This window comes from Salminus brasiliensis, chromosome 10 (assembly GCF_030463535.1).
Source record: "Salminus brasiliensis chromosome 10, fSalBra1.hap2, whole genome shotgun sequence".
Taxonomy (NCBI): Eukaryota; Metazoa; Chordata; class Actinopteri; order Characiformes; family Bryconidae; genus Salminus; species Salminus brasiliensis.
Window position 1 is genome coordinate 18,715,176 of NC_132887.1, and position 112,996 is coordinate 18,828,171.

The 112,996-nt window shown below is 40.5% G+C and overlaps 2 protein-coding genes across 3 annotated transcripts; one reads left to right on the forward strand and one right to left on the reverse strand.

Annotated features, from left to right (window-relative positions):
• Nucleotides 1–6,152: 6,152 nt before the first annotated feature.
• On the forward strand, nt 6,153–14,382 carry pax9 (paired box 9). Its single transcript, XM_072690214.1, has 4 exons — nt 6,153–6,156; nt 6,741–7,373; nt 10,071–10,210; nt 14,149–14,382. The coding sequence occupies exons 1-4, from the start codon at nt 6,153–6,155 to the stop codon at nt 14,380–14,382; spliced, it is 1,011 nt and encodes a 336-aa protein (XP_072546315.1).
• A 4,834-nt stretch (nt 14,383–19,216) lies between these two features.
• slc25a21 (solute carrier family 25 member 21) lies at nt 19,217–111,516 on the reverse strand. 2 transcript variants are annotated; one of them, XM_072689585.1, is made up of 11 exons: nt 111,322–111,516; nt 110,979–111,063; nt 46,069–46,117; nt 34,882–34,965; nt 27,145–27,211; nt 26,171–26,230; nt 24,595–24,702; nt 24,325–24,489; nt 22,171–22,352; nt 20,534–20,586; nt 19,217–20,428 (listed from the first exon to the last, which is right to left on the reverse strand). In XM_072689585.1, exons 1-11 carry the CDS (start codon nt 111,487–111,489, stop codon nt 20,367–20,369), a joined length of 1,083 nt encoding a protein of 360 aa, XP_072545686.1. In that variant the 5' UTR covers nt 111,490–111,516; the 3' UTR covers nt 19,217–20,366. The 2 variants fall into 2 exon arrangements, with proteins under 2 accessions (XP_072545686.1, XP_072545687.1); XM_072689586.1 differs by having other exon boundaries at nt 34,882–34,985; nt 110,979–111,332.
• Between the last annotated feature and the right edge of the window lie 1,480 nt (nt 111,517–112,996).

Sequence of the window (112,996 nt, forward strand, 5' to 3'; positions counted from 1 at the left end):
ATACACACGTCGTTAACCTGCTGTCGTCCTCATTACGGCTGGATTTAAGTTACAAGAGCAGTCAACCTTTTAGAGGTGTTAACCTGCAAAGCCCTTTAATGATGCCAGTCCTATTTAGAAGATAAAGGTTATAGTCATCCGTTGATCCTTTTAAAATGGTTTGACGGCGAGACGCTGGTCATAGGCAGTTTTGCACGCACTAACACTAAAATATTTATATTTTTATAAGTAGACTTTAATAAAATATTCAATTTCTTAGCAAAACAAATCTTAGATATCCAGGAGTTATTGGAATATCATGATTACATGGAATCAGAAAACATTGATAATTCATATTTCCTCAAACAATATGAACACATTCATTTGAAAGCAAATGATATCGGTAACATTTCCACGAAGACTGTTGTACATTTTAAAAGTTTCATTTCCCCTAATTTCGCCTTTAATTACACACTGCCAGAAGCAGATTGTTCTGATTATAAACACGAATATGAATATGAATATGAATCTGAAACTGAATTAAGGCTGGCCAAATTAAATGACAGATATATTTGTCAATATAAATCAGTGAACATGAATTATCGCTGTTCAGACTCCAACCTGATCCACAGTGCATTTAATCGAGAAACGTCAAATAGAAACGAATAACACGAATATGAGCAAATGATGATAGCGAATTATGGCGATACAAACCACAATAGTACCATATGTTACAACTTCTATACCACCATAACATTACTGGGTCTACACTGTTACTGGAAAAAACTATTTCGATTCGTATAAATATTCGTATTCGTATCAATATTCGTAAATATTTGCATTTATTCGGGTAGGCGACATTTCGTGGTAAATGATCAGAGTATGTTTAATGTAAATGCAAGGTGTCTTTGCGCGAATAAACGTTTATGTTTTTCTAACATTGTCAGGGTCTCGGATCCTGAATGTTTCCGACGGCAGGTCGCCTAAGGCCATATATTTCTTCACAGTGCACACTCTGCCCTCGGTTCCCAAAGGACATGAACTGCCATATACGATAATAACGAGAAAAAAGAGAAAATAAACCATTTATTAACATCCCATGTGCTAATATTTTTTTTTAATTACAGAAATTAAGTAGACCAGCGCTTGAACAGTCTACTGAGACGTAAAAAGTAAATCACACTTCTTTGAAAGTACTGTTTTGTGCTAAAGCTTAGATGGCGGCTAATTATTGCGACCTTTTTACTTAAATTTGGCGAAAGCATCATTCTTTGAAGACATTCTTTGAAGCTTATTTCACATCACATCATATCTAAAGGATGGAAAGATGCCCACACCAAGGCATCACTAGGCTCAAAACAAACTACATCACATGAAACAATCAAACATGAATTAGGTCCAGCACTGATTCTGCTAAGATCTTCTGAAGTTAGACAGTTGTTATGTTTCTCTTAGAAAAAGCCCACTGGCACAGTCTAATTAATAAACCATTATTACCACGTCTTCACACTTAGAAATGAAGTGTTATTGTACTCGAGTACACTGGTGATTGCAGTACACTCATTTTGCGTTTTAAAGTTGTGGTGAACGCTTGTACTGAAAGAAAAATACTCCAGTCGCAGAACTGTTGTGCAGCTTCCATGCAATACTAAACCAAATCTGACATTAAACAGAGGTGCTAAGTAAATACGCGTTATGATCGCTGTATCCTTCCCCAGTAGGCCTTGCGTGTTATAGGACCGAGTATGACATACCCTATGGTTTGACAGGCACGTAGGGCGAGGTTTAATTGGTTACAGGCAATGCCAAAATATACATATATTGTTGATGGCAATACTGATTGAATTGTTATGGCTATGGGATTATGTGATGTCTGCAATTGCGAGGCTACTGTGATTATTTTGACTTTATAAGCTTTGTTGTACCACAGGTCCAACATTGTACGTGTCTTATGCCTTCACAAAAAATAATAATAATCTCGATCTCCGACCATGGTGTTCGAACTATTTTATTCAGACACCAGCAATCTGAGTAAACCAAAATACCTCCATATTCTATGCTACGTTTAATATTTATTCACTGTCATGCAAAAAAAAAAAAAAAAAGACATAATGTAATTCAGACAGTTGAATCACACGATGACTGGAGCAATAGAAATGCTTACCAATCAAAATTTGCGTGGACTTCCATTAAAGGTTAGGGTTTTTTCACCCTCGTCCATCTCCTTTTGGAGATAAAAGTTTTTTTTAGCGACGATATTTTAGATTTATATTAAGACTACGACAACAACGTGATTGTCTGCGAGACTGCTAATTGGGGAAACTTGAATATGGTTTAATAACACACTTGATAAACCTTGAAAAACATCTTCATGGCCTTTCAGATATCTCAGCTGTCCGTCTTTCTCTGCATCAATTACATCACTTTTACAGTTTTGATGACTGAGCTGAAATTTCCGGACGAAGCGTTTTGTTAATGTCCTCTGACCAAATTATTCGAGCCTTACAGAAATTGACGTAAACTATCAGTAATGTACAAAGTCATTACTATCAGAGTACAAGATGAATACAAGATGAAAGTCTGAGTAGAGCACAGCAATCAAAGCCTGTGTAATGTATTTAAACAAACTCATAGTTTCCATCGGAGTAACATTCCCTAAGGATGTATATGTGAGTCATTGATGCATGACGGACTTGAATTAGTATTTCTTGTTTAATCAACACAAATTAGCGGTGCGTTGTTAAATGACTTTATTATTTTAAATTGTTGCTGTTTTTTGTAACTTTTCAAACATTTTTTTGTGCATAAATGGCTACAGAATTATGAGATTTCTGCACCGCATACATACATATATATATATATATTATTCGAATCTGTAACTGCCCCGTGGTGCTTCGTAAGTTCCCGTGGAGTGACTCTAATCGTTTTGCCGAATCAGCAGTGTAAACTAAGGGCTGTCTGATGATCTTCACTGAGGAGAAACGAAAATATTTAAAGAGAGCCGTACATGAAGGTATCGTTCACGGTTCTTAACTGGGCTAATCAATTCCAGTGCTTAAAAGTGATGTGATGCATTGACTTGCAGTGGTTTGGTTAAAAAAGACGCGCGGATCGTCTCTGCCTGCTGTAGACCACTGAAAACCAACTACTGTCCCAGATTACTGGCCAATATTTGTGTTCACAACTCAACTACACCGTCAATTCGATTAAACTATTAGTACAGATGTACGTTTTAAATTAAATGTGTTTAGAATTAAGATTGTGCAGTGGAAAGCAACCTAATATACAGTGATTTTTTTATTGTATAACTATAAGACAAATGGTCACATATAGTAAAATACGTAATTGAAATTACATTCGTTAAATAAATAATATTACATATTATTAATCAAGTATCCAAGTCTTCTAATGCAACGGGTCTTCTTGTTGGAAATTTAAAACTGGTTCATCAAATCTGTCAAATAACACTAACAGGGTATCTTAGCCTAGTGCACAGTGATGAATGTTCTGGGTTCATGTAGTGACGTGTAGTTTATTATCTCCACACCAAAACACTTCGTGCGTCACGTGCAGATGAGCGCTGAGAACTCGATCTGAGCATCTTATCATGAAGGTAATAACTGCTGTCACCATAACCATAGCCTGGTGACATCTGGTAGCTCATTTCCGTCGAAATTACGCGTCATCTTGCTTGAACTTATATCTACTCAGTCATCATACGCAAAATCGTGTGCCCTGACTGAATAAGAACGATTTCTTCAAAACACGATTGCCAAAATAGCCTAAATATTTTAAATTTAATTTAAAAAATAATTATAAATTGAGCACATTAATCTTGAGTTGAATATCATCAAATATCATCAAATTTGTAAATGAAAACAAGTATATTCATGGCGAATGTTATTGGATGCATTAGCAATGTAATGAAAATTAGTCTTATTAGTGATTACCTTTTCGTGGTTAAACAAAACGATTTATTTTAAAGCTTTCACACATGAATGTGAATGTGTTTAACTTCGAAAGGAATAATAATAATAATAATAATAATAATAATAATAATAATGTGTGTAAATAAATTGTGTAAAACCAAGCGACGGGTTAACGTGTTCAGCAAACAGCACTTTGCGAATGATATTCTAGTAATATGAAATGTAGCATCTTACGTGAAAGTCAAAGTCAGGGTTCTCGCAAAGGCTGAAAATGAAGAAACAGCTTGCTGTCTCATTCACATTCTTCTCTACGGATCATTAACGCACACTGCGCGTCTCCTCATCTTTCAGTGGTCAGTTAACACCCCAGATTTACGTCCAGTCTTAAGTAAAGGGAGGCCATCGAATATTTGCACTTGCAGTTGAACCTGCATCAGAAGAACCCCCTTTAAGATCAATTAAACTCTTTCGTCCGAGGCCTCGGTTCTTCTTTTCCCTGGATCTCCGGATTCATCTCACCTCCAGTGCATGTTTAAGTCCTTTTCGCCAAACAATATTTTCGTTTCTAGATTGGGAAAGGGGAAGGCAGCTCTTGCGCGCTGTTTATCGTCTCAGCTTACCAGAAGAGCGCGTCTCATTTGGATCCTGCAAATGTTTTGCAAATGTGCCCGGGCACATTTCAGTGACTAAAATCAAAGTCTGAGCATTTAAAGAAAACCTGAAAAATCAGTAATAAAAGCAGTAATACAACGCTTAGAACACAGAGAACCAACATGGCCACATGCCCCACTAAAATAGACCACGAACGATATTTGAAAAAAATATTGTATTCTTCTTTTAATCAAAACTGAGCAACGAAGAAGCAGAATAGCAATTAACTAAGCTGTGAAGGTCTGAGGTCTGAAGTGACTAGTAGGTAAAGTGATCCATCAGTTTAGATGGGAGATCGAGATGTTGATGGGTAAGAGCAAATAGAACAGAGATAGACGCCCAGCAAAAATGTTCCCTTAGGTAAACAGGAAACAGAGATACAAATGGCTTGAGAAGATCCGTGGGACTCCATGCAAAGGCTGTCAAACTGTTCAAACAGACCTAAGTGCAGTAGAACAATAGCCTTCTACACCTGACACCAGATTCTCAGAAAAGGACACTTCTACGTTGCTCGAATGCTCGGTTATCTGTATGTGAGGGGATATCAAGACATATTGTACTTTGGGATGCTTACATTTCAGCGATCACATGCAGCCTAAATCTGTGTCGCTTCAGAAAAAACATGTATTTGGGTCATTGCAATGTTGAAATAGGCCTGTAGCGGGTAGGACATTAGCAATAGGTATTAGTAACACTCTTAAGAGGTCGAAGATTAACCTGTTGTTCTTTTTGAGTTGAAAATGAACGCCGATCGAATACGAAAAACTAAACACTGCTTGGAGAGTAGACCAAACTGGTCGTGTAAATGTGTTTGTATATGAAACAACATACAAATGTACCACATAACAGAAATGCTACATTTTTGACCAAAAAAAGTGCAACAATAGCCTACAGCGTTTCTTTACATTTAAATCATATTTGTTTGCCGTTGGCGATTTATGGTTTTTAATAGAACTTGTTTAATTAAAATAACATTTATTTACCTGTGCATTTATGTATTGTATAAAAATATTGTTATGTGTGTATAAAAATCTGAATTTACACGTTTGAAGACTTGACTAGACTAGAGTTTACCAGAAATAAATATATGTATATAAAGTGTGATTTCTGAACCGTTTTAATTATGCTTATGAAACTGAATTACGATTCAATTCGACGAGGAGGTAACTTACCATTTTATCTGAGCTGTCTAAAACACACTCGACTCTGAGGAAATCCCGTCCAGTGGATCAAACGCAGGAGGGGAAGCCCTGGCCACGACAACCGCTCGTCACATCAACACTTTTAGCCAATAGGAGCAGCATGTCCGAGTAAGGCGCGATGTGATTGGAAGGCGAGTCTTGGCTGTGGAAGAAAGTTTGGAGGGCCGTCCCCCGATTCCTGCGGACTGAAATGTAAGCCTGTCCTCCCTGCCATCAGGAAACAGAACGCGAATTTGCCTCCCTTGTAACTAATCGCTATCGCATCTGCGTGAGACGATTGATTTCCCCCCGCTTCAACTGCAGGCCAGCGGAGAGACCAGCTAAACTGGACTCGGAGCTGGTCAGGAGACATCACTCTGGGGCTTCTTTTATCATCGGAGGGTTACACGCGATGGGTAAGATCACGAGAGTGTCGTTCTTTTGCTCCTGAAGCCGTGAAGCAGGCGAAGTGAATGCGTTCAGCAGCAGATCGCACTTTACACGGCTCAATCTGGCAGTAGTCTTAAAATGGCGTTGTGTGCATTGTTTCTGAAGTGCTGCTGGGTTCGCTACTTCGGTGCTGCCGCAGAAGTGACACTAGGCTTTGTAAATACGATGGAATCTGGAAAGAACGTGCTTTTGGTAATAATTATGACCGCCCAACTTGTTAGATAGATAACGTTGCAGAATGTGTTGTACAGGAAGCGTGCCAGTGAACACAACCCAGCATTTGAACAGACTGCAATTCAACTACACGTTGGATCTTTCTGGGTAATTATGATAGGATGCAGACCCAACTGTACGACAGAATAGTTGATCCTGCGATTAACTGCGATTATGCCTCCCCCGAATACGCTTTGACACCTTAGTCTTTTTGAGTCTTGGGTTTTTCGAATCGTAAACATGAGAAGGTCTGGTTGATGCACGTTGTGTTTTCCAATGCCAGTGCTGACATTGTACATGTGTGTGTGTGTGTGTGTGTGTGTTTCTATACGACCAGAACCAGCCTTTGGGGAGGTGAACCAGCTCGGTGGTGTTTTTGTGAATGGAAGACCTCTACCCAACGCCATCCGCCTTAGGATTGTAGAGTTGGCCCAGCTGGGCATCAGGCCTTGCGACATCAGCAGACAGCTGCGTGTCTCTCACGGCTGTGTGAGCAAAATCCTGGCCCGTTACAACGAGACTGGCTCGATCCTCCCCGGCGCGATCGGTGGCAGCAAGCCGCGCGTCACCACCCCGACTGTTGTGAAGCACATACGGACTTACAAGCAGCGGGACCCAGGCATTTTCGCCTGGGAGATAAGGGACAGGTTGCTCGCTGACGGCGTGTGCGATAAATTCAACCTTCCTTCAGTCAGCTCGATCAGCAGGATCCTCCGCAACAAGATCGGAAACGTGGGCCAGCAGAACCAGTACGAATCGAGCAAACAGACGTCCCACCCTCAGCCGCAGCCTGCGCTCCCCTATAACCACTTGTACTCTTACCCGACTCCCATCGCAGCGACGGGGACTAAAGTGCCCACTCCCCCCGGCATGCCCACTCTCCCTGGACATATGGCTATGCACAGAATATGGCCTTCGTCTCATTCTGTCACAGACATTTTGGGCATTCGGTCAATAACGGAGCAACAAAGTAAGCACACTCTTAATTATTGGTAATGGAAAGTTTAGGCACAGTTAATCTGATGTGCGTGTGTGTGTGTTAATAGGTCCAGCCTATGTTTATGTGTCTTAAAGGTCTTATTTGAGTTTGTATTGTGAGTGTGTGTTGGTGTGTTCGTGTGTGCGCACAGTCTTCAAAAAATTTGGAGAGCAGATTATAGGCCATAGGCTCCGAACATTAACCTATAATAACATGATCTTTACCCCACATTAATGAATAGCTGACATGAAGACAACTCCAAATAGTTCGTAATGAAGTTATAGTGCGCTTTTGTAGAAATGGACACAAATGAATCAATATTTACTGATCCAGCGTTTTGGGCTATTACTTTGACACAGCGTTTTGGGTCAAGCATTTAACCTAAAGGCTATGATGCCGCTACTTAAGGTGTCCTTTGATTATAGTAATAATTTTAAAGATTTTTAGATATTACTTCAAACCCTACTTTACACTATATTATATATCCTTAAGCAGACGTCAGCCTTGTACATACAAGGCGTATATACATGCACACGGCTTCATTCAAACAAATGGGCGAGGGGCCTGTAGTACATACTGATGTATGTACTGTAGTACTATTAATGTAGATAACCGAGGGTTTGTCCACTGTAGACACAAACCAAATTAAATTGTGAGTTTTTCATTTACGATGTCACAGTCATGAAAAAAACAATTAACAGCAGCAGCAGTAACACCTTTATTATTATTATTATTATTATTAATAATATTATTATTATTATAAATACTACTACTACTAATAATAATAACATACATACAACTTACATAGGGCTACATAACAGTCAAACATCTTGGTATCTCCTTATAATAATAATAAACTTTTATTTTCTTTATTTTAGGGTTTTGTATTTTATGTCGTTACAACGACATAAAATGTTATGTATTTCAGGTAGTTACAACTTTAGGAAATACAGAGATGTTGAAGTTCGCTGACGTTTGAACGATGTTTTTTGAAGTGTAGCTTAGCCTCCCCGGCTTCTCTAACACGTTAACAAAACGCGTTTAAACGAAACCGAATCTCTCTAGAAACCAGCGGTCATTTAGCAAATCGAATATTTTGTCCTAGAGAAAACACAATCTGAGTGTCTATGCAGTGTGTGTGTGTGTGTGTGTGTGTGTGTGTGTGAGAGAGAGAGAGAGAGAGAGAAAGAAAGAGATACCACGGTGCCGTGCAGAAACATGTCCGTTTTCCTAAAGGCCTCAAACCAGCCTCAGTCAGTCTCAATTACAGCAACTACAGCGACTACAGTCCTGCACCGTTGCTCAGCGGCCACGTTTAACTGTTCATAGCAAGCAAGAAATACTAGAGAGGACTGAAGCCGATTTTTTAAACAATTTATGCTTTTGTAAATGATTAGCAGATGTTTGCGGCGGGTTTTGAAAGCTGGAATAAAGTGTAACGTACACTCTGTGACTACTGCTGCTCAAGGCAGCCTGTTCGATGAAAAGCTATCACTTAAAATATGTCCAAAACACACTGCTGATTTGAGAGAGAGAGAGAGAGAGAGAGAGGGAGAGAGAGAGAGGGGCAGAATAGAAAGACCACTAATTTCTGGGCCTCCTTTCATTTGAAGCACGAGTAGCCTGTATCAATATCAGTAGGTAAAAGGGCCTGTACAGCCTGTCACAACCTCATCTCTAAACACCACACACATACCCCCTCCTCCCACATACAAAGGTAATTATAGTGGATCGGTTCAAAATAGTACAGACATACATATATGGTCATTGTCACGCCAAAAACTTTTATCTTCAAAATGGCAACTTTACAGGTGAAGAAAACTTTCAATTGATATCACTGTAAAAAAAAAAAAAAAAAAAAAAAAGATTTTGTACAAAGTTATTCTGGAGCATTTCTGTCGATCCAGTTTAACCATAACATAAAGAACAACTGTCAGATTTAAATAATGGCAAAAAGTGAAAAAGACAAAAAATAGAGACAGCGACGATATATAAAGCTGTATGATATATGAAATTCATGCAAAAAAAAAAAAAAAAAAAAAAAAAAAACTCATTGTATTCTCCTGTAGCCCTCTCAGGTTACAGCCCTGGTGGCCTAACTTTTCCAATTTCAGACTTTAGGAACCGTGTATAATATAATATCCATCACGGACAAAGGGGAAACGGTTAGAGTAAATCTAATTTGTCCCCACAGGAAGGCGCTTGGTAAATGGCCCTGCTCATTACACCAAAGAATCGTCTTATATTCCATTATGCTGCGAGCGCAGTTTAATCAGCTAGGCGCGCTCATGCACACGCACGCAGACGCAGTGAGGTTAAATGTAAAAGCAGCAGTGTGCACTGTATTTCTAACAGGGTCATACTTCAGCGCAAATATCTGCAGTGTCCTTGAGGGACCATTTCCAATTTTCCTCTGTTCATCAAAACCATTAAAGAGATCTACGACTGATTGTCTACGCGCTGATTGGGTGGTTCTGGTGTAAGAAGCTCGCACTGGGGTCTCAGATATCTGACAGCTGGAGGAGCTGGAGGAGTTCTAGCTGTTAGCTCAGAGGCCTGCTGACGCTGGCGGTGTAGACTGTGGTCGGTTAGGGTCAGTATGGACTAAGCTGTTGTGCTGTAGCAGTGCTGTACCCAACGCTTGTTATCTCTGACCTCCCTCTTCCCTGTCTCTGTTTTGCCCCCCAGTTAGCGACAGTCCGTCCTTTCCCAGCGCCAAACTAGAAGAATGGAGCGCTATTAGCAGGAGTAATTTCTCGTCAGCGAGCTCTCCACTAGTCAATGGCGTGGATAAGCCTCACTTAGAAGCTGACGCAAAATACTCACAGGTAAAAGAGAATCACCTCCTGTACTGTCAGACAGAACTCAGTCCTTCTCCTAAACAGAAGGCAGCAACAGTGTTCACCACCATACCATCAGTGAATGCTTCCCATTCAGAACGAACCTGCAGTGAGAGTGTGTTTAAAGTCTATCTCTGTGTGTGTGTGTGTGTGTGTGTGTGTGTGCGTTTGCGTCCAACATCTATTGGGATCTTCCTGGGACAATGAAACTGAACTGATTTGTTTTAGCCTTACATTCGGCGCAACATAAGCCAATAATAATAATAATAATAATAATACATAATAATGATTCTTTTTTATTTATATTATAACTATTATTTTAAGCTTAGTTTAAGTTTAGTATTTTTTTTATTAAATCAAGCAAACATCTAAACACATTTCCACACGGCAGGTGCTGAAGTTAGCGTACATCCGTTCGGCTTAATGGCTTATTATTAGCTTATAATTTCAAAAGAGAAAATTAAAAACATGAAAAGAAAAATATCTCATATTAATGTAGTTATTGTTTAATAATATAATTGTAGATTTCTGTATTTAAGAATTGAAGAACTGTTTGTATTGTGGATGCCATGCATTATTTTCTGTAGTTTTTGTTTTTTAAAAAATAAGATCACATTGTTTTTTTTTTTTCTACCAGCAGTTCTCGCCATTTTCCGTTTTAAAGATTCAATGTGAATATTTATATATTAAACTATATGTTAACTATAACATAAAAGACTATATCTTACTATATGTTAAAGACTATTGTCCCCCTGATAGATTTAGCACACCGACCATCCCTTTTCAAAAGCCTGTGTCCACGCTATAAGAAAAAGTACATTCAAATATGGCCCCATTCTAAAACCTTTAAATGCATGAACAGTTAAAGGAGCGCTCAGACTGATTACTGCGTAATTATGAAACAATATTCATTCAATAATTAGCATATTGTATATGATGAAGTGAAATAACATTTTTTAAAAGTTATTAGGCCATTAAGCCAGTTTCGATAAAGCTGCGCGGGAGGCAAATGTGATGGCATCCTCCTGAACCCTGTTCTAGGCATTTCGTTAACCCGTCTTTTTAAATGTACTATTAGAAATATATATTTTAATCTTTCTAAATGAAAGCTTGCAGGTCTGTGTTTTTATCGACACGGTTAAAAGCGCCGAATGGGAATTTACACCCTCTTCGTCTCTTCGGGCCTGAAGGACATTTTCAGCACCGACGTTGTTCAGCCCGCGGTCGCTGATGTGCTCTCAGTGCCTGACGCCGCACGCAGGTAGGGCACGGATTAGCGCGCACCCTGGACGCCTGGAGAAAGCGGCCCTAGCGACGTGATGACGTGAGACCCGGAGGGTTCGGCTGGGCTGGATTGATGAATCGTTTATTAGGGGGGCTTTGAGGTTTATGTCTCGTGGAATACGATGGAATAAATCTTTATTACCGGCACAAGAGCATTACCTACACGCTTAATAAGCCCCCTCACAAGCTATTCGTCCAATATCTGCACAGCATCTTCTCAGTGATGTGAAGGAGCATTAAAGAGCAGCGCAGGCGCCGGACTGTGTCTGTCATCCACCTTAAAAGAGCACATCTCCCCGAATGCGCCTCGATTACATAACCTAATGGAGATCGATGATCGATCGTTCTAGTGTAATTCGGTTACAGACATGTCTGTAAGGACGATTAATCGTCTGAACACAGGCAAAATATAAACGTTTGATTAACAACACAAAGGAAACTCACTGGTAAATTGATTTGTGCGCGAGGAATGTAAAAGGGCTTCAGGAATTAAAGCAGTTCAACGGAGGAAAGCAGGGTTTCTTTAAAAAACGATGAGCTGTTTACCGGTAATGTATACTTCTATAATTGCTGCTCATTCCTGATATGACATTACTGAACAAAATAGGGCTTCGACAATGAAAAGGAGTCACAAATGCTAAATGAACAATAATACAACTAATACGATTAATTAATTCGTGAATAAATAATAATTGTAATTAATGGTTAATATTAATAAAAAAAATACATCGCAATAATGGTGAAAAAAGAATGAGAGGAAGAAACAGAATGCAACAATATTAGTGTAGTTTTGTCTAAACGATTTGAACCTAATCTTTTAGCACCATCAGCTCATCATAACTAAGATCAGAAACTGCGGGTCAACCAGCACAATAACAAGACATTGACCAATACAGACAAGAGCCCGAGGGAGGCCTGCAGACAGAAGGTAATGGCAGAAGATAGTTTTTTATTTGTTATACAAAGAAGGAAGGTCTAAAGGGACACAAAGACAAATGAAAACACACACACAGCAAACGATAACCACTGCATTTAATCTATTGGATTAATATGTGCACTTCACATGATCTGTTTTCATTTTTTATTATTCGTAAATTTATTCTTTCTTTTATGTTGGAAGTCATTTATGATGTGCGATTTAATCAGATTTCGAATTTGTCGAAGTAGATAAAACCAAATCGTTTAAAAAGGATTGTTTTTTCAACCGGACGTCGAGCTTCGGCGTGTTCTAGTCGACTGTATGCATGTGTAATTTATAATTTGACAAATACTATAATGATAAAGGAGCTGCGAGAAAGACGTGTAGAGGACATCCAAAAACCCGCGCTAAGCTACCGAAATCGTGACTCATCAAATAGCCACCAGTAAAGAATCTCTTCTTCATCATAGACGTCCTTCACTGTACAAACAACGCAAATACACCCGCATATTAGGATTCAATCGAGTAGTCTGAATGGGGTAACTGTATTTGCTCTGTGTACATAAAAAAAAGTCTGAGGTGAAGACAGTGGCAGGGAATCAATGCAAGTTTTAAAAAAATATCTAACACAATGCGATACGACTAGGCTATCTGAAGAAGTACCCCTACTAATGACAGCATTAGTAAAAAGTACCGTTTACTACCTTTCTCTCAGGGTGTAACCAAAACACCAGCTTTATTTACACCATTTGTATTGCTGTGAAGTTTAAAGTATGGCACGAAATGATCTCCCCTGATTGAAATAAACAGTGCTGTACTCAGTGTTCACTCTGTTTCGTCAAATATTATGGTGGTTGTCCATGCAAACTAGTTGCAATTTAATGGCATATTATATTTGGGCAATATTTTGCATATGGGACTTACTGATGTAACATTTTATGTAATGGATTAAATGCAGACCCATCAGAGTTTGATTTTAACATCTGTAGATAAATCCAGATGTTTTATCCTTTTTTTTTGAACGTGAAAACGTGCCATCAAAATCATCTTTCTCTGAGCTCCATGTGTAGGTGGAGGGTGCAAGACACACAGCCAGGGGGTCAGGACTTGTAATGGATAAATCATAGGGGTAAATCCAGAGGAATAAAGGATATTTCATCTGCAGAAAAGATTTTCAGTAGTCAGGGACCACCCAGAGTCCGATTTTCTTCCCTTTATGTTGAAGAAGCTTAGGAAATTCCTCCAGTTACAGTGCTTTTCTGCCAAACGCTTACAGGCATTCTTCTTTTGGTTCTCTATGTATAGTCTTTCCATTTTCCATGAAATGTCTTACGCCTTTCATCATCTTTCATCCCTTCATGACAATCTTGCTCTTAGATATTCTTCTAAACCCAAGAATTGGTATTTTTTCTGTTGTTATTTTCTCTATTCCTCTCATTACAGGCTATAATCTCACAAATATAAGTGCCATTGAACAATGCTGCATAAGAACCACTTTTTAATTCCATAAAAATACCTTTTGGTCAATGGTTCTTTAAAAAAACTAAATTTGACGTGAGAGTGTGAAGTTTTAAGAACCTCCACACAATGAAAATATTCATAGTTCAAAGCATTTTCCTAGCAATGCAATGCACATCCAAGGGCCAGAATGTATATTTTTCAATATGACCTCTTATGTTGTCTTCTCACTCTCAACTCACTCTGTCTCTCTCCATTCTCTTAGACGCCGAATGGATTGCCCACAGTGAACAGCTATGTCACAGCTCCCAGCATCCATCCCTACCATCCTCCCACCCAAGTGTCGCCTTACATGGGGTACAGCGGCACCACGTCGGCCTATGTGACCGGCCCCACATGGCAGCCGCCCAGTGGCAGTGCTCTCTCTCCCCACAGCTGTGACATCGCCGCCCCGTTGGCCTTCAAGGGCATGGCAGCCTCCCGGGACGCCGGGAGGTGACCCGAGTTGAGGAAAGAAGGATAGCATACACGTGTCTGAACTTTTCAACAACAAAAAAAAAGGTCATTGCTGGATGGACTCATGTCAGCCCCTTGATATATTTATGAATGACTTGTTTGGGAAGCCCCTCTCAGTTTTACATGTCAGTGGTAGTCCTCGCTGTCCAGACTGCAGAGGAGAATGTCTTTTTAGACAAAGTTGCAGTTTTAGGTTCACAGGTCACTGATGCCTGAGAGCAGTAGGCCTTCCTCATCAAAAGGTTTCACTTGAATTTCAGTGCTTTTTTTCTGTGAATATACATATATAATTTTTTTTAAGGGTCAAATAATACAGACTAAATAAGCATTATGTAAAGAAAAGGCATTCAGTTTGCATTTACATGTTTCAGGGTGTTACAAACAGCTGAAGTTCAGATGTTTTTACTTTGTTTTTGTCACGTTTTGATAAAAAAAAAAGAAAGAAATACAATCATTTTTTTAAAATGACAATTTCACTTCTCTTACAATGTATGCCAGAACTTTTGGGAGAAGTTATTTTATTAATTTATTAGACTGTAAGGTACGTTGAATGCCGTGCAATTAATCCAGATGGATGTGAGTTAGTGCGGGACAGTGACGAACACTGCAACACCACCAGCATTCATTCATGCTGCATTAAAAACCAGTGAAGCTGAACCAGTGAAGCTGAACACTTCTAAACATTGCACAATGAAATTGAATGTATCTTATTAAAGGACACAAATGACAGACCTCAATTTATGGATTTTTTTTCCAAGTTAGCTCCACATCAGATACTGTTTGTGTAGTAGTAGTAGTAGTAATAATAATAATAATAATAATAACAACAACAGAAGTAAAATAAATATGTTGTGCATTTGTAATATTCTAAGACTAACCACCAACTGAGCCAAATTCATTATGTCTATTTCTGTAGCTAATCAACAAGCAAAAGAAAATACAGCCTGGTGCCAGTGATCCGAATTTATATGACAGGACAAATGTGCTGACATCACTTTTGGGTAAATTACCAAGTATTTTAATATCATTATTGCTTACCCTGATTGATTCCAGAGATTTGGCATCTTTGTTAAACTAAGCCCGGAGTTTAAAACATTAAGGGATTGCAGGTCAGCACATCAAACTTTGAGGTTTTGGATTGGACAAAAGGTTTTTCTTTTCTTGTGTTTGGCAGCAACTTTAAACAATCTAAATAATGCATCTTCTTGTTTCATGACTTACCCAGAAATCCTTTATGAGGAATACTATATATATATGTGTATGTGTGTGTGTGTGTGTGTGTGTGTGTGTGTGTGTGTGTGTGTGTGTGTGTAACATCACTGTCACTCAAAAAACTTTTTCGCTTTTTTACGTAATGTGAATCTGGCACACTTTACATTGTGTCCAAACTTCATTAAGAATAGGCCATTAGAAATGTTCTAAAATTACTTGGAATAAAATGTTTTTACATTGATTTCCATTGAAGGTTATAAAGGTACAGTTTTAGGAGATAGATTTGTATGACAGCAATGATTATAATTATATAATTATATTATATAATTTTGAGGAATTTAAACAGCTACATATATTAGCTAGTGTTTGTAGTGCAGAAATACATATTGTTCTTTAAAAAAACAGAAAATAAAACACAGGACTGAAAGGTCGATTTTAACATTAGGTTGGAGAACATGTACATAAACACACTGCTTTCACTCATGAGCTAGTTGAATACTCAAGAAAGACAGACGCATTCTGAGGGGCTTCTTTGTCCACACACAGACCTGATGCAAAGTGTTTTTTTCTTTTCTTTTTTTCTTGCCTGTGTTTCGAACATAAACCATGTCCTCCTGGTCCTGAATGGCGATGTGGAACATCAACGAGATGGCAACTTGCATTTCAGGATTAACTGCAAGACAACAGATCAATTACTTAATAAACATACAATCAATCAAACAGATTTAAAACACATTTCAAAATCCAATAAATACTTATCAGTTTTTCCATTTGAATGTCCTGTGTGATGACACCGGCTCCCCACACGGTGTGGAGTATACAGCCAACCCAATGCTGCTGCTGCTGCTGCTGATTTGACTTGGAAAACACTTGCACCCTGGCACAGTGGTCACGGACCGTTGCTTTGGAATCACAGTCCTGTTTTGACCGTATGTGAACCACAGAGAAAGCACCACATGCACAGTGTGTCACAGCCCACCACACACATTCTTGTGACCCCATTCTATTCAAATGAGATGCTTTGAATGCATTTACGTGTGTGGTAGGTTCACGGACACGGACGTTGGTGCTACAACTGCACAGGTTTAACCTATAGATCGTAAAGTCATGTGATCTATACAGGAACCACACACTTTGGATTTGCAACTTTACTTTTGTCTTTATGTGATACAGTCACATAAAGACATGGACTACAGTGACTTCCATTCAATGTTGGAAAGGTTTTAGAGAAGGTTTTTGCGTGACAGTAATTATATGTTTTACAACGATAGAACAGATAAAAAAAAAAAAGAAAAACTTTAGTTCATCAAAAGTCCAAAAGATCATAAATAAGAGCTGTGAGATTGCACAGATTTACCCTATATAGGTTGTAAAGCCTGTGTGTTTTATACAGGAGACGCACACTTTGTATTTACAACTTCACATTTGATTTTATGTGATACAGTCTAGGATTAACAGCACTGATGATCATGCTGCTGCTACTTCTCAAAGCAAAAAACTCCATTAGAGAAAGCACCTGCACAGCCGTTGTGTTCAGTCATCTCAAGGCATATAAAGATACTCTAGATCTAGGAAGATACAGAAAAAAATGCAAAACATGAGCATGAATGCACTTTGTTAAATAACTTCAGTCAGTTTTCCTAAGGATCTGCAACACAGGAAAAGGCGAGGCACTACGGGACATGACAAACACCTTAATCTCAAAGCCACTGCTGAAACAGAAAATGGAAAAAAACCCACATGCTCATGCACACACGCACACACATCTGTTTAGAATTAATTCCTATGGAAAGCCAAGTCAAATGTCACATGGTTATCTTTAGCTGACTGCGTGCAATCAGGCTTAAGACAGGAGTGTGGGCTATGCTAACACTAAGCAGGGTCTACAACAATACTGGAGAACATGGCTAAGGTGCTAGCTTGATTTAGAAGGGTGGCTGACCATAAGCAGACTGTTGTCCCTAGTGTATTAGAACAGCATGTTCTAAACACACACAGGTGAGTTTAGGCCTCCTAGTCTGAGCAGATCCACTCATGGAAAGCACCGCATGGCTGTCTGAGGCGATGGTATAACCCAGAGGCCCACACATTTCACACAGCTCACTTCAAGATTGCAAGGGAGAAACCCCAGCATGTCCATACAGTGTAATCAAGCTAAAGTGTGGGGTGAAGGAAATGTGCTTTAATAATAACAGCACGTCCAAACAGAACAAATAGAATGCAGAAGCAGAGAAACACAGAAGTTGTCTCTGGGTGTAATTGTTGAGAATTCCTGAGATTGACATGAAGGAAGGTTACAACAATAGAGGTCAGGTTAGATATAGAGACGAGACCATAGCACTAAAAAGCACACAGACAAGACACGCTGACCCTAGAATACAGCATTCCAGCCCTGAGCAGAGTGGCACGATGTTCATAACATCCATCAAACCTCAGCATTCACAGTGGTTAGATCAGTCTCGACCTCAAGAGAAAGGAAAGAAAAAAGACAAACACTAATGAGGACAGTGACTCATTTTACGACAGAACTAAAGCAAAATATGACATTTAAGAGAAAGCGGTATGAAGAGAAGAAAATCGAAAATATAGGTTGTTACCCATGTATAACGCTATGGCTGAAAAGGCCCCAGTCATTTTGTTTCCCCGACATCGTGTCTCACACACTTTAACAGTACAGAGCTGGGGGAAAGTGGAAACAAAGAGAAAACAAAGACAAAGGAACTGAAAGTGACAGAGAGAAAAATAAAGGACATGATATTTTTTGTGAAGGATAGCAATTTTTATACCTACATGGTTCACAGCCAGAGCCTCGTTGCTCATTTCAGACTGACGTGAATTGATCAACTAAATTGTTTATTTTGCTAAATTAAATGCCTGAATAAATAAACCCAGAAAAAATCTAATATTCAACATGAATACTAATTTGATTTAATCATCATAAAAAATGGAAATACAAAAATCTTAATTTTTACTGTTTTTCACATAACGTAAAGCTGGCAGCTGTTCTTTCACATTGGGTCAATATTTCATGATGAATGGACCAACAAAAATATTCCAAAATTACTTTTTACACTGACTTCCATTAAAAGTCAAGGTTTTGTCCTTCTCATTTTGAAGATACCAGGTTTTTGTGTGACAGCCATAACATGCTTAATAAAAAGAAAAAAACATCAGTTCATAAAAAGCCAAAAATAAATCTTAAATAAGTAAGCAAAAGAGAACGAGAGAGTAAAACAGAGGTAGCCTCCAGTCCTTGCTCACATATTTGCATTTTTTGGTTTTGTTATTTTAACTCGTGCTGAGTTATGCTGCATCACCCCGCAGGCCAGAAGAGCTGACTGACAGCTTGTTGTTAGCTCATGCAGCAGTGATGGCTGACAGGCATCCACAAGACTTCAGTGTGAAGCTCTGAGAAAGGAGGTAAAGGATCTGAACAGAAAAAATAATAATAAACAAAAAAATTAAACTGAATCACTGTAACCAGTGTTGACTCACATGCAGAGATATTATTCTCTATCCATCAAATCTGAAGGTGAAAAGGACAGAGGAGCTACAGGGTATTAACGTTAAGACTGGGGAAGAAAATACACCATTTAAATGTTCAATTTCTGAGTTAAAAAGTTTATTCTGAATACTGAACTAGAAACACTGTTTGAGAAATACAACTGCACATGAGATATTCAATTCCTGGCTATTAAAGGTACTAAAATGTGATAAGCAAATAGCCTTTATTTTCCACAGACAGACATCATTTTCATAATTTAGATATTTCGGTTTCCTGTAATACTTGAAAACAATTGATTTATTGTTTGCAACTGACCTACTGTTACCAATTTACAGGTGCAAATCCTTCAAGTAGCTCCTTCAAATGAGTGTGATTCTGTGTTTCTGTTGTCTTTCCATTGTGTGTGGTTAAAGGCATGATGGTATGACTGTTAAACACATTGAATCATCAATGGTATTACTGTAGTGGCTTACTGTAGTGGATTCCAGGTAAACAGGTTTATTTTAACATGGAATATAAATTACTTAGAAAATCTCATTCACATTTCACAAAATGCATCAGTTAGATGTTTAAGAACAAGTACTGACAGTCAGTAAATCAGTAAACTCACTCCGTCCTCTTCCTTATGTTTCTGGGGCTCATTGGTGATGTTCTATCAGAATGGAGGTGGGCTCCCATTACTAAAGAAGCATACATTTTCCAATCGGTTTAATGTGAACTGAAAGTGTTGCCATTTCCTGTTGGGCTGCCTTTAATGGTGAAGGAGTGGTGAATGTGAGCGCAGCCTTTTTGGGTGTGTAGCGCTCTGTGGTTGCAGTGCCAGTGAATTAACCATGACCCCCCTCCATGGGATCCCACGTCATGGGTAAGAATATGTCATGAGAATTTCCCTGTAATTATCTAGTGTCAAAATCAGCAAGGAGTGGAACGAGATGTGCATGGTGCAACAATGTTATTGTAAGACTAGGTACGGCTGCTAAACAGAATGGAGGTCACTGTTGTAAAGAGGAAATGCTGTGTGGATACACAGTTCAGTTATTGGGCCAGGTCTGGTAAATAACTGCCATTTATGTGTTTTACCTTATAATGTGATATAAAATGTGACGCAACACTGTAAGTGTTCTGAAAGTTGAAGTTTTCATGGTATTTGATGTACACAGAATGAAATCGGCTTGACAGAGTGAAGAAGGCCTGAGAACAGAGCATGGAGGTACATGGTCGGCAGCCTGCTTGCTGTGCAAGGGATCTCATCACCAGTTTCTTTGTAGCCAACCAGAAACATACTCATAGACTAGCAGCATGACTGCGCCTCCTACATGCAAGGAAGAGAATGGTAAAATTGGTACATTAGTCTACATAATGTATGTAGCAATAGTAAAAAAACGAATAGAAAATTATGCACAGCTTTTTAGATTACCTGGTCCAAGTCTCATGACCTTGGGTATCAGACCTTTGTATAAAGCAAGATATCTAAAAACAAAGCAAATGTGTGTAAACCTATGATTTTCCTCAATTTTTCATAATGTATGCAATGCAGCACAATTTAATTTATCATAAGATATTATAAACAACAGATCACCACTGCGATCAACAGTTGGTAATCAATAGTCAGTTGTCAATCTCTATTTTGTGTAGCAGAGAAATAACTACTAATTTCAGAAATATCTACATGTGTTGCTGCACAGTGTACTCAAAAGTATTGATATATTCTTACATCAACAGCGGACATAGTAGTAGGTAAGGACAATACATTCGCCCGCCCTTCCCCTCTCCCTCCCTCTCCCTCTCTCAATCACTCCCTCACTCTGTGACGCTTAGGCAGGTATAGGACCCTAAAAGTTGGCCGCATTGTGTACCTGCCCGTAATGTGTTCAAGCTGATCTCTGGCTCTAGGCCTGGCACTCTCCCTGTCCCAGCCTCTGTCCCCTGCCTTTGCTGGCGTTAATAAGGCTCGAGCCACTTCCTCTCTGCCCCGCTGTCTGATTAAACTGACCTGCCGAGCGCCGCGCGCCTCGTTAGGACCTGCTTAACAACGTCTCCCATAGGGACCACTAATTAGCTAGGACTGTGTTGTGTTAGAGGGCTGGACAGGATAGGGTGGGGGTGGGGGGTAGCCGCTCGGCACCCCCAAAGCTCAAATGGCTACAGTGTCTCAGTCACATACACAGAAACAGATACACACACACACGCACACACACACACACAACCCCACCTCAACCGAGGCCCCAACACATCTAATAAGGAGCAGCTCACCAGACTCTGAGAGCAAAGTGAAAGGAGCAAATCAAGGTCCTGAAGACTCATAAAAGCAATGATTTCATCCATAAAGTTTCCCATGAGGCCTGTCAACCAAAAGAGACTCTGCATCTATTACAGGGATTGCATCTCTGACCTTAGACCCAGAATCACTGCCAATACATTTGTGTAATAATTAGCCAAACAAACACACCAGAATATAAGCAGTCACACATGTAGAGAGTGACATGAACTCTGCCAGTGTCGCACACTGGGCAAATATAGCTGACAGATGCTCAGTGGTTAGAGCTCTGGGTTACTGATCACGGGGTTGTAAGTTCGATACCCTGGTCCGCTAAGCTGCCACTGTTGGGCCCTTGAGCAAGGCACTTCCAGGGGCGCTGTAGCATTTCTGAGACATGCAAAGACAAGAATTCTGTTGTACTGTACAAGCATAATCACAATAAAGGTACCTAACCTAAAGATTAAGGTTGGTATCTCACATGGAGCTCAATATTGTAAACAAGAGTTGCTTGCTACTTCACTGGTCTATACCAAATCCCAGACATCACATGAAGTGATCAAAATAAATATAATGAATAAATGAATATCGCAAATGTATAACGAATATAAACACGCATTCTTTTTTGCAGTGCAAGATGCCACTGAATTAAAGCACAGACTGCAAATACTAGAAAAATCTCACAGGCATGCCTATGGTGCCACAGATGTTCCATAAACAGCTGTTTTTTCTGTAGACCTGTTTGCAGTTGTGGTCAGTTTGTGTGTCTGTTCTTGACACCTGACAGTAGCGCTCACCCCTCCTCACGGTACACCAAAGCCATGGTCTGGAAGCAGCTGCGGTACTTTATCTCTCCTGGGACCGGCTGGGGACCTTGGATGCGGCTCTTAGCCACGTCAAAAGGGATGTTCACACAGGACGAGATAGTTCCAGACAGCAAACCAATGGCAAACTTTCTCATGAACTCCAGACGAGGGTCCTGTCAGATAAAAAAGAAAAATAGTATGGTATGGTATAGCATAGCATAGTATAGTATAGTGTAGTACAGTATAGTTTATTTATTTACTGCCATGCCAACACTGTTGTTTGGAACTTGGTGGGCTCAACACAAAGACTAAAAGACAATGCATCAATAACAATAACATGAAGACATTTGGAAAATGGTAAAAGTGTAACTGAGTGTTTATGAAAATAGGCTGCATGATTTATGAATCAAAAAAGAAATTATTCATTTCAACAGGGGATTAGGAACACTCAGAACAGACTTTGGAATAATATGGTGTTTGTTAACAAGTACACATTGTTTTAGAAATCTGAGCGTCCATCTAATGTTTATGTACAACAACAGGGATTTTAGAGCTAACATTCAAAAACATTAGGCATAACCCAGGCATTCAGACCACAAAACAGCTGCCCTCTAAACTATGCACAGGCAGAGATTCTCTAGTTCTGAATTTGACTTAATCATCTTGTTTGAAAGTACAGACCAGCAAGCATGGAGTCAATGAAGAGCGGGGAATGCACCACTGAGGGGCAGTCCTCGTTGCTGCAGAAACTAAACGGAAAGAATCGGAGAGCAGGAAAAAGACAGTGAGAAAGGAAGGCGAACGGGGTGGGGGGGGTGGGGGGGTGGTGGTTGTGGATATGATTGCAAAGCTGGCATGAAAGCTTAGATCATTTTATGGTAGCGGGGGGCAGATTAGAGTTTCCCCGAGAAGAGTGGGGCTTTCCTATTGGCCGAGGCAGATCACGTGGCACGGACCAGGCTTTGGGGAGAGGATTTATAAACAGGGTTCATGCAGGCAGACTGGGGAGGCATATGGGGACAATTTGGGTAATTGGGCTGTGACTCGGCACCAGGGTATTACAGTACCAAAAGAAGCCCAGACCCACACAGCTCTGACAGCTAATTGGCCAGGATATTTTTACAAATGACAGCAGTCTTGCTAGGTCCGGCCTTTCTCAAAGTAGCGGACACCCTGAGCGACGAGCTGAATCAACAGCTAATCCAAAAGTCTACTGTGTGGGGGAGGAGTAGTGTTTGAAACCGACTGCGCTTAGACCTACATCACATCGTTCAGCCTTTCCAGCACACCTCATTCAAATATCAGTACATTGTGTACCCAATACAATGCAGTACTGATCTGCGGCTGTGGAAGCAGCTCAATTTAACATTACAGTACAACAGCCTGCAGTCCACACAGTCAAGACTAGCATGTTCTCATGTGGCCAGAAACCACTGGAGAAGATGAATCACTGATTAATCCCGATCTGGCTACGTGGATCTTAATCTCCGTACAATGACTTGGCCCATCTGGTAATCACAGGGGAAAATCAGATGCTCCACCTAAAACCTCAAAGGCCTCAAAGGCCAGCTCTCCCCAAAAGCATCGCGTGCCGCCTCTTTGGCTCCTTTCTCTGAAGGATGGTCAAATCAGGTCTAAGTTGCTTCAGGCCCATCAAGCGGATTCTCAAGCAATGACATTCTTGGGCCAAACTGACGGAGAAAACATGAAATCCTCAACAGGTTTTGCACTGTAGCTTTCTCCCACCAAAATAATACCACTGCCTGCTTCCAATTAGTTCAGAGTTAATCTAATGCTCCAGTTTATACATGTGGAGCAGGCGTATGGTACCAGTTCCATTAAACAAAATTAACTTTTGTTTGGGAGTTGAGAGCCCTGCCGGATGTGTAACGTGAGCAGTTGAGGATGTGACCGAGAGCAAACAGAGAGGGTATTAATATAGTTGATCTTAGCAGCTCCTTTCCTCAAACTCTCCCTCCCCTCCCCTCCCTGACACTTTCCCCCCTACTCTCTCTCTCTCCCGCTCTCTCCCAAGACCTACACACCCACACAGCTAAGCAAAATGATTTCTAATTGAATCCTGTAAGTGTCCTTTACAAATAAGAAACCATTTTTTAGATCATCCATCTCACTGTCACTTTTTACCTGGCTCGCAGGAATGGCGTCTTTAACATTAAAGTAGAACCCGAAGTAGATCATGTTGAACACGCCGTGGCGCCCCAATGTGGAGGTAAGACCTTTATTTAGCCCACGCAGACCAAAGCCATCTGCGTTAATGATCATTCGAGCCTGGGAGAACGTAGAGGGTTGCTGCATAAGAAAAGAAAGACAGAACGCCACATTAGCAAAGCGAGGTGATCTTGAAGAATGAAGATCTCGCCATGAAAATGGGATTATACGTATGTTGTGTCTTACCACTTGAAAGGAATCTCGGTTGGCCTGTAGGCTCACTTTCACTACCTCAAATGGATTAACCACCAAAGCTTCGGTTAGGCCTGAGCCCAGTCCTGCCACAGAGAGAGCCTGACCCAGGGAGACAGACCGGTTTACAGACAGATAGGCCACAAAATGAGGCCAAAAGGCATACAATAGCGACGGTTTGCAAGAACTTGCAAGTGAAAACGCAGTACTGAGTCTTATCCAAACAGACTGTATATTTCAGACAACCAGTCAAAGCAAAGATCACATCATATTTCAAACTGTACAATGTGACGGTGACATTTAACTTTTTGGAACGTGTTTGTCCAGACAACTTGACTTTAACCTATAAACTGAATAAAACTGCTTCTGTCATTCATTTCCACAGAAAGAATGGGTTTGTAAACAGAGGACAGTGTTGAATGAATTGGCTCAGAGAAACTGAGATGAAAGGCTCATTTGTTCAGATTCCGACATAAAATATCTTAAAAAACTGGTCTACTACTCTCAATTCCAGCAGGGGTGATTGCTGAAATGACCTGTAGACTACACTCCAGTAACACGCTTACATGTATGTTAGTTGATAGACTTGCAATGTGTATACACATGTAGCACAAAGTATACTTGCTGTGTGTCAGACAAATTGGATGTGTATATGTGCTTACGTATGTATGCGTTCTCATGTAAATATGTGTCTATGCCTGTATGAGCATTGCTGTACTGGTGTAATGGGAAAACGTCAGTGCGGTACACGAGTCTCATTACTCTCCCTCTGTCTCTATCCCCCTGTCACACCGTGCCGGACCATCTCCTCAAACAGGCCTCAGCCATGTTTACACAGCCAGACATTCACTCTTTCATTTCTTATTTGTATTATTACTCTACACGTCCTCATCAATCAACCTGAGCCCTCTCAGCTGCGCTGAATAGCATGAGGGGGGGCCCCGCCATGCTACTCAAACACTCTCCTTAATACAGTCAGCCCAGTGCTAATGATCATACTCAAGCTCATATGCTACATACAGTATACCACATCCTTCACCTCCTTAAGGCATGACATGTCCAGAGAAGGAAGGAAGAGGCGGCCAGAGCGAGGGCCGTGATGGATGGGCCAGGTAAATATTTCCCCTACTCTGGCTGTACACACAAGTTGCGGACAGGCAACGTGTAAAGAGAGAGCAAGAGAGCAGGACAGAGACAGCTCCCATCCATCAGGCCCACAACCGCTCTGACAGAACACTGTCACCGTAATGCACCGTTGCTCGCAAGCCTGGCTGGCCTGCACTTGTCTCACTTTACACCTCATTCTCTCAGCCATGCACTTTTAGTAAAGCTGAAGACAATACATGGCTTACTGTTAGACTGTGGCAATGTTTTAGCTGATGATTGAGTGTACACTGTCTGTGACTGTGTGTGTATGTGTGTGTGCGTGTGTGCACTTGTCTTTCTACCTAGGTAAACTTCAAACTGACCTGCAATCGACCTGATTGTGTTTTCTAAGTGTATCATTAATTTATTTATTTTTTAAAAATATGATTTTGTGTTTAGTTTGGTGTCATATGAGATGACTTACCATGCCCTGAGATAAGGGAGTGAAACTCAGCAGTTTCTTGTATTGCTCGAAGGTGAAAAACTGTAGAACAGATCAGGACAAATGAGCTGTCATTGTCAGGAAGTGTATTTAGACCAACACACATACCCAATGCATGCCACTACCCTAAGCAAACTGAACTTTTACACACTGTTTCGTAAGAAGAAATGCACACAGAAAATCTAAATACCACACATGCACACTCTTACGGGCACACAAAACAATACAAACACTAATGTGGTGAAAAAATAAATGCACTCATCACTCACAAACAGAAACAAAAAAGTGCAGATTTAAATTTTTTTTTTTGTTTTGTCCAGTTCTGAAGAGCTTACGTGTGTTGGGTTTAAAAGTCTTCTTTAAATGACTGTGGGTGCCTCATGAAATATAATTAAATATTTTCTTTGAGACAGGTTCAAATCAAGCATACTTTTAATTTTTCATTTACAAAACTAATTATTCATTTTCATTGCAATACTTGAATCTAGATTTGTGAGGCAGGGAGAGATCTTTTTGTTTGTCCATTGCACTCACGCTTTATTACTATCTACCCCCTCCTGCAGACTCTCTTATTATGCAATGCAATGTGTTGAATACAACTCATTAGCTGTATTCCCTCTTTCCCCTCCGTCCGCCCCTGTTTACTTTCACACACCGGCCTCAAGCCTCTCATTAGAGTGGAGCCTCATGTCAGCCATACTACTCTCTGCAGCACGCAGCTCAACCTGCCTCCCACAGCATTAGGATACAAGATGCTGAGGGGAGGGCTGGAGAAATCCCTGGCCATGTAGGTCAATATTGAGACTTCGCCACTGCAAACACACGCGGCATGAGGACAAACAAGCCCATGTTTGATCCTATTGGCTGGTGATGGAACACTGCAAACTGCTCCAAGGAGGACAGACTCTGGTCTATGCGTATGCATGTGGTGTTGTGCCACACAGGCTTCCTTTTACCTTAACTGCTCTCTTCGGTGTCTCTGCTAGAATAGGGGGAAGGATTCCTTTGTAAAATCCATACACTCTGTAAAAGACAGAAAGACAGTTTATTAGCAGCCAAATAGAAAGAAATATGGTCCACCTTAGATGCTTTGTAGAACTTATATTCAATCAAACTTCTATTAAAGGTGCCCTACAACAGAAAATGGCATTTACCTTGGCATTGCTGATTAATGACAACTGACATAGTGTGAACCGCATACCACTGGCAAAACAAAACCCTGTAAGTTAAACAGGGCTGTTAAATGGGCCAATTCCAGTATCTCAAAACTGTTTAGCAACAATATCGACTCTTGATTACATTTTCACCCCCAAAATTAACATGCACTCAGTTCAACAGACGAAGCATTTTGAGGCTAAACGCAATGGCAACTTCTGGAGAATATGGAAGTGAGGCTAAAAAAGTTGAAAGCCAACGCTGGGCGGGTGAAGCAGCGCTCAGAGAACATCTAACAGGACATAGCATCACTGCGAGTGTCTGCACAACAGCTGGGGGTAGCTGCATGAGATGGCTGGGGCAGGGGATAGAGATGCAAATTGTAGGGAAGCTGCTTAAGCAAGCAGGTACAAGGCTAAAAGCTAACCCTTTTCGAGGCTAGGCTTTGCAATGTGGTTGTGGACTGTTGTTGTGATGGAAATCTGCCGATAAAAGCAGGGCTCATTATTATATAATAATTATCATAAACATTATATAGTTGGTTATTAAGTATTAGAATTGGGATTTAAACCAGGGTTTGTTTTACATTTAGGACTTGAAGTTAAGATTAGGGTTTGAGTAACTGGTAAAGTAAGTCTGGATAATGTACTGTAAGTATTGATCTATTCAACATTTAAATAATTTTTTACAAGATACAAAAAACTGTGGAAATGGTTTGGTTTGATTGGGATGACAGTCAACAGAGTACAGTCTTGTGCCACCTATGCCAAAGAAAAGCAATTAAAGGAGCAGCAAGATGACTTTATTTCACCATCTCAAATATAATCCCCCAGTGCAGTTTGCCAAGGCAGTGAAATACCACCAAGAGTGTAACTGGCTTATTTTTACTGTAAATATACAAACATGTATATATATATTAAATTATTGTAGAAAACTGTTAAATATGTATTGTTTAAATATATAGCATGCTGTGTTTTTGGTGTTAGAAACACTGATACTTTAACATGCTACTTTGTTAAGGTTTTTCGTAATATCGTCTCATAAATCAACATTTCTCTTAAGCATATCGAGATAAGAGTTTCTCAGTCAAATCGCACAACCCTGTGGACAAGCATTTAATATGGCAGACTAGAACAGGTGACCAGACGCCCATAGAGTAAATGGAGGATATCGTTGTTCAGGTATAAAAAAAAAAAAAAAAAAAGCTCCATGAAAAACAGGTTTTTAAAAAACATCACAGTCTTTATTTCGTATGCAAAAAAGGGACAACTGTCCTTCCATGTGTTAACCTGGGATGAGAACAGGCCTGTGCATGGTAGCAAGTTCCACTGCTGCAATTCTATGGAAATCTACCCCTATCGTTACTGACACATACAGCTGCTTAGGTTGACCGAGCCTCAACTGTTCTTGGCTGTTTGTTTCAAAGCAAATGTTTCCTGCCAAGAAACAGGTCGAACTGGTCTAAAAGCTTCTACAAAACCGAAATAGAGAATAGAAACCAGACACAAAAAGCTCATCTCTACAATCCCTGGTGCCATTTTCTGCAGCCTCATCAGTTTCATTTACAAAACACACTTAACTGAAATCACAACATCCTTAAGGAAAACAACATTGTTTTGATAGGTCCCTTAATTGTGGAAGCTGATACAAGTCTGAGGTGTTTGGATGTATTATTCAGTAGAATTACAAACACAAAAAAATCTGGAACTAATACTACTGGATGTCCAGATAACCTTCTCTGACCGTGATGCATTTACATTCAGCAGATACTTTTATTTAGAGAGGCTTACAAAAGTGTGTCGCTGAAAATGTCCTCGCTTAGAATGAAAAGGCTAGAATTCAAAGATACGCTGGATCGCTACCTAGAAACTTTGCAGAATACTTAACAGCTATAGACACCTATACACTACACTGAATGTCAACAAAATTGAAGCAAGACATGCAAGACATGCCAGACTAGCATTTAATAACTGGGATTTAGTGCCGATTGTCTCTGAAAGACATGAGTCGTTAGAAGATAACGAGGAACCCTGCTGTTAGGACAGCCAGGGAAAGTTCTTTCCACCACCTTGGTGCCAGGACAGAAAAAAGTGTAGATGGTGCTTCAAGCCGAGCCATACACGAAGTCTGAAGGGCTCTTGATATGGATCGAGTTTTAACTATTAACTACTATCGGGCACAGAGAGGCTGGTCCATTTCTGGCTCTGTTGGCCAGCGTCAGGGTTCGAAGTCTGCAGGAAGTCTGTAACTGTCATGCAAAAAACATATCTCTCTCTATTTAAATATTTATTAATTTATTTATTTTTTTTAGTTTTCACTTTTTGACAAAATTTTAATCTTTAATCTGGCCGTTTTTTTTTTTTTTTTTTTACATTAATCTGCTGATAAACAAATACATTTTTTCCCAAAATAACTTGGAAAATGACAATAAATTTTTTCCCAGACACAAAAATTATTGAAAAAAAAAACAAAAAAAACAACCAAACAAAACCCCCCCCAAAAAACTACCCCCCCCCCCCCCCCCCCACACACACACACAGTATATATTGCTCACAGACAAACATCACAGCAAACAGTAACGTGTTCCAGTCATGTAAATGCTACAGGACGTTTTCACTCTCCACAGGCAGACATGAGTAGTCTAAGAGGCAGCCATTGTTTAGACAGCACGCATATACATTTCTGCAGTTGAAACCCGACTCTGTTTTCTTAATCTTAATGTCAGGACAAGCCTGAGCACGGGAAAAAAGCTCTCTCTCCTCGTCTGCAACAACAGCTTCCTGCTTTAATTTGAAAGGGGCAAGAACTTGATCGCAAGATTTTATGATGCTGAAATATAATTAAATATATATAACTGCACTTATTTAAACTAGTGACAATAAGGATTTGATGCCGATGAGTATTTGCCAGTTTGTCTGCATATTATTACAAAGCCAAGCACGCCTTTGAGATCCTTGGAGGGCGTCCCCCTAATATAGGGAGACTTATGATGGAATTTAGGAGAAGCAAATAGCCTTTCTATTGGTAGTGCCGAGAATGATCACGTACCGTCCCACAGCTTCACCTCTACTGTCTAAATTCTTGGGGGAAAATTACAGGATGTATTATGGGATAAATAATACTTCTTAGATGCACATGTGAGTGAAAGCTCGTTAGAAAGCTCGACAAAGTTATTGAACAATGGGGCTGTTTTCGAGTACTAGCCCACACATGTATTGATATTGAATACACACTTGTGGACAGAGAGGACAGTATAGCGTGACTGCCGCGTGTGAACCCCCTTACACACATACACACACAACTTTATTGTGAAAACATGACCCAGTAGTCAACAGAGATGTTCTCGGCTGATTGAGTCAGGGTGTAAATATTATTGTTTCAGCCAACAGAGATGGACCGATTACCTCAAGCTCTGGGGCAACATACCCAGTCCATGACCGTGAAGATCTCGAAGTGTTCGGACCCACAACTACATATTCTTACTCTCAATCTCGCAGGATGATCATCGCTTTTTCATCAACATCAGCACAGCTCATATTACTATGGCAACCGAGAGGCTACTGTACTGACAGTAAAAGTGACAGCTGAGGGCTTTCGTGAGTGTGGGAGGGTATGGTTGAAACGGAAGCCCCCTCTTTGATGTATGCAAACACTGGCCACTCGTTTCCCGGGAGTGGTTTAGTCTGAGAAACCATCAGGTGGAGAGATAAAGCTCAGATTTGTAACACACACACTCAAGGTCCCATTTGACTGAACCTGGTTTGAATGCTCATTTGACTCTAAATGTAAAGCGCACACAAGGTCCCCACTAGGCCCTCATAAGCAAATCCACCCCCATTTAGGATCGGTGTGGGACCAGCTGCTTGTGTTTGTATAGGTGTGATTTGTCTTTAATTTCCATAAAACCCATTTTCTCCTATTCAGCACTGAGCCACATAACCCAGCATAACAAAAAAGAGAGGAAGGAAGTGACACATTAACCAAATTGGATAATGAGACAAAATGTTGAATTCAGGCCTGACTTATGATACTGACTTCAGACGAGTAATGCACCAACACTGAAGTGCTCGACATTAGGAGAATTACTGAGCATTTGCTTTTATTGAGTACTATAATTATCTTTAGGGTCTCAAGTGCGTACAGCTGTAATCTGCACTACACTCCCGACAATAAGGCTTTCTAATGTGGCATACAATGTGGCCTCCAAACGCTTGGGCTCCACTGGTCAAAATATCTGTTACTGTCAATATATGGGTATATATATATGGTATATATATGGATTTCCAATAAATAATAGTGGCGGTCTTTTAACTTTAAAGATGACCTGATTTCCAAAATCTTGTAACAGGTGAAACACATTTTTTTTTATATTTTAATCAAGATAACTTTTTCCCCATTTCCATCTTTTACAGTTTCAGTTAAAAGTTTGCATGCACTATGCACAGATTTATTATTCATTTTGGCTGAAGAGTATTTTTGGCTATTATTTAGATTAATTTTTTTTTAGATTTATTTTTTAACTGAATGCATTCTTCCCTCTACTCTGAAATGCTTGCTGTGCCAATGGCTGCAACATGACCCTGAAGCATGATCAATTGACCCCTGTGCTAACAGCTGGGTGGATCTCCTCCTAAAATTCTGCATCCTTTTTTTTTCATACATACCTTCGGTCATTGCTGTTCTAAAAGTTCTAAACGCTTCAGACACTGAATTGTGGGGTGAGGACATGGGAATGGTTTTCTTTTGATGACTCTTCAGAGCAGTTGTTGCTGCAAAGTAGAATAGTGCACCACCAGTGCATAGTCCCAAATCTTCCAGAAGGTATTTTAGTTTTTTTTAGTTTGATTTGACTAGTTTCTTACAATCCTACAAGTAATTCTCTCAAAGTTTTCCTGGTCTTGCAAACCTCAACTAGACTTCCATCGTTCCTGTTAACTGCAGTTTCTTAATTATATTACCAACAGAGTAAACAGCTATGTGAAACTGCTTTGCTATATTTTTTGAAGTCTTTTCCTGCTGTGTGGGCATCAATTATATTAATTTTCATAGCGTTAAGCAGCTACTTGGTAGGAGGAAGGTTTAAGTCATAGTATTTATTGAGCTATTACAAAACAGAGGTCACAACATCAAGAGTGACTTCAGACAGTGTGGTCTGAGAGACAGTGGGCCAAGAAATACATAGTGTCTACTGCCACTTCCAATTGCACTTCTGGCCAAATTACAGTTTTAAGGTTATGAGACTTAACCCTTGTTCTGTATTACAGATTGGCTGCCGATTTTTTGGCCTTCAACACACAAAAATACACTTCCCTGCTAGTGAAATTGTTTAGATGTTTGAATCCAAAAAAAGAATGTAACTGGAGATGAGTCAGACAGCACTAGTATAATTTATTAAACAAACACAAACACACTAAGGAAAACCTGTGAGCCGAAAGCAATGCTTTTTGTCTGCGAGTTCAATACATATTTCATAAATTATAATAGTTTGTCTGTCTCCTCTCAAACCACATTAATAGATTACACTGGTGTATTGGGATCTAATGTATAGCTTAATATCTTAATACATTAAGAAGAAAATGTATGTATATCATTACAGCATGCCATGACAATGGTATACAGTATGTACAGTGCGGTAAAAACAGGCATTTAAGTAACGTTAGTCAGCAAGAACACTATGAAACAAAAAAAGCTTTTAAAACAAAATCAACACATATTGGGAAGCTTTCAAGCATGCACTGCACATCCATTCTGCTTCTTTCCAGCTATTCAGATGTAAATTAGCTTTTCTACTTCAGATCATTGTCTTGCTGTATAACCTGATTATGTTCTAGCTTCAGTTCATGAACAGATGGATGGACTTTGGACTGATTCCTGGACTGAAGTGTCCTAAAAAGAAACAAGGATCGGCCACATACTTAACATTTTTTGCAAATGCCAGATGTGTTTTCTGCCCCACTGCTCCTCTGTACTCATATATACTCATATATTTTCAATTTTGCCCCTCAACCTTTTTTTGTCATGGCCAAATAGGCTTGTGCCAACTGCTCTGATAGTAAGCTTCAATATGAGTGAGTATGAGGCTTCCTTGATGTGATATCCTCTGAATCTACTTATTAATTAAACGTGGTTAATTTGTTGCTTAAGTACCTAAGTGGACAATCAATACATTTCCTTAAATAAATAAATAATTAAAAAATAACTGTCCTTTTCACTTTAAATAAACAAAACAAGCATTTTTAAAAAGGTTTTGTGTTAGACAATTCTCTAATATTGGACTTTTATTTATACGTTGACTTTCACAAATGAGCTCTTCACAAAAATGTTATAATTAGGAATAATCAGGAAAATTTGGAAGAGGCAAATACTTGTTCACAGCACTGTAAGTAATCTCAGTGAACGATTTCTATGGTCGAATTTTCACACATGCTTAAACATGAAACATTATTGCAGAATCATGTGTTTAAAGCTCCGATCTCATTCACAGATGGATAATGTGCTCTCAGTTAATTGCCATGTTGGTTCAGAGGGGCTCAGATTTCTACCACACAGAGCAACTGAAGCAAAAACAAAGCAAGAGAGGGTGACGTTAGTTCATACCGCTAGAGCACGTTTATTTTTTATAATAATTCTAGAACAACGGCTCCCACCCCCCATTTGTATAAATTATTACTAAGTAGTTCAGCCTGGGATCTGCCTGGCTACTGGGCAGTAATTCTAGCCACAGCGCAAATATACCAGGGTGATAATTGGTCTTGAGGATAGAAGAGCTGCAGTCTGCAGGGGAGGCACATGGGATGGAGCTGATGACAGCTCAACAGAGAGGGAGAGTGAGAAGTGAGTTGCTGAAGGCTTTCGCAGCAGTCGACCCCCGTATCCGCTAACGAGCTGCTTCACTGTCACCTGGGGCCACACACGCACTCACACACACCTTCGCAGAGATCAGTTTTAGATCCACTATAAAACTGTCGACTCACCGTAAACAGACACAACGGCAAGCACTTTCTCCTCCAAGCTCTGCACTCTGTCATCAGGATCGGACAGGATCCTCGACACTGTGTGTGTGTGTCTGAGTGTTTGTAAATGTGTCTTAGGAGGTTTTAAATGAACATGGAATGTCCTATCTTTTAACCATACTGTCACAAATGAGCTCACTTTGCACATAGTGAGCAAGTAACTGGCGAAACTACAAAAAACACCAATGAATTCATTCTCTGGCCCTGAATTTAAAGTGCATGCCGCATATTCCACACCAGGTGGGATTACTGCATGCCATTTTCCTCTCTTTCTAACAAACACAAACATCTCCTCTCACCAGGTGCATGTCTTCCAAATGGTTTACTTGTGTAATGCAGGAGAGAGTGAAGCATAGTGCATTGATAGAACACCAAAATACATGGTATAAGATGCATACAGTGCAGCACAGCACAGTCAAGGATAAAATCAAGAACGTACAATGTAAACACCACACATTGTTTTGGAAAAAAAGCATATTTTAGCTTGTAAGAGAACAAAGATGAACTCAAGCCTCTGTAACTCACCCCTCATTGCGAAATATGGTCCTGAAACAGTCTCCCAGGCCTTTGTAGCTGTTCGGGTCACTGGCTCCCCGTTGAATCTGGAATCTTTGAGAACATGTAGACAACTGATCACCAATGATGTTTACTGTTCAAAGGATTCCCTTTTACATAGCAGATTACTACACTGATTAATAATGCTGATTACATATTTAATACAAGTTAATTAAATAAGAGTTTTCACCCCTAATAGATTTAGAAGCCTTTTAATTAATGAATCAATAAAATAATCTCTATGGCAACTCAGTTCTCCTATCTATACTGAAATTTGTTTCTAGATCTTAATTAGGTCTCTGATCAACTGATTATCAGAAGCAGATCAATTTCAGAATCAAGTTACATAACATTTGGAAAACAAATTAAATAAATGAGTGCATACTAAATACACTACTAGGTTTGTGCCCAAACATAAGCATCAATTAACAAATGTAGCAACTTATTAACATAGTTTATTATTTAATATTTTATTATTTAACAGACTTTGCTGCAACCATGGAGCTTGTCAATCACATTTTGTTGGTTAATCTGCTTGGAAGAACTAAACAGACAATGGCTGATCCATGTCTATTTCTCAAAACTCGGTCAAGAGGCAAATCTTTCTTTTCCTGTCTTCGTTTATCCTCTAGTCTCAAAGACGCTCTAGTGGGTGTTCAGGTCCCTCTAGCACAGCAGAGAAGTCAAACATTTACTTAACCCATCCTTTCCAATTAGCCCTGTCTCCCCCCTGTGCCAGGCCTTCAGGCTGAAAACTCTGCCGCTAGTAACCTACTAGTAACAGCTCTGCAGTTACGTGTAAATTTTTAATATGATAGAACTTTTTGTAGCTACAAACATGCTAGTAACTCCCCAATAAAGGGCATCCAGCTCTGTGTAAATGTTAAACATGGAGGTAAACCTGAAGGGTGTGCCGCCACATGATTTTACTGCCTCACCCCTCATCTACACTACATATAAGGATACATGGAGAACTTCTCATTGTATCACACTGCACACATTCTGAAACACTGTAATACATGTGAGTATACTGCTACTGTCCAATGAAAACTTGTATCTCCATTTTTGTCTGTTTTTAGTGTTCTCCATTGTTTGAACCCTGAAGCTGCTCTGTACACTGTGTAACTAATTATGGATGAACAGACCATTAGAAATGCTCTAAATTACTTGGAATAAACTTATTTTACACTGACCTGCATTGAAAGTTAAGAACATTCTTATGTCCTCCTGTAAAGTCACTATTATTGAGATGTTTTTTTTTACATGTTGGACAGCGACAATATGCTCATAGCTCATGTTCAGTGTGAATATCGTTGGGTCATGATGCAACACTGTCAAATGCTTTAGAACTTATGACCAAATTATGGTCAGGATTTGAGAGGACCACAGAAAAAAAGAGGAGAAAAAGAAGCTTAGAGAAAAGATAAAGTGGGGGTCGACAAGATGAGAGGAGCAAAGATTCCCCTCATATGGCTTTGACTGCCAAGTCAAGAGGTCAGCAGTTAGTCGTCCAGGCGGGTGCCTGATGGGGCCATAAAGAGCCTTGGTTCCAACGGAGGAGGGGGTTTACAGAGGTGAGCAGCCTTTCATATAGCCAACAGATTAACATCTTAGAGGGGTGTCCCCTAGCATCCAATTTTGTAGATTCCCAAATAGCTTGTAACTTGTGCCTGAAAACCAGTTAAAATAGCATCATAAATGAACGTCCAACACCATATTAAAGAGAGAGAAGAAAAGAGGGACGCTAAAAGGGCAGGCCGTTTGGGCCGATTGGGGGCAATGCTGGGACAGGATCAGACTTAGGGGTGGGGGCAGAGACCCGGAAGATTTAAGACCAGTGGAGCTTGTAAACAAATTTAAATCGGCCTTAATTAAAGGCACATGAGTGCAAGGTCAAGGATTGCAGGAGTCCCATTCCCCCATTGCCCAGTTCCCGTGTTTGGTTTGCAGGGTTAGTCCGACCCGCAGTAGCCCAGAGAGAGAGAGAGAGAGAGAGAGAGAGAGAGAGAGAGAGAGAGAGAGGGAGAGAGAGAGGGAGAGAGAGAGAGAGAGAGAGAGAGAGAGAGAGAGAGAGAGAGAGAGAGAGAGAGAGGTGTCTGGGCAACAGTCCACTCTCAGCCCCACGACTCCACACGTGACCCTGAGGTCACCTCATTTCCTTGTGTCCCTTGCCTACCCTGCCATAAAAGCCTTGGCCCAAACAGCTCGGCCCAGGGTGCGAGAGATAATGGGGAGGACGTGAGGGACTTGTGGCAGCGGAGGATGCCTCGGGCCTCTCAGAATGTGTCACCATGCTGCCCCATCACACTGGGACAAGCTAAGAAAACAATATCTCGGGCCATGCTGGAGATCTTACAAATAGGCAGGTTTATTATTCAGTCCAGGACAGATTTGCATATGGATTCTCTATGTCGCAGATCAGGACGGCAGTCAGAACTCTAAAAATAGGAGGTAAGACCTGCCTGTAGTTCTAGCTGATAAACTTGGCCTTGGAGTCTGTCCTGTTGTAAAGTCAGCAGACAGAGGAACCAGGCTGTGCCCTGGGGCTTCATTAAAAAGACACAACTCCCGGGATCTCTCTCATTCCAACTTCAGAAAGAGAAGATATACTCAGAGTTGATGAGGTCTCCAAGTTCATAGACAATCCCTCTAACCCCTGTACCTGGCTTTTACTAGCCCATAGTGCTATGGACAACCAGGTGAGGGTGAAGGTGAGGGCAGGGTGCTGCTTCTGTAAGTGAGCGCTAGGGGGGATATAACCCCGAAGTCTCTACCTGACCCCAAAGTCTCTGTAAAAGTCCAAGATTCTAGACATCCACAAAAAGGCTAAATAATGGTGAGGGGCTGGGCGAACCCACTCTTTGTATTTTACTGACAGGCACACAATGTTTCAGGGCCAGGCCAAGCACTAAGGCCTTGTCCCCTCTGAGACCCTGCTGGTAATGGGCCCACTTTGAGTCCAACAGGGGGGGCTGTGCCACACTAAAGGACAAGCCGATGGGCTAAAGCTCAATAATGATGGTGTTAAAAACAGCCCTTTGGGAAGGGTGGAAGGTTACTGGGTTGATCAAAAGGCTTGAGTTTGATGGTGCTGCTTTTAAAGGGGCAGGCCAAACTTTTAAAAAGGTCTCTTAAATTTGCCTTGTTAAAAACTGGGGTATTCCCCCAGAGAAGTTTTAGACCAACTCATTTAGGCACAATTTAGGGTAAAATACTATCCAACAATAAAGTGAAAGTGAAAGAGTAAACATTTAGCTGCGAATAATAATGCCAATGCTGATATATAGCTGTGTATGGCATTTTTTTCCACCAACAGTGACAAACAATAATACAACAAATTACATAACTCATTTTAAAATAGTGCACAGACAAAACAAACAAAAACAACCCAGATCATCATGAACAAATACCAGAAAGTAGCAAAACATTATCTAGGCAGAATGTTAGATAGTGTCTGGCATATACACCACCATTAGCTCAAATAAAAACCAAAACAAAACAAAAAAAACAGCTCAACCACTAATAATAAACTAATTCCACACAAATGATTGGATCATTTATTCTATATATATATCATTTTAGACAAAACTTCAAATTGGACACCTAACAGGTTTTCCATTAACTACCTAAAGTTTTAACCCACAGTACCTTCATGTGAAACAGAAATAAAAAAACAGACTAAGAAAAGAGGACTAAGAAAAATTCAGGCATGAGATCATTGCTTCTCTTCACATACGATGTGTAGTACATAAGGAAATCCAGAAGGCAGCATTAAAAGGAAATCTATTTTTTACAACCAAACAGTTAATTTTAATGAGCGGGATCATAAAGATGGCAGAAGTCCATAGCAATGGTACGTGAGGTTAAAAGCTCTTTCTAACCTAAATGATCCAACATGGCAGATGTGGGCATTCAATCAAATTTGTAACAGGGAGTACCTCTCAAGATAAGGCCTTTAAGATTCTACTCATCTACTTATGTATTCAGTAGCCTGTATAATATCCAATCCAGAATCCTTGGTCTCCTTTCTCATTATTGTATTACAGATAAAATCTTACAATACATTTCAACAGAGAATGCAATATGCTGGCCTTACAAAATTCTACAGACATTTTCTTCTTCTTTTAAGCAATCTGGGACTGCCTTCTCTGTGGCCGGAGGAGGTCAATAAAGCAGAGTCGGTGGAGGGAAGGAGATAAAGAAGAAGATGGGAGATGGGGCAGAGGGGAAGTGATAAAGTTGTGGCGCTTGTGACATGGCAGGTTCCTGGGGCTCGGTCTGGGTTAGAGCAGCTTGGGTTTCAGCAGCACCACAGGCTCACTGGACCCACTGTGACTACGGTAATGAAGGCAGCATAGAAGGAGTGTAAGTGGTAAGAAGTATGAGGATGCCCTTTTGGACAAAGTTTGATCTTTCACATAAATTACTGCCTTCCTTTAAGGTCATTCTTCTTTGGCTAAGGGATTTTCAAAATGAAGATGATACTGTGTCGCTCTTAGCTACCTTAGCTATTGCATGCTATAACCCTTATGATATTAAAAATGTGGAAATTATTATAGTCCATAATTACACTCGTGGTTGAACGTTTACAAACAAAGTGGTGCAGAATGAGTGTACAAGTATCTCCAACAGGAAAAAACATATATACACACAGCACATCTAATATTTGATCAAATGTCTCTTATTAAGTGGCACCATGACCATGTGCTTTCGGTAGTCAACACGCGTCTAGCAGAATTTTGGTATATATAATATTTGACCACTCTACATTCTTAAGGTCAGGGCTTTGGGAAGGCCATACCAAACGCCATACTTAATGTCAGGCTGATTTATTCCATTCACAACCACCTCTAATATGTGTTTGCGGTCATTTTCCTTTTAGAACACACAGCTGACTGTTTGAATTGACCTTATCCATCACAATTTGTTGGTTTATCTGGAAGAACTATACAGACAATGGCTGATCCATGCCCATGCCCAAATCTCCATTATTCCATCCTGTGTGTGCAATGGCCACTGACAGCAAAAAACCAGCCCCAGAGAATGATGCTACCACCACCATGCTTAACAGTCGGTTTAGGACTTTTGGTGAATCTTTCCACCAGAAGGCTTTTGCTTGGTCCATGTGGTCAGTTGCAAACTGACCTTTAGAGCTTGAAGGTATTGATTTTGAAGCAGGGGTTACTTTCATGGATGAAGGTCTCTCAGTCCATGGTGATGTAAAACTTGCTTGACTGTAAACAGTGACACAGGTACTCCAGAAGCTTCTAGTTATTGCCAAGTCTGTGCCTTGGTGGTTCTTCAGTTGTTCCTGACCATCAGCACCAACGTCCTCACAGCTAAGGGCAACGGTCAGTGGCTACACCTCCTAATAACATGTATAATTGTTTGAATCTTGGAATCTGCAAGTTGCTCAGAAACTGCTCCAAGAGACATTCCTGACATTCCGTCTTTCTCTGATTTGCTCTGAGCTCCTTGGAGTGCCATTAAAACACTTTTTTATGTGGCCAAAGAGAAACTATTTTAAATAACATTTGGAGTGATTAGGTCTTCAGATTTAATAATTACAATAATAGTATGTGGATGTGCATTTTTAATTTACACAGACATTACACTATATATCCCAAAACACATTCGAACTGGGGATATCCCTTGCTCAGTTCAGAATAGTCAAGGCTGCTTTGAAGTAAGGAAATGGTTGGGGATAGCAGTGACTCCTTAGAGTCAGCAGGTAACCGGCAGCCATTACATAGACACTAGGGGCAGAGCGCAACACAGCCATCAGGGCTCCCAGACCAGCCTCCTTCAGTCTGAAACCTGAAACACAGCTCTGAGTTTATGCTCTTCACCCCTACCTAGCAGGGACACCACACATGAGGCAGCATTTGGAGTGGGCCACAGATGCTACGAGGCGTCCGACAGGCGCTGGAGACAAACGAGTTTTCATCAGGCACTTTACTACTTCTCTAAAACGGGTCATTTCAGCACACTGGGACACTTGCTTCATTTCAATGTTTTGTAATATGATGTGGAGCACCTCCTTCTAGAAAAACTATTTAATACCAGGTCCTAATGTGCAATGGCAGGCCCATCAGCAGGAGGTCACACAGCTAGCAAAAGAGCCACTGGGACATTAGCTCATGTCTAGCAGGCCAAGAACAGTCTACAGTTTGGTTAACCTCACGTATACTAGCACTACTATTCTTTTTAGCACCATCCTATTGATTGTAACATGGACATGTTGAGTGATCACAGAAACAATCATCAAACGCCCATCTCCAGTTAAAGGTTTTTTTTGAAAGATTTTAGCAAACTAAAAACAAAAATTCCATCAGGACCATAGAGGCATGACCGGGAAGGATTAAAAGGTCAGGGCAGCACAGCTGAGTGGCCTGCTGCTTTACAGGACCAGATCAGCTTCCAGGCCTAAGAGCTTTGAGCCCTGCTGTTTAATAGCTGGTTGAGGGATTCCATTGGGAGTCCGCTGGTCAGGTAGCAGTCAGAGGGTTGATGCCTGGAGGCTCCTCTCTCACTGCCATCCGCTCCTCAGACATCATCCGTCACTGCCCTTATCAAACAGGATGCTCCTTCCCTACATGCAAAAGTCACTTTCAAACATGCTGTGATCAAACGAAAGCAGTGTCATCATAGTGGTTGCCACAAGGGGTAACCTCAGCTTTTTTCCAACCACCTGCTGGTGGAGACAGCACAGGCATGTTTGTGAACCAAGCCGTGGTAGATTCAAAGTGAAGGCCCTTCAACACACCCAGACAGGACAGGCTCAGCAGTGTTTTACCTAAATACTCAAGTACTTACAATATGAACATGTATATTGACGTTTCATTATGGTGTGTTTGCCATGTGGTAAAGGCAGAATATACAGTTTTTTGGGGTCTACCAATAAGTGTTTTGTTGGGCCAATATTTACTGGCCATTAATTTGACATGTAAAGTGTGGATATTTGACAATGGATTTTTATTTGCTTCATATTAGAATTTCCATGCCACCTTAAATGGTGGAACAATATAGTGTCTCGTTTGTTTTGCTGCAGAGGATTTTGTGCTGACTTTACTGATTTACTGATGGGACTGTGTGTGCAAGAGAGGTTATGTTCAATTTAGTTGAGCTGTTTTACCAGCAACGGTTCTGCAGTCAGCCTCAGCACACCCATCTCTTCACTGTGTTTATTTTTACACAAGACACTAACAAAACATCACTTGTTGCGGATGAGACAATAAGCTTCAGAGGCTAACTGCTGATTTGACTGGCTACATGGATATGGTTATTTTGACCATTCCAGTAAGGCAGATGCATCTCAGTTTGTTCAGCCTATACGTTACTTGTACCATGGTCTAGTAAAAGTAGCAGTATATAGACTTATAGCTATGTATTTAGAAAATCTACTGTTATTCTTTAGTTCTGTTTAATTGGATGTGGTGAAGCAAAAAATAAATAAATAAATAAATGACAGTTGACAGTTTGTAAAAACATAGTAGCAGTAGTAGCAGTTCACTTTAAAGCCCTAACCAGGTACTTATAAGAGTCACTCCTACATCTAGTATCACTGGATAAAGTTTATTTCTACCATTTAAAGATTTTTTTATACAAATAATCCAATCAGGGATTTAGCTTTAGAGACTCTCCCACAACTTACAAATGTTAGCTGGTTTCAGCATGCTGGAGGGCTCAGATCAGTATCCACAGCAGAGATATGAAATGACAAATTCATTAATAAGTTGATTATTTCACTATTATGATTCAACCAAATGGTAGAATTCTGTATGTTTTGTAAGTTTATTTTTGCAAAATGTGACTTTTTGTTTTTACATAATATTTGTATCTGAATAATTAATACATAAATAAATAATCTTAATAATTCATTCCATAACTGGTATTTGTGAAACATATCTGCTGAATTAGGTGATATAAAACACTTGTAGATGCACCGTGTCACTAATGTACAGTTACAAATAATACAAAGTTGTCCAGATGGTCACTTCTACACTTCTACTAGTCCTTAAAGGGTTAAATTCGGTATTGGCACAGCAGGCTATGCTGAACAAGATGGCCACATGTAGGTTCCTGAGGTTTCAGAAGATTACACAACAAGCCACCATACTTTTAAATCACCAACACAGAGAGGGAACAAAGACTCACACTGGCACACAGCTAACCAGTGAGAAGTGTTTAAACTGTGACAGGAGTGAAAAAGTGGCAAGGGGGAGGCTTGAATTCACAGCAATGTCTGGGCCTGTGGGAGGAGCCAAGGGTGTATTTGGGGTGGAGTGAGACTGTGTAACCGGATCTCCACATAAAGAGCAATCTGGGCTCTTTCCTGGTCTCTAATGAGAGCTGCAGCGAGGCCGGCAGGCTGATCAGAGTCAGATGGGGTGCCCCGAGCGCACCGCCCCCTGCCGAAAGTGCCGCCCGACACCCTTTGTTACCTCCAAGTGAGCTGAGACCAGCCCATGAACCATGTAACTAGGTGGTTTCCAGGTTAATGAAAAGCTGTAACTCCAGTCCCACCATCTCCCTGGAAGGCTAACTACTCACAAACACCCCTCAAGCCAACCCACTCCTTCTGACAAATAAGCACAGAAAATATATTCCAACATTCCTACCCAAAAATACGGTACCCTTGAACACGCTTCATATGCCATAGCGGGATGGCAGTATACATAGGGTTAAATTTAGAGTAGAGTAAAAAATGATTTACATTCTGAAAACAGAGAGAGAGAGGGTGAGAATATTACACATGGACAGATCCTTCAAGCCTTCGTTCCCCGGTATGACTCTAGTGCCCTCCTTTGCTCGGGGTAAATATGTATTGTAAAGTATACGTTTTGTCAGGTTCCTCTGGAGAAAACGCTTTGATTTTGCAAAGGCGGCTTGATGAATAGAGAAAAGAAATGGTTCACTGCAGTTGGCGTCCAATTTGGAGCAGCGGACATTAAAGCAGCAGCCAGGTACTAATAAGAGCCATTCCTGCAACTAGCGTCAGAAAGGAGGTGTGTTGGGTACGACTCCTTCAACGGCTCCAAGACCTACACTAATAGATTTCAGCTCTGCTCACCCTGCCAATTAGCCTGCAAGCATTCTTTAGGAGAGAAGGGAGGAAGTGGGGAGAAAAGGGGATGAGTAACACAACCACTGCAAATGTAAGTTGTTACCCACATACTGAACATAACTGCAGACAAGGTCTTCTATACAAAACAGGAGGTTTCATAAGCCAAAATCACAAATAGTAAGATAATAAAAGTCTGAAAGATACAGTGAATTACTGTAGTAAATTTGTATCTGCTATCTTGGCTACATTCACACAGCAGGTAAAGTGGCCCAAATCCTAAACTGATTCTCATGCGCAGATGTGCAATGCTTCACATAAGATATTGGTTTCATCATCCCCAGCATCACAGCCGCTCTCACGGAGTAACATTGACTGACAGCTGGGTTTATCACAGAAAATGTGGTCAAGCTTGCTGACTAGGTACACGTTATTCAGCCCTGGCACTTCTTTGGTTTGTGTTCTTTATTTTCATTTTACAATGCAGACGCATCCTCCTACGTCCACATTCAGACATTTCTATAGGAATTTCTCCAAACATGGATCAGCTGTTGCTATATGTGGCTTCTAATTTAGTTTGAACAGTGAGATCACCCCAACAATTTATGAGGTCTGTTACCGTCCCATCTCACCACAAAAAAAATTATAAAATAAATGAATAAATAAATCAGTCACTGCTGCCTGTGCTCCATTTTGCCTTCTTCTTAGCAAATGTCGAGAGTTGGATTGATGTAAAAGTCGTACAATTCTGATCTAGCTGTTGATTCAGATTCAGTATGTTTTTGTCATTCACACTGACACACAGATAACACATCTGTGTCACATATAACAAAAACATTGTTTTTTTGACCGCTTCGACCTGCTGTGTGAATGTAGTCTTAATGTTAACAGAGTAGTTAGGAGTTAGGAGGTTCTGATACATCAGTGACAATATAAAATATATGTTTTAGACAGAGCAACACACAGAGACACACAAGTTAGTACACATCTCTCTCTCACTCTCTCTCTCTCTCTCTCTCTCTCTCTCTCTCTCACACACACACACACACACACACACACACACACACACACACACAAACACACACAAACACACACAAACACACACAAACACACACAAACACACACACACACACACCTCAAATAAATAAAGCTGTCATGACGTAGCAGATTTTACCACTTTTTAAAGAAGAGCATTACAAAGAAAATAGAGTGTGCACTTCTAACCCTGACCCTGCTTGAAAAGAGAGTGGCCTAACTGTGGCCTTACCTGTAATAAACCCCAAACCTTCAGCACAAGACCTTAAATCACCCTACAGAACTCTGGAGTATCACATTTCTGCTTTAAACACGTTTGCATTCTCATGCTTCATCCAGGTCCACCATCATTCCTTTGTGGCTTCTCATTCAAAGAGGCACACACACACACACACACACACACACACACACACACACACACACGTGTTTATATGCATGTGCGTGTGTGCGTAGGTGGGCTTTTACGCATGTTAGCAGCAGAGCCAGGGTCTTGGCAGGGCACGCAGAGGCTGTAAAGGTTTAGGAGTGGCCCACGACCTGTTTACTACCCAGTGAGCAGCGCTGGTGTGAGGGCCCTGATCATCTTCCACCCCTCAGTCCTCCTAATCTCACTTATATTTTCTCCCTCACAAAACACAGAGAGCGGGAAAGCAGGCCAACAGAGAGATCCAACATTCGCCATGCACCGTTCAAGAGCCACTGATTCATTTTTCATGTTTCTTTCGGTTTTACAACCACAGGCCTTGAACGAGAAATAGAATTAAATAGAATAATGAGGTAAAAATGTGAGCGATTTGCAAACATTAAAGAGTACTGCTTAAACATTTTGGGGGCGAATGGTTAAATGATGCATTTCATTTTCCACAAAATGATTTAGGCTCTTGGCACGAGTGCCCACACTGGAGAATGCAGCCCTGTCCAGCCCAGTATTGGCAGACAGAGGGAAAAAAAAGGAACTGCAGGAAAAGCATACCCAAATAGAGGCTTGAGTAGTTTCTGTAGGTCTAGAGAAGACTGATGAGTAACCGTTATTGAAAAGGCCAAACTTTTCTTGTTACCTGGTCTTCACTACATCCAGTGGGTGCATCAGACAAATCTCCACCAGACCTACAGAGAAATGAAACAACATTATGTTATTAAGCAATAAGTAATACTTAATACACAACAGCCTTAAATAACAACAGCACAAACTGACTGTTACACAGCAAATCACATGGAACTAAATGAAAATAAATAAATACATAAACAAAAATCTTCGAACAACTTCAGCAGTGTCTTACAAAAAAAGAAAAATACAATCAATAAATATTCAATTGCACATAAATAGGTTTACACATCAGAATTCAGACATTTGTAAATACAAATATGGAGTCACAGATGTCTGCAAGCCACATGTTCATGGGGCGGATTTGTGTGCGTCCATCTACCACAAGCAAGTGGAGGGATTTTCCCCTCAAAAATTCCTCCGCACCAGTTCCCCAACCTCACATCCGACGGGAGCAGCTTGGCCAGGCGACCGCCTTCATCACTTGGATCCTGTTTTTGCCTCCTTGCCACTCCACTGCAACTGACAAGCATGTGGTGAGGCCCTTGGCATAAAATGGCCTCAATAGAGAGCTGTGGCGAATGGCATGGAATGAAGCACTTGCCTAGTCTGCAAGTCATTACCATCATGCATTTTCTTGATGGCTCAAAATTACAGCATACAGTCTCTGGACAGTGAGACTACTTCAGCTTTTCTGGGTCTTTTCTGGGAATTAGGGAATAAAAATCAGTATCAGCACAAAATATCAGTATCATTGACATCTGCACTTTTTATTTTTTACTTTTTTAATTTATCCCCTATCCTATTTATTGTTTAGTGTAATTTTCCTTTAGTTTAATACTGTAAATAATCTGTGTTCTGTGTTTTTGTTACTTGTCATACGTGTTGCTCTCACCAAGACAAATTCCTTGTATGTGTAACATACTTGGTGAAATAAAGAGATTCTGATTCTGATTCTGCAGATGACATATGAGGGTGATTATGGATGTGGACAAAAGGCAAAGGACTTGGCACAGCATGGAAGCAGTGAGTGACAATAGAACACTTCCAATGACTGCGAGCAACCTACTGAACAGCTAAAGAGCATTATTGAGGATTTACGGACTGATGTGTCACAAGCCACCATAAGACTACAAGACTACAAGTCACCACTGCTATGAGAAACATCAAAAAGCCTGTAGTAGCCTGTAGAGTTCTGAGACAATTATGTGAGGGACCGGCCTTCTGGCAAAGGGATCTGCTGATTAGCATCCTTGACATTGCTAGTTTGTGTGAATTTCAACATTACTTGGCACGGCCTCCTTGGCGTGATTTAAGACAAGTGAGATTTATGCATGCAGATTGCACGATGCTAGAAGACAAATGATGGCTTCAGTAAGCTAGTCAGCGTTAGGTAGCGACAGTAGGTGCCTTGTAGTTGTAGTGCAAGACTAAAAAAATTAAACTGCTGCATAATCCTGCAGCATCATGAGGTGCTGTGCACTTCCTGGTCCTGATTTAGCAACACAGCAAACCGAAAAAGAAACTTTAACCGGTCTAATGGGTCCACGCCGGCTCATCTGAGAAATGTGAAACAACTGCAACGGTATGAATTTTGTGTCCAGTGAACGTCTCTTTTACTTGCAACCATTGCAAATCCAAAACAACACTTTCACGTTAGCCTAACCTACTATGTATAATCACATTGTCCAGTAAAATGAGAGGACCATGTTTACAGAGCTGGCTCTGGGATACTCTTGGATTCAAGCAGGCATCCTACACCTTAACCTCACTGTCTGGTTCATTCCGAATCTAACTGAGCTTGAAGAGAGAGCCAAAACAACAAAATGATGCTTCTTTCCAGCTATGATTGCGCTGCGGTGCATTTCTGAACCTAGCTCTGTGGGGATCCGCAAGCACAAGAGGTACTCAGCTATTCCACGCCAGCATTTTCAGTGCACCAGGTTTATAGCTGTGACAGGACACAAGCTGGTCATTTTAACATGTTGATTTCACACTGTGAAAGGCAACCCTTGGCATGGTGTTCAAAGTAGCTACCACACAGATCAGGTTCCACTGGGTGCAAACTGAACAATGGTTGAAACTCTATCTCAGTCGGCTATGTGCTATGTAAATAGGTAATAGCTTCTGAATGCCTGTTTTGCACCAAACACTGCATGACAGTGAGGAATTGGCAGCTTTTTTTTTTTAATGTTTGTTTGAGTGATGCTCACAGCTAGGCTATCTGGCAGCACCACAGACAAAGGTTTGACTGTTCAAACATAGGATGAAGATAAGCGAGATCTTAAGAATAAGGAGGTCAGGACTCTCAATGAGATTGTGGAACAGAGGTGCTCTCTCTCAGTCAAACCCCTAAACTTAGATTTCTCACTGCCACTCTGCTGTTGACTTTAATGGCTTCCCTCACAGATTCCTCTGTGTGTACACAGCTGTTCAGCAATAGGGCCCTCATTCTAATTTGCGCCATTAAATATATTGTCCATAAACAAGACACTGTCTCCTTCAGGGTTTTCCAGGAAAGTAATTATCAGAAGAAATACCAGGAATTGCAGCTCAATGTTTTGTCTTAATCTGGGCACCACTAGCTAGTATCGCCACACGGTCATGAGCCAAACTTACAAAAGTCTCCTGTCAATGAACATCAAAAGATCTGAACAGGTTTGGCATGACCCTGAGCATTACAAGTGCATACAAGCAGTAAGAAAGTGTTAGGTGCAGTTGCTAGTTTTGGACCTTTCAGATATGCACTGACTGACAACCGGAGTAGAAAAAAGCCATAAGCATAATGTAGCCCCATCAGATGAGAAACACTGTCAACTGGTCAAAAAATGACACCAAAATACAGAATATTTGGATCGCTGTAGCACACAACAGATCACTGAGAAGTCAATACCGGCTCTAACGCAAGGGTCTCAAGAGTTTTTTGTCAGTTATCACCACAGCCAGTCCAACGAACACACACTATTAAAATGTGGCCTACTTTAATATAACCCAATTCAAGCAGTGAGTAGCTCACTGAGTAAGCACATGGGCATGTAAGTGTGCCACAGGAGCCTCTCTCTCTCCGTGAAAACCCTTCAGTTGCTCAGTCCTGCATGAGAGAGCCTAACAGAAGCGGCAGATCAAAAGGTACAAACCAGCAAGAGGCCACGAGTGCCTGTCACTCATTTGACTCTAATGAACTCCATCTTAAGGGAAAAGCTCCCAACTTAAGCACTGAGACAAGAGTTATCGTCTCCCACAGAAAAGGGGAAATGCACAAACAAGGTGAAAAGAGGCAGGAATAAACCACAGCCATTCTTTACTGTGTTCCATATGGATGGATTTAAGTGGCCAAGAAAAGAGAGGAAGAGATGGATAAAAGGCAAGAGGCATTGGGACATTTCTCACACAGGACTAATACATAAACAAACACAATGCTAGGAGTTAGAACAATCTGTGTGCTACAAGTAAGCAAAGGTTGGACTTCAATCTTCAAATCACACGGTGCCAACATGGATATGGATCTAGAGAGGTATGGTTGATGGTGTAAAGGTACAGGCGTAAGACTACACTGTGTTGAGTGCATTCTTTTCCAGCCTTAATGGATTTAGTAAAATAATAAAGACTACTTTAATGATCAGTGGGTAAAAGCCACTAAGCAACACATGCATTAAAATCATCTTTTTATGAAATGTTACATTTACGACACTTGGCTGGCGCTCGTAACCAGAGCGATTTAGATTGAATAATGTTACGCCACCTAGTTCTTCTAGTTGTGCTATGACTAAAAATTATGGACTGGGGTAGACTGATGTACTATAGGTTCAAATGTTTGTGGACACCCCTTCTAATGAATGCATTCAACTTCTTTAAGTTGCACCATTGCTGACAGAGATGTGGAAAAGCGCACACACACACACACACACACACACACACACACACACACACACACACACACACACACACACACAGACAGACAGACAGAGACATAGCTTGGACCCTCTGGGGGAGATGAACCTAAACATGAACCTATTGGCACCATGCCTAATGAGGGGTAAAAAGCCCATCAGCACTGAGCTGTGGAGCAGTGGAACTGTGGGGATGAAGTGGGGTGGTGATCGTCCAGAATCCTGATCTTACTGACGCTCTTGGATGCAATCAAAACACCAAAATCTACTTAAAAAAAAAAAAGCCTTTCCTGGAGAGTATAGACAGTTACTCCAACATAAGCAGGACTAACTCCTTTTAAATACCTTGAGCAGGTGTCCCAATACTTTTGTCCATATAGACTATTGATTATTGGCAGACAAGGAGACCAGCAACTGAAAAAGGCTATACATTTGAGGTTTACATTGGGGGCATTTATTGGTACACAGTTCCTACACAGAACAAACATTACATAATGTTTAATAAAATAAAAACATTTTAACATGTTAAAGATGGCATATTTATTTGAGAATAATGATAACATTTAAGCCATGTTTTAATGCATTTAAAATATGATAAATGCAAAAGATGCAATAAAATAACAGAAAAATACCTAAATTCAAGCAGATAAACACTTTTAGGATTGAATGAGAGGCTTTACATCAACATATGACGTGTTATAAGCACCTTTAACTGATATTTCTTTCATTATTATTGTGTCTGTTATCAGTTTATTAAGACTACAGTCTGTTGTCTGTGTTTAATGTTATTAAAACAAAAGCACAGGCTATTGACAGTCTAAACACGCACACAAATTCTAACTTGAGCTGGAAAAATGCCACCAAAAACTTAAGCAAACTTTCTCTCACTCGAACAGCCAGCTTACGCTCCTCAAACAATTGTGCTGTTTTGAATTAAGCTGAATTTGGCTTTTTATTCATCAGCTTCTTATTAGAATTTTCCATTCCACCCTGAAGGTTTTTCCACATTTGTTTGGCTACAATGAACTTGACTGTGAACGGCGAGACTCAAAAATCTACTGATGGAGCAGAGCGTTTGAGAGAGTGAGTGAAGAGAAGCTACAGTCTGAGTTGTTTGCCAAACAACTACGCCATCTATCCCTTCATCTTTCCACTCCAGTGGTTAACGGTGTGTTTCTCAAATGCAGATGCAACAAAAGAGCGTCTGACTGGTTTCACTTGACACGTGGTCCAGGTTTTGACCAATCCTGAGACACTGATTTTTTTGTTTACTGCTTTTATTGTTCGCATTCAACATGTCATACTTATTCTGACCAATCCAGCAAAGCTGTGGGCAGGGCACTAAGCCAGACGAGTAACCGCCAGTTGATGTTGTGTGTAGCTCACGTACACGCTTTTCTTCTGCTACGAAACATGGATACAGTAAAATAACAAACATTGGCTCTTGTTATGGACCTGGCCAATAATCGATCAGCCCTACTACTGTTGTATGCAAGCTTTATTGGCAAAAACTTTAGGTAGCCTAAGAAGAACACGCCATGCAGTTTTTTCTCTAAATGGTTAGGCGATAGGCCCAGCTTGTAAGATAGATCAGGTAGCTTAGTAAATTAGAATTTTAACTGGCTACTTTGGTATAAACTGACGTAAACATAACTACGTCAGCTTAAATACGATTTTAGCAACATTATGTAAACCTTGTTGGACCCCATCACAGTTGCTACTAAGGCTGTAATAGTATTTGTACTGAGCCATCATGGTATGGACGTCACAGCTCTGTAGGCTTAAAACACTACAGGCTGTACAACAGCTACTGTACTCAGGAGGACCATATGTAACTTGTGTTACTGTATGTTCAAAATAAAACCCAGGTTAGCGGTGTGCCTTTGGGAGGGGGGCATTTGTGTACACATACACCTCAGTTGCTGTGCAAATCTGCACTTTGTCAACAGGTCAATTACACTAGGCCTTACACTGGCTACTACAACAGCCTTGAGGAACCAAACAAGTCTGACGATTTTTCCTGTTCTTAGACTCATCGACAAAGCCCAGTGTTGCATCAAGAGATTTCTTGGGCTGTTAACACATACTACTGTTTAATCACAGTGCTGAGCAGCAGTGCCTACACACTTCACATAACACTTAACTAGAGTGCTATACCTACATTCAGGGATACGGAGTAACACGGTCCCGTCGGAGTAAGAGATTCAGGAAAAGACATGAATTTGGGTCCACTCCCCCTCCTAACGGAACTGCAGCTAGTGCCCTGCCATCTGGTTGCTGTTTGAACCACGCTTAGTCCTGTACCACTGAATGAAATATTATTGAGTTGTATTATTTGCCATTACCTTTTGTGTCTGAACCTCAATGGCACTGACAGCTCCTGTCATCTGTGGCTGCTGCACCAAGAGACGCACATAAAAACGCATGCATGCACATACACAGACTGTTCATGTATACACAAATGTGCACATATACACACAAACACTAATCAGTATTACTGACTGGCGAAAAGAGGCTGGCCTACATCCACCTCTTGTATACAGCCACTGAGCTCAAAATCAGTCAAACTTGTACCGTATGGAACTCAAGTTATGCTACAAAAGAAGATATCAGTGTTTTATGCCGTTCTCTGCAGTGTTACACATGTGCTGTGAACATAGGACAAGGAAAGGGAGGAGTTTTGGAGCCAAGAGAATGGGAAATTATTGGACATGGACAAGTAAATATCATCATACAGGAGCTTGCACCTACAGTATGTTGCCGACAACGTTTATGGTTAGAATTGGGATCGTGGAAAATCATCCACCATCAAATCGAGGCGATTACAGCCTCAAACCTCGTCCTCAGTTTGCTTTCCTAGTTTTCGGATAAGTTCTCTGGGAGGAGATCATACATCATCACAATGAGATTGCTATCTGCAGTTAGTTTTGGCTTGGGCAAGTACCCGGCTCTCACTCCCACGCATAAATGAGAAAGGAAAATAGTGTAGTGACAGTAAGCGATTGCACAATGTGCACAGGTGTCATCAATCATACCAAGACAGAGACGGAGCACGCAAATTTCCCTCAAGCCTTGGAGAAAAGGTTAAAGACATAAGAAGAGTGGAAAAGGCGGGGTGGAGGGCAATTTGCACATGATTTTGCCGATTGACACCGTGCACGGTCTACATGCCTTTGCAGTTCTAACTGAGGGTAACTGCCACTGCCACAACTATTATCAGCACAACTATGGAAGCACAGCTGCCGGCACTGCCGCAATGAACCATCCGGTTCCTCAGGTCATAGTTACACTTAAGCTCCTCCAAATCATGCAGAACATGCCTGTGGCCCTATGTATTAAGAAAGAAAAAAACAGCAGCGAAGTTGTTCTTTGTGACATTTACACGTTTGAGTGATTGGAGACAGTAGTAATTGGTTTCTCCTCAGCTGATGTGAAGCTTAAGAGCATGGTCTGGTATAGCCTGCAGGCAGACAATGCACGCATGTTGAACCTGCCTGTAATGCTTTTTTCCCCTCATCTTGCTATAGGACAACATAGTCTAATAGCTACAAGAGGCTGACGGCCAAGGCGCTAGATGTTTATCAAAACTTTAGAAACAAACGATCAGATAGTAGTAAACTATGCAAAAAAGGCTTTCACAATATTCAAACAACATACACAATTCACAAGCATATGGGTAGATACGTTTCCAGTGAATTTTCCCCTGAACTGAGCTTCTGTACGATCTCTGCAAGAGATACATGGTGAATTTGTGGCCTGGCTATCAATCATTCATGTTCGCACCAGCCCTGCGGCCCAGAGGTTTGGCTGCATTTCTGACCAAACCAGTAGCAGGTTGTGCAAACCCTCATCGTTCCTCACGCCTCCACGCTCACCTTCATAAATACGACTATTCAAAACACATCAGTGCAGGAATGCTAAACAAACAGGCAATGCTGTTTCACTGCCCCATTTGTCATCCTGTGTAACAATGCGAATCTGATTAGTCATCAGAAGTCCGGAGACTGACGAAGGCGTCAGGTTTCACCACTTCCCAATAGGAAAGAAAAATAATATGAAAAATATGCAAGGGGTAAGTGTTTCAGCAGAAAACTGATTTACGGCGTATGGCACATGTCACGACTAAGGCATTCTTAGAAGGAATACCTCATCACAATACCAAAATCTGATTTTAACGCTGTAGGACTGAAGACGTATTACACAGGCTAATTACTGGAACGGCTAGATAAATGTCAAGTCAAGTCAAATTTATTTGTATAGTGCTTTTTTACAACTGTTGTTGTCACAAATCAGCTTTACATAATTAGCAATTAGTGAAAGAAAGAAAAAAAAGAAAAAACATAAGAAGGATCCAAGACCCTCAGTGAGCAAGCCAACAGCGACAGTGGCAAAGAAAACTCCCTCAGGGATGGAGGAAGAAACCTTGGGAGGAAGCAAGACTACAAGTTACTAAACCATCTATACTGTTGAACTGCGGTGATCATAATCATAATATAATATTCATGGTGTAGTAGGACTTAATATAGTCATGGCAGTGATAGTCATAGTAATGATAGTTAATAGTGGTAATATTATTAGTGACAGATAGTCATAATAAGACATATGATATGTCATACAGATAATGTCATTCCTAAAATACATATTTGACCAAGATATGGTACAGGTGAGTGCAGAGAACCAACTCAACAAATTTTTGTGTGTTTATGTCGAGCAGGAGGTAGGGGCAACCGGCAAGACATAATATTACTTTAAGGAACATTATAATGGAGCAAAGGCAAACCTGCATGCAAGACAAACCAAATATTTAGATCTAATCCTGCTAAACTGTAATTGGCTTATAAATGACAGGGGCACCAGCCTGATCCGTGAAAAGTGTAAATAAAGTTAGTTAGGGGGAGAAATATATATAAAACATACTTTTAGAAGAACGTACACACACAGCCAGGGATATTAAAGAGCAATTAAAAGCTTTTCTAGAGGAAAGACGTTCATTAATGCTGAGGCAGGCAGCCATTAGGAGTAATGATTTATGCCACTGTTCAGTTCTCCTCAGCAGTGTTGAGCAGAGCGGATTACTCTTCTTAACTACCCTGTGACCAAGAAAGGAAAAATTATGAAGGCGGGTAGCGGAGTCTGTAAAAAAGAAAAAAGAAAACTGCTAAGGTTCTGATTACTTACAAATGTACAAAAGGTACTGAATTGGTATAAGCGAGCATGGGGCATGCAGGATAAATAAAAAAATAAACACACACACACATACAGTATGCATCAGCCTTCATGGTTTTGTAAATGTTAACCAGTTACAAGCGGTATTTCCAGAATGTAAACAGACCAGTTGTTCTCTCTGAAGACTAACAAAAGCAATCTCATTCAGTAAATGTCTTACTTTCTTGTTAACTGTTGGGTCCTAGATACCATAAGCAAAGTGGAAATGAAAAACTGTATTATATAATTCTATTCATATATTTCTCATTATCTTTTAGAAGTTTGCATTTACTCATCATTAACTTATTTTATTTAAGCTGTTTGTTTTTTGGGGCAGAGTACAGAACATGTATCTTTAAAAGAAGAAAAAAATCCCAGAACCAAATAAATAAATAAAAAAATAAAAAAAATAATTTATTAGTGCACACGTTGTAATTGGTTTGAAACAGTGGCTTTTATTTTCTTGGACAGCAGCCCCTCAGTCCATGGCAATGTGAAACTTGCTTAACTGTAGACAGTGACACTGGTGTTCTAGCAGATACCAGCTCAGGGCAGGTCTGTGTCTTGGTGGTTCTTGGGCTGTCCCTGACCATCTGACCAGCTGGAGACATTCCCGACTTGCGTTAATGTAAGATCATCCTTCTCATTGTATCTTAGCCCCCTCCTCAGTCCCCTTTGTACTGTGTGTTGGTCGATGCAAAACAGAAGAACTAACAGAGAACAATGGTCTGCACCACCAAATGCTGAAAACCTGATACCTGCAAGCCTGATACTAAATTACCACTGCCCCGCTCATTTAGGGTTTACGCTCCCGAAAAGCCTGATTGCATGGTTATGCTGATCAACAAGCCTTTCTTGAATGGAACTGGCAGGAAAAAACTCTCCACTTTGAAGAGCAGCGGTGCTTCACTGGTCCGGTCAGGAAGGGCTGTGCAGATGATTTTTAACATAGGGCACAAATGCTATGGCAGAGCTAACCACACAGAAGCGGATGAGTGAGAGAGGAGAAAGGGAGGGGATTATCATATGCAAATCTTGGTGTAACTGATATTGACAAAGATGTGCCCTCTCTCTACAGAAGCCTCACTCATTCTCTGGAAAACTTCTAACCAAATGAGGTCTTGGCACCTGTTGCTGCTTCTCTCCCTTCATGAAGGACTATATCAGCAGGAGTTCAGAATGAGGGGAAAGCCCCCCAAAAGTCAAAATTAAGCAAGTATATTTGGATTCTTTAAATTGTATAGATCTGAATATGTGTAATGAATGCTAAACCATCATCATCATAACCCACAATAACACAGCAATAGTACTGAGACTGAATTATCTATCTTTTTAATCATTTACACAGTCTACTTACATTATTAAGTTATAATAATAATATAATAATGCTTTATAACCAACGCATTGTAATTAACTCTAGCACCTCTCGTCTCTGTATGTCATAAGCATATGCAGTTTGTTTACTGAGGCTGAGATTCTAGGAGAGATAGAAATGTGGTTTCTCTTTTTAGGATCCCCGCATGGCGTCAAGGCTAAATAGTCTCTGTTGTTCAGCCCTCACATAGAGAACCTCAAAGACCAGATAAGGCTAAGCGATGTAAAGTAGTCTGCAGTTGCTATTCCTGGTGCTGCGTCTGGACATGCGCGCAGTCTACTCACATTTACATCTCCATTTCCACAGAAGGTGCCCAGCAGGACATGACATCATTAACAGGGCACATCATTGAACCAGTTTGTTTTCACTTAACCCAAAACAGGATTTTTTGCAACACATAAACATGAACATACTGGCACCATGTCTAATGCCAGGCATGAGCTAGAGGGGTATAAAGCATTGAGCTGTGGAGCAGTGGAACGGTGTTCTCTGGACTGTATGCCGCTTTGTCCCATACTTTTGGATGAGTTGGGGAGTTGGACATGAGGTGAGGTGGTGATCATTCAACATCCTGACCTCCGTCCCATCCTAATGCTCTTGTAGTGAATGCTATAAGAGCAAATCCTCACAGTAATGCTTCAACATCTAGTATAAAGCCTTCATTGGACAGTTGAAACTCTTGATTTTATGTACATGGGATCCGATGGGACATTAATGGGACACTTGTTTATGTTCAGTGGAAAGGAAAACATCTAAACTGGGCTGTTTCCATGTGCTAGATCATGCCAATTTTTACATTTATACAACAAATATGAGGATAATATCCAAAACTATGATTAGACTTTTTTTGGCCTGATTTTTGATTGCGCTAAATAGATGATTGCTAACAGCAGGTAGAGAATTGGTTTTGGGGGGGTGGGAGTTGTAGCATACCACAAATGCTCAGTCCTTACACTCCTTAATTGTTATTTACATTATGAACAGAATAAGTATAACATAATTTTTTATAACAAACATAGTTCATATATTACTCCTTTATCTGTGTTAAGTTAAGGAAAGTACAGGGAAAAAAAACCCTGCTTATCTGAACAACCAGGTCAAATCAGACAATGCAAATAAAGCTGCCACAAGAATAGCCAAATTATTACAACGTCTCTTGTTCATTCTTCACAATAATCACTCAAGAAGATGAGCTGTACTGTATCATTGCTGTCACCTAGTGGACAGTAAAGAGAGATATGATGAGTGCAGAGAGGGAGGACACACACATACACATACACACACACCTTTGTTTCCTCCTGCAACAACACTGAGATTAAACATTATTTTATGGCTATTATTTCCATTCAACAAATGACACACTTATTATTACATATACTGCTAAAATCTTATGTTTTGCGCTGACCAGGTTTTATTTAGGTGTTTTATGGCTTTGTGGACATTTCTTATCCGGCACGAGCATCAAAAGTGGGTTTAAAAAAAAAAAAAAAAAAAAAAAAAAACAGAACCAGATGCCATCAAATAACTGGCCTCTCACAAAGCTATGTTCAGCTTCCGTACATGGGCAGGACAGAGGCAGCACCAAAGTCTGTCCTGTGTTTCTAAAACGCTCACCTATAGTCCATAAAAGCTGATAATGAACCCAATTATGGGCCAGGAACAGCAATAATAGACCTTTAGTGGGGCAGTAAATTCTTTAATTACTTGTTAACACCCCATGTCTCTTTAGACAAGTGCAGAGCAGGGCCTCTGGACGTGGACTGGTCAGAGGCCCTCGCAGAGGACAGAAGGTTATAGGAGACTCATCTCTGAAGGCACTTCACCATAACGTGAGGGCTACTCGTGGCAGAGAGAGAGAGAGAGAGAGATAGAGAGAGCAGGGCTGAGCTCCGCTTCCTGCCTGCAAGGTGCATATGCAAATGAGATCAACAGAAAAGAACCACATTCTTTGAAAACGATACAATCTTTCCCCCTCTCTGGGGGCCGGCAAAGGAAAATACAAGCACACCGCAAGCACAAGCACGACCACACTGACGCACATATGTGTGGTTCAACCATCACGTGTCTTTGGTAGCAGTCAACATTAGGGATGGCCTGGACATCAGGAAAACCATGACAATTCCCAGTGGGGCAGTGTGTGTGTGTGTGTGTGTGTGTGTGTGTGGGCTGCTGAGAGATAGAGATAGTGAGACAGATTTTCCTTGGGTTCAATATCTAAGGCGTGATCTTTCTCGGGTTCTCACTCTGGGTCTGGATTGGGTGCTGGTTAAAAAATGTGTGGTTAAGTCAAATCTGGACGGGTCTTCAGCCTGGGGGTAAGGGTCAGGCTCGAGTTTGGGCTCTACTTTCATGCCCGTGCAGGGTCTGTGAGACCTAGCCTTGTTAACTAATTAGCTAGTCCTTCTGTAAACATTTGCTGGCCATACACTATACCACTTTTCAAGCGATTTCATCGTCACAGACGATTATCCAATAAAATCATGTTTTGCCAGGGTTGCAAGGTGCTCCCATCATCTTGATCATTTGGTGCAAGTTGGTCAGGATAGCTGCATCAATTTCCATTTGGGAAACTTCCTCTTCCCAACTCTCTGGCTGGAATTGTGTAGTTTTTGAGGAAAAAACAGGTAATAGCTTCGACTAACACGTCTCCACCTGTCGCTGGGGGTATAATGGTTCACGTTTTTTGCGCCACAGAATCGGATCAGCAAAGAAAAGAGGAAAAAAGAAAAGAGATAATCTTTGATGTTCACTTTAGACGTGTGACCAAACAAACCAACTGAGAGTGTTCTTCTACCTTCTATTGGAACACACAGCTAAACATGCAGAAACACAGCGTTCCTGCAGCCCTGCACGAGGGCAGGCGAGGTGGCGCGTGTGGTGGTGTGAAACATTAGCGCAACAAAGGGATGCAACACATCACAAGGCATCGAAATATAAGCTACAAATGTCCATGTTTTGCTTGAAGAAACGATGTGAAGAACTACAGCAGCATACGGTTAGCATAAGGATATGAATAGCTAGCTTACTTTTAAAGTACCATCGCAGGGCAAATCTGGCTAACAATCCAGCAAACTAGCAATTATTACACATTTCTCCACTTACTGTTTGTAGGCTAGTTTGCTTTCTTGAACACTGAGGACAAGCTTATGATCGACTTTTTAATCATTTAATTAATTCATTTTCGGAGAGAAGAACATGAGAAAATAGATATGTAAGAAAATGCCATTTTAGTGAATATGGTGGAATTCATAATTGTGTAAATGAACTGCAGGTTAATGCATTGTAAGACTTTGCAGTTGAATTGCTGGGTGCTGGGCTGATTTAGACAAAAGTCCTGGATTTTGTTCTCAACAGCAACATACCTTATTTTATTGCTTACTTAATCAAACACAGAAGAGAGCAATACTGCAGCAATTTGCAGTACTGTGTCAAGTTTATGTTCAATACATCAGTAAGGTCTGTTTTATGGCCTTCAGGAACCAACACATTGCAGCAAACCAACAGGAGATCAGTTATTCTGCCAGTATTAGATGTACTTCTCTTCAATACTGCTGATGCATTACCATTACAAATATTGCATCACAACCTCTTAACGTGGTTCTTGTACCCTGCAGGGGGTCCAGCATGAAAATGGAAACAGCAACAATCACTTCATGCTGGTGTTACACCATCAAAAAAAATTCCACATTAAAAACAACCCATATTGGTTGACCTTTAGTTTGGAGTACTGTTATGCATGAGGCAAGTTATGTGGGGATTTGTGATACTGGGACAGGGTTGGAGGGGGGGGGGCAGATGTACTGGAGTGCAGAATGAATGGGAAGGCAAGCAGTGTATGCTGTGGTGGGTTGTGTCTGGCTGGGGCAGGATTAGAGCGTACTGTGGTGTGTTCCTCCCCTCCCCGGCTTTAGCGTGAGAGACTGAAGCAGGAAGCCATTACTGAAGTGTAAACGCACTCAGCCAGCACTGGCCAAACACAGGAGGAACATGTTTCACCACCCTGCTTTTCAGACTAACACACACACAAAACCATGGGGTTCCACTGAATTTCTCCCCTCTCTGAATACACACACACACTCACTCTATATCTATCCACAACAACACACACAAGCACACATCCATACACACTCTTTTTCCAAGCATTACATAAGCAGTTTGGGGCAGGCATGGTGGCGGTTTGAGGCTGATGAGAGAGAGTTATTATGTTACACACAGCGGTGGTTTGATGCAGTAATTATGTAATCAGCAGTGTGGCCCTGCCCTGTATTTGTATGAGAGTGAGTGGATGTGTGTGTATGATTATCATGACTGAGATCAGAGTAATAAATTGCTTAGAGTAGCAGGAGCTGACAGGAAAGTGTTTTGGCGAGATGACATTTCTGACACCAACGTGGCATCACTCCATGCCCTCGACAGAGTATGCAAAACAATACTCACTCCAGCACCCTGATTCTCTGGCACAGTTACATTGGCGCGCACACGCAAAACAATGTTAAAGGGTACAGCTCGGTAATTCTGTGCCCTGCCAGTCCTTAGTCAAAAAAATCATAATAAAATGTTCGCCAAACTGTCTTTGGAGAGATTGTATCAAAAGACTTTCTATTAAAAAGATGTGTATGTGGGCTGGGGTAAAAATGCTCAAATGTGATTTTACAACAATCGGCCGTTCGGACACCCAGGGGAATCTCGTTCCACCACTTTGGTGCCAGGACAGAAAAAAGCCTAGACACTTGTCTTCCGTGGATTTTGAGGGATGGCGGGTCGAGCCGAGCCGTACTTGAAGCTCGAAGGGCTCTTGGTGCAGATCGGCTTTTGACCATTGCCATCAAGTACGGAGGGGCTGGTCCAGTCTTGGCTTTGTAGGCCAGCGTCAGGGTTTTGAACCTGATGCGGGAAGCAGCTACAGGAAGCCAGTGGAGAGAACGCAGCAGTGGAGTGACATGGCTGAATTTATTGAAGACGACCCGTGCCGCTGCATTCTGGATGAGTTGCAGGGGCCTGATGGTGCGCAGAGGGAGACCAGCCAGAAGAGAGTTGCAGTAATCAAGTCTTGAAGTGACGAGAGACTGAACAAGCACCTGGGTGGCCTCTCTAGAGAGGAAGGGTTGAATTCTCTGGATGTTTTACAGGAGAAATCTGCAGGACCGAGTTATGTTTGCAACATGACTTGAGAACGATAACTGATCATCCATGACTACACCAAGGCTTCGTGCTTCTGTAGAAGGAGTGACCAGTGAGTTCTTACTACATGCCTTTAACCTGCTGCAGAACTGATCACACCCCAAAACACATGTGCCTAATGTAATGTAAGTTACTCAGATTGGCGCCACCATTTGTGCTGACAAAGCAAAAAGAGCGTGGTTTTGTGGTGTATCATGGTATTTTGGTAGGTTTGCTTCTTGTTTTGTGACATGAGGCCACATAATTTACAATTATATATATATAAACAAACTTCTACCACAGATATAATAAAGGTTTTGCTTGGCCAGCCTCTTAAAATGACCGTATATTAAGGGATCGGTCTGCATGAAACAACGGCATCATAGCAAATACACTACTTCTACCTTTGGTTTATACGCGAAAACAGCCCTATGGTCCTCGTGCAGTGAGCATATGTGTGCTACTCGGTTCTAGTCTACTCGTTAGTGCCAAGTGCTCAGGCTGACCGTGATACTTTTAAACGCTAAATGTCTTTCTGCATTTTTTGTTGTAAACTGTGGTATTATGGTATGTAAAGAAACTGTACTGGACAGTAGGACAGATTCTAAAATGGTATGTCCTGTGTACAATCCATACTGCCCAGCACTACGTTTTAGATAATTAATAACGTTAACTGTAAATAAGAAATGAATGTATATCAGTAAAAGTATTTGTGGGTGACCACTGGCTAGTGCTGAGGTTGTCTTGGCATGGTTTGCAGTTAGCCTGCTTAAGAAATTGTAACCGGTCAGCTAGGGTTCTTTATTATTATTACTTTTTTTAGGTAGTCCAGTTTATTTTAGAGGGATCGGATGTTTGAGAAAAAAGATTGTAAAAGCCAGTTGGCTAGAGGTAGCTTTTAGCCCAGCATGATTGAATGCAAAACCTTTATTTAAAAAAAAAAAAAATAAAATAAATAAAAACATCATATCTTGCAAATGAGATGCCATCCTCCACTTTATCAGATAAAGCTGTAAATCTCTTTGCACAATCGCAAGAAAGCCCTGTCTATCCAAAACCACAGACACAACAAAGCACACTGCTTCTACACACTGCTTATTTCATAGGCCACTAGAAAGCACATGGCAGGACAGTGATGAGTCCAGCTCAGCAAATCAGGGAGGTAGAGCAGGCTGGAGCTGTGGAGTTTACCACGGTGGGTGCTCAAACGAACCACTAATGAAATTCAGCATCACGCATGAAAACAAGCACCGTAACTCTGTAATTGAAGGGTCGAGCTCCTAATGCTGGACACGCTCCAGACCAGACAATTATGCCCAGGGCTTTTTCATCCAGCAATTTGTCAAAAGATCGAAAGGAGTATTCAAAACTGTCAGAGTGAAACTGTTCATAAGGCTGTGGTATTTTAACAGTGCAGTAATGTAAGCAATGGGCTGAACATGTACGATGGTCCACTCATAGAGGAAAAATGGCTGATCAAATCAAAACACACACATACACACACACACACACACACACACACACACACACACACACACACACACACACACACACACTTTCTCTCTCATGCTCATAATTATACTCTGGAGCATTTGGTCGGTCTGCTGAAGCCCAAAATAGCAAGCTTTGAATGAAAATGAGTAAGCGGCACAGCAAACCCACACAAAGTACGGAACATCTCTGGAAGCATGCTTTTGGTACAAATAGGTACGGCGTGGCATACAGAAACCTGAAATGAAAGAGACTCATCCAAAAAGAGCAGAACACAACTGTGACACTCCGAAGAGGAAGAGGAGCATGTGGTCGGGAAAAGTCAAGTGTAATCTGTGTGCTGAATAATTACACATAGTAATCAGTTGCGCAAACTGTAAGGTGTAGTGACTCAGTAACGGCATAACGTATAAAGAACGTATATGACGTTTAAAGATTCTAACTAATGAAACAAGGAGAGAGAGAAAATGTCTTTTTGTATTTTTTCTCGACTGCAGATGTGAACAATGAACCCCTGACACTGTCTAAGTCACTATACGTTCAACATGTGTGTGTGTGTGTGTGTGTGTGTGTGTGTGTGTGTGTGTGGAAGATGAGGGGAGCAGCAGGATATGTGGCGATCTGGGAGGTTGGGTATAACGACACACAAGGGACAGATTAGCTTCCTGTCTGTCAGAGATCCATCAGGGAGCAGCTGATTTACAGCCTTCATGACCAGCCTGTGTGCCCTGTACACAAAGCAAACACACGCACACACACACTCAAATACAAGCACATACACACAATGATGTTAGGAGAACATTCAATATACCACCGTCAACTTAGAAAAAACATAGTGTCTGTTAAACGTTATTGTGACGTTGGCAATCACAACTCTGCAAAAAGACTCCAATCAATCAATCAATCAATACATTACAAATGTGTTACGAGCATCCTGACCAATCCACCGATGACCCATATGTGTTTCTATGTGTAATCTGTGTAATGTAATCCAATGAGGATAAATCCTTTTGGCTAAAACACTGCAGGCCAATGTTTCATTGTGTTGCATGAAGGGGTTACCAGTTCTTTTAGCATATTATAAGGTACGTTACAGCTGTAACGCCGAGCAATACGTGTGCAACATTTTATTTTGTATAGAATGTGCAGTAGGGATGCACCAATCCGATATTAGGAACGGCTATTGGTCCCAAATGAACAAAATTAGCTGGATCGGGTATCGGATAATTAGGCCCATCCATGGAACTGATCCTTTCACTTTAATTTGTTGGTGTGACACTGCACTAAATGTGCAAATAAATAAATGACAAATGGCAATTTAGTACTTTTATGTGTTAATTTGTTATATTATATAAACTAATGTTTAAGTCAATCCTGATGCCTTAAGTCTCTCCCACATGATGGGGTATATTAATTAATTCAGCAATTTTATATATAAATAATTCAGCAATGGTATCGGGTATCGGCCGATAGGCAAAGTTTATGAATCGGAACTGAAAAAGTTTGGATTGGTGCACCCCTAATGTGCAGGCCTACCCTGCACACCCCCCACCCTGCCCTTCCAACGTGTGCGTACAAAACACACCCACATCACAGAGCACATTAGCACATAGGCTTTATATCACCAAGCAATATACTACTAACTTTTGAGTTAGAGTGCCGTGCCTGTGCTCTGTGTGTGTGGTGCTGGTTTATGGTCAATATGCACAACAAAGAATTCAGTTCTTAATCAAAAAGAGAATGTGTGTAAGATAAGATAAGATAAGATAGTCCTTTATTAGTCCCGCAGTGGGGAAATTTACTGTATGTATGTACTGTATGTACTGTATGTATTCACATCAACCGCTCAGTGACATCCAGCAAGCCACGGCCTGTCGGTCCAGGATGGGGAGAGAAAGAAGACGGACAGATACGTTAAACAAGATGTCACCTGCAAACACAATGATTAATCACATACTGCAAATTATAAGCACCTGTACGAGGGGCCCTCGCTGGACTGGCTTTCACTCTCACTAACTTCCACAGACACACACTTCACTTCACCTTCTGTCTGTCTCGCTGCTGACGACAGGGCCCCTTAAAAAACACACGTTTGCACACACCTCGACTTACACTCGACTTCAGTGTGTAAGTGAACAATAATGCAGGTAGAGATCAGATTTGAAGAATGTACACAAAATATGTACAAAGACTTGCATCGTCTTGTTCATAATCATTTGATTTCAAGAGGCATCTGGAACTTCACTGGACAGTAGAAAAGTTACTCCAGCAATATACAAAAGTGGGATGAGTTATTGCTTAATATCAATAAATGAACAGGCGTCTTTTGTACTAGGGCTGGGCGATATGGGCGAAATATTGTACCACGATATTTAAAGATATTTTCACGATACACGATATTCATCAGGACAGACGTGATCGCAGACAAAATCAGTATTGATGCATCAGTAGTGATGGATTCAGGAAAAATACAATCCAAACTATCTCCCATATTTAGTACAGTGATTTTTATTCAAATGTGCTGCACTTTATCCAGTAATTAGACATACCGCTGATCAGTGTTCTTTAAGCACTGATGTTATCCCTGATATGCCAAAAAATATAAAATGGCGATAAAATATTGCCATATATATATATATATATATACACACACACATACACACACACACACACACACACACGAACACACACACGAACACACACACACACAAATTTTACATTGCATGTGCCACCTGGACAACTTACGCTATAGGTAGCTGGATTTGCTGCAATGCTTTAGGAGAAATTCCTGTTTGCTCCCCCTCCACTCCTCCCACTTTCCTTCCTCCTCCAGTGTAGAGTGTCTTGGTCAATATTTGCTTATTTCAGTGGCATTCTGCCCTTTTATCATTTAAATGAACTCATGAAATTATGGTGGACTGGACGAGGATGGTGTGTGTGTTGTTGGGCAGCTGTCTCTATGCGTGTGGAAACTACCTCGGAAGGGAATACACAGAACTCATACTAAACCCGGTGGTCCGAGCTGCGGTGTGAACCAAACTGTGACTGTGACTTGTGTACGGTTACACCCCTAATACATATAGAAATACATATAGACATATAGACCCCTAATACATATAGAAATAAATGCTATACATGGTTTGCGTTTGTCAAAATATTTGAATTGTTTAGTCTGGTTTTATAAACAGAAACACTGATTCCATCATCAATTCTAACATAATCAGCAGATTATTATATAATGAATAGTAATTGTACTCCAGGTTTCTAAGCTTATGAGAGTGTAAGAGATAAAATACAAAAACCTATGGTGTTGGTGCCGTACCTGTCTACAACCCAACTGCCTACAGTTACTAATGAGCTCAACCAGCACTCAACAGCTGCAGTGGAGGAGAACAGAGCAGCCCTCTCTCCACAGTCACCTGAGCTCATTATGCTAAAGCGCTAGCAGAGCTAACGGACGGCCAGCCTGATGTGAGGAAATGGCAGTGTGATTAATGGGGGCTAAATTGAGCCACGCAGGCCGTTCCCCTGTCCCAGTTAAACCAGTCGCCTGCCATCAGCCTCAAACCCAGAGTCTGTGCAATACAAATCAAACTCACACAGACTCGGAACCACACAAGCACGCATACATCTGACAAGCGAAAGAGAAACGTTCCCAACAAGGGTTTCATTTGTTCCATTTAATCGTGTACAGTACTTTGGCCAACTACTGTACTATAATTTACTTACAGCAAAGCATACATGAGTACTTCAGATTGTGCTGCAGACTTAAGACACTGGACCTGTGTGTGATGGGATATCAGATGCTATCACGGAACACTATGCACGCTCATGAGACACAGGACACGGTCACCACATACTCGTAGCCTTAGGGGAAGTGCCTCACACATAAAAGAGAGCAAGAGCGAGAGAGAGAGAGGAGCAGGGAAAGCGTGTGTAAATGTGTGTGTGTGTGTGAGAGAGAGAGCGAGAGTGTGTGTGTAAAAGCAGGGAGAAGAGAAAAAAAAAAAAAAAAAAAAAAAAAAAAAAAAAAAAAACACACACACACACACACACACACACACACACACACACACACACACACACACACAGAGGCCCCAGGTACCTGCCTGTACAGTCCCTTCTCTCCAAATGTTTATTTTGGACCAGACTGCCAGCCAACTGGTTGCAATTGACCCTCTACAGGGACGAGTTAGAGAGTGAACATGAAACTTTCCCTTCTGGGAGAGAGAAGGGGGAAAAGCCACACACATACTTCTCAAGCACGCACACATGCTCAGATATATATCTATATTAGCATACATGCTTTCTATGTGTAAGCATGCATGCTGACATATTAGCCCGGCTCATGTGACATCACTGCGTGGAACCTGATCAGTGTGATGTGCTAGCTAACGTCTCTGAAGAACATCAAATCCTATTTTAACAAAGTAGCTAAAAAAGTACTAGAATTAGGGTTGGGTAACGTTCACATTTTAAATAACTTATATACTGTAATAACAAAAATGTAACTTTTGAACATTTTACATAGCACACAATACAAAACTGGCCTCTACCTCCTTCTCCCCTCCCAAAATCTTTCCTACAAGCATGCTGTAATTTGTATCCTTGTGATATCCTTCCCAAAATTTAGCAGCAAGGATAGTTTAGTGCGTTTAAATGCAGTTTTACTTCAAGAGAAAGCGAAAACTGCCAAGGGTCCTTAGGCAGGTGAGCTAGCATACTCTCCCTAGCAACACTGTGCTAAGCGTTTGTGCTGTTTTTAACAATTACACAGCGCTTCATTTCATTCTACACTTTTTTGGTACATAACCGTATAACAGTATGTAGGAACCAGCACTAACTCAGAAAGCACAAAGCAAAAGTCCCAGCTCCGAGAGCCCTAAAGGTAATAATAGCTAAATACAATATGCGCTTTGAAGGAGCGCATAGTTCTACAGGCTTTTTCAAACTGGATTACTTAGACATACTGACCTGAAGATGTCACTTCAATTTTGGCTGTTCATGGATGGTTCACTATCTTCATCACTGTCTACAGACATCCTGCTAATGTTAGCGCCAGCTGGCTTTCGGGCTCTCAAATACGGTGTTTTCTCAGGTTAGTGCTTCCATGGCCAGCTTTGCATTTCTGTAGTAGATATTGCAGACGCGTTCTAACTGAAATTTGGTGCAGACTGATTTGACGTGAACTGTCACTCTGTAGTACCAACGTAATTCAGTTGGTCCCCTTAAAAGGACTGACCTTAGCACCCAACTCTAATTAGAAGTGACACTTAATTCATTCAGGTGAGGTACCAAGAAGGTAACCGCAGTAATAGCTAATGGATTAATGAGTTAGTCTCTTACACAAAATTGCATTGGTTTTGCTGTTTGTAAAATGCCCTAACTCAAGGTCTCTTAAAACTCACCTAGCAGAAGCTGAAGCTAGCTCAAACCTATGTCCGGGCAAAGAATATTGATTTTTTTTTTTCTCCAATATTAAATAAATAAATTTGCATTTACAAACCCTTTATTTGGAGCCAGTCTCTTATTGGAATCCACTCTTCAGTCTGCCTGTGCAGTATTTTGCTGCCACACAACCCCAATGCATAACAGATCCACCTGTATGCTTATTAACAGTTGGCAAGGGGTTGCGCTGCTGCATGTCTTCTTCTGATGACTCTCCCCTGCAGACCTGTCTTTCTGGCAAACACACAAGCAGTTATATATATATATATATATATATATATTTGTCTTTTTGTAGCTTTTCCGGCATTAGTTAGATGCATTTTCAGATGAAGCTTACTGCCCCTTTCTGAGTGTTAGCACAAGTTACCACAGACTTTATCCTATTTTGGAATATGAAGATTTCAAATGATGAATCTTGACCTCCCTAACCAGTCCTAATGAGTAAACTGAGCCTTAAGAGTTAGTTATGTTCTTAACAAAAATCAACAAAATATGTAATTTGGCCAGTGATTTATAAACTTCTGCACACAACTGTACTCCCACTCATTGGCTTATTTATAAGGGCACACTGTAAATGTGTCCTGCAGCCAATCTTCTGTCGTGTGCAATTTGCCATCAAGCCTTCACCACTGGCTAGTTTCTGGGCACAGGGTTGCTTTTAAATAGACCATTCTCAACATCGTAGCAACACTGACCTAGTAATGTGTGTCTAAGGCACAGGAGCTTAGCTGAGGCTTTTACACATGCCTGTGTCACAGAAATTGACCTTGGATGAAGGCCTACAGACAGTCCAAGTTAACACAAACTGTCCATTGCAACTGTACACCAGATTGAGCTAAAAGGTATGCGTTTCAATTATTACTGTCATATTTGCTTCTGCTATACTGATTTGCACAGTGCCTCAATTGCCAAACACTGATAACATGCTAACGTTACCTTATGCTGCCCATGCAAGAGCAATGCTGCTGCGCATCCTCCCTTTAAGGGCAGTCAAGGTCAGCTCATACACAATGCATGTACTAAGATATGTTACAAGTTCTTCTGATTAAATGCTTTGCTTAAAATTATTTTTTGTTTGTTTTATGGTCCACATATCTTATGCATAGCAGTGATTAATATTGTTGTTTTCTTATCTATGCATTTATAAAATCCCTCCAATCCAATAACTACCTAAAGAAACTATCAACATTGCAAAAAAGGAAGCTGCACAGTCATATAAACTGCACCAACCTGTTGCACACTGGATGTTTCGCCCATGCACTCAATTTAAATTTTTATATTTTAACACTTTCTTTTGAATAATGGTAGGTTGCTGGTACATTTACATCATTAGTTATCTAAAAATCACTTCATAATCAAACAAAACACATTGTAGCTGAAATATCCCTAAAATAATTCATATTGAATTGAATAGAATCGAATTGGAAATCGAATTGAATTGCGACGCTGTGAACTGGAATCGAATAGATCCAGGAAATCAGTGGTGATGCCCAGCTCTAATCCAAAGGATCTAATGTGAATATTCCAGAATGGACTGTGATCAGTGTAACCAATGTTTTCTGACTATTGCTAATCTAAGCCTTAGGGCTGTTGCATTTAATTGAGCTGTAATTGAAACCAGAAGAAAAAATAAATCAAAAACAATTACAGGAACAGATGCTTTCTAGGCTTTACCAAGCTCATGGTCACATCCACACATAAACACTGCACAAACGTAAAGGTCAATCACTGAGTTCTTCTGAAATCTATCCAGCCGGAGTTCAATGTCTTTCAAACAGTATAATTTTGGACAGTACCTTTTTTAAACAGCCATTCTGTAACTGTACACAGTGCAGTCAGGCAATGTGGCAGCACTGTCTGGCCTAAACCAAAAACAGCCTTTACATGCCTATCTATGATCCTGGCAAACCATACAAGCCAGCTGAACATACTCTATAAAATAATAATTGATTTGGATTGAATTTAAAAGGCAGCACAGAGCAAATGACTATGAAGTTCATGGAAGAAGACTCCCATTCTCCTGATCGTTACACTTTTCATTCGACTTAAAATAAAGTAAGCATAACAACAGTAATTGATGAAGTTGCTGTTGGAGGTTGGAGGTATATGAACGCTAGATGCAGTTCTGCATGCCTACACCAGGAACCTAATTAGAGGTGTGCACAGGCATGAAAATAAGCTTGAAGCCATGAATTTGAGTAGTGAGTCATCTTTGATCTTGGATGCCACTTCACCAATCACCAAAAGATAAATGTTAGCAAGTCACCAGTAGCACAGAGTAGTCGGGCATCTATTGAGAACAAGGAAAATGTTTGGTGGTTGGTGTGGTGCAACATAACACCACTACCTGCTAGTGGGTTACTATTCGTGGTCTGGGTAACTACTGGGGTTAGAATCCTGGTCAGGGTAACTATGCTGTGCTACAGTAATAAGAGTCCTTGGGCAAGACTCCTAACACTACATTGGCTCACCTCTGTAATGCGAGTGACCTTATACATTGCTCTGGATAAGAGTGTCAGCTAATCCCATATAAAATCTGATAAAATCAATTATGCAAAAACAGCAGTTACTGTAATGGTCATTTTCTATCAAAGTGGGTGGCTCTTGGTCACTATTATATCTGTATGTCTTACAAATGATGACTCAATTTTTCAGTTTTTTCCAGAGTCAAAGAGGCAAAAGATGCTAATAGTGTGGTTTCACTGCTACGTGGGATTACCACACGATTTTTGGATATAGTTTTCAAACGCATGTAACATCTGATTTTCTGTTTTTATTGTCTTTGTGTTTATGTACTTATTACTGTACTGTCTTGTCCACCCCCCCCCATCTTTGAAGCAGTCAAAGATAGGTCCGCCAAGACCACCTCTGATCAACCACCTGTATTAGAGAGAAAGTGAGTGTGTGAATGCATAAAATTTACATAACCTTTAAATCGTTTATGTTAAAAAAATACTAATTACTGGCTTGAAATGAACAATATATAGTTTAAGTCATACAAAATACAGATAGATACCCTTAGTCTCCCGTTTCCTCAAAAAAAAAAAAAAAACATTCTGGAAAAAGAGAGAGAGAGAAGAGAGAGGGAGATTAGTGGCCAAAGTATGGGGCTGGTCATGTAGACTAAATAAAATCGCTTAATCCTCATAAACTTCTCCATATGACTATTACATCCCTGACTCTGCAGCAAATGGAACTCATTTTGGTGGCTAAAACATTACCAGCACTGCTCCTCCCATCCCTCTTCTCCTCCTATAATGGGCTCTGTGTTCCACTAAGCTCTAGCACTGACGCTGCCACTCACTCTGTCCCACAGCTGAAGAACTGATGACAGAACACACTTACAGTGAAAAATGCCTTGGTGAATGTAAATGTAGGGGTTGGAAAATGATGACATTATTACAGTGTGTGTCTGATGATGGTACTATCTTTGGCGAGCTGAAGGAGATGGAATAAATAATGTTATGCTTTAAGTACTGGGTTACAGCATATACTAGGCTTCGAAGTATGGACAAAATACCAATACTGCATTACTGTCTTTGATTCTGAGACTTTTCACATCTTCTTGCTTATTATTAAGTGATTATACAGAAAGCCACACAGTTATTTTTAAGTAACAGGACTGAAGAAAGTGAGTGCAAGTCTGGAGCTGCTAGCGCATCTGTGGAGTTCAAGATATTCCATACTGCTGCATATTATGGTAAAAATAAAAATATTAAAAATGTACTTAAAAAAAATAACCTTACCATTTGAAGACTAGAGTGTGTTACTAACAGTATAAACTAAAAGTATTGGTTGGAAGTTTGTAGAACTTGTAATTTTACAAGACCATGGACTGAGAGGCTACTGTCCATGCGGTCTTGAGTTTGCTGTTTACCACATGGACAAAAAAGCCTTCTGGAGGAGAGTTTAATGGTCAGATGAGACACAGGTGTTTGGAAGAGTAAAGATGAGACATTCAACCTCAAGACAGACACACTGTACCAACTGTTAACCATGGTGGTGGTAGCAACATGTTCTGGGGCAGCTTTAAAACAAGTACACTGCAAAGTGGCTGGAATAATGAACAAGAGGTACTATATCAGAATTATTCAGCATAACCTCAAACCATCAGCTAGATATTTGGACTCAACTGGGCAACTGTAGCAATAGGACGATGACTCTGAAGATGCATCAACAGTGCCTGAGGAGTAAATAATTGGAACAGCTTTTCTAAAGTCTTCATCTCAAATATGTGGTCTGTGCTTAACAGTCAAGTCCATTCCAAGAAATCAACAAATTTAATTAAACTGGTCAAGTGGTCACATATTCAAAAGGAAGTCTGCCAGAAGCTTGTTGATGGCTACCAAAAGTGGCAGGCCAAAGTTCAACTTGCTTAGGGACATTTAACCAAATATTGTATGTGTGTGTTTAGCATTTATAGGTCTGACCCTCTATCAAAAAATTGCAGTTAGGAAGCAATATATTGTTCAGGCCCAAAACACACAAACACAGCCCAACATACCGCTACGGTAGACACACCTGAGCGCAGTGGCTTGTCAGAGAGAGGAAGTGGAAAGCCAGGCTGGTATATAACTCCAGGGGACTCATTAGTCATGACTGTTACACATGACATAAACAAAAAAAAAAAAAAAGAGGGACAACATAAAGTGTGTCCAGTCTCTACACTCAGCAGCAGTAATGTTGAGGAGCACTGAAAATGACCATTCTAAGAGTACTAGGGGAATAAGGATACCCTACAGACTGAAAGACAGACAGTCCACCACTGGACATGTCCCGAATGAAGTTAAAAGTATCGATGAGAAATAAAGAGTGAAAATGAGAGCAGGGGGGACTGAGTGACTAACAGAACAGAATGAAACATTATTTAATGTGTGAACTGCTCAGGTATGTCAGTCAGACACAGGAAACATATTAACACTGACCACAGTTTACTCTGCTAACCACACTGCGGCCCTGAGGGACAGAGCTGTAGGGTAGAGTCTATTTACACACACACACACACACACACACACACACACACACACACACACACACACACACACACAGCTTCTCACACATTTTATGTTAATATTCTTTCATACGCTCAGTCACACACAATCCATAAACACTAAAATAAAACATGGCCGAGCACAAAGGCTTTCATAAACACTTATTATTTTTCTTAATGTGTAAAATTCCTTAGGTTTCCCCATTAGTTTCCACAACTGGGCTGGTACTCATTTAAAGCACTGTAGGGCCATAGCGCTGATGTAGGAAGTTCTAAAACACTTCTAAAAAGGGCCCTTGGTTCGTTACAGAACCTTTCTGTGAGGGAGACCTTTGGCCACAGGCAGCGTGAACAGACTGAGGGGAGGAAAGCTGACGAACAGCGGAGACGAGCACAAATGTAAAGCAAAGATCCAGCAAATATACAGTTAAAGAGATGTGCAGGTGAAAAAAGGGTTCTTCGCTCTGGAATTTAATGCCTGTTTGAGGAAAGAAGGATTTAACCAGCTTTTATAACTTTTACATTTTAGTCTTTTTGCTTATAGTTCAGTGATCAACACCAGAGTCACTGGTCAAGAGAGTTTTACAATGCCATGGACTGGAAAGCTACCGTCCCTATTATAAAATCAACAACTTCAAGCTTGACTACCTTTCTGGGAAAGGTACTTTAAAGAGATGTGTAAGTAACACAAAATAGCTTATAATGTAAAGTGTAAAATAAGGGTTCTTCACAAATTCAAGGGCTTTTTAAACAGTTTGCTTGCTGATTAAAAAAAAAAACAAAAAAACTTACTTTTAGTAACTTTAGTAACTTTCTGACTAACATGAAAGTGGGAGTGGGGAGGTGTAGGAGGAGGATATAGCAAACAGTGTGAAAGCGTGTGCTGATTTAGGATCAAATTTCTTCCCGTTTCTACTGCTTTAATTCACAGGAGAGCAATCATTACTGACCCCAATACACACCCTACGGGACGTCCTTCAGAACCACTGATGAATAAATTATTCTCACCTTCTTATCTTTAATAAAGTGGACACCCTTGAGTGTAGCCAGTAAAACCACTGCTTTGTCGCACACTCCTGGGACTGCTTCAACTGTTTCCAGTTTGCGAAGCAGTTGCGCCATGTGCCATGTGCCGTCCATTGCCAACGATCCCTGAGGATGACACGGGCCAAGTTCTTAATGGACTTATGTCCACAGCTAGGCTCAAGCCATGTGAGACAGTGTTAATCACAGTGCTTAATACCAGAACAGTCTCATTATTGCTTTAGAGTCATGCATTTTTTAAAGAACTACTAATAGAGATGTCATTTCCAATTCAGTCAGTGCCATAAAAATAGACCATGTCATAATGGAACATGTAAATGAATCCTAAAATGTTCATATAATAATAATAATAATAATAATAATAAAAAGACTACTGCAGTTGCTGTTCCGACAGCAATGATGAATCGGTTTATCTAATTTAAAACTACCAATAGGTAATAAAATGTACATGCTTCAATCCAATAAAACAAAAATCACACTATCAAATCCACATTATGAAACAACATATCTATTCACACTCTCAAATCACATTGCTCAAAGCCATTCATTTTCTGCTTGTCTAAAGTTTGCTAAATGCTATGCTGATTGCAACTGTAGCTACTACATACTGTATATTAAATCTACATTTGTGCTGGTCTCCCCTGTTCCTCAGCTTTCCTCCCCTCGGTCCGTTGACGCTGCCTGTGGCCAAAGGCCTCCCTTGCTCCCTCTTTTTTCTCCTAACTGGAACTGTGTCTCTTCCATGGCTGGGAGGTTGTAATTTGTAACAGGCGGCCGGGCGGGCGGGCTGAGAGGTCCTCCTCTTATCTGGACAGGGGATCACCAGCAAATCATATCAGAGAAAAAGCCTGTTTAAATATAGCCATAATTACTGCAATCATTTCTTGCTGTCTCTCTCTCTCGCTCTCTCTTTTTTTCTTTTTCCTCTGGCCCTTCCCTCCCTGCACGTTTTTTTTTTTCTCCCCCTCGCTCTCCCTTTTTTCAGAGCGTTTCCTTTTCTCATGTCCAGTAAATCCTGGCTCGTGGTGTGGGCTCAGGGCTGACAGTTGCATGACAAGGAATGTTTCCCTTTATAAGAGCCTACTTCCTCCTCGTGCAGTTTTAGCCTAATTGAAACGTTTCCTATTGGGCTCAATCAAGGGGGCAATTACCTAATTATTCGCTTATGCCTTACCCCGTCCTGTACAGAGACAGAGAGGGACGGAGAGAGAGTGAGACAGAGAGAAAGAGGGAGGGAGAGAGACTATAGATGACTACTATGTGAACTGATTTAACTGATAGGACAAATTCCAATTTTAAAAGTGCATGGCTGACTCAACATTTTCAAATTGCACAATTCAGCCTCAAATAAAGCCAGGATTTATACAGAATTTAATTAAACTAAATGATAAAAAAAAAAAGGTCAGCAGAAGGATGTTATGAAATGTGGCAGGAGGGAGGAAAAGGTGCTGTGGTGCCAAATGTAAGCATTTTATGGGCTCATAAGGAAATGTATTATCAAATGGGGAGAGCAGCAGGGAGAGGGAGCGAGCGGGGACGACAGGGAGACATTAACATCGCTGGAATGTTCTGTCCCAACTGAGCCTACCCCCGAACACATTTAATAATTAGACAGCTCATAAAATACAAATATATCAACCTCACGATGAAACCATTTTTTCCCCCCACACTTCTCTCTCGGCTTCATGCTCTCTGAAAAAAAAAAAGGTTTTTGGGAACCATAACAAACACGGTCGACCCACTAATTTAAGATGTGACGAGTCGATCGATAAATCATGTTTAAAATCCATCTCGGCGCTGAGCAGCGGGGAGAAAAGCCACACACATACCGCACGCTTTCAGAATCAAATATTCCAGAGCCCCTGCACGGATAATGTAAGCATAACAACCTGTGAGGAGGCGGGCTTGTTTCTGGCTGTGAATTCCCTCCCCTTTTCGCTTCCCATCACCGAGACCCACCTAGGCTCTAAAAGGTCATCGCTTCAACAAGTGCGGGCTGCCGGGCTCTTAAATCAATCATTCGGATCCAGGGCTAAATCAGCGAGCTGTCTGGGTTTAAGCACACATGCCATAGCTTAATTCACCCGAGCAAACGAGCCGAGCGGCCGTATTTCAGCCAACATGTGCGCCACTGTTGTCTAAACAAGCGCTGCGAGGCAGGCCGCAGAGGAGGGCCCTGGCTGCAGGACATGGAAAGACGTTAGAATGCGGGAGTTTGTGCACACAGGCCTACATAAGCTAAGGAGATGGCAACAAGGGCTTGGCTTGAGGTCATGGAAATGCCTCATAATGCAGCCTTTCACCAGGGAAAATGAGAGGAGCAGAGGGATCAGCCATGGTCTTTCCTCTCTCTCTCTCTCTCTCTCACACACACACACACACACACACACACACACACACACACACACACACACATATATATACACACAAACAAAATGGCCACTACCCCCCCCCAAACACACATACACACTTACACACATCTGTATGTTGGGCAGAAGAAAGAAAAATGAAGGATTACACAGACTGGGTGGGCTAGCCGCTGTATGCTGGATGAACATCAGGGAGTTAATGCATTAATCCTACATACCAAATCAGCACACACAGACAGACACACACACACACACACACACACACACCACACACACACAGTAGACATGATTTGTCATAATGAGATCAAACTGTCCACCTGCTTCAAAAACTGTCGAGTACTGAAGTCCTAATTCCGAGCTGCTTTACATTAAATAAAGGAAAAGAAAACAAAGACTTCAAAAGAGACATGAAAGCAACTTCACCTTGAATACACCACGCTTAATGCAGTGTAGCGCACCTCTTCCATCATACAGGGCACAATGAGTGTGTTTTCGTGCATGTGTGCATGTGTGTGTGGTGTGTGTGTGTCATACACCAAGCCTTTAAAAGCAGAATGGCAAAAAAAAGCACATGTAAAGGAGAGGAATGGAAAGAGTGAACGTCTGGATGAAGTGGGCTCGCCCAGGTGGTCCTGTGTGCCCCTGCGGCCGCTGGGCAGAGCAGAGCACTCTGACGTGAGGGGGAGAACCTGAAACCCATGCAAATGTGAGCACTCCCGCTCTCGCTGATTGGGACGGCGGCATATGATTAAATATAATTGCAAAAAAACCTCTTCCAAATGCCTCCGTGGTCTGGGGGGGGTGGGGGGTGCGGGGGGGGGGGGGGAAGGAAGGATTTAAGAGTGATTTTTTTTTGTCTCTGAAAAGTTTGGGGGGAAGTGGATGTTCATGTCTGTGTGTGTGTGTGTGTGTGTGTGTGTGTGTGTGTGTGTGCGCGCGTATCCACAAGGTTAAAGACACTGAGCTGGTGTGTCTGTGTGAGGCCGTCTGTGTGCGTGTGAGACACAGGGCTGTTTTCATTGCTGCTGATGGAGGGAGCTGGTCGCTACATGCACTGGCTGTGGAGAGCGGAGAGGAATTGCTGGCAGATAAAGTAGTGGTGGGTTTTAGCAGCCGCGGCGCGTCACCGGCCCGATGATTGATGGCCGAAGCGGAACGCTTAAGTCAACAGTGCATGAGCACGCCTGGGCTGTCCCGAACGAATGAAAGCGCAGCGCGGCTCCACTCAGCACCCATTTAAGGGTCAGGAGTCTCGGAGCACCCGCAGCTCGGCTCACACCATTATCTTATCAAAAATACCTCACACACACACACATACCAACACATGGTCTTCAGATGAAAAAGAGAAAGAAAAGAGAAAAAGAGAAAGAAATACTGAAAAAGCAAGAGAAAGAGAGAGCGGTATAGAGAAAGAGCAAGAGAGGGCGAGAGATAAGGTGATTAGAGGTTAGAAAAGTGAGCAATACAGAGAGACAAAGATAAGAGGGAATAGAGAGAGAAATAAGAAGGAGGAGAGGTTCAGAAAGAGTAAGTGATATATGTGAATTGAGGAAGACGTAGTGAGAGAAAGAGAGGGGAGAGGAGTTGAGAAAGAGAGAGAGAGTGCTTGGGTGGGGGTGTGTTCTCCTCTATTAGCCATTAGATCGTGTGTGAGAGGATTTGGAGGTTCAGGGTCACTGACTAGGGGTTGCAGGTGTCCCTGACTGATCTATGTGCTGTTCTACTTCAACACCTTATCATTAAACACACACACACACACACACACACACACACACCTCACTCTCTCTTCTCTTATTCTGGAGATTTACACACACTTCTCCTAATCACTGAAGACCATTAGAAAAGGACTGAGGTAAAGGCATTCCAGTAAAGGTATGTGGACAAATCAAAAGAAGAGACAGTGACTGAAATAGTAAAAAGCTGCAGCTGTGAGAGAACCCGTCTCTAAGGTTAATTAGGGTACAGGGAGATCATTAATAAATTCCCATCCATGAGAAAATAAAGACTGGAATCTCTTCTGAAAATATCCCACAAGCCAACAACTGCTCTTCTGGTTGGGCTTTGAGACCATGTGAACACGTCTGGACGTTGAGCGCCTCATGTGTGGCCCTCTCTGACTTCCATGGAAAAAAAAAGAAATCAGATTTGTTGTAGTATAGCAGTACATACACCATCAGAGCTCAGATCCATTATCGGAGTCAGAATCACAGCCTATGAAAACCTAAAGCCATTAAAGCATGTACACACACGCGTGCACGCACGCACGCACGCGCGCACGCGCACACGCACACACACACACACACACACACACACACACACACACAGACTGACTTCAGAGCTCAAGTTAAGACTAACCTCTCCAATCACATGAGCTTGTATTTAAACAATGTAAAATTAAATTCCCTATATTTAATTTTAAAATGTGACCCATCTGCAGCCCAACATATAATGTTCTAAATATATACAAAGTGGAAATGCCTGCTGTGCTCTCCCTCACAGAGAGAGAGAGAGAGAGAGAGAGAGAGAGAGAGAGAGAGAGAGAGAGAGAGAGAGAAGGGGGGGGGGGGGTAATGCTGTGGTCTCCGGCATTTTCATCAGTGTGTTTGTCTTCCACTCTAAATGAATGGCAGATGCTGTGAGTATGGGTATGAGCAAGACCTTTCTGAATGGCCTCGAAACAAGAGTGTGAGGTAGTCAAAAACACACAGAGAGACAAGAGAGAGAGAGAGGGAGAGGGAGAGAGACAGAAACAAACAGTCAAAGAGTGATCGCAAAGAACCCACACACACTCTCTCTTTCTTTCTCTCTCTCGCTCACACACACACACACACACACACACACACACACACGTTAACCCAGATTTCTCTGTTCGATATCTTATTGCTGTAATCTCCAGTTGATTAAGAGCAGGCCGGGCTGCTGAGCAGAGTGTGTGCTGAGATAAGGGGGACAGGCGGAAGGGCTTGGGATCAGACTGAGGCTGATATTCTGGAAGTCTTGGCTGTGGAAGAGCTGCACCTCAGGGGCTATGTTAACTATTATCCACAGACAGCAGAGAGTGCACTATCATGGTTATACATCACACAGCAGACAACAGCCAACCACTTCACTACACACACACACACACACACACACATATTTATATCAGATGGTGAAATTCAGACTATTACAGAGAAACAGGGCTGCGGGGCTGCAGGGCTTTAGTCACACAGGCAAAACCCTGAAAAACTGTGGGGCTTCACTCACTGAGCACAGTGTGCATCTTGGGTCATGACAGATCCTTACAACAGGTATTCTGCTTCGAGCTACAGCCTTTAAGAAGTAAAATAAGGACACACACAGCAGCGTAATCCACTGGAGTACCATTTGAAACCCCTTAGTAGACTATTATAACTTGCATAAAATGTAGTATAATGCTAATTACACATAGCATTTACTTAGATAAAACCATATATTGCGAGTGTAATGGTACATGTATTTGCACACGCAACTGCACAGAGAATGCACAATTCGTGCTTTTATGGTAAATATGGTAATTTCACAACCGTGCGCCACTGCGACATGCCACAGACAGTAAATGCAGTACGGCGGCCAATAGGAGAGCAGTGGTGTGTCTGATAGTTCCCTCAAACATAAAGGAAAGGCCAGTTTTAACAGGTTCTCAACACGAGCCGTACAATACCCGTCTGAAAATCTATCATGACCCATCAAGAAGTCTCCAACTAGAGCCAGTACGCATATGCAGACCTCCCTCGCTACAGAAAGCGCCTCCCTCTTCTGCACCCAACTAGCAAGAGCCGTGCATACCGCAAGTGGTGCTGACAGCAGCTTACGCGGGCGCACTGCATTCAGTGTGAAAACAGCTTTAAGCTGTAAGCCATTGGATTTGCATTGTATTGTGGAAACTGTAGTGCTTTGGAGTTTTGCTATGGTCACTGAAGTCTTGTTTAGATATCTGCTCCAGAGAGTGGAATTCTATTGGCAATACATCTCTACAGGGGCTAGACTGTAAGCTGTGTTTGAGAGCTGTTTTGCTATGTTTAATAACTCATTATATTTAACTATATTTAGTAGAACATGTCCAGCCTACCTCAATTACATTACTTGGTCTGTAAGTGTTTGCCCCCCTGTCTGAATTTGTGCACATTCAAACATTCAGTGACATCCATAAAACTTCATTATGGATGAAAGGAACCCCAAGAAAAGTATATTTAATACTGTGTCCCCTTTGTGAAAAATGGATTGCCCCTTTTGTTTCTAGTTTGTTTACACAGACCTTAGCAGATCTAACTGCAAATAAATTCTGTAGATGGCATTCACTCCATTTTCCGAATCCCTCCTACTTTCACGAATACTGTTTTGCTGAAAAAGGACACGGCCGCTGCCTGGTAGAAAGGCACCATTGGTGTCAGAACTTACTTGAGCTCAGTGACAACTGCAAGCCTTTGTGCATAAATTGTACAATTTAGGTTCTGCCACATTTCAATTGGGTTTAGGCTGGGACTTTGACTAAGCCGTTCCAAAAGTATTAAATAACCCAACTGTGCTTCAGGTTTAGCTCACGGACAGAAGACCTCTTGAAAAATTCTTTGAAACAGAGCATAATTTAAAAGATCCTTCAAGGTAACAAGGTATCCAGGTGCACATGCAGAAAAGCATCCCTAAACCATCCAAGCTTCCTAGTGGTTCACAGTGGCAGTATGGTGGTTGTTGTTTTTTTTCTACTGGACAGGACAGGGCTTTATGTCAGCAAAAAAGCTCCACTCTGGAAATGAGCATCTTTATTTTATTCTTCTTGGTTAGCAGTGGTTTCTGCCATGCTGTGCCACGAGTTCCTTTTTTTTTTGGATGGTTGAGTCAAGAACACTGACCATAGCAAAGGCAGAGGTGCTTGCAGTTTTTTAGATCTTATTCTTGAGTCCTTTGTCATTTCCTGGATGATTTCCTTACGACTTGCTCTTAGGAGAGACATTTTGGAGGGCGTCCATTCCTGGAAAGATTACTGTTACAAAAGTTCTCCCTTTGGACAGTTTTGCTCGGACTGTGTAAATGATCCAAAACGGTTTTAGACTGATCCACCACACTTTCTTTTAGGTCTCTGTATCGTGATATGTCTGACTGGACAACCTCTGATTTGAAGGCTGGAGCACTCATACTGGTATAAATACACTGCAGAGTAAAGACGTGCATTATGAGTCAAATTTCCTGTCAGGGTCTATGTAGACAACTACAATTAACTACAAAATCAGACTATATATAATGTAAAAAAGTATATGTAGAAATTCACTTTTTTTTGATGGACATGCAAAAGATATGTTGCTATGAACTGGATTAAAGTCATCTTCCTGACTGTTACTTGTAAATGCGAATATAATATATTGTATACGGAACTCTCAATTACCTTATAGCCACATTAACCTTGTAGCTCCAGTGTCAAACCAAAGAGAGAATGTCAGACACTAAATATGCCAAAGAGAAGTATTTATCAATCACAAACTATCACTTGGAACTACATTCCATGCAGAAACCAAGGCAGATCTATACTTGAACTAGGAAATGAGCAGCAAGAAATGATCTACTTAAACTGTTCAACTGTGTATGACTACATATTCCATAAAGTAGTCATTTTCTTGTGCTAAACCCATCTTCGTCTTTTCTTGAGTAAACTACTTCTCAATCTTTGCTTCTGCTGAGGCTCTGTGCTGCTCCCAGCTGCAGGCCAGGCTCTGATTGCCTCTGATTTGGGTTAAGTGATTATTACCCCGCTGTGGTTTGGGAAGAGACGGTCCCACAGGCTGGTAACAAGATAGCACACACACAAGTCTCTCTCTCACACAAAAACACTATTGTGCATGTGTAACGTGTGTGTTTAGATGCATGGCTGAGAGTCCACATGACCACATCACATCATTTTAAAGCCAAGCAGGCACCAAAAAGGCAACCTCACATGATATCTGAGGGAGAAACAGAAAGAGAAAGCGAGAGGCAAATACTTATTTACGACCCAGAGTTAAACTGTCTCTCACTGCATAATTCTTTCTTTTTTACTGCAGGCTAGGGTGAACAAAGTGCACGTTCTGTTATTCTTCTATCCTCCTCTCCCTACATAAACTGTGCAGATTTAGAGCTAAAGTTTCATCGCTTCCACGGGGACTTGCATTAGAACTGTTTAAGCTTTGGCCACTTCTCATTGGCAGACACTGTGGATCACATCTTAATCAACTCCTGCTCTTTGCTTGCTGCTTCTACTCTCCACTGTGCAGAACTTTCTTTATCGGTTCATCATTTATTACTTGTCACCATTATCAGTTCGCTGACAGGAAAAGCTTAAATATTACGATAATGAAGTCAACCTTGTTCATTTTGGATGTATGCTCAGAGTAAAGGTCACAATATGACATAGAATGATAAAAGCTGATGGTTTTATGTGCTTGTTAATAACAGCAGTACAGTGTTTGCCACCCCGATATCAGAGCATTGGCCAGTGGTCTTGTTTCGTATGTTTTGTTTTTTGTATCATTCGTTTGGCTGGAAAATGACTTTTCTGCATGGCTCTGAGATTTTTCACCTGGGTGTTTCTGCATTGCAGCTGTGAGGCTTCCGGGACCAGCTGCCCGGGTGACTCTGTCTTGTGGCTTGGTTGTTTCCACAGCCCGCTACCACAGCAAGTCTACATCACAGCTTGTCTGTTTTCCCAGGCTCGCCGCCGAAGTGACTCTACATCACGGCTTGGATGTTTCCACACCCCACTGCCAAAGCAACTCAAACCCTGCGCCTCAAATGTTTCACAGGTCCACCGACAGTTACTCTACATCTTGGACTGGGACATTTCCTGAGATGGTGAGGTCTCTCGGGCTGAGCGGGACTTTTCCCCTGCTCATAAGGAGTCTATCTGGGCCAAATAAGTGACGTTACAACTTGGAACTGTGTGTGTGAATTAGGAATCTCAAAACAACAACAACAACAACAACAACAATAATAATAATAATAACAATGTATTATATAATAATGTAATGCCAATTTATGGGTTTTTCAAATCTACCTTAGTATTATGTTAAAGTTCTTCCACAAAGGTTTTTCCCTATTCAAAACATTTCTAAAGTGCCTTCGAGCATCTTTTATTTGAATTGAGGGAGGGTAAACATGGTCAGGTGGAATCTTGTAAGAGTTTAGGAATTGAGAATAATAAAGAACTAGTAGCGGAGAAGTCTGGTAAACCTATCCAAGGACAGTATATTCAAATACATTTAAATACATAAAACATTTGCATCGATATAAAATGAGCTTAGTGTGTCAAACACTGCAAATTTATTTTAACCCAGAAAGTAAAGTAGCAGTTTTAAATTTCTTTTGATTTTTGATAAGGCTGTAGTTTCCAGCTTTATTGTATGTGGGAGGATATGCGGTTCTCTCATTGTTTCTCTGGTGAGGTTTAGTTGTAACACTGCACTACAACTAACTTCTGTGTCTTAAACACAAAATTAAACAAAAAATATATATATTTTTGTTGTTGTTGAAAAAAAAAAGTTATTTGTGTGGTACATTGTTGTGGTACCGTCAAGGTAAATCCTGAGGGGAAATCCCCAAAAAACAGTACCCATATAGTCCTTTATAAATATACATGACATATGTAAACAAATAAGTACCAGTGTGATAGGAAGGTTAAATTGGGGGGGGGGGGGGGGGATAAAAGACTGTGGGAAGACGCTGATGCAACTGAGCTGTGGGATCTGTTTCAAGCTTGCATACAAGGCATTTGAGAGTAAACAATAACCACTTCAATTAGTTTTTTTAATTAACGTTTTAATACTTACACTCATCTGAGATGAAAACAAAGCCTATAAAAATTGACATTTTGTAATTTTAGTGTTATAAATTTAATATTGGCCTTTAATCAACAAAATAAAGCTCATTTCTTGAAAAAGCAGATCCAAAAGATCACATTACATTTTTTGCCCACATACCCACAGACACATGGGCACTACAGGAAAAAGTGTTGGCCGATGTGGAATAAAGTAGTTTGGTGACATAATTACCTCCCTCTCAGCCAATAATATTACTTGCCTCACACCTTTCTACACAGCTCCATTAAATTAAATGATGCAGCACAAAATCGGCTTCATTAAGAGAGGTAGGGGAAAGTGAGGTGTCAAAGATGCAGAGCAAAACAACAAAAACATATTAGAACAAGTCATTCATGAAAAAGGTGTGAGATAAGATACGACTGTCAGGGCTGGATTTCTAGACGTACTGGACATGTACTGACATTGTTCTGTTAGAAGCTACTTAATAGAATAAGACAAGGTGAGATGTGAGTAGAGATAAAGGGAAGGAGAGAAAGTGAAACCCTTTATGAGAGATATCAAACTAAAAGAACATTTAAACATCTAAACTTGAACAAACTTTAACAAAAAATGAAAGAAGGGTAAACAGAACACAGAACAGAGCTCAATGTCTGTAAAGTTGAATACAAACATGTCTTACAATGTAAAATCCTGTCAAGATCTAACTAAACTTCATTGTTATGGATTATGTGACATCCACTTGATTGTGCCTTCACAAAATTAATGTGTTATAATCTAATTTCATTTTAAACTAGAATTTTGTATTTGTATAAACAAAAAGGTATTAATACTGTATAAAAATAAAATGTAATACTTATTTAATACTAACCTAAAAAAAAAAAAACACTAAATGACAAAAAATCTGAACACTTCCCACTGAATGCTGATGCTAAACTTACATGCAACAGGTTTTGCGCCCCCTACAGGGTCGTACTGTCCCACTATGTATTACTGTATTATTAGTTATTATTATTAATTTCTGCTGCCTGTGAAGAGTATAGACGTTACTAGAGCTGAAGACATAATGCTCCTTTACTGATCATTAAATGCTTTAACCCAATTCACTGTGCTCCACTTAGCATGCCGCATTCCTAAATATAAACAGTGCCATCAAGCCACTGACAGCTCTAATGAATCACAGGAACTTTGGTCAAATCTGATTGCAGTGAGTTATCTAAAAGGCTTCACCACTTTGTACTCTTACAAATGCCACACATTCCCCGGGAGCCAGCAGCGACTGGGTTATAAAATCACAACTAATTGCAATTATTAGCTAATAGTCAAGATAGCTTCAAGGGTCATTTTAGTTGCAAGTGTGTAGCTGCAGTAAGTGCATTCCTTCAGCTGGGGTACAGGCACATTTTCACCTAAATTGAATTTTGCAATTTGTACAGAGGCATGCTACCTTTACCAAGATCAAATAACTTTATAGGCAGCCAATTCAGATAAAGTCACAAGCCAGTCATACAATTAGTTACATATGGGTCTTACAGAAAACATACTATAAGTATGGTCAGGTGAAAAAATATATACATATAAAAAACCTAACATATTTATACATATGGACTTGATCTTATTTTTTGCAATACTGAGAGGCAGTTAAAATATTACAAATAAAACTGAAAAATGTATTTTAAACATTTTAAACATATTTGTAAAATGCAATTAAGCCATTCTGAGATTCTGGAGAAGTTTATTTAAACCTTAGTTTGGTTTGTTTTTGATTGTTGATGTGTGGGATCACCGTGACAAGAGCTAAAGAGATTTCTGAGGCCTTCAGAAAGAAGTGGAATATGAGAAATTTTTTTAAAAGATCATTCCGCTGTCTAGGAAATAATTTCCAAGTGAGACAACTGCCAAAATGGCTAGATCAGCCCAAGAGCAGACCACAAGATGTCCTAACGGGATCTACAGGTAGCTCTCGTCCCAGTTGATGTCAAAGTACAGCATCTACCATTAGAACGAGACTGGAGAAATTCTATTATCATGGGAAATGTGCAAAGAGAAAGCCTTTAATGTCCAATAAACAGGAGGACAAGACTAAAAAGAACACCTTGACCAAGGCCAGGAATTCTGTAACAATGACTCCGGAGTCTCACCCTGGTCCTTATTGTTTTTTGGTTTTTATGTGTCAGCAAGGCTTTTCTCTTACCTTTTTTGGGGGGGAAATAAAAAAAGTAAAAGTAAATGCTTTTCATGGAGTGTTTTAATATCTTTCACATGACTGTGCATGCACAACACTGACACTACCCTCTGCACTGATGAATAATAAGTCAGGCATGAGACAGTAGGCATGTACAGCATGCTCATAAAGCAGCATAGCAAATAAAAACAAATGTATTTCATATTTTTCCAGCGTAAGCCAAAGGGTATAATAAGGCAATATTTTCCAAGGAGGATTCCCTCACACAGCAGGAAGTGCAGCTATGCTTTAGTAACACATGTTCCTTAGACCAGCGATGTTGCTCTAGTACAGCATGAGGATGATGACTCAGTCATTACGGCTCACGCTGGCACCGAAGGGGTTCTATCTCTGGCTCTCAAAACAAGGCCAGTCAAAAGAGCAAACATCAGCTGGGGGAACAGCGCAGGACCACCAGCGTGACTTTCTCCCCTCGTATTTGTTTAAACTTTCACGGCTTGGCCGGGGTTCTCCCGGGCCATCTTTCACCCTTCGATTTTCCCCTCCTTCACACCCAGAGCCAGCAGGCAGCGGAAGTCTCTTCCTTCTGCTGACCTCGATGATGACGCTCACCTCTGGCCCTCGGTCACTGCAGGGCCCTGACCTTGCCACCTCCTCCCACCAGGGCTGACCGGCTCTGGGACGCTTTCATAGCCCTGCACATGCTGGGAGGGCTGCAGGGTTCTCTGCGTCACCCAGGAGGAAGTGACTCCATCTGCTCTTGCCTGCACTACGCTAGGCCAGTTCAATTCAATTAAATGTAACTAGATTGTCATTATACCAGAACACTGGTACAACATGAATGGAATGCGAAACCACAAGAACATGTAGGAACTTAGGGGTTGTAAATTTCTCACCGCAATTCTTTAGGAAAGGAGCAAATGCATACATATGAATGCATTCCATTTTGCTGGATTCTTTTGGAACTACTCAAAATAGAAGTATTATACACTTATAGTAGTATATGCTTCTATAGCTTTTTTTGGTTAACTTATTATTTAAAATAAAGTACTTCATCAAATCATGATTTAAATGATTATGCATGGACAACTGTTATAAATATAATAACCATTATTAGCATCATCATCTAATATATTTCAAAATCAGTGCAGCTGCATCTACATAAAAGCATTTTACACCCCTGTAGAGAAAGGAACAGAAAGTAGAAACATTCTAACAAGCATGACAGTGACACAGATAACATATAGTACATATAGTACTCTCTGTCCAGTAGTACAAAGACTAGTCTAGCAAAACTATGTAGCAGAGCAAAGTATTAAAAGCACATTGTGGCTATGATCCCAGTGGCTGCAGAACTTGCAGGCCAGGACGGGTGAGAAATAGTAAGAGCAGGGGAGATGGATGAGCTCTCAGGGTGGCCAATGCATCTGGAGGCCTAACACCGAGACTTTAGAGGAGGCATTGAGGAGTGCAGGCCGGAGGAGCCAGAGGCAAGCTGTTGTTTTATCTTCCCCTGCGATTCCCCCACTGGCCGTTTACGCCGAGCCATAAACGGATCGCGCTCAAAACATATTTGGGTCATGATGTCATGAGCCACCGGCACGGAGGAGCGTGTTTTATGGTGCTTGCAGTCAAAATACAGCCCAGGATCCACATGTGTGAGGTAAGATTCCCCCCTGGCTTTCTTCCTTCATTCACACCCGTGCTCACTCTCTCTTCCCCTCTCACTCCTGCAGCACACAGGCTTTCAGAGTCACTGCCGGGGAGGGAAAGTAAGAGATGCAAGAGGCTGTCTGGGCTCAGGACGGAAAACTGAGGCATGGTTTATGGTCTGTGCTCCCTGTCCTCCAGTAAAATTCACACCAGAGCTTTTCCAGTAGAGCAGCATCACCAGCCGCCCAGCCAATGATAACAGGCTGACGCGCGTGGAGAAGCAATCCAAACACATCAGGAGAAGCTCTCTGTGGCGGAAATGCCTGCAGGCTCCTTTTTCTACATCATCTCTCTTTCCACAAGCTTCTGAGGCTTTAGTGCTCTCTCTCTCTCTCTCTCTCACACACACACACACACATAGGGATCCCCATTTAGCCTCCCCGCTAATGACTTGCAACACTAATTGAACCGTACGAGATTCCATCCACTCCCTCTCAGGATACAGGATGAAAGTGCCTCATTAGTTTGCGAGCCCTGCCGAATAAAGTAGGTTTGCATGATCAGACTGTTGCCAAAGAGGAAGAAAAAGGAAGAAGTGGATAAAAGGTATGAAACATTGTCCTGAAAAGAGCACCAGCACCCCACCGCTAACCACCAACTCACTAACACTAACCACAAAAAAGCAACACGAAACAGGAGAGAAGAGTCCACGCATTCCACCGAGATCCTCCGCTAAACAAATACAGGGGCTGCCGAAAAAACCAAGAAATTCAGAGATAACACACAACATCTTAAAATACACAAAACAGAAACAATATCAGAAGTAAGCAAGCTGTATGGAATTCAGGAATTCTTGGACATCCTTGTGGCCCAAGACAACAGGGCCATCTGCAGCGTTCCCACGCCACAGTAAATCACTGCACTACAAGCGCTGAGAGGACCCAGAGCTCGCCCACAAAGACGCAGAGCGGAAAAACACACGTGTGTGTTCCCTCCACCCCCCTCACCCCCCAAAAAAACTCAAGGTAACGAGTGATTTGCACAGTTAAATCAAAAGCAAGTGCATGCAAAGTGAATTTTGACGTTGTGAGAACGACATAAAGGCTCTCAAACATGCTTTGCATTAGAGATATAAAAGGACACTTTCATCCATTTGCCTTCCTCTCACACAAAAACAGGTCTAACAATGGAGAAAGATCCTGTTAGTCAGAAAATCGTGCGTTCCACTAATGTACCAAATGCTTACCACATTACTGTTATGATTCATGTTAGTCAGTACTGGACTTGGATTATGTATACACTCTGATGTCTGACTGCAAAACAGGAATAAACTGCACAGGCCTTTCAACCACTGCTTGAAGTCCGCTTATCTTAGTTTTGGGGCTTATCGTTCTCACTGATCTCTCTCACTCACTCACTCACTCTCTCTCTCTCACACACACACACACATATATATATATATACATATATACAGAGAGAGAGAGAGAGAGAGAGAGGACTACAGCGGTGCCAATGTGTGGGAGGCAGCCTGCAGCACAGCCCTGACCAGCTCTGCCTATGTCGATGCAAAACTGATTCTGACAGAGTGATGCTAGCGAAGAGGTGGGTCCTCCTCGTCCTCCGTCCCCTCCTTCGCTCTGTTGCTCCAGGAGATCCTATCGTTCCTCCCGCAGACTAGATTTCTTGGGTGACTTCAAAGCTTGTTCGCTAAGTGTTTAGAAGAATGCGATGGAAACAGGAAAATAATGTTCTGATTTCTGTAAACTTTATAACATCTGCTTTTGCTTAGCATCGCTGCAGCTCCGAGCGGCGCCTCCACTCCGCTCTTTGCTCGGGACGTTTTTTCCCACAGTTTAAAAAGCACCTCACACACTGTGCGGTATCAAAGACCCAGAATGGCAGAGCGAAAAGCAGGAACATACTCCTGACATAAAGAGAGAGGGGGGTTGAGGGGGTAAAAGAAACTTTTATAGGTAACTTTCAAATATCTTACAGTACAATTCAAAACTAGTACAAACAAGGAAAACAGGAGGTAAAAATCAAATAAGCAGCTGTTATGGTTATGTGGTCCTGGGTCACCTCCAGTGAAAGTTTCATTACATGAATCCATGTAAACACACTGGATAAAACAGTTTGGAGGTTACTACAATCTCTGCCTAACAGTGCCGACCTAACAGTATTCGCTACACGTACCTTTTCCAGGACAAGGAAAATCCCTTCTTGAATTTCAATGAAAATCAATATAAAAAAGATTTTGTTCCAAGTCATTTTGGAGCCATACAACATTAAATTCTGACACAATGCAAAACAACTGCCAGACTCACTATGTCAAAAAGTGAAAAACGGAGATGCAAGGTTTCTGTGTGACAGCAACGATATACAATGATATACAAACATACCCAGCCTTCCTAAAAGCATTGCATGACACTACCTCTAACTTTCACCTTCAAAGTCCCTTTGCAATTTGTGTGTCTGTCTCCTCACGCTTAAAAGGTAGCATGACGAGCCTCCTGTATGTTCGTACACACACGCAAACACAATCCGCAGCCCGAGGGCTTCTTCTCCTTTCCCTAACTCAATCATGCTCAAGTTTCACTCTCGCCCATCCGAGCACAACTCACTTCCTCCCTCAAACTACCCCCCCCACCCAGTCTTAAACTACAGCCATCTAAGTGCTGCTCCCTCCAACACAGACCAACAGCTCAGTCTAAGCTCACATCACAGGTATATCAAAACCTATATCAAAACCTTCTATAACTGCAAGGCGGTAAATTTGAACAGGGTAGGGGGTCACTGGGCTTGAACAAAGAGGTCTGGTACTAATTTCTGTAACTGTACAATTTCTTACCAGGATGTTTGCCCAGCACTTCCTTCAACTAAAGCATAAGAACTCAAGTAAAAAAAAAAAAAAAGGCACAGAAATACGGCATGAAACTGGATAAGTAGTAAGGCAGCTGCCCAGTGATGGACACCCAGAACTAGGGATGTTGTGGGAACTGATACTTTGGTGCCAAGTCAAAAGAAAAATTCAAAAAACAGAACCAAAAACAAAACCTGATTTTTATGGTACTGAAGCTACCGAAAGTCCCACAGCCGTCATAGATACTGGAAACGGCGATTTCTCTGGAACTGACAAGGACATCGCATAATAAGCCTACACATGTAGTCGATATAAAAGGGAAGAACAACATGCAGAATAAAGTCAGTAAGGGCAGGGCTGTGTTCGACGATACATGTTGTTTAACCCCGAAATGGTAGCAAAATGGTGCACAGCGTTTTGAGACGCATCACACCCCAGGGCAAAGCATCAGGTCCGTTGTGACTTTCATAAAAAATCTCAACAGTAATGTTTAGAGATATTTTGCATATTTTGAGTCAGATGATCGGGGACAAGTTATCAACAACCAAAAGCCAGTACGCAAACAGCGACAACGCATTCAGAATGAAAAAAGGAAACACCTCAAACTTATAGTAGCACCTCAAAGACAGAAATCTGCACAAAAATGTATATTTAAAAAGGTACGTAAACAACGTTTACTCTCCCCAGCATACCTGCTCATAACATTAGTAGGCTATTAGCTTGTGGGGTGTGCAGCAACCTCATTATTATCTTATTTTTAATGTCCAGGCTGTGCACCACTGTTGACATGCTGTGCCATAACAAGGGAGTTTCACAACATAAAATGGATTGTTCAGGGTTACTACAGGGCTACATGCCACCGTTTGCACATATTAATATTTTGTCTTGTTATTTATTACACATGGGCTTTTTGAATTGTTCTTTCATAATTTAGGCAGCCGGGAAATGCAATAGAAATGCTATGCCACCATAAAGTGTTTTGTTTTTTTTTGTTTTTTTTTGCACTATTTTTGGTTTTGTTATAATGAACATTCTGTTCAATGTCTTAAACAGAAGACAACACCAACCAGAGTTTTGTTCAAATAAGAGTTCATATTGAAACGCGTTTATTTGATTGTTTATTTTTGTTGTGGTATCGAGAATTGTCGAATTTCAGAGGCATTGAACTACCAAATATCTGCTCAATATCCCACCAATAACACTGGATAAACCCTTCTGACGTCAAACACCAGCAGCCTCCCCCTACTCTGCTCTCTGTCATCATCCGGCACATCCATTCAGAGCAGCCTCAACGTCGTTGTTTGCAGATACCATTGTTGTATGCTGCGTGTATGTGTTTAAGGCTAATAGCTAACAGCTGGCTTGTGCTGTGTTTCTACTCAAACATGGACGGTGCGTTATAAACACTGCTAAGCTCCACGTTTCTCAAGAGTGAGCAGGTTGAGCGGGTCAAGCGTGTTGGACACTTGGGTTCAGCGCAATATGTTACAGTTTTGAAGAGACACTGCACAAACACATCCAGGGGTCCGTGGCACAACGCATGAAGGGCTCGGTGCCCTCTTACAGTAAGAGGAGTTCCTGTCTGAGCCGAGGTCATTAGGCTGGACACCAGGAGTGCATGTGTATGGAGTGTGTGATTGGGGGGTAAGGGTCTGGGCCTGGCGGCCTACAGGCTACAGGTCGAAGCATTTGAGAAAGTCATTTCCTCACTTTCCTGCAGCAGGAAAAACAGCAGACGAGGGAAAATAAACGAGGGGGGAAATGGGTGAAAACAAATTAAGGTGAGCGACACTGATAGAACGGATGCCACCAGCTATGTACATTTGGAATGAACGGGAAAAAAATGCAAGGAAAGGTATGGAAATTTGGGAGACAGCAAAAGAGCGATGCGGCTGTGCACAACGGAAGATCTATCAGCTCGAAAGGTCCACTGCATTGACCACTCTTACAGCAGACTAGATACAAATACACACTACCCTGATTTCCAGTTCATCGGCTGTGCAAAGACGGATATCAGTAGCTTTTTCCTCCTTTTTTGCCATGAGCGACATGAAACAAGAAACATCAGTTTTACTCCAAAAAAACGAACAAACAAAAAAACTATTCTGGAAAATTTGGTTTGGCAAAGCTTTAAAAGACATCAGAGATCAGACTGCATATTAGTACGCATATTTTAAAAATAGAGAGATATTACTGCAGCACTAAGAAGAAACTGGTAGCAAAAAAACGGAATATTCAACACAACACAAGGGGTCACTTTAAAAACACTTTAAAAAAAGTGCTGATTAAAATACTTCTCACTGTTCACTACAGTGATAAATGATCACTGTATCATTTATAATCAAATATCAGCTCACACTTAGTATTGGCCAATTTTGTGGAGGGAAAAAAAACAACTAGATCAAGACATCTCTAACCGGAATAGTGTCTCATTCTCTTTAAAAGATTTCATTACCAAATTAATATTGATGTAAAGATTTTAGCTTTACAATTGATACCAAAAAAAAAAAAAAAAAAAAAAAAAAAAAAAAATATATATATATATACATATATATATTTATTATATAATATAATAATATATTATATTATATAATATATAATTATATAATATTATATATTAAAATAATAATGACAATAATAATAAAACATTTGTGACGTTGCTGCAACGTCACTCTACCCAATCAGATCTGTCATCAGCAATCTCTATACCTACTGCCTCAGTGTCCCACTTCCTGTTCCTGCTGCCCACTACAATGATAAATGGGCTCAAGCTCCATTCAATTACACCCCAAGTGCGAAGACACAGGAACAATGGAAGCTGGCCTGTGCAGTGCAGTATGGGCCCGCTGCATTCTTAGTGACAATTTAGCCTAATTAGCATCAACTCCTGCCCCATCCATCATACTCCTCAAGAAACATAAACAAACTGTCAGCTCTAGCGTAACAAACTGATCGCCCAGCTACTTAACACAAATTATTCTTACATGAAACGCCGCTTCTCAGGCAACCTTCCCCTCCAGGCCATCTGGGGAAACGGAGGGCTATTAAAATTGAAGACATATGTTCCAGTCAAGTTCAACTCCCCAGACTACTGCGGCGGACACGGTGACAGTTCAGCCTGGCTGAGATGAACAGGGAGTGTGGAGAGGATGCAGGCTGCTCAGGTAATTCTCAGTATGGCACTCAACTTGGCTCAAAAACTGAACTCAAATATTCTCCATGATATTTAATAACATTCGAGATGTTACAATGGCATTGCTCAAGAAACCACCACAACTGCAGCAGATCAACACATTTAGCGAGCTGGTTTGTAAGAAAGCAGAACACAGAGAGAAGCAGACGGCAGAGAGAAGTAGAGAAACAAATATTTGGCTTTGCTCACAGTGGCTGACAAGCTAAACAGCTGGTGACATTTTCAATATATTTAAATACCTAATTCAAACTTATATGAAGCTTATAAGCCTAATTAAGGAAATTGACTATTTTCTTTTATGTATGCTCAGCTCTGGCATGCTCTTCTGTGTATTTTTCCGTTGACTAATTGGGCTGGATCAGGCTTGGAGCAGTTCAAAAAAAGATATTGACATGTTAAATAGGCATTATTTTATTGAATATGACAAATATTTGAAAATAAATTGCTTTATTTTGACAACCCTTACACTCAGACAGGTGAGACAGGTGTCAAGTACCGAAAGCTGAATGTTGCTGAAACTCATTTAGACAAATTAACTGAAGCATTCCTATGGTACGGAGAAGAGGTTGGCTCAGAACTGATGCAGATGAGACTGCTGTCGTGTTTAATAACAAGTAGTACACAGGCCAAATGACAATTTTAAGTCTTCATAGGACTGTAGATATATATTTTATATTACACTTTGCTACACCAAAGCACGAGTGCCTTAATGTGTGCATGTTGCCATTGACACATCGGACCCCAGTCTTCCACAGGAAGGGTGGCTACGTTACCCCACTAACCTACCTTACACAAAGCACTACACATTGTTAAGCACTGAAAACACAATTACAACACAATTATCATCCAACTCTGCTATCTCTGTGAGCTTATTAGTTCCACTAAAGACGAAGCCTCCATTATCTGTTACTCATCCCACATAAAAACCTACAGAATTCCCTTTGCTATTTTAAATTAAAGAAATATGAATCAAATGAAATTGAAACTGCATGCAACTAATTGACTGGGCTAATGTTTTTGCTTCCTAACACCAGCACCTACAAAGCCTACAGCCCCACATTCATTTCAGCCGAAGGTCCGACTTGCCATTATGTTCTTTCCATGGTTTTGCAATCACAATTGTTGTATGAATGAAAAATCAAACTGTATTTTTTTTATTATTATTTCTTACAAACTTTTGTAAATTATTTAGACATAAACATGTTGACCAAAGACTAAGAATAAAGGGACATCAAAGATCCTTGATAAAGAAATTCTAACAACAATTAGGCTGTTATGAGGAGGCATTAAAACGGTTGTTACTTCGTAGTAGACCGCATTAGTCAGCATGGCATACCGTCAATGACTGGTGTTTCACATTATTTAAGGCAGAGAGAAAATAATCACCACTTAAAGAAGCCAGACACTGTTTGATCAAGCTCAACCAGATTCATTTACTCTAAATTTAAAGCACTATCAAGACATTCTCAGGAAATACCAAGACAAAATGTTAAAACATGCCTCTTGCTTCAGTTTCAACTTGTGGTTCCATTAAAATTCAATTCAGCACATTCCTTTTGTTCTTATCTTAGTGATGACAATCAGTTATGGGGTCTTGCTGGTAAACAAACGCAAACTTACTGCCAATAATAAATTTAGCATAAATATTTGTAACTAATTACGGACAGATCTTCACGATGAACAAAAGTGGAGCTGTGATTTATACCGATTTATTACCTGTGCGGTTAAAAAAAAAAAAAAAAAAGTAACAGGGCACTCGGGAAATGTCACGTACAACTCAACTCTCCCACCACGTTTAAGCACTTCTTAATTTGTCAATTTTCCATTTCCTATTTGATGTTATGCGGCGTGTGAAATGCTTCGCTAATTAACTTGGAGGTTTGGCAGGAGAAGAATGTTGTTTTTAGAGGGCCCGATGGCAAACCTCACTCATCCCAGCCAAGAAGAGACTGTGCTAGCTCAAGAGTGACAAACACACCCGTGACCCTCCCCGAAAGCACTGAAAGCTAAACTAAAAATGCAATGGAACCAAACAAAATGACAGAGCGGAGTTCATTTTTCTTTCCCTCCCAAAGTGATTCAATTCCACATTAAAAACACCACAGCGGAGGGTGAGGAGCTCCTCTGGCGGCCATCTTGCGGAAACGTGGGATTCTTTGCCAAGGTGAGAGTGGAGGGTTACTCTAATCAAGTTAATTCTCGGACAACGCCAGGATGATGTCATTTGCTGTTTGCTCATTAGCCATTCCTGGTCTATGGCCAAGAATAATTTGCATTCAGTCTTCAAGGCAAATATGAGCCTTGTGCTTTCTTTCTCTCCGCTTCTGACTTGAGGAAATTACACTCAGATTAGTACGATGTATAAAAAATAAAAAAAATAAAAAAACGAAGAAGGGGAAAAATCATCTGCTCCTCTAGCATGACTAATAAATGGATTGGCTCTGTCGTTTAGGCAGCTCAGTGCTTCACATGGGATGACGTTTGATTTACCCCCACGCAAAACGCTCATTTCGCTCTCGTTTTCCCCACAACGCTCCATTTTTCTTGCAGGCTTTCTTCAGTTTTAAAAGTCAGGTCATCCAGCTAGGCTCCCGTGATGACGGATGGCACTTGTGTGCTGTTTGGCTTTTGAGGGCTTCTGGTTTATAAGCTTTATACCTGCTCTGAAACTGAAGCACCACCCATTCACATGTCATCAATGAGACTTGGGGCCAGATTTTTCAGGAGCTTAACTCTACTACTGATCACTCTGCCTCTCACCTTTCCACTTACTCTGCAAATGTCCTTTAACATCCTTAACCCCACCCTGCATCTCTACACCTACTCTATGCATCTTCTCTGTGCAAGACATAAATCATGCTTCAAAACTCAAACCTGAGTCCTGACTTCATATCTCCCAAACGAGACTATAAAGGGCACTAGCCCCACTGACTAACCCAAATCCTGCAGATGCTGCACAACAGACATTTGATGTTAGCCTTGTTAGCCTCGGGCTAATTAAGAAAAGTTAGTAAATTAACTAACCAGTTAACTAATCTAACGGAACATTTTTGCATATTTGCATTTAACAAATACGTTCTAACACCACGCCATGTAAGACTTGAAAAACCCGCCAGTTCATTAGCATCTATGAGGGTCCAGCCGGGGTCCAGCCGGAGACTCCATAGACACTTGGGCAGGGAACAGGGGGGAGTCTGAAGTTCAGGTGTTGCTCATCTGGCAGAACTCTCACAGGGTGTCTCCCAGCAAAAGAAAACAAACCCTGATAGACTTCCTCACAAACTGCTAGCTGGCTGGCCACCACTGCCCCAGCACCAGGATGTTTGGCTTAGAAAATGACTTTGCCGCTCCTGCCGTCTTTTTGGTAATTGCCCCAGGGGCAATTTTTGTAACCCCCCTTACACCCACCCACCCACCCACTCAGCCAACTCTAGCTATTATAACGATTCAGGAGCCATCCTCCCACTGCACTAAATATGTATTATTATTATTATTCTCTTAGAAGTCTTCTTCTATTACACATCCTGCACTCTATAACACATGCCTCTTTTGGATATCCAATTAAACATTTAAATGAAATGAATTCTGAGAGTGGGTGGCTTGGGGGGGGAAAATGACCAAACAAAACATTTCCTCAAGCAATCAAAACACAAACAGACTCAAGAAAACTGCAGCGACCTGCACATAATCACAGTAAGACATTTCCTCTACAGCAAGCCCTTACCATCCACTCAAAGCCATTTATAAACATGTAGGGGGACAAACAGGGAAAGCACGGGCAATGTCAGCCTGCATTGGTCTGGATGTGGGCTGATAAATTGGTGGCTGCTGCAAATTGCCCCTTGGGCACCATCCATTCAGCCGAATGCAGCAGAGAGGGCCGGTTTCAAAAGCACCCCAGAGCTCAACCATGCATGAGTGAGTCTGACACTAGGGCCATTCTGGATCCGGCTCAACATGGGCGGTGATGGGCTCCCAGAGAGGAACAAGTGGCTACAGAGAGGGAGATATATCTTTGATCTTGTCTCCTCTACTTTAACCCAGATGTTCAAACACACACACACACCTGCTAAGATAAGAGATACTGCCTGAGCCACACATGCAGCACGATACAGTACAGTACAGGAGTGAAAACTGACTATAGCTACGAAACCTCAGATCTCTCACTTTTTTTTTTTTTAACACTTCGATTGATCCATTTGTCACACCCAAGTTACACAATTTTCCAACGCTTTACAAATAATAATAATAATAATAATAAAAAAAGTTGTTTTTACAAGTTAGAAGATTTTGATATGGCTGCAACGTTTTGCTGAATCCCAGTTTTGCTGTTTGAACTTCTTTAATCAAACAGTAAATGTGAAAGGAATCCCACACAAATGTGCACAATGTTAGCCAGAAAAGCATTTAAATGATGCAGAGGTTTGCTTTTCCATTTGTAGACATTCGTCTCAATCCCCTGTCCTCTCATTCTGCTCTACGGAGACGGCAGAGCCCTGCCAAAGAGATTTTATTGAGAAAGCATCTGTCATATCTCATCATGGCCCGGTGCCGCCGAACGCTGCCTCTGTCAGTGGACTGATAACTTAACCTTTCCCTGTTCTGCACTTCAAAACACAGACACAATCCCAAGACTCCCACCCTGTGTGGTCTGCTCTCCCCGCTCTACTGCTCCCTGAATGAACGCTCCATTCTGTGAGATTGAGCACAGGATAGAGACACCTGCCATTTTTCTCTTTTGTCTGTCAGAGTTTCTTCAGTCAAAGCAAATTCTCTACAGTCACGGTAACAAAACGTGCTGATGTGCTGTCTCATACTGTAATCTTCGCTGCGTCTACCATTCTAATCAAGGAGCTCTTCCTAAATGTGTACAATATAAAAAACTAGATTTCCCCATTCCCTCTTTTTCATGTCTATTATTTTAATGATTTTTAATAAGTACTAAAGATATTCATGCAAATAGGTCAACAAATAAGTTACAGTTACAGCCCACAAAATAGGATTTTTGCAAAACAGACATCCGACTCTACACTGATTGGCAGAGCAGGGTCTGCAACAGCAAGGAACCATTAACGTTTTCAGTGCAGCACCATCATAATCTCCTCATACAAATGCAATTATCATAGCAGCCTTCTGATTAACTGTAACATGCCTATCCTCTATTATTTCTAGTAGGCCTATCATTTACTGCTAGATAAATATTCACCACAGGAAGTTTTTTTCCCCTTTCTTTTCTTCACTCTAGGGCAATCATACCAAAACCCCCACATTTAATGTCATCTCCATGCGAAACATTTGCAAAGTGTGCAATGAAGAACAGAGGGTGAAACACCACCACCATGGCTCTTTACTGCCCTCTAGTCACACAGTTCTGAAACAGTGTGACAAAAGCAGATACACCACTGACTGGGAAACAGAGAAAAGATACTTGCAGAGAGGCCTTAAGCTGCTCACATATAGACTGATGAGGAAACACGGCTTAATTTGGTAAGTTACTGCAGCACTAGTTAGTTAGTTTTGTTTTGTTTTTTTTGTTTTTTTTATACCCAAAAATAATTACCCAAATTCTTTTACAATAGGTTACTAATTTCATTTATTATTATTAATTTATAATTTATTTATTGATCAGCTTTGCCTACACAATGTTCTCACGGCGTTCATGACATGCCATGACAAATGCGTCTGAAAGAAAGCAGAAAGCACGAAACAATGACTTTTTGAGTAAAATTAAAAGTGACATAGTTCATTTTTAAAATAGATAAGAGCCTCACAATGTAGATATTAACTACAAGGTCTGATGAGTTTTTGGTTATTGTGATGTAGGCTTGAGCAACAAGGTAATGCAATCCATGTCAGTGATGACGTAACCTGATGACGCCGATGCTTTAAAAGCAAAGATCGCCTTTTTTATACAAATATGTATAAAGCTGTGAACTTGAACATTGAAATGTACTGCTCAGTGTTGCAGTTTTTATGTTTTTTCCTGCAGGGGAAGCTATTAGCATAGTGCACCACCACTCCTACAGTGAAAATATATTTCTCTAACTAACATGGTGGCATGTAGTTCACAGAGGAGAAAACATCTTGTGTAGAAGATATTTATTTATTTCTACAGCTGTAGCTTTAGCTACAATTTATGTAAAACGGCAGCCTTTTACTCATCTAACATCCAAATATATATATTTTTAATTATCACATTTTTTCCCGTAATAAACATTCACTGGGTTTTAATTCTCGATTGCTTTACCACAGAGGGATTGGAAAACCTGCAAGTAAACTTTACTGTACAGATGCATCACCTTGATAATAAGGTTATAATGCAATTATTCTGCAGACAATACTACCTTTTGTGTAAATGTATGCTATTGATGACATTATAGTGTGTGTCTGATTGGGTCTGCAACAAATATTTGACTCTCAAGTCAAGATTTGTGACTGTAAATAGCTAACATTTATTTAATGTCAAGATTACTTTTTTTATGTAAATTTTTACAGTTCCAAAATTACAAAAAAGGATATAGGCCCCAAGCAAAAGTTTGGGCACCCTGCATGGTCAGTACCCGTCGGCAAGTATCACACCTTGTAAACACTTTTTATAGCCAGCTTTCAGTTCGTGTTTGGGGGATTTTCGCCCACTCTTCATTGTTAAAGGCTTCTAGTCCTGTAACATTCTTCAGACGCCTTGCAAAAAGTGCTCCTGTAAAGGTCTATCCACAGATTTTCATTGATGTTTAGGTCAGGGCCATGGCAAAACCTTCAGCTTGCGCCTCTTGAGGTAGTCCACTACGGACATTTAGGCGTATTAAGGATCACTGTCCTGCTGTGGAAGCCATGCTCTTCATATTCAGTTTGAATGAATCCATTCTTCTTTCTACCATTGCAATGTTCCCAGTGTACTTTTTTTTTATTCAGTTCTGCACCCTTTTTTCTCCATACATACCTTTACACACTGTAGCCAGAATTTTTTTTAACCTCATCCGTCCACAGGATCTGCTTCCAAAATGCATCAGACCTGCTTAGATGTCCCATTGAAAAAGTCTAAAGCTGAATTTTGTGTCGAGAAAGCAGGGAAGGCTTCATTCTGATGACTCTTCAATGAAGCTCATATTCATACATAGTGCACCACCACTCTAGCTTTTGATTAATTTTTCTAGCAACACTACAAGTAGACCTTCAGCCTTCAAGACCTCAACTTGACCTTCACCATTCCTCTTAACTGTCATTTTTAAATTACATTTATCAACAGTACAGTACAATTTCATATGCTGAAATCATTGTAAACATTTTTTTCCTCAACCAGTGAAATGTCAGTCAGGCTATTTATGAATGAATGAGCAAGAAAATTGGATCATTATCCTTACCCTCTTAAAACCTCTTAGCATATTAGGTCCCACCCATTGCCAGTGGATAACATGAGCAAATAGGAATCTCAGACGTATAGGCTGTGCACTTTTCCATGATCCAATGTAATTTTTATAGCTTTATTCCACTGTATAATTTCCCAGATTTCAAACATAATAAAGGAAATCACTGCATTTCCCTCTCCGTCTTCCTCTTGCTCTCTCCCAATTGTGACGTTTGTGTCTTTCCTGATTTTATTGGATGACTCTTTCTTTTGAAAAGGATAATAAAACTGTAAACAAACTCAAAGCAAGCCTCTCTTCTCAGCTTTGGTTCTCATTATCAAATTCTGCTGTTTTCTCTGCTAATGTCCCCCTCCTAAGAAATGTCACATTTTCACTGCTCAAGATCAGAAATAATCTGAAGTGTGTATAAATTTGAGATTCACTAATTAAGGGCTTTTTCTCAAAGCATACCACCATGAGTAACCAGGCGGAGGACTTTCCCCTCTCAAAAACTCAAAGTGGCTCCCAAGCACAACAAATCCACATGACCGCACCAGCCCCTCATCTTGAGACAGTTACACCAGTGGAATAGGCTGTCTTCCTGCTAAGGAAGAGGAGGACAAACAGAGTAACTGTGATCCTTTTGACGAATAAACACTCTAAAGAGTATCTACATAAATGCACACACACAAATCTTGTAAATAAAAAGGTTCTTTCCTTTAAAGCCCTTTTTTCTGTGACAGTACTTATTATGTTTATTTATAATTCAAGAGTTTCTTCTAAAAAATGATCAGGTTTGTAATTTTCTACAGACTTGCTTCTCAAATTAGATTCAGTTAACCATGTGTTAGCCTTGACTATGATGTCTATATTAGAGCAATCCTTCCTCACTCGCTCACAAATTACATAAACAATAATCGTCAGGACATGAAAACAGCAGTAAAGCTCTCACACTTCGATGCAAAAAAACATATGCAATGGGCAATGAACTCAACAGAAATCACATGACTGAGACGCAGAAAACCAGAAAACTCTATTGTTTGGAGCAAGTTCAACATCAAGATCGACTTTCGTCCAACAGCGGACAAAATTAGCAAAATACGAGTGAGGTATGAGCTTATTTTTAGAGTTGGCTCTAGATGGAAATTCAAGTACATGGCCCATTTTACAGTGGTACAGCTTTGAGATAATTCTGTACAATCAAAAGGTTCTCCAGGCAAAACGTCTCTCTATGCTCCAGTTTAATCATGACGTTTGTAAACAGCCAAAGAACACCCAAGCCTTCCAAAAAACTGAACACTAGCACGCAAACCAGCACACTCACAAAGACACACACACACACACACACACACACACACACAAAAACTAACAGCAGTTTCATTTTCTTACAGGGTTATTCAGACTATGGCCCTTGACTACTTAGACGAAGCGCTCAATTAAGCATAGCTTGTTCAGCTGATTTCCTAGCCAGTTATGTTATTGCTGCCATGTGCTGTATTAGTATACTTAAGCCGCCATGCAAGTTCCTGTTTTCTGACCATATTGTTGTTTTTTTAATAATAATATCTTCTTTCCTGAAGACTGAATCTTTTACAGTGCATGCTGTGCCTTTAACTGGGGAATAGCCCTTTGTGCGTGAAACTGCATGTCTTTAGCTTAGCTTTATATTATGTCATGTAAAAAAAGGGAAGGACATTAATGCAAGCTTATACATGTGAAAGTTTAAGCCCCTTGGTTAACATTTCTGTTACTGTGAATAGTTAAGTGAGTAGCAGATGAATCTCCATAAGTTAGAAATATATGATTGGTGCATAATTTTTGTTTTATACAATTTTAGCGTGGAAAAATGGAAAGAAGCACCAAGCATGAGAGCCATCCCGAGAGATGGCTCATTTACAAGCATTGTTGGGTCAGGTGATGCAAATCTCAAAGCTTATACACCTTATAATCAGCAGCCATGGGCTCCTCTAAGCAGCTGCCTGGCGCTTCAACAATTTAAATAACTGATGCCTACAAAGCAGGAGAAGACTAAGAAGAAGGTAGCACAGTGATTTCATGGAGACATTTCCTCAGTTTGTAATGTGATTAAGAAATGGTAGCTAACAACGAAATCAATGGCGGCCCTCATCATCAAATTCAGTGTCCGAAGTTTACTAAGGAACATGTAAACAAGCTTGATGTATTTTGGAAACAGGTCCTATGAACTGTTTAAGCTAAAATAGAACTTTGTGGCCGCAATGCACAACACTTTTACAACTGTAAAGCACATGGGTGGATTGATGCTTTAAGTTTGTGTTGCAGCCAGTGACACATGGACCATTTTTCACTTGTAGAGGGATGAACTGATTTAATTGCATACCAGCAAACTCTGGAACAAACCAGTGTCATTTGTGTGTGTGTGTGTGTATATATATATATATATATATATATATATATATATATATATATATATATATATATATATATATATATAAAAAATACAACAAAAATATAATATAATATACAAAAAACAAATATAAAAAACAAAAACCTAAAGCCTCTTATCTGGCTTCCAAAATTTCTCACAAGCTGATATTTGCCAAAGCATGCTGACCTTTGGTTACCCAAACTTTTGATTCAAGATTTTGATTTAAGATTTCCTGTAACTGTAAAAGATGTATAAATAAATAAATATAGTATTTTTTTACTCACAAAGCTATTAATTTTCACCAGGGTTGCCCAAATGTTTGCATGCCACTGTAAACTTGGAGACATTTCACTGTTTGCGTGAGCTTCATAAAATTAGCCTCTAACCTAGTAATTAAAATGAATTCTGAGTCTTTACTAAGCTCGGTCAGAAATGTATAAAGCTACAAACGTTACGCCTTGCCTCAAAACATCCACCACATAACTGCAATCATAATGGTCAGGAGAAAAATGCTGCTTATCAAAATTATATATTTATTAACTGTATCAACAAAATGATACCATTAATAATGAGTAGTAATTATATCGGGTTAGTGAGACAACAGTGATAGCAGCTCCGATTCATTTTTCCATCTAAAGCTGAACTGGACTGATCTTAACAACTGGCCCTTGTAAATGAGTGTGTGTAACGGTCCAGGGACAGCCTCCCATGTTGAACAATCATAATTATGCTGCTGATTCAGTTCTTAACATAACATTGCAATTATCCTTATTGCTTACAGCAACATAACATGCATGATGGATTGGTTGAATAAAAACGAGCGTGCATGTGTGTGAATGTCCAGTTCTTCCGCAGCTTACAAAAGAAAGAGATGTGTCCCACACACATCTATCCTGGTCCACTTGGTCAACGAGCGAATGCCATAAATCATGTCATTAAGATAACGTCGGCAGCCTCTGGCTGGCTCATACATTACACAGGCAGAACTGAGGCTCCATGGGCCCAGAAAGGAGGCTTGCCAATGACACAGAGCTGATTCCCAACCCAGCAGCAGTTCGACAGTAATTCCTCGTAATCGACCACCTAAGTGTGGGCTGAAACAAATAATTCTGCTTCAAAAATCTGATCTCGGAAATACTGTAAAATATGACCACACACATGAACTGAACTATATTAATGTGTCATCTGAAGAACAACAGACTGTTCATGGAAAACTGGCAGACAGAACCCACAGTTGCAAGAAAAAAGTGAACCCTGTGGAAGTACATGTATTTTAGCACGAGTTACTAATAAAATGTGGTCAGCTTCATGCATCTCTAGAAGATGTCTCCTGTACATCTACGCATGGTTCACACAAACCAATCTGTAGTAGAACAGATTTGTCAGTAACCAGGTTGTGCTCTGGTGCCTGCTTATTTACTGATAAAAGCACCTATGAAACACAGGTCTTCTTTATTAAAAAACACCTTATGCCAATTAGCTTTTGAAGAAGTCTCTTAACACAGAGCCTGCACTGTGGATGTTTACTCAAAGTGATCAAAGAAAGGCATGAACAGTACAGCTGTTTGTGTGTTGTTAGACTAGTTAGATTATGTTTCTCTATAATTGGGAATTAGATGATGATTACACCACATTGTATTAGTAATGGATGCAGAAATCTGGGCAATTTCAAAGGATCTGCTTACTTTTTTTCCTTGCAAATGTACACTGCTTTCATCATTTTACTCTGTTGCCATTTTATGAAAGCATTCTTTAGCTTTGTGTTGGCACTCATTAACAACGGTTTAAAAAATAAATAAATAAATAAAGAAATCACTGCATGGTTGAATGTCTTGATTTATTCTTTGTGTACAATTAAATTAATGAAAAGCTTCTGCTACCAGAAAACCATGATTATGTGAATTCAAAGTGTAATCTAGTTCCTGTGTAAGCGATGTGAAGGTTTCTTCTGGAATCCAGAGGCAGTACCTATAGAAGATATACAATCTGTTTTGGAGGCGGAGCTCTTTGCTGCATGTTATGTTTTACGCCTAGTTGCAGTGAACTGATTTCTTGTGACATCATGATCCTGCACATTTCTTCATGCGTAATTAGTCACAGTGGTCAATAAATCTCCTCCGTTTGTTTTTGCAATGTTTGCTGTGGTTTACTTGAGACCCCCCTCAATCCAAAGGTAGGGTTTTCTTTATAATGCAGAAAAAGAAAGGGCACATTAAAATATAAAATAAAATAATTATGTTTTAATTTCAGATAAATGTATTATGAAACAAAAATCATCAAACAATACTTCAACTCAGTGAATATTTAGAATATTAGCCTGTTGCAGTTCATCTCAGTTCTAATAATACAACTGATCAATTTGCAAAATGAAGCATATTCTTTTCCTTCCTTCGTTTTGTCGGTATAGAACAGTAGCCTGGTGTAAAAGCAATGCAAAGCTTCTCCGTAAGCCAAATCGCACGCATAAGGGATTATCCCAAACTGTGACATTGAAAGAGGTGGAAGCAGATTTAGAAGAGACACAATGAAGTATTCTTCCAAAATCAACATTACTTCAAACATGAGCTCATCTAAACATCTGTCTACAACATGTCTATGGGGAGTTAAATCAAAGAGCTTCTAAAGCATGTACAATTGTTTCTGGAAATAAATATTAGGGCTAATTCACCTCTGATTATGGCAGCCAATCGTGGCTCTGAGAGGAAACGCTCATTTGGAGCAGATATCTCATGTCAGTGAATAATCCCTCCCTGAGTCACCCCTTCACTTTCCCTCCATTTATTTGATCTTCTTAAGCTTTTTTTTTCCCCTCCCGCCTTATTCCAAATAAGTGGATTTATTTGTTCGTTGTTGCTTAAACCTCGTTTCACAGTTTAAGACCATTACAATTAGTGAAGTCTGAGTGCATTTTAAGTGAGGGCCTGACAGTCTGCTGCAGGGAAGTGGACTGAATTCAATCATACTTAGGCTGTCTGTCTTTTCTCGACACACTCCATTTGCAGCCGGCGGATACGTTTACACAGAAACTAATCATAACTTAAACATTTCTGTGTAAATCTTACCAAATTACACGGTGCAACAGGGAAGTAGGGAGGAAATCAATACCAAAAACACTTAAGGTAACATCTGACAGTTTTTTCCTGACATTCTGGTAATGACTGAGTTAATTGGCTCAATGGAAACTAGTTTCTCTTTGAAAGAGAAAAAGGACTAACTACACAGAGCAAAAAGAAAAGTCATTTCTCATTTACATCATAGAATTTACATATAGATACAGTTCAACAAGCATTGCATGCTGATTGACTGGACAGGACATACATCAAGAGTATTCTTATTTTTACAAGAAGTACAACAAACAACAATAATTTATAATCCTCCCAATAATGAGTTAAGAGCAGATGACGGACAATCAACTTCTGTTTAGGAAACTAGGCTACACTTTAATAGGCTGGTATGAAACAAGGCATAAGCTGGTGGATTTAGATGATGGATATTGGAGATGAGGTATTAAATTGCTGACACACCAAGAAGTTAAAAAACTTGAAGTTACCCAAAGAATGAAAGAGGCTTTCTGGTTTATCATGAAGCCTAAATTAAAAAGATACAATGCTTCCCCCTTGTGGTCAAAGGCTGAATGTCATAAGACATTAATAAGGGTCACAAACCAAACATCTGTGCGGAATATGTTTTCACATTCTCATCTAAATCATTAACATGAAAATTAAAATCACTTTTTTAGATCAAATAAATATCAATGCAAACAAGTATCCATCCAGAGGTCACAGTGAGCTCAGCTTATTCAGCCAGGTATCCAAACAATAGCCGGCTTGTAGAAAGTAACGCATATACGCAGCCCAGCTCCATGACCAGGACACACCACTGAACCAAACCTCGTTAACTGGGGTTTGGAGGGGGGGTGACCAGCATATGAGAAGGTACACGTGAGCTGAGGGTAGGTGAGGAACACAGAGGTCATTCTACAGGAGAAGCACCAACTGCACTCAGGCAGCCTCATAAAACCCTGTCAACGACCGCAAAAAGAGAGAAACTTCCATACTCCCAGATGACCCCTAAATATGACTACAGTTGCAGAGTTCACAGAGGACAGCAAAACATCCAAGGTAGGAATGGTCTTCTTTACTTAAGCTATACTGGAGCTTTAAGTAAATATGCCATATATCGTCTCAGGTGAGTTCCAGTTAGTGTTTACAAACTTTGCATGATGGGAAAATGGACAGCACAGAACTGTGTGTATCACACAGAACACCACAAACTCAAACTGGCATGATTTAAAGATAGAGAATTAGATTAGAGAGCAAGGTTTTATGGAAACGGGCCTTGTGAGCAGATGTATGCAAAGCCTGTCACATGTCTTACTGCAGTACTTTAATGGTCAAAAAATTATAGTGCATTTTATGAGAATGCAGAACATTTGCAAAAGGGGAATATATATATTATAATATATATATATCTATTTAATCTCAGTTTAGTGAAGAGATTACAAGAGAGGCAGAAATTCATTTCAGTGACTAAACTTCCCTCTTAATTTTTCAGAGATGGATTTATTTAATTCCCAAACCAAAACTGTCAACTGATACTATTGTATTTAGTACCACTATAGTACTTGTTACCACGTTTGGACCAATAGATAATAATAAAAAAAAAAATACAGGTTTGATTTTTTTTTTTAAATGTACTAATTTTGTAAAAATTAATGTAAAAATGTCATGAATTCATTATACATAATTAAATAATTCATAAGTACAAATCAATAATTCAGCACAGGGCATGTTCTCGATTGGCAGACACACACTTAAACTATATAACTGTATTTTTGTCTATGTATTCTGTTAACAAGAAAAACAAAGCAACGGTATTCACAGTAAAAGCACTTCACTCACTTAACAGCACAGTATTTATAATTACTGCTCAAAAAAAAAAAAAAAAATCACACTCATGTCAATTGTAGAAATAGTTAAAAGCAAGAATAAGCAGAAATTCTTATTTTGTACATTTTAGCACTATAAATGTGCAAATACATAAACAACATGCATGTCTCTATTACCCCTAGGGCTTTTCCCCATAGTGCACAAGAATAAGTGAGGTGTGTAATGGCTTTTGGCCGTAAGCGAAGAGGGCAGACAATATGGAACGACTAAATGAAAGTGACTTTTGGAGTTAAACAGTGTTCTATTTCCCCATTAAAATGTATTAGCTGTGTGGAAGAGGGTGTTTTTGTTTTGTCCCAGGAGTTAGTATTAAACAAAACAAAAGATTTTTACAGTCATTAGAAAAAAAAAGGAATAAGGAATATTTAAACATGATTTTTAAATTCCCCACATATCCATGACAGACATAAAACACACATAAAATAAAAAAGAAAAACAAAATAAATAAATAGAAATTGTATATGAACATACTCAACTTGATAACAGTCTGATCTCTAGATTCATTGTGTATTTTTTAATCATGATGGCTTATTTTAAAAGAAAGCCAAACAATCAATCCACACCTCCCTCGTGTTACCATGACAGGAAGGCTAAGATAAAAAAAAACCTAAATCACAAACCCACAGTCCTTCAACATGATTTGCTATTTGGCTGAAGGAAGAGGCTGGCGACACGCTGTCCATGTCAAGTTCATAGACAGTGCTGCAGATGTGAGAACCTGTCAACAACTAAAGTAACTGTTTTTGTCCCACTCTCTTTGTTTATGACAGTCTGTAAACAATGGATATCAAAATCATCATTGTATCATCGCTGAATAGGAATGTTGTTTTTTTGAGTAAAAAAGAAAAAGAAAAAAGAAACTGTGCTGAAAGCGCCCGTCACAGCTTTCAACATGTGTTAGTAACACACTGGCTATTAAAGACACTTAGCTATATTTTATGTGTTTTCCTGCTCTATAGCCAGTTCATAATGTTCCCATTAATTGTTTTAATCAGGTGCTGAAGTAGACTACAGAGAACGAGAAAATGAACTGCTAATCCCTAAAACTGAAGCTGGGATTCACAGTTCTTGCAGAATGCCCGGTGCTCAGTTTGATCCTAAGCTCTAACACCCAACACCAACTGCAGGCAGGTCTCCTGCGGTGGACAGTGGATGGGATCTATGGGATCTATGCAGCCTCTGCCGTTCAGACAGAGCACGCTCTCACTGGGAACAGTAGGAAGGCGGAACCACTTCTTAGCGCTCGTGTGTTCTCTGAAGACGACGTTAAATCATCCGGGCTAGCGGTTACTTCGGGGCATTTACTAACTGTTTACATACTGATGCACACTGTCTATCTTTAGATCTATAAATACACACCATGAGCTCGCCAACGACTGGCCGTAGCTAGCCGCTATGGGGAGTGTGGGCTACGTGTTTTTCTGGGTGCAGTGTTTTGGCTGCGCAGCTGGAGCTCTCCGACAGGCTAACCCAGCCTTTTAGCTTTAGCTCGGCTTAGCAGTCAGTTCTCATGGACTGAACAGAAAGGTGCAAAGTTGAGCTTCTGAGCCACCTACCTGCAGATCCACCAGCAATGATCTGATGAGACGCCTCCCGCAGTAAACTCCTTTTTGTGGAACTCATTTCTAGACCGCGCTTGACCTTTTAAAGCGAAACAGCAGCACAAGAGAAGTTCAGAGGGAATATTAGGTAGCCTGGGGTTACAGAAAAAGTAACCAACATATTTTCGCATGCGGTCTGAAGCTGGTCGCTCCGGTGTTAGCTAGCTAGCTATTTTATCCTCAATAGTAGCTCTTCAACGTTATCGTGTTATGCGCATAACTATAGCTAACAGCTGTATAAAATGCTTCCGTTAATCGGGATTAGGTGTCATGTTTGTGCACTTTTACGAAGAGTTACCTGATTTGGGGCTGTGCTGTCGGTGTGACCACCGTGCTTGTTCAGGAAGCGCCTCGGGCCACGATGTCGTTCCGACTCCCAGCTGAAGTCCACTCTGTAGCCCAACACACCTTTGACCTGAAGTTTAGATTTAACCAAGATAGGAAACTTATTTCTGAGAAGGATCATCTAGCTTTTACGGATTAAGCAGCAAATATGAGAGACGACAGCGCCAATACGTACCGTTAGGCTATTTGCAGTGACTGTTTTAAATTAGTAGTCTGAAACACAGTAGGTGGAGGATGTCTGATCCACCGCGAATATGTTTATGTGACATGTCTGCATTTGTCGAGCTGAATTAGCTAGATAGATTATTCGGCTTTTAATAATTATAGATATACAAAACATAAAAAATAAAACGACCACGGGTACGGCTACATAGAGAATAAAGCGAAGGGGTTTTACGAACCAATGCCGTTTGCGTTAGGCTTGCTAGCTACATTAACTAGCTAGCTAGTTAGCTACTAGCTATATGTTAACGCTAATATTAAAGGCAAAATTGTGACCTGGCCGATTTATTACACGAAATTAGGTCATTTTAAAAGCAGCATTTGTAGGCATAAGAGTTGAGATAATTATGTTGGATATTCCTGCGCATGAATGAGAAAAAATAGCTATATAAGAGGGTAACCCTGCGGTGCGTTAAAACGGTTATATTAGCCTGTAGCTAACTAGCGCTAGCATTCCTTAAACGAGACAGTGACTGAAGAAATTAATTTACAGTTCTGTGAAGGATATGTATATTTGGGTTACCAGTGTATGGAAATGGGCATATATGTTACATTTATATTGATATCCAGGCGCTACAAATGATTTAAAAATATAACATGGAAATACACTTCCGATGTTTCCGCCGTTTAGTGACTCAGGGAGGATTTGGTCCGGGTGATGTTTGGTCACTTATGTTTAATCACTTAGTACCGTACTAGTTTTTGTATTATATATATATATATATATATATATATATATATATATATATATATATATATATATAAAATACAAAAACTAGTGTATATATATATATATATATATATATATATATATATATATATATGTGTGTGTATATATATATATATATATATATATATGTATATGTGTATGTATATATATATATATATATGTAGCAATAGTAGCAACAAAAAAAAAGTACCAATAGTTTTGGAAATTTCATTTTCTTAAGATTAGTGCTCAGGCTCAAAGAATATAAAGTACTAAAACTAGAACTAAAGTAAAGGTAAAAGTTAAAATATGAGTTAATAGTATACATAGATGAGCAGGAATCTGTCCTTAACTATAGTGACTTTATGCTATATTTCCCACATAGACTAAACAAGCTGTTTTGAAGTATTTGTACTGTGTGTGTGTGTGTGTGTGTGTGTGTGTGTGTGTGTGTGTGTGTGTAAATATAATGTATATGTTTATTTTATATAATAAAAATAATAAATTTTTTAATTTGAATATTACATTTTTTCCAGACCCTAGTTGTGATTGCTAGACAGCTGGAAACAGCGCCTTCATTATCTCAACTCAGCCTGTCCTTAGATGCCCTATCTAGACGCATTAACCTGAGTGTTGTCAAAGTTGTAAATCTATGCTTGAGGGCAACAATTACTGAGTAACACAAAATCAGGCCCTT

Bases quoted from the DNA above. Each gene is read 5' to 3' on its own strand.
- pax9 (XM_072690214.1), top strand. The intron at 7,374-10,070 runs GTAAGCACACTC...TTTGCCCCCCAG, and splicing joins GTCAATAACGGAGCAACAAA to TTAGCGACAGTCCGTCCTTT. The intron at 10,211-14,148 runs GTAAAAGAGAAT...CCATTCTCTTAG, and splicing joins CTGACGCAAAATACTCACAG to ACGCCGAATGGATTGCCCAC.
- slc25a21 (XM_072689585.1), bottom strand. From the start codon at position 111,489: ATGATCCTTCTCAGAAATAAGTTTCCTATCTTGGTTAAATCTAAACTT. The intron at 27,212-34,881 runs GTGAGTTACAGA...TGTCTTTTACAG, and splicing joins ACCATATTTCGCAATGAGGG to AGTGTATGGATTTTACAAAG. The intron at 26,231-27,144 runs GTAAAAGGAAGC...TCTGTTCTACAG, and splicing joins CACCGAAGAGAGCAGTTAAG to TTTTTCACCTTCGAGCAATA.